Here is a 144,179-nt window from a genome sequence, read left to right on the forward strand (position 1 = left end):
TGGTGTACAGGCGAGTACTCTAGGTGAGGGAACTGCGCCGAGGAGCCGAGCAGAAGAGAAACCACGACAGAAGGCACGGGGTTCAGTTCGTCCGAGATTCAGAGCCAGGGGAAACGGTATGGGTAAGAAACCAAAACAAGACTGGAACGCTTTCATCGGCGGGTTCTCCGAGGTCTTATTTTGCGGAGACAGACACGGATCAACTTACAAGGGACAGAATGCACGTGGCCCCATTTCATTAAGTTAAATTTCAACACTCGTCGCATGAATCAATGCCTGGGAGAAGCCCGAGAGCCTCGCGAGACGAAAAGAGAGGTGAGGTGGGAGAAGGCCCAGGCCAAGACGACCAAGTGCCGCCAGAAAGACATAAACCCCAGAAAAACTCATCCACCATACAAGACTAGAAGTGACAGAGTTGACGCGTAGTAAACCTGCGCATGTTAAAGGGAATGCTGTGAGGGGGAGGTGTGCTGTGCGTTTACTAGAATGATCACGTGCCTAGGGAGTGCATAAATGCACAAGGGGGGAGGGGGTGAAAGAAAATTCAGATGGTAGTGTCAGCGTTGTTTATACTTATTCTTTTGTTTGTGTGTCATCATCATCATCTACGCCCACTGCAGGGCAAAGGTCTCTCCCATTATTCTCCAATTGTACCGGTCCTGTGCTAACTGCGACCAATTTATCACCGCAAACTTCTTGATCTCACCTGCCCATCTAACTTTGTGCCGCCTCCTGCCACGCTTGCTTTCTGTAGGGATCTACTCTGTTACCCTTAGTGACCAACGGTTATCTTGCCTTCGCATTACCTGCCCTGCCCATGCCCATTTCCTCTTCCTAGTCTCAGCTAACATGTCCACGCCGCTCTCATGTCCAACCCACTAACATGTCCAACCCACTCCGCTCTCTTCTTGTCCCTTAATGTTACACCCATCATCTTCCGTTCCATTGCTCGCTGAGTCGTTTTCGGTTTCAGTTGAACCCTCTTAGTGAGCCTCCAAGTTTCTGCCCCGTAGGTGAGTACCGGTAAGATGCAGCTGTCATACACTTTCTTCTTCAGGGACAATGGTAGGCTGCCATTCATTATCGAAAATGTCTGCCGTATGCACTGCACCCCATTCTTATCCTTCTGATTTTCTCTGCCTCATGATTGGGATCCGGGGTCACAACTTGGCCTAAGTACATATTCTCGCTTACAACTTACACTGCCTCGCCAACTGTCTGAAACCGCTGCGGTTTCCTCATGTTATTGATCGTGTGTGTGTATCCTGAGTGAAATTTAGGCTGACCAATATATAAGTCGTGATAAGTGTGGTTACTACTGAGACGCAAGGGAAACCTGGGCCGACGGCGGAGGAGCCGGCGAGATGTGGCACGGCCCGCCCGTTTAATGAATTACGAGGGCGCGAGCCCAGGGAGAGGAACTGAAGAATGAAGGCACCGTTAGACTGAACGCCAAATGTGTCCGGTTGTACGGCTCTCGCGCTCCGCGAGCACTGAACTCTCCTCCTCTCCTTGGCTCCACCCACCGGTGCTTGGCGCCCGCTCTCCCTGTCCCCCCACTATGGTGCACACTTGCTACCCTCCTCGCTAGGCTATATACTCTCCACATCAATGAGCCTGCATTACCACGCCTCGTACCATGAAATCGTTGACCGATAACAGCTTCGCCGTTAAAGAAATAAATTGGTGGAGTGATACATTTTTAATGTGGCGGACCACCAGCGCAGTTGGTGCGGTGTCTTCGGGTTGCACACGTTCACGAAACCAAAGACGCTTGAGGGGGGTGAAGTCAAAACGAGTGCCCGACACCGCTGCGTCTTGCCGGCCCACGGTGCTTCGTTATTGGCCGCAGCTGTGCTGCTGCTGATGATGATTAATAGTGGTATCGCCTTTGTAGCGGGGTGATGACGCGTCATCTTACCAAATAATACCAAAAAGAAACTAATATACCTATGTTTTACACTTTTCGTTTAATACTGGCGCTGCTCTTAGGGCAGGCACAAAAAACTTATTAGGAAGAAAATACTTTTTTTTCTGTTATAGGTGGTAGGTGTCCTAGGCAAAATTCTCTCTGCTTTTTGTCCACCAGCATTCTAATCTCCTTTTCGTCACCTCGGCAGCGTTGAAGTTATAACTGCCTCTGGGCTACCTTTATATCCAAGGACTTCTGGAAGCCGAATATTTCCCTCTATATTTGGATGGATACCCTCGCATTCTCACACTATGTGCCGCATAGTTTCTGCTTGTTTTCCGCAGACCACGCATACCCGTTGCGTTCGACGCAACGCTCTCTCCCTCCCTTTCTTCGTTTCACCCGCAACAAAAACGAAGAGACGGAGGGAGTGACTGAGTGGGCAGTCGAGCGCAAGGTGGCATCGAACGGAAGATGGCTCTCTGCGGTTGCGCCGATGCAACACTCTCTCCAAGTTCTTCCTCGCTAAGGCGAATGTGAGCCGGACTGAGCGTTCTTTTTGTAGCGTCAGCTATACTGGCCGAGGTTGAGGAGTTTCGCGTGGCTCCTGGAGAGCCGTGCTGCGCATGCGCGAGGAGCAGTGACGTCTCACGGCGCACAGCTGGCGCACCGGAGCCGCCGCCGCCGCGGCTGTATCGGTGTGGATTGGATTAAATTAGATTGGATTGGATTGGAAATCGTTTTAGCAGCAGTAAGCATGATAGCTTATCCTAGACAACAAGGAAACCTAAGAATAACAAGCTGAACCTTAGCTCACGCTAGGTAAATCCTGGCAAAGCCAAGCTAAGCCACTGCTAGTTTTTTTTTTCTGTTCGCGGACGCGTGCCGTTTGCTGACATTTCCCAACTCTAATTCCTGCCCTGGGAGCGCCTGCGGGTGAGGCATACAGGGCCAGAGTTAAACAGTTCCGCTCTGAAAAAAAAAGCGTTGGCACAGCTGTGCCGAATACGGCTTAATTCTTACACATAAAAAGCGCTCCATCATTGGTCCAGTTTGATTTAGTGATGTGATAAAGTATCAACAGATATAAATTAAAGAGTTGCGGGGCCGCTTCTACATCAGCCAGCGTAGAGCCGTTTTACGGAGTGAAGTGAACGTTTGGAGAGCAAGGGGGGCTCTCGCAATGAAATCAATAGAAATTCTGCATTTCTGCCTCGTTTACTCATTTGTTACGCCTGCAATATGTAGGGCAGTCTGCACCACTGATTTCTTTCTGGTTTGGTTTTTGTTGACGCCATTACTCTCACAGTTGTTATATGTTTTCAGAAGAGTTTGTTGTTGCAGCACATTTTCGCAAACAATTCTGCCCTCAATGAACGCTGTATAAAAAATAAGAAAGCTATTAGAAACTGCTCTCCAATTCACCATGAATGTAAATTAAGCGTGAAGTGCAGTGGGTCCCGTTACTCACAGTTAAATTTCAGCTTCAACGCGGCCCCAAAGCGACTGCTTAGATCCAGATCCCTTTAGTCTGCCTCCTGTTAAAAACTTTCTAACTTGAAGTGCACTACGGAGCCGAGTGTAGAGTGCGAGCGCCAGAACGTTGGAGAGAACGCACAAGCTGTAGCCTATCGGCCAGCTCCCAGACAGCGCTCCGTGTATAATAAGGCAGTGCCCTGATTGGAATGGTGTATATAAATTGCCACCACATCAAGCATTATGCCAAGTGCTCTAGCCCAAGCATTGTCCACGTGCGCAGCATGGCTTTGTTTTAATTTTATTATGCAGGCCACCTGCTACCATGAAGCGAGTGAGCGGCTGCGCTTTGACGAATGCGGTCGTTCTGCACTGTTTCCGTTACATGAACAGTCCTTTATAGGGAAGTTTGCAGAAATGGCTCGACAGCCTACGGGGGTGCAACCACGCAGCTGTTCCACGCTAGTCCCGCATGCAAGCTGCAGGTTTTTGCAGGAAACACGTTGTGGTGTTCGATGCTTCACGTAGAGCACAGCTAAAGAGCATCTGGAATACCCTTGCCAGACCGGCATGGTAGGAGCGCCAAATTTCGCGTTGGGTGTGCAGAGACAGAGTACTAACAGACTGGGACAAGCTTCGTGTGAATCGTGTACTACATTCTAAAATTTACGCTGCGCAGACAACGCGCGCTGCTATCAAGAAAAAAAAGAAGGAAGCTCCCACTCACGGTAAGACTTGAAGGTAGAGAAGCTCCACGGAACCTTCACAAACATCCCGAAGGTTTAAGCCCACGATTGCAGCCGATTTGTTTCTCCTTCGCTGCAGAAACGACCCTTAGTCCAACATTGTTTCTATAAGTGTGAGCTTCTTCCGTTTTTTTGAAGGGATAACCATTGGATGTCACCTTGGAGGGGCGTATACGCCATGACGTGTCTTTCTCGTTCCGAGCAAGTGTTGCCACGATTACGGCGAACGCTGGAGTCTTTCTCGTTCCGAGCAAGTCTTGCCACGATAGTACGGTGAACGCTAGAGTTTTTTTGGCCAATCTTGGCCAATCATCCTAAGTGGGTATGCTTGGCTTGACGAACGGAGGAGCCGGGCGCAGGGGACGCTGGGCGGTCGTCTCGAGTCACGCGCACACGAGCGCTAGGGATTTTCTTGGTTTTGTTAACTGCCGGGCGGTCGCCGCGAGGCCCTCGCTCACGTGCGCGCGCTCACGTGCACGCGCTCGGCAATTTCTTGGTATTTTTAACTGCGGACACGAGAAAGTATGATTTGCTAAACATCATCGCTGTTAAAAATGATCGCCAGTACGGAGGCCTCTAGGTTAATTGGCGCTACGGGGCTCACGTTTCGAACCATGGTGCAAAAGAGAACTAAATGTGATTGTGAAAACGTTAGTAATGCACATTGGTTGCTGAGTGGAAATAATGCACAAATGCGATCGATAAACATGTCCAGTTCGGCTACTGTAAGTGTTGAGTACAGTATAGATGCGCAGACAGACAAAGGACTTAAAAAGAAGCTAGACACGACAGCGCTGCGTGGTTTTCGTTTCTAATCCCTCTTTGTGCCCTCGGCCTTTCTACAGTTCTGTATTAGGATGATGAAAGGATGATGTAAGGATGATGTGAGGATAATGTAAGGATATTAGGACCATAAAATAAAGACGACACCGAAGCCCTACTGAGTATGCTGTGATTGCGAAAGAATTAGTGTGCAATTTGCAAGCGTGTACCCTCATTCTTATCATCACCGTTTCCTCTTGCGTGTGTTCTCCTTCTCGTGGTTACCATGACTCGGCACATACCTGTGTTAGCATCACCAGGAAGTGAGAATAGTCTTCAGGGACTTACGAATTGCTACTCCCTAATTGCTACTTTTGTAATCAGCATGGTCAAAGTATTCATGCGGGTCATGGTACATGTTTCTAACAAACGTTTTTAAGTTATATGTACAACAGATTCAGTAGATATACCTCAAGTAAACTAGATTTACCTAGGTGTAGTTTGTGTTGGGGATGGCTAGTGGTTAGCGTTTCGGAGGCCAATGGTTCGAACCACACCCGGATGTAAATTTACCACATTACGTTTTCAACTCAGTTGCTTAACTTTGTTTACAGGAGCGGCCTTAAGAAAATTTTGAGTCAATGGCTAAATTTTTTGACCCTCTTTTTATTCTTTGAGCTGTCGGCAATTTCGTGTGCCGTCTATGTACCAGGGATACCAAATTTGTAATAGATGGAGTTAGCTGATGCTTTTTCATAAACGCAGCGTCTAGAGTGCCGACCGACGACACTCCCGCTTAGCGCCGCAGCAATGGCACAGAGCCACCCGACGAAATTCGAATTTTCAAGACTGTGGAAGTTCCCCCTTAGCTTCCTGTTACCAAGGCCGGCGGTTTTAGTCCGGCTCGTTCCTCTTTTACTTTAACACGAAACTGTTTTATTCCTGGATACACGAAGATTTCACTGACGCCATATCCATCACAGAAATGACGCCAGTACAAAGAAGCAAGCGGCCTGTAAAGGGTGCACCCCTGCACACAGGGTTTTCTCGCGGGGAAAAGAAGGTCCCCTTCACCCCGAGTAGTCCGAGTGGCGCTGGCTACCACCCCCAAGTGCAGGAAACAAAAATACCTTAACATAAATACCCGAGAAAGTGCTGGGGAAACAGCTCCGCCGGTAGCGTAGTGGTTATCGCACCAGACCGGTATTCTGGAGGTCGTGGGTTCGGATCCCACCCGGCGGGCATTTTTTCACCACTTTCTTTTCGACTAAAAAAAAAAAATTCTTCATCTCTTTCTATGACCCACCATAACCTCCCCTTTGCTTTCCGAGGTTTTCTTGACTGCCAACCCTTATTTTCTATATATATATATATATATATATATATATATATATATATATATATATATATATATATATATATATATATATATAGTCGTGAAGTGGAGTCCTTAGTTGCTGTAGGAATACGCACAAAGTAGAAGTACGCTCTACGGAGACTTTATTTCCAACGTTTCGACCTAAGACAGGTCTTCCTCAGGAATGAAAGCTTTGGGTAAAATCGTACGGACTCAGAGTGGGGGCGGCGCCCCGAAACACAAGCCACATGAGAAACAAACACACAAACGACCAAACACAGCATACAGAGCTTATTCTGCCAAAGGCAGGCGAAAAAAAGCCTTAAAAAAAAGGCGAAAGGAAGAGGAAGGAACAAGGTGGCAAGGAGGAGGCAAGAAAGAGGCAAGGAGGAACACACTGCATGAACGCGGGTTGTGGGGATAACAGAAAATGCGACGAGTTCACGGGTGGCGAACTCGTTCCTAAAAAACCCCAGGGGGGTGCTACACGAGGGGTGGGCATTTTATACAGGATTTCGTCGATGTGCGTTTTATTTTATTATGTCGATGTGGGTTTTATTATTTCGTCGAAGTATAGGGCTGGAGTGTTGCACGACGTAGGGCGGAAGGTCATTCAATCCTTCGCTGTCTGAACAAAGAATGACCGAAGGTGAGCAGTTGTACGGGCATGCGCAGGGTAAACTGGGTTGTTGTGATTAGTGTGGGAAGATATGCGGTGCGCGGGCATGATAACAGATGCGTCAGACAGAGAGTGAAAAAAAAATTATGAAAAAGATATAATCTTGCGGCTTTGAGTCGCAGTTCAAGGTTGGGGAGATGGGCTTTGATCTTTACGTTAGTAACGTTTCAGTGACGCGAGTAATCTGAATATATAAACCTAGATGCTCTATTTTGGACAGATTCTAGTGTTTCGGATAGATTAGATTGGTGGGGATCCCAGACGGCGCAAGCATATTCATGGTTCGGACGGACTGGTCTTTGATATACTCAAAGTTTAACGGAAGGGGGAGCAAGTCATAGATTTCTTCTGATGTATCCAATGAGTTTGTTTGCTTCGTTAGAAATGTTTGTTATGTGGGAGGACCAAGTAAGTTCTGGCGTAATGTTTACACCTAAATATTTGTAGGAATTAACGGGGGATATTTCGGAACCAGAAAAAAAGTATGAAGGAGCCGGGTGGGATTTCCTGCGATGAAAAGAAACGACGGATGTTTTCCTAATGTTCAGAGTCATGAGCCAATTTTTACACCAGGACTCAATAGTTATTAGATCATTTTGAAGGACCTGGGAGTCATTAGGGTCGTTAATAGGGCGATAAATCACGCAAGCGTGCGCGAATAGACGGACTTGGGACGACATATTGGTAGGTAGGTCGTTAACATAAATTAAATATAGAAGGGGGCCCAGCACCATACCCTGAGGTACACCTGAAAGGACGGGACGCATGGTAGATGATATCTGGTTGGAGTAAACGAACTGTTCCCGGTTAGACAAAAAATTTTGTATCCGTTCCAGAACTGCTGGGTGAATGTTTAAGCGAGAAAGTTTTAAAAAAAAGGCGTTTATGGGGTACTTTATCGAAAGCTTTTTCGAAATCTAGGAAAAGGGCATCTACAGGAATATTTTGATCGATACTTGAGCTGATGTTGTTAATAAAGAGCGCTAGTTGTGTGTCACAGGAGAGGCCTTTCTGAAATCCGTGCTGACTGGGATGGAAAAAGTTTACAGAGATAAGAAATTTGACTGTTTGAGAATAAATTATATGTTCCATTATTTTACAGCACACGCATGTTAGTGATATTGGGCGGTAGTTTGAAGGTGAGGATGACGGACATTTCTTGGGTATCGGGATGACCTTGCCAACCTTCCAGTCCCGTGGCACCACTCCAAATGACAGTGACTGCTGGAAGATGTGCGACAATATGACAGCAGAGAGATGTTTGGTATTTTTTGAAACTTTCGAATTTATACAGTAAATACCAGCTGACGACGCCACTTTTAAGGAATCAATGACTTGGATGATGCCACTTGGTTCGAAAGTGACACTGGGCATAGCAGGGTAATCATGGGACGGCACACTTGGAAATACATCCTCAGGTTCATCGGTAAACACTGAGCAGAACGTAGAGTTTAGTGTTTCGGCGACCTTGAACTCCGGGATTGGAATGTTTTGTTGATGTAATAACGAAATGCGTTGAGCATGGGTTGGGTTTATGGTGTTCCAAAACTCTTTGGGGTTTGTGCGTAGCATGTCTGGTAGGGTGGACGAAAAGAACGTCCGCTTAGCGTCCGAGATCATGGAGGCGGGAAGTATTTCGGTCTCACGATATTTTTCCCTAAATATAATAAGCTTGATGAATCAAAGGTCGTTCGTGTAGGAAAGCTAATCATTTGAGATAAGTTGAAAGTAAGGCAAGTATCTATAAAGTCACTTTCAGTGTTCTGTTTCGACATCGCTAACGCTAGGTCAGACCAAGTTATCGCGGGAAAGTTAAAATCACACTAGGACGACGAGAGGGGCGTTATCCGAGGCTGACGTCAATAGTTGTAGAGCATCATGAAGCTCGCCAATGAAAGAAGGATCGGAATCAGGGGGGCGGTAGCAGACGCCAATGGTAACGGGTGGAACGGCAGCTTTGCAGTGATAAAGACCACTTCAAGACTCGAAGGAATGTTGACGGAGCAGCATTGTAAACTGTGGTGAGCGGCGATTAAGACTCCACCCCCGCTTGTTTTTGCGATCGCAACAGAAAATATCGAAGTCGTTGAACAGAGGAAGCAATCAGAGTCCAGGATAGATGCATTAAGCCACGTTTCGGTTAGCAGAACTAAGCTACAGTCGCTTGCTTGAATTAGGCTGTGCAAGGCATCGCGTTTGGGCAGTAGGCTCCTAATGTTGGTATAGATGAGCGAAATACAGTTTACATTATACTGAGAGCGGATTTTAGTAGATAGCTACTGGGAACATGGGACTACCGTTTGCGTTGTCGGATCAAAAATGTAAGTGACCTTATCAATGGTTAATTTTCGGTACGCAAGTTTTTAGGGTCGCGACTGGGCTTTGCCAAACGCAATCAGCTGCTTGTGTATCAAACGGGTGTTGGGAGAGTATTCCTTCGAAATGCTGTACGTTGTATTTTTCAGCTTATTTGCGTTGGAAAGAATCCGGTCTTTATCTTTGAAATGCGTGAACTTTACAATGATCGAGCCTATTTTTGCTAGGGTAAAAAGATCCTAGTCGATGTGCGCGGTCAATATCACGTGGGTTGAGCGTTACATTGAGCGTATCTTTGCAGTGATTTATGATTATTTCTTCGGACTGGGCCCAGTTTTCGCGTTCCGAATCAGTGTGTCCATAATATATAAGGTTGTTTCGCCGGGCGCGATCGTTTGAATCGTCAAGACTGCGGGTTAGTTCCAAAATTTCTTGAGAATTTTTAACAGCAACTGAACGAATGACCTCGATTTCTGCCTTAAGTGTGCCTACGGCGGCGCATTCTTTGTCTATTTTAGCAAGCGGTAGGTTAATATTGTCAAACGTTTTAACATTCTGGGACAGTGTAGTTTACATGGCTTTCATTTCTATCATAAGGGAGTCTTAATAAAATTTCATCCAGGGAAGCAAGATATCACCAGGAGTTTGGGTGGAAGCGGAACGTGTAGTGGTGTAGTGTATACATATATATATATATATATCTATATATAGGGAGCAGTTGAACTTTTGAAGATGGTAGAAGCACGATTTGTTGCCAACGTTTCAGCAAAGAGACTTGCTTTCATCAGGGCCCTGACGAAAGCAAGTCTCTTTGCTGAAACGTTGGCAACAATCGTGCTTTTACCTCGTTGAAAGTTTTCTTTTATATATATATATATATATATATATATATATATATATATATATATATATATATATATATATATATATATATATATATATATATATATATATATATATATATATATATATATATATATATATATATATATATTTATATATGTATATATAATGATATAAATAAATGGTAATATATTTATGATATAACAAAGTGGGAGGCGTATTGCCAGTGCGATTTCGATCATTGTTTTCTTCTGAACGCTTATGCACATTGAGGCATTTACACAGAACAAAAAGCAATGACTAATGCAAGTGTAGCCCACAAACCACAGAAATGATTTCCTATTGAGCTTACGGCAGGTTGTGTTGTTACCAGGGATGCAATAATGTTGACGGGTTTACTTTGATATTGCCGAGTGAAAAATCTACATCGATAAAGAGAAGTTCCCATCTGACTGACTAATTCACCCATGTTCTGTCGTACCTGCTGCACCTAAAGACACGAAATTTTGGGGGTACATTTTTATAATGTGGTGGGGTCTCCCTGAAGCTTGATCTTTGCAAATTACACCCCTGAGTGAGTACAACGGGGAAATTGCGTTATATCGCTCGTCCGCTGAGGTATCGAACTGGTTCCTGCTGACATATCCAACCTGTACAAATATCCCCAATTTAGTTTGCCACTTTAGCTCTCACCAATACCTATTGGGTGATTCTGGACGGGAGGGGGGCTCTTTTTATGCGGATTCCTCATTCTACGTTTGCCTCCTCAATATATCTAATTTTATCGGCTGAAATACGTTACCCTCAAATAAGCCCGAAAACTATTTTGAGGATTTCGCTCGTAGATGACCCTAAAAGGGTGAGAGCAATTTTTTAAATGTGTGCCCCTAACAGAGCTCGATAACCATTCCCAGCCAAAGTGCTCGCCCTACAGAACTTTATAGTTTTCGAGCATATTCCTATCATGCCATAGGAGCTAAATTTGGCTGGAGTTTTAAAAACTACTCCCCTAAGAGAATAAAAGGGGTCACGGATGTTTTCAGCAATTCATCGTTACATCATAGGCCCTTTCGGCCCTTTCGGATATCAGATTGATTTTTGCTGATCCAGGTGGCCTATATAAATGTCTAAATGCTATTACAGCGCTTCCCCTTAAGGAACATTTAATGGGGCGATTTCGGATTTCGGAAAAATTACGTGTTTTGACGGATGCATAAATATGTGTTCAGTGCGTGGATATATCCAATTGGTTTTCACGCATAAATGTTACCGATGCAAATGCTCAAAAATATAATTTCAGTATTTTGTCCTAACAAGCATGTAAAACAGCGAGCGGTATTTGAGAAAAAATACCCATAAAGAGGTCAACACGGTTATGATGGGACATCATAGACCTTGATCGCTTGAAGAATACCAAGACCGGGAAAAGGAGAAAATTCTGTTGAGCAAGTTTCTAGGTTATTTGATGGGCATAGAACAGTAATTTTTGGCTTAGGTACTTAGCGATTCCTTCGAAGTACTGAGTGTGTTTGTTGACTACGTTCTAAAAGCATGTAGGGTACAAATTAGGTCGAAAAAAATGTTGCAGGGTCCCTTTAAATGAAGGCGCGGCAACTTTAGTAGAAGTACTTTAGGTATATACAATCTAATGAACAGCATTCTGAAAATTTTTTCCATACATCGCAGGTGCCCATACGAGCAACGAGAACGTCCCATAAAGCAATGTCGTCAAGTGGTACTGAAGGACGCCCCTCTCCATCGCCCGCGAGCATCGAAGAGATTGAGCGACTGGCCATAGAAAACTCGGACCCTCAAGTCATGACCTACATCCAGATGGGGGCCGAACGCAGTGAAACTGTACGGGAAAACCGACGGGCCTTTGACAGGTAGGGAGAAGGAATCTCAGTTCATTAAATTCTGCTCTCACTCGCTTGACTGATTATGGAGTTTAACCGTTCCGACGCTACACAGGCGATGAGGCGCGCCGTAGTGGAGGGCTCCGGATTAATTTTGACCACCTGGGGATCTTTAACGCGCGCCGAACTCTCGTACACACGGGTGTTTTTGCTTTTCGCCTCCTTCAGAAAAGCGGCCGCCGCGGCCGCGAATCGAACCCGCGTCCTTGGGCTCAGCAGCGCAACCCCATAGGCATTAAGCCACAGCAGTGGGTTGCTCTTTCTAGCCCGAACCTCTCTAAGCAAAGACACAACATGAAATAATTAAAAAAAAATTTTGTAGTGAGTTGTGCGATAGATGCAGAAGAATAGCGAACGGACAATTCGGGAGGTTAACAAACTGTAGATCACGGTTTGCTTCACTGCACCGGTCGAATGGGGTTCAGGAGATATTTAAATAAGGGGGCATGACAAAAAAAAAAAAAACAGCGCACAGCAACGGAACGGAAGAAAAGGAAGAGACAAACACGGGCACTGACTAACAACTGAATATCAGAAAAGGCAGAAAGAACACAAAAAACTATAACCCTTCTACTCAATGTCAAAGCTGCCGGAAGTCCAGAGCAGTGATTCACCATAATGGGCTGTAGCGCCGTTATCCGTTCACTGCTACCACCCAATGTAATTCAAATTTCCCGCCTTTACAGTGATCGCATGCCCCCTGCCTGAAACTCGGCAAATAGTATCGACACGAATGAAGAAGCAGATATTTTTCAACAGAGCGCGAACAAGGGGACGATAGCCATGGTAAAAAGCATCAGGCGCTCAACAAAAAATAATCTTTTGGGAAATGAGGGGGATCGCCGCCAGGGGTCGACACAGGCCCTCGAGCCTTTCTTCGACTCCCGTTTCCAATACCCTGCCTGCGATCTATCGATGATCCCGATCCTCCACTGGTCGTCGGAAGTTTTCCGGACCCAATTTCCACCCTGTGTGCCCATCTCCAACCAACGGAAGCATCACCAAGCCACCCCTTTAGTTCCACCTCGCCGGTGTCGCAACTAGTCCTACTTTCCAGTCCAAGCGCGAGTGGCGGACTCCCAACCGCCCCGCCTCCGGCGAGCACTCTGCTTTGCCTGTCTGCAGCCACGTCTCCCCAACCGCCGACGGCTGTTTCTCCGAGGATGGTTGCAGTGCTCACTCCCGGGACAATCGAACTACTTGAACCAACCATCCAGAACCTTCCAACCCTGCGGACAAACCGGAGGCAGCAATGGATTTCGACCCCCTTGCTGTTCGTACCGTGCCACCCCGAAACTCGTGAATACAAGTCATCAAATCGCGGCGGCGACCATCCTTTCACTCACAACGAGGTACGCGCTTCTCCTGGTACCAAAAAGCGCCCCGCCCGATACTCCCTCGGCGGTTCCCCCAAACCTACCACGCTATGGTTTTCCGCCCCCAAGGCGATTTCCGAGTCAGTGATTGGCTGGCACCCTCGCAACCGCCAGCCAGATGTCAGACCTACCATTCCCCATGGAAATCACACTCTAAGCACATCCGGGGCCCAGCCTCATTCTCGCCGCCACTCCGGGTCCCTACCTAGCCGATTGCACATCTCAACTAACCACCATAACCCTTCGGGAAAGCAACTACGCTGTTTCGGCCTCCTACACGAAGCCACTACTTGCACCTTCAGGAGCGTTTATTCATGGCACCCCGGAAAACATCACGAATAAGCAACTGCTCGAACTCACGGCAACCAACCGCCCATATTTGATCCACGCCCGGGTTATGGGACGCACAAGATGTGCACTGCTCACCTTAAACGGGGGCAGGTACCCTGCTACGTGAAATGTGACTAAAACCTGGTGCGTTGCAGCCAATGTAGCCGTGCCATTCAAACTTTCAAGTGTTGTGGTCACGTCGGCCACCGTCGCAACATGTGCCCCCAACCCAACAAGCCACGCTGTCAGGCTTACGGCACCTCAAACCCCACCGTAACACCCCTGCGTTCCACTCTGCAAGCTCTGTAAGGGCTCTCACCTCACGGCCCACAAAGACTCTGAAGCGCCTGCTTCCCACCGCAGCTCCTCGCAAACCTCGCAGCCAGCCCAACCACCAACTCCTGCCGGCCTGCTGGGCTGAAGATTTCCCGGCGCTACCTACCCCACTGACGGACCCACGCGCCAGGCCCCAGCCTAATGTTCAATCACAGGTGAGCTGGTCAGCCGCCTTCGAAACTCTCTCGAGCTCGCAACCCACTCCCTTACCACTCCTCACAACATCTCCCCCAGTCCCCCCTGCCTAAAAATCCGCACTAGCAGACCACAAAGAACAAGGACGTTTTCAAAAACAACTGCGCACTCTCACAAAGAAGATTGAGGCCCTCTTTGCGTCCCCTCTCCCCACACCCATCGCACCACTAGTACCCACATCCGACCAAATAAACGCAACCATCGACCCCCAATAGGTAGATGTCTTAAAACAACCCATCGACGCCCAAGGAGAGAGTCTGCCCACGCCCCCCCCCCCTCTCCAGGTTCGAGAGTTCAGGCACTCACAGATTGACAGAGTAGGTTATAACAGGCTAACCAGGGCATACACGACATCCTAGAGTCCTCCCACCCTACCAAGAAGCTCAAGCATCACCCTTATCATGGGAGGTCCTTCTTTCCGTATACAAACGTAATTGCCAATCTACCAATATTAAGTGGCCCCAGCTAGCCTTCCTTACCCAAAAAAGATCCGCCAGATATCATCGCTCTCAAAGAAACAAATACTCCTACCCCTCGCTTGCCACAATACAGCTCCATCACCCAGGACCCGCAAAGCCGCACAGCCATCTTTGTACTGAATTCTTACCCGGCTCAACCACACCAGCTCAGCCGGACCATTCCTCCACCCGACCCTCGCAACCCAGCATGTATGTACTGAAGCTTACAGCCCTCCCACCAGTAGTCTTCACACAATCGATGCGCCCTTGCATGAAACTACGCTCAAAGCCAAAGAAAACCAGCTCCTTCTCCTGGGTAATTGAATGCGTTGCATATGGTTCCGGGATATACACGTGCCCCGAAGAGTGGTAGGGCCCTGTTACGCGCCACCGAAAATCATCAGTTAGTCCTACAAAATGACATTACAATCGACACTCGGACCTATGACAGTGTCACGCGTGACACCGCACCCGACTTACAATTCACAAAATAACATTCACGGCGTCAGATGGTCATCTTGGATGAAACTCTCGGCAGCGGCCGTCATATCATCTCTATCCGATTCCCGACCTCGAAGGAGACTACGCGGAAGGGCACCGCCCGCCTAACCAACTGGTCTGCGGTTCTAGATGACGCCACTCTTATCCCACCCATAGACGGAAATCGTGACGATTGGAAATTGGTGCTATAGCAGCGGGCCAAGAAGCACACTCAAGAAATTGTGCTCACTGGAAGTACACCAGCCGTTGACGCCCACATTATGGGCATGTCGGTAGCTCGTCGAAGCCTAACAAAACGTTGGAAACGCCAGAAACACAACCGTTCCTTGAAGGAACGCACAGCCCTTTTCACACATCAAGCACACAATTATGCCGCTGATCTTCAACGACAGAAATGGCACTCTTTTTGCAATGCCCTCCAAGGCACTCTGCAAACGGAGAAAATCCAGCATCTGCTCTGGTCCCTTCTCAACGACACCGCCACCCGGCGGAAAACAAGCCATAAAATACAACAATTGATCCGGAACAGCTCGCCCTCTTCTTGAGACTTCCTGAGGTCCATCCAACTACACCTTTTTGGAGATCCATCCTATTATCCGACTCCCCAGAAACACACTACACTGTCAAGGACAATGATGAGTTAGACACCCTCTCTATCCTAGACGAGCTCCACGCTGTACTGGCCCGCTTGAAACGCAATACAACGCCTGGAAGGATCAGATCACATATCGCATTATCCGAAACCTGGACGAAGACACCCTGCAGGCGCTCCTCGACCTGTGCAACGGCCACTGGGATGAAGGCACCTTACCTGAACAATGGAAATTTTTGGACATCACTCTAATCCCAAAGCCAAACAAGCCGCTCTCCCCCACGACCCTTCGGCCCATTTCCGTGATGTCCTGCCTCGGGAAACTTTTCGAACTCCTGGTCCATCAACGCTTATCTAGGCACTTGGAAGATCACAATCTGTATCCACTAACCATGTTCGGCTTTCGACAGCATCTCTCTACGCAATACGTACTAATAGAGCTCAAGGAACTGGTCCTTGATCATCTGAGCAGAGCCACTCCTAGGGCCATCTTAACACGTCACGTCAAGGAAGCGTTTGATAATGTCACGCATCAAGCAATTTTGGAAAACCTCAACACAACCAATTGTGCATCAAGGCTTTCCACTTCGTAAAAGCTTTTCTCCGAAACCGCACCGCAACACTGCGACTTGGGCCCCTTTGATCCCCCAACTTCCACACTCCGCCCAAGGGCACCCCCGAAGGCTCCGTTATTTCGCCATTGTTATTTAATATTGCCCTGCTTCACCTTCCGAGTCGCCTACAAGTTATCCCCGGCCTCCAGCACGCTCTTTAGGTGCACGATCTGACCATATGGATAACTGAGGGCTCCAGCGGAGCGCAACAAGCCGCTATCCAACAAGCGATCGACGCAACTGTTTTCTATCTTTGTCCAAGAGGTTTGACATCAGAACCTGTCAAATGGGCTCTCCTAGTCCTTCGCGCCCGCACACGATGTCGGCCTGCTGTGACTTATCCCTATCCGCAAGATACCATACACGGCTCTCCCGTTCACCAAGCTTTCACTCTCCGTATATCGGGTGTGCGTATCCACTACGACGGTTCGGGCGCCGTCCTCCTGCCTCAGCTACACAAAACGGTCACCCAGCTCACCCACCAAATAGGCGAATACGGGGATCCACTCACGGCGTCAAAGAACAAGACACCTTCCGCCTGGTCCAAGCACTGTTGGTCAGCCGCGTAACCTATAGAAATATTTTGTCAACCTAAAACCACAAGAAGCCAACAAGATTGGTGCTCTAATCCGGGAAACTTGCAAAGCTGTCCTTGGCTTCCCAACGTATACTTCCAATGAACGTCTGCTCCGCCTCGGCCTGCACAACAGGCTCAGTGAGCCACCAGAAGCCCAGCGCACATCCCACCTCCATCGCTTAGCTCTTACTCCCTGAGGCAGACGCGTTCGCCGAAACATTGACTGGCCCCCCCCCCCCCTCAACACAAACTCCAATGAATCCCCCTCTCCATTCGGCAATGCCTGAAGATTATCCCGGCACCTGAACACATGCACCCGTCCTTCAATATAAGATGTCGCGCAGCCGTGGTGAAGATGGTCGATAAACGCTACGGCGCCGGCTCCCAAAAACGATATACAGACATTGCTCAAACACCTGACCGTACCACCCTAATTAACGTGGACTCTAACGGACATCTTGCCACGGCCATTACCTATAGAAATCTGCCCGTCACCTCAGCCGAAGCGCTTGCCATCGCCCATGCCACTGGCACTCACCAGCATCCGCCGTAAGTAACCATCATTACGGACTCTCAAAAAGCCTGCCGTCTGTATCAAGCTGTTCTTGCACCACCACAGGCTCTCTCTGTGCTGCAACGTCTTCCTGGGGATATAGAAGTTTCGATCATCAGGACCCCAGGCCATGGTGGCCTTGCCTCATGCGCCGCTCGCGATCTCCTCACCCGGGCACTGCCATTCGCAAGGACCTACACCACCGGGCGCCTAATCTCTAACCGTCAAGTTCTAACTCCGCTGGGTTCTACCTAGCGCTATCTCATCGCGCACTACACACACACACACACACCAAAATAACATACTCTCCCCCACACAGCACTTTCCATAACCACGAAGCTCAAACATATAAGCGTCTGCAAACAGAAACCTTCTAGAACCACACTTTAATCTCCCACATATATCCTCCCCCTTTTCCCCCACACCAGCCCCCAATGTGACGCCCCTCTCACAACCTAAGACCTTGCGTATGCATGTCCCCACCACCTCCACCCCATTCATTCCCTTTCCCTTGAGAAATGGGAGTCTGCGCTGACCAACTCGACGCCGAAACATCAACTCGTTCTGGTACAACTCGCCCTGGATCCGGCCCAGGACCGCGGCTTCCTGGACACAGGAGGCTGACTACATCCCTTTTCCTCTTCATTGGTTGCTCAGTAAAAATGTTTTTTTATCACGACCGCCTGGAAAACAAGGTTGCTATTCATTCGTAAAACTGGCCACTGAGTACAAAGTGGTGCAGGGCGTCTAGAACAATCTCGTGAAAAAACTGCTTATTGCTTGGCAAACGTTACTAAGCTTACCACATTAACCCCTCAGAAGCCTCTGTCCTGTTGCAGGACAGAGGCTTCTGAAGGGCTCCTATATAGGACTCCTGTATACAGAGGCAGTACAATGTCTGCCGACACGCACCCAGCAGCGCTACTCATTTAAGACATTGGCACTTCATTAAAACCGTTCGTAGTTGGAAGTTGTGATGAATTTCTGTATGATGTTTGCTACTACAACTGAATGTGTTGGATCTGCATATCCCATGCATCCGTGTGCCCTTTCTTTCGCAATGAACGTATCTATGTTCTCTATTCCATGGAAGAGTTCCATGGAAGAACATGGAAGAACGTATCTATGTTCTCTAATCCATCCTGCAAAAGTAGCTCTTCCCCAGGTAACAAAAGTGTCACGTACTGTAGTCCATGCCACCTTTTCGCCTGGAGCTAGACAAGCGCTCTTGAATCTTTTAATGCACGTGTGGATGGATGGTCTCGTAGCTCCAGAATGGAAATATAGCCTTCTAGTTACCTTGCTAAAGCGCAGAAAATGTTCGCTTGAATTGGCATCGTGTCAACTGATTGCCCTGAAACGCTGCCTTGGCAAGGGCATGAAAAGTATTATCCTCACGTTGCTGCACTGATATATTGAATACCACAGTATATACCATGAGGCAAACCATATTTATCGCCTTCTGGTGGTATAAAACGCGGCATGCGGACCCGCATCGACGAAGGAAATTCTGAAAATTATGGCGGTGCATTTTTGCCCTTTTAAACATGACCCGCGACGACGGAGACAACGCTGAAGATGAAAATGACGACAATTTCATTAGCCAAGCAGTTTCTCTTATACTGAATAGCAAACTTCCTGAAACAAAGTCGCATGGCGGGTAGTCGTCTTCTTCTGACAGTAGCAGCTGTGGTAATGTAACAAGGCTAATCTGTAAATTCGCGATTCTCTTTTTTGAAATACGAAAAACATTTGCTTACGATTACAATTATTAAAGGCATTAATTTAATTATATAGTGCGAATGAACATTTAAAATGCTCACTGCCATGAGAGGCGGATTTTAAAGACGATAGTCTTTCTTGGGCTACTTAAATGCAGACATTTTGGTCTGTCTGTCTGTCTGTCTGTCTGTCTGTCTGTCTGTCTGTCTGTCTGTCTGTCTGTCTGTCTGTCTGTCTGTCTGTCCGTCCGTCTCTCTGTCCGTCCGTCTGCCTGTGACTTGATTCAGCCACCCGGCCAAAGAAAAAGAAAATATGCCGAATGGTCATATATACTCACAGCCAAATATAAACGTCTAAGTCCGGGGTCAGTATTCATACTTGTCAACATTGTTGAGCAAGAACAAGACATTACGCAAATATAAGGCAGAAATTTAAATCAATAAATAAGTGATATTTGCAGTGTTATTTATTAAAAAAATTCATGATGCTTGGTTTTTGCGATAGCAAATGAAATACTATATTAACGGCAGAAAACCGTGGCCTGTTGTTGCCAGCGATACCTCCTGGCGGCATTTACAAAATCAAACGGCAGTCGCAACGAAAGGTTCCAGTAGATGGGATCCACGTTTCGCTTGGGACGCTCGTGCAGTAGGACATCGCGGTTCTATAAATGCTGTAGTAGGGTGCCTCGATTCACGCGCGTCTCGGTCGTACGGCAGCGCTGGCATCGAGACACCCGACTTGGAGCAGTTGAACGAGATAAATTTAAATTAACTTGAGTGAACCTCTAGCGTGTTATCTTGGGAGGAACGAGTCGGGGAAAAAAAAAAAACAGCATGAGGTGAGCAGGAAAGAGAAGGGAGGCCTCGCCAGTCGACTATTGTCTTTCGGCGAGATTTTCAACGAAAGGAGCAGATACGCGACCATTTTTTTATTTAGCAATACTGCAAGCCCCAACGTAGGGCCATAGGAGAGTGGGTGTACATGATGCATCAACAAAAGCAACAGTACAATATTGGAGTCTTAGCACAGAAGAAATGCACTTAAAACAACATAGAAAAGGTTTCACACGCAAACAAAAGCAAAAATCGCTTGTCAGATATCAATTTTTCAAAATCCTCAATACTGGTTGTTTCAATAATTTTACTATCTTGTTCATTCCATTCTTTGGTAGTGCGCGGAAGAAAGGAATACTTGAAAACAATATTTTTACGCTGGAAAGGACAGCATGGTTTATAAAGGTTTATAAAGAACACGAAGGAATTCAGAAACACAAAAGGAACATTTAAAAAAGAAGAAACTAAAAGAAGACTTTATTGTTCAGAAGACGGGGTTATAAATAAATAGGATCTTTTTTCGTACCTCTGATGTCTGGCCGATCCCCTGTTTGGGTATGTGCCATTCACCAAGGGACATCATCATTGTCATCATCATCAATGCATGCTGAAGGGGCGGGAGCTGGAGGCATTGGTGCCTGACAACGGCCTCTGACCCTATGAATCACTTAAGGACTGCTATTCGTACAAAAAGGTCATAGTTTTTATATTTCCTTGTTTATTTTAAGAACGCCAGACGGCGGCAGCACAAAGCGAACTCGCGGAGCAAGTGTATATATTATACGAGTATCACAAAAAGTGCTCACTTTGCGTCACTTGTAAACGGTTTAGAAGGTGCACTGGGCATTACCTTATGTTTGCTAATTATCGAAAAATGTTTCGCGCGAAGGCCACTGCTAGACCATGACGGTAAAGCAACATAAACCAACATTGTAACTGCTCGGGTAGGTGCATGATGAAATAAATTGGCACCGAAACGCGACTGATGTAAAGAAGTTACGTATACAAGTACAGTCGGCAAAAGGCTTGTCTATAACGCTCGAACGGCGTGCTACGGACTGCACGGGAGACACCTAGTGATAACGCCTGGTTTGAGATAGGTAGATAGTGAGCGTGCGCGGCCCGTGTCAGCGCGACGGCTGTGTCCCTCCTCGCTGTGCCCGTCGCCTAGGCTTCCACACCTTCTTTAACCGTAATAAGCGCTGCATGCCTGCGCTGCCGGGCCGGGAAACAAGAGCGGAGATTACCCGCCTTAGCGCGCGCTGTGGGAGTTTTTCGTCTGCATTAACTTTGGCGCACAGATGTTCATTGCGTTGTCCTTCTGCCAGTAGCTGCATAAGTACCGCGTGCACCACTATCCGGTTTCTAGGCTCGGCTTTGCACGTCACTGCTGACGTGCTAACGCTGCAATACTAAATGCACTGTGCAATCACGGACCGATATTTAGTCACTCTAAAACACCGGCAGCGATGCGTTTTCGGTGATTGTTGTTCGGTGTCTTGCATACAGAAAAAAAAAAAAAACTCCTGTCTAAATTGCGTAGGGCGCCGCAAAAATTAAGCGTTGCAGGTAGTTAAACGCAGCCAACACTGTACTACTATTCGCTAATTCACTATTGTTTCCCGGCCCGGCAGTGCAGGCAGCGCTTCTCACGGCGAAAGAAGGTACGGAGTGCAAGGCGACGGGCACAGCGACAAGCAAAACAGCCATCGCGCTGATGCCGGTCGTGCATGCTCACATCCTTCCGGTCTCAAACCAGGCGTTATCACTAGATGTCTCCAGGGCAGTCCAGAGCACGCCGCTCGCGCGTTATAGACAAGCCTTTTGCCGACTGTACTGTGCATGCTATACGTACAGGGTGTTGCAACGATAACTGGAACACTTTAAAAATTTTTCCTGAGCGATCCGCCGCTCTGTTCGCGCTCAAACTTCACACAAAGGTCGCATTTTGTGGTCTATTTTGTTTGACACCGGGAACAACAAAGGTACTTACCTGTTTATTCTGAAAATAAATAAAAACGATTTTCGCCTATGGGAAAATGGCGGCGATTTGGACGTGCGAGCCCGAAAACCGGGTTTTCTGATCGTCTGTTAGCTCATTTCTAGGTGCATTTTCTGATCGTCTGCTGCACCATTTGGCTCCGTACGTGAATCCCAAACGTGCGTTTCACTCTGCAGGTGGTTCCGTCGTTCCAACATCAACTTGCGCTGGCTCGCACGTTCAAATCAGCGGCCATTTTCCCATAGGCGAAAATCGTTTTCATTTATTTTCAGAATAAACAGGTAAGTACCGTTGTGGTTCCCTGTGTCAAACAAAATAGACCACAAAATGCGACCTTTGTGTGAAGTTTGAGCGCGAACAGAGCGGCGGATCGCTCAGGAAAAATTTTTAAAGTGTTCCAGTTATCGTTGCAACACCCTGTATACTCTAAGCCTGTAACGGAGAATAATCGTTTTCTTAGGAACATTGTGAACGACAAATATCGAAAATGGTTGAACTGGAAAATTGTCGACAATTTCAATATGACAGTTGGTGCCACCAAAGTTTGGTTGTGGCTGAAACGCTTTATCCCATTTTTAATAGTGCACAGCCAACAGACATATGTCACATGTGCATTTATCACACAGCCCGGAATAAATATCTCGCTGATTTCACAAAGCAACGATGCTTTACATGGGCCCAACTCCACGCGGCACAGCAACAACACCGCAGCGCAAACTGAGGTGTCCTTATGACCTACCGGTGTGACAATTCGAGCAAAAATCGCATGAGCATAGTGTTGAACTCTTTGGCCAAGTAGTCGTTGTAGTATTAGTTATCCGGAATTTATAACATTGATTGTGAAATGATACGTAGAGATAATTTAAATTGTAATATGGCAGACTTTATCAATTAGAAATTGTGAGCCGGGTGCAGTCAGCTTGCTTTATATAGTCAATGTTGAAAGCCGAGGCACGCGCATACGAGACGATCACTGAATCAGTGTCATTGTGTATTGCTGATTCATAATTGAAGTCGCTTCAGTAGTTGCAGAATACTTATCTACTTTCGTTTTGAGCGTGACTGGTATCGCACTGAACATATAACAGTGGATTTGATTGATTCATTGTAGCGTTTAACACGCAGGCGATGAGGCGCGCGGTAGTGGAGGGCTCCGGATTAATTTTTACCACCTGGGGATCTTTTACGTGCGCCGAAATCTCGTACACACGGGCGCTTTTGTTTTTCGCCTCCATCAGAAAGGCGGCCGCCGCGGCCGGGAATCGAACCCGCGACCTCGATCGTTCTCAGCAGCGCAACGCCTTAGCCACTGAGCCACCGCGGCGGGTGTTTATAACAGTGGAGCTGTTGTTAATGGCCGTGATGTGCGGTGTGCAACGCGTTAAAAATACCTAGAAAATGCCGAGCACTTGAGAGCGCGTGCCTCACGGCGACCGCCCAGCGTTTCCGGCTCACAGAGTGGCTATAGAAAAAAAAAAGATACGGTGAAACCCGAAGGAGCCCCTCGCTTTGCCTAGCAACAAACAACGCCCCAGATGGCGCAACCCCTGCTCCAAAACAACAACAACAAACAAAAAACTGTCGAAATCCCTGAGGAACGCCTCGCGTTGCCTAGCAATTAACAACGCCACAGCTGGCGCAACGCCTGCTCCACGAAACATCGACTCGACTCGAAGAACACCGTATACGAACAACACCGTGTATACGTACGCGCCACCGCTGCGCCCCAGCTGTCATCAAGCGCTACGGCGCATGTAATGCTTGGAATGAAGAACACGGCGATATCGATGCATATGACGACGACCACTACTGCACAGTGCAAAGCGATGACGGAACATGTATATAAACTATTTCAAACTTGTACAAATGCGTGGGGATTTGTCATTCAGTGCTCATGTAGAAAGAAATACTGCAGCTTTGCTATGAATCCCGCCTTGCGCGACTTAGTGCAAGCTTTGCCAGTTGCTTTCTTACATATACCACGACGTAGTGTTGAGTATTTTAATATCGGGAAAGTAATCTTTTTGCAGCTTTACCTAAATTTCGGCGAACATTAAAGATCGCCGCTTGGTCAAAAATAATCCGGGGCCCACCACTAAGGCGCGCCTCATCGCCTGTGTAGCGTCGGCTCGCTAAATCTCTTAATCAATCGAGCCAGTTTTACCCAACAAATGTTGAGACAGTTAAAGGGAATGAAGTTGTAAACAGGCTGGTAGCCATTAAAAGTGACTGAAGAACGTGTTTTTTGCACGCATGCAGATGGAGATTCTTGCCAAAGGTGCTAGCAGGCGTCTCGAAGAGGACCACAGAAGTCACGCTGCTGGGCAGGGCAGTGTCGATGCCAGTTGGAATCTCGCCGTCAGCGGCTCATAAAATCGCCCACCCGGATGCTGAGCTTGGCGTTGCCAGAGGTACGCAGAGGTTATCGCGCCGACTTTACGGTATGGTGCAACGCATTTGCTCCTCATCATGATATAACTGAAGTCAAACATTTATTTGCAACATGGGATTTTTTGATTGCGTTATGACCATGCGGAATTTCTCTACTCTTAAAGTAACTGAGTAGGAACTTTATATAGTCCGAAAGGTAAGGGGCAGAGAGAAGAGGGAAGGAGGCCCACTGCGGGGTAAGCCTCCGCTGTCCTCTCGGCCCAGTCGAGGGTCTTGTCATCGAGGTCGGGCACTGGGTTCCTTCTGTTCCTCCTTAGAATGAATGTTGGGAGAACCTGCGTTGAAGTTCGCGTATCCTCGTTTAAAGGTTTTCGATTTGGCAACATAATACTTGCATCTTTTTGCCGCGTTTTCCGCTTCGGGACAGGCGACATCCTCTCTAACACGATCTTTAACATTGTTTTTCACCGCACGCCTACGCTTGGCGTAGGCGTGCGGTGCGGCGTGCGCCACTCTTGCCGCCGTTGCTCTTCGTCCGTAAGCTCACCCATCCGGCATCCCGTCACGTGCCGAACGGTGTCAGCTGCCAGAATCTGCTGATGAACGACACGCAACCAAGAACGATGGCCTGCTTTCACATGCGCATAGTAATGGGAGTTTTTGACCATAGGCAAGAACATTTAATGTCGTCTTAGCCACGTACCGCTTCGCTATAAAATGCAATGCGCGAAAATAAGATCAAAGACAGAAAAGATGCGCCCACCTCAAAGGAAAGTGCGCCATTTTCCATCTTGTGGATTTGCAGGGCGCATATTTTTTAACTTCTGTGTAAACCACAACCAGTAAAAGCAAACAACATGATAGTCACGGTTTCCCTGGGTGCCTCACATTCTTTTTTATTCGATACTTTGCTCTGAAGGGTGGTACAACGGTGGCGAGCAGAGTTGAATGTGCCGGAACAAACTGTTCACAACAGAGAAGTCTAAGAGGCTGTGGTTATAGAGGCTGTAGTAATAGTTATAGATCGGGTGGTCGGCCTGGATACACTCTCACATCGTTTAACACTGCCGATGTCGGGAGCGCTGCCGAATACGCCAAATCCGCAGAAGATGTCGGATATCCGGTCATGGTTGAAATAAAATGTTCGCAGGGAGAACACACGTACACGAGGGTATTTTAAACACAATCTTCGTTCAAGTTGCATTAGCGTCAGGGTAAACCCGAATGGATTAGGACTGTTTAAAGGGGCCATGCAGACAAAATGCAAGTTCGTTTTAGTCGAAAGATTTCGTGTTTTATAGTGCCCCAGCGCTTGTCCGGATGCAAATGATGCCGTCTTCACTGAAAAATTGATCAATTTAGGTTAAAAGTTTGATTCTCCCGCTAAATTGTGTGTCTCCGTGACGTCTGCCAGGAAGTCAGAAGTGCGCGCATTCAAACAAACTTACACTGCGCCATTCAGCTCGGCAGCCTTACTTGCCGTGAGTACTCCGGGCTGGCGCAACCATACTCATCCATGGGCTGTTGTCCGCGGTTGCTTTTGTTTTTGACCGTATTTGCACCTGGCTTGTTTTTGTTATTGCAGAAAGTAATAATTTCGTAAAAGATGGGGTCAACATGGGCTCGACAAACAGGGTCACGTGAGACAACATCGCTTACGCCAATCGGCTAGTGTCGTGTAAGACAACTCCAAAGCGGCGGACAGCTGTTCAGCTAAAACAAATATAGTGCGCCCGGTAGCAACAGCAGTGCGCATCGGTACTTCCATGCTTACGTGTGCTTTGCGCAACTTTTATTGTTTACCGCGACATTTTTACTGATGTAAAATGAATATGCATTACATTTAAGTGCAAACAGCTGGCTGGGCAATCTAATAAGCGCTGCCTAATTTGCGTTTGCTTTTGCCGGCCTCAGCCAATAGCACAGCTGGGGACATATGACATCATAGGTACTGCTGTGGGAAATGAGCTAGTGGGTCGCATGGCCATTCCCTTTCATCCTAATTAATAACCCGCCGCGGTGGCTCAGTGGCTAAGGCGTTGCGCTGCTGAGCACGAGGTCGCGGGTTCGATTCCCGGCCGCGGCGGCCGCTTTTCTGATGGAGGCGAAAAGCAAAAACGCCCGTGTGTACGAGATTTCGGCGCACGATAAAGATCCCCAGGTGGTCAAAATTAATCCGGAGCCCTCCACTACGGCGCGCCTCATCGCCTGCGTTGCGTCGGCGCGTTAAACCCCACAATCAATCAATCCTAATTAATATATAGCTTTTTGAGCGAAGTTTCCGTTAAAAGTGGTGTCCGTATGATTCTAACGAGGCAACCTTTCGAATGAACCAAACTTGTGTTTTGTCTGCAAGGCCCCTTTCAGTTACACAAAAAGAGCGATGATTTCGTAGGTTGATGGCAGTTTTTGTCAACCTCAATATTTTCCCGTGTGTTGTCCTCCTCCTCCGGCAGCGGCCAAACAAGCTGGTACGGTGATGGTGGTGAGCATGCCCAGTTCCACTCCCCTCGAAGAGGTGGTGGCTGCAGCTTCCCCCGATGCCGTGGTCTGGGCCCAGCTGTACATCCGAAAGGACCGTTCGCTGAGCGTGCAAGACGCGCTGCGTGCCAAGCGGTGTGGCAGCGCGGCAATCGTCTTCACTCTTGACTCCCCGGTCACTTCTCGTGACCCATCTTTGGGCGGGAGCAGCTTCACGCCGAATCCGTTCAGCAAAACGTGAGTGTCCGTAGGGACATCCTGTACGGAGTGACTGTAGGAAAAACTTCGTCACAGTTTTCGGCGCTGTTTTTTAGGCAATAATGTGTACCCAGTTAGGCCACCGTCGAAATTTATTTTTAGAGAAATCTAGCGTACCCCGGCGGATTTTATCCTTGACCTTTGCGACATTAAGGCCGTAGCCATGGAAGATGATTTTGTACTTGCTGAGCTTAGTGAGGCACTCGTCATAGTTATTTACACTCACAAATTCGTATAAAGAGATGGAAATATGGATGTCACGGTTTAAAGAGAATTAACAGTCAGCAGGGGGGAGAACGAGAGAGAGAGAGAGAATAAACTTTAATAATCCAGAAAATGCTTGAGAGAGGCGTCCTCATTCCAGGATGCCTTGAGCTCGGGCCGCGTCGACAGCCCTTTCGATCAGACGCAGCTGATCTTCGAGGCCGGAGTAGCCCAGATCAGTTGATGCGGTGGGTTGGTCTAAAATGGTGTGACGTTCCTACGCACACGCATGCATGCGAACACACACAAGAACACTAGAGCACAGACTGAGGGAGAATAAAAACCTCGGAACAAACTTTCGCCTGAGTATCTTGGTATCTGACGCAACATAGGGTCTATGATGCCACTGAAGAATGTTAGTTTCCATTATGGTAAAGCAGTGTATACATCACTGTCATACGACCTTTTTGAAAGAAATAAGCAATTAGTTTGTACGGAACCTCAAAATTATTAAAAATGCGGCGACTTCAACGGAGAGCAAGTTGTTTCTTTCTCGTAGCCAACTTACTGACTTAGTAAGTCGACGAGAAACGATGACCTGCACTTTGCTGAACATGAGTGTTAATAGGCAACTTCGCAAATTTTTAACTGTTCAATTTTTGCAATCTCCCTCGTTATTTCTCTCTTCAATCAACTTGAGTGTGGGTTTATGCAACTGTTTCTTACGTAACTGCAGTTCTGCATCATCGGCTGATTTATACGGGCAGCACTGAGTCCGTCTTCTTGCTACTTCATTGTCGAAGTTGTGACAAAGGGAACCTACATGTGCTTGCAGCCAGTGTAACCCTACTTTTGTTTGTACTGCGAGGTTTCTAAACTTAAATTTGTATCCAGAGTCTCAACGCCATTTTCCAGCTCTACCACATAAAAAGCCACGGCAACAGAATGGGAGTCGAACACAGCTCCGCTAGTTTTAAAAATCCAGATAAAGTCACGTTTGCTACACCCGCATTTTAAAATGACCCGTACCAGACCAAAACATTTCAGATGAATCTAAAAAAATTCTTGTGGCTGCGTGGTATTCGCACCCGCCCCGGGGAAACAGAACGTCCGAACTTTGCCATCGGCTATTGACCTACGATGCAGGTGTGTTTGAAGTTGCAATACCAACTACAATGCGAAGCGCCTTTTAACATTGTTAACCCTGTTAATTACCTCTTATTAACCCAGCTCACTCATTTTTGTAATACTGCTTGTCACTCCAAATTCGGTCTTTGGCAATTGAAACTTTAACGTTGATTTAAAATATTTCACCCATAATGACCGTTTGTGATAGTGCTCATCAGCCGAGCAGCGCATGTTTGTGCAACCGTGCGAGCTGCGCCAGAATTTTGTTCTCTCGCAGCTGATATTCTCCGTCATAGCAAGTTCGCAGAAGGGTCATGCATTGCGCGTGAGAGTCAGCATTTTTAGAGATGCTTAAAGACAAACGGTAAAAAAATTCTTGAACAAGGCGTTTATATAGGCAAAATATTGCCGAACTAAATCTGTGGCACACTTTATACTTGTCAACATTGTTTAGCAGGAAGAAGACATTCGGAACATTAGGGGCGAAACAAACTCATAACTGGTACTTACAGTGTTTTTATTTAAAAAAAGACGTTGCTGTAATTTTTGCTATAGCAAACGAACAAAAAAAAAGCGTTCGAAGAAATATTTTATTCGCAAAATAGAAAAAGAGCTCGTTTGGAGCATTAGGATCATGCCGGTGGTGGTGGCTCTTGTGCGAAGGGTACCAGTAAGAAAATATCGCAACATTTGTAGTCCCCAGCAGTACGGATTGGTTGTATAATGTTCCTTTTAGTGATAGCAGTACCTTACTTTTCACTCTTTGAGAGTGCTTGCCGAGTGCGCCCCAGCGCATGCCTACTCTGCGCCAGATTTATTTGTCGTTTTTTGGATCAGCACTGACGAGCACTCCGAGGCACTGATAGTCTTCAACTTGTTCTAACGTTGCGTTACCTAAGTGAAGAGGGTGCTTTCAGCATGCTTTTTTATCATTCATCATGATAATCATCGTCCGCCTATCTGCGCTCACTGCAGGGCAAAGGCCTCTCCCATGGATCTCCAATTATCCCGGTCCTAAGCTAACTGCGACCAATTTATCCCCGCAAACGTTTTGATCCCATCTGCCCATCTAACTTTCTGCCACCCCCTGCCACACTTGCCTTTTCTAGGGATTCACTGTGTTACCCTTAATGACCAACGGTTATCTTGCCTTCGCTTTACATGCCCTGCCCACGCCTGTTTCTTCTTCTTAATTTCTACTAATATGTCCATTTATCTTTCTCCATTTATCCATTTATAATATCTCCATTTATCATTTATAATATTTATCGTTACTTTATATCTCTTCACGTTTATTTAGTAACCCCACGGAGGAGCTGTCTGATTTTAGTTTTCCAAGCGTTTCTAGCAGGTGCGCTGTAGGCTCACTGAGCGAAGAGATGTACTATCCTAGCGGCTGCTAGGCCGTATTTAAATTATCGTGATACGGGGGAGTGACTGGTTCTTTTAGCTAACAGCCATTGAAGCAGAAGAAAGTATGGTAGGCTAAATCTTTGAAGATGGCGTCGAGCCGTCGGTGCCCCTCCAGGCGAAGCGTCATACTTTCCGCAGAAAGGTAGGGCATCTCAAAAGGTAGCGCGTAAATTTTTGCGGCCATCGACTGCACGTACGTAAAAATGTTGACCAAAGGACGCTGGGAGGATCCGCTGGCAAACTTGTCGGGATACGTTTAGTAGCGTTCTTACCGCAAGCAACCGGAATCGCCAAATTGTCCTGTACTTTCGCACACATGATGTGTTTCTAATGACTTCATAGATAGCCATCAGTAGGATGCTTACCTAGTTTACTCCTGCTCTTCAACGCATAAAGTTAGCATGTATACATGCTTACTGGGCCTTATGTGGAACGCCAAAAAAATTGTGACATCTTGCGCTGTGATGGAAAAGGCGCGGGAATGACGACGACAGAGAATAGAAGACACAGGAAGACGCCTGATTAGCAACTTAACCATCTTGCGTCTTGCTTTGTCAGTGGTCCTTAAAGGTAATACGGGGTTCCGCATTTTAAGGTACGTTATTGGAGACACGAGAATTATAATGCGTTGGGGATACGAGAATTATAATGCCAGTTGATAATAATAGTGTTCCGTGTACAAAGACGTCCCAGACAGCCGCTATCCATATTGGGTCACCATATTTCCCGTGACCTTCTTAACTCGCTCTAACCGTCGTCGCCAGCTGGGAACATCCCTAGTGCAGCGTCCATTCCTGTGTAAAGGCAACTTGTGTCTCCGTTGGGGAGGATGCAACAGGCGGGCAATATGGGCACCGAAGCACGGGCACACGAGGCGCTGACGAACGCGCTTTGTCGCCGTCACCCTCGGAGGCTTTTTCCAATAGCGTGTCACATTACAAGGCACGTAGCCCAACGGGGGTTCGTAGCTTTCTGAAACATAGATGCACACCTTACATAGTCAATGTGGCGAACCTGAGCAGATCCCAATAGCCGGTTTCAACTTACATGAACCAACATAGACACACGCAAATATGAGCGCAAACATTACAAGGATCATTTTTGCAAAATTCGAAACACTGCGTACCTACCCTGGAATGCAAATGCAAACATCACCCGACAAGACATCTTGTTTTCTTTTGTTAAACAAACTGCCTGAAATCAATCCTTAATTCATTGTATTAGGAAGGCATACAGGTTAACGCTGTGGGCGAAGAGTGTAGCTGCACATTTTGTGGCATGTGAAAGAGACATAAAACTTGAAACTGACTGCAGAATTGCGAGCCTGATGGGCTCAACACCAGACCACCTTTGGGACCTCACCATGAGCTGGGACGATGTGGACATGCTTCGCCTGGCCACCGACCTGCCCATCGTCCTCAAGGGAATCGTCAGAGGTATAGTGCTTCCCAATGAACATCTTGTTAGTGTACACAATGATGTGGGAACGCCTGACATCTACAAGAAAAAAACTGGTTTGGTTCCAATAAAATGAAAGCTGAAACTGAGCTTGATAAATTTTTTGCACAGCACGTAGGTAACCGCCAGTAGCCAACTGCCTAACGCCCTCTTACTTGTTAGGAACATTGCTTGTTATGTGAGCTTGTAGGTGCTATGACAATATTCATGATGGTGGATGAGGTGCAGGAACATACATATGGTGGATACTGAGTGCGCGCGTGTGCATGTTTCCAGGGCGGTAGTTTCACTGCCAGTGTTCTTGATTTCGCACGCGTTTTTGCATTCAAACATTATCTAGCCGAAAGCAACCGAAGCTTTGAACTCTTTCGCTTATTCTTGATGACGTAGAAAATTCAAGTGCGACAACATTTATCGATATGCGAAAGTCTTCTTACGTGCTTGGCAAGCGAAAGCCTGGCATACTACTGTGACGATACTATTTATGTACACATCTCACACGTCACATAGCAGCGACGCGTCTTTACGGTCCTGAATCCATCCTAATTCACTGCAATACATTCTAATCCACCTTAATTCATCCTAATGCCATGTATTATTTTTAATCCATCTTAATCCACCGTTATTCATCCCAATCTAGTTTAGTTCCATCGTAATCCCGCATTCATCTGACTTAATCATTCTTAATCCACCTTATACCCACCGTAATTCACCGTAATCACATTTTAATCTGACTTAATCGATATTAATAAACACTATTCCGTTCTAATTCATTTAAATGGACATTATTACATCTTAAGCCACCTTAATAACGCTTAATGCCTGTTAATTTACTGTAATACACATTATTTCATTTATTGCACCTTAATCTACCCTTACTTATCATTACTACCAATGACTAATGAACAATTATTCCACCGTAATTTATTTTATTTCAGGCCTATCCGGACTAATTATTTTAATCAATATTAATTCCACCACACCATCAGTCACTATCAGTCACTAATCTATCAATTACTCTTATAATCCATAATCATTTTTATACACGGCTGGCATGCTTTGATTCGCGGCTGGCCTTCCTCGGTTAGCTTCGGTTTTAGCATCATTCGCGTTTGACGCCAGGGTCATGCAAGGTCAACCTTCCAATGAGATATGTAAGGCTCTCGCATAAATAAGAATCTCAAAAGACGGGATTTGATCGACATTTGAAAAAGAAAATCAGGATAGAACTTGTTTGTTCCTCACCTGTTAATGTTTATGTCTGCCTGTCATGTCTTCATGTAATGTTTGATTTCGTCGTTTCTGTGAAGTGCAGATGTAACAATCGGAGGAGGAGGAAGAGCCGGGATACCTTTAATGATAAGGAGAAGTGAGCCTGGAAGCGAGATTGGCTTGCTACTCCATTTCAACATGAGAGGGGAGAAAATGAGCGAAGGGAACGAATACACAAAAACTCCTACAAACACTAACAAACGCAGGTAAGCCTAAAAAAACTGACAGACGCAGGAACGCGCGCCTAGAACACGCGCAGGGGTGAGGTTAAGGCAAACGGTCACCGAGTTTTGTTCAGGCGGGAGTGACGGAGAAATGACACCAAGGCCCTTGTAGTTCGTGTCACCATAGCAGTCGCGTGCCATAGATCGATGACTTCACAAAATTTCAGTGGTGCATCAGCACGCAGTGCCAAAGTGGTCTTTATGGTTAGCCGTGGGGCATTAAAACGAGGACACACACACAGTACGTGCTCAAGGTCCTCACGAATGTCCTCTCAGCCACGCTCTCTTTCTGCGCAGTCGCGGCGGCTTTCTCCGAAGGGTTCACCGGCTTCAGAGATTTCGCTCATGCCGAGAAACAGATCCGGTCTGATTTGATTGAGTGATTGTAGTGTTTAACGCGCCGTCGTAACGCAGGCGATGAGACGCGCCGTAGTGGAGGGCTTCGGATTAATTTTGACCACATGTAGATCTTTAACGTACGGCGAAATCTCGTACACAAGGGCGTTTTTGCTTTTCGCCTCCATCAAAAAAGCGGCCGCTGCGGCCGGGAATCGAACCCGCGACCTCATTCTCAGCAGCACAACGCCTTAGACACTGAGCCACCGCGGCGGGTAAACATATCCGGCCAGTCTGGAGAGGCCGACACATCCTGAAAAGAGATACGAGCAGTTTTAGCCTGTTATTCCAGCGCAGTTTTTTAAAAAGCCCGGGCGTCGCTTTTCCTTACGCTGCAAAAATCGGCGACCGTCACGAATATATCTCGATAGTATTAACACATGTTGTGGTCTTGGCAAATGTCTTGGATGTCTCATCAACGCCAAAAAGTGGCAGTAGTTGTCATTGTTGGCGTCAACACGAATGGTGCCAAAATGGTCACAGCTGTGAAGAGAAAATAAATACGTAAAAAAGTTAGCTCCAATCCCCGCTGTGAAGGTGGTTGGAAAGCAAAGCTTTCAAAGACACCCACAACAATTGCCCATCTGACGTCACTTGAATTCACACGCGTGGCTCTATAAAGAGTGAAACCAGAGATTCTGCCAGCCGTTACCTGGAATTCGCGGGGGCGGCGTCCCGAACGCAGCAGCAGCGTCGGCCACGGCTGGGCTAGAGCGGCGGACACCGCCGCTGTAGCCCGGCCGTGAGTCGGCAGAAAGAAATCGGAGAGGAGCGTCTTTCGAAGAGTGAGACAGCGGAACCTAGCGATCCTGATGTGCTAGCTTGGGGCTACACCACCGCGCGACACAAGCGTAGACTCCGAAACAATTCGGCATGTGAGCTTAGTGATTCCCATTTATACCGACTTAAACTAGTTAGTTTAGTAAGTTTTAGAATTGCGAAAAAGCTGAGGGAACTTTTATAGTGGCTATGTATCAGAACCAGTTGCTGCTTTAGCCTTTTGTAATACCTCTTAAAACAACAACCGAATCGGTAATCACAAATTGAGAAAACGCAGTCAGTCCCGTTCATGGCAAGCAGTGCGCTAAAGGTAGCGTTTCTCTAGCGGCCAGATGTCTGTATGTGGTCTCTACATTTTGTTTTCGCGTCCTGCACACCAATCCTTAACGTATGTTTGCCGTACGACCATTTAATTTCGTCTGGTCCGAGTTACCCAGGAGGTGCTGTCGAACAAGTTAATCAAGCCGTGCGAAGGCACCGCGAAATGGATTCGAAGCTGCACCAAAACAGGCCCAAAACAACCGTCGCTAAAGCAGACGACAAAGCCGTACCGCCGACGCGGCCGCCAGCGAGCAGGCACTTTCGCGCGGGGAACATTGGGTAAATTAGACCCACCATCTCTAGTGTGCTCCGTGCGTGAAACCCTCCGTATACCCCACCCCCTTTCCCCCGCCTCCGCCTAGTTGGGAGTTTCTTGTCCCGCACGCCACGAAAGAACCGTTGGCGGGTAGAGCTCGAAAGCTTTGCTTTTAAACACACCGGGGTTCATGTGGGATTTGAAGCCAGGTCACCGGTTCCAAGTGCGCTAACCATAGGTATAGCCCGGCATCGTGTCAGTTAAACGCGAGGGCTCGCGCGTAGAACCCCTGCACGCGTATTAGAACTCTAACTGTGGAGACGCAGTCGCTTGAATTGGTGTGTAACCCGTGCGTCTGGGTTATTCCCGTTAAAACACGAAGAAACGAAAGCGAAGAAAGGGAAGCAAGTGAGGTGGAGCAGTGGAGAAGCATAATAATCGCTGGCTTTAACTTTGAAATCCCGGAAGCAGACTTGAAAGGACCCTGAAGTGAACTTGTCAAACTTCTGTTTGTTGTTCCATTGCAGAGACGAGCTCAAATAAATATCCTTTTCGCCCCTTATCCGGTAAATAAATCAGTAGTTAACTTATAAAGACTATAGGAATAAAAACATACCATGCGACATCTCCGGCAGCCGCAACAGCTGCAGCAGTAACGCGAGATAACGCGAAGTAGCCTTTCCATAAGGTTGGACCACTTCCAAGATTTCAAGGTTCATGCATACGCACGTGCGTTTCTGTAAATGTTATTTATTTCTGAAAGAAGAATTGTAGCTTTATTAGCAACAAGCATAAGGGTCGAAATGTTTTTCGTGATGTTTATTTTACACGAAAGTGCTTTATGTCGGGGCCCACAAACCTAGCCGACGTCATATCCGTCACGGAAATGACACCACCAGAAAAGTTCCATTTGTGTGGTGGCGCTAGGTTTCGAGCCCACGATCAGTCTGGCCACAACGGCAGGTGTGAAACGCTGTACCGACTGAGCCATGAAGTCATGCCCGGGTAGCAGTGCGAACGCACCTTATGTCCGTCCCTCTAACTTCTCCATTCAGATGGTGCTGCCATCTAGGAGGGGTGAAGCGAAGTAGCCCGTCATGGCGCTAATGAGCGCCGATAGTTGGCGCCTTGTTTGGGCACCATGTACAGTTAAACCTGGATGTAACGAACCTATATGTAACGAAGTCCTGTATTTAACGAAGTTTTTCAATTCGCCATTGCCACCTCCATTGAAACCCATGTTTTTGCGACCTCTATGTAACGAAGGAGTTACCACGGTTAACCTTGATGTAACGAATAGTAAGATGAGCTATTGTTTCTGCCCTTTTTCTGCAAATTTGGCTGGAGAAGTGGACTAATTTAGCGAAGTTTGTTTGCGCCGCAAACCACCGCGCATTTCCACGAGTGAGCGCGGTGTCGGTTAGCTGCTATAGTTGGTGACAACTTAACTCTGCAGCGGCTTTTCAAGATCAAAGGGATTTTGTGTTCGTCCGCAACCAATGGCGTCTCGCCGTTTGTGTGACGCCTGCGACGTACGTTTGACAGGAGAACTACTTCCAATATGGCCGCGGTCTCCTGCCGGCCGCTGATGCGCCGTCGAGCGACAACGAGGTTGCTGAGAACCAAAAGCTCTATATGCGATTTGTGTTACGAATGTGCTGTAGTGCATCAAGAAGCCGCTTATCGTTATCTGTCCCGTGTGTGCCTTGCCGCGCCATGGTTTGTACGTACGTGAGGAAATCGTGGTAGCACTGGTGGGCTGTCTTCATGCGGAACGTCGTCGCCGAACTCGATCTGAAAACGGCGAAACGCCGAAGCTGCATCTGTTGCTGGTGTGATTGTGGAAATTGTGTCGGTGTAACGCAACCTCTGTGAAGAAATAATACGATTTGCTTTCGTCCACGGCAGTAGCGGTGACAAGTTGCAAGCGTTTTCGTTTGTTGCTGTGAGCGTAGGCTGCGCCCGATGTTGAGCGCAGGCCTACGTGGTGTCCGTCTGGCCCGACGCGGGTTGTGCAAACGTGTGTGGCGTGTTTTTTGACCGGATACGGCCGCTCGTACAGCCTTACACGTTATTAAGATGATTGCCAAATCTTACAGTCTAAGGTATCTTTCCTTACTGATTCGCGTATTGCTTTAGCTTGCCGGGGTACGAACGGAGCAGCGGTGTGGCGTTTTTTTTCCCTGGCGTAAACAAGGTATGATTAAAGCGTTATTGCAGAAACTCGCGAAGAATTAAACGTTCGTGCACAATTATCCGAGACTGGGTAGCTTGAAGAAAATCGGTATGAACCTGCCTTCCTGCGAGAAACGGGTGCTTATGGCGTTCTGCTTATGCCAATGGGCACATTATCGCACATAACAAAAGTATGAACGATTGCGAGTATTGTTGAGGTAATCAAATGTGGTGGCGTTTCGTTTCTTGACTTTCATGGGTTGGTCGTAATCACCAGTAGCATTTTTAAAACGTATAAGAGGGGTAAATAAACATTGAAACTGTATGATTGCTGGATTTTGAACCATGCCGTTGAAGAAAGCCGCAAGTGTATGGCCCCGCGACATGACCACGTATTTTTTTATGCGTTGCCAAAAATACACATGCGCGCAGCTTTTTATTATGCCTTCTAAGCTTATGGTGCGTGTGTTCCCACCGCTACACAAAGTGGCACCAGAGAAACTGGCTATGACTGGACTGAGGCTGGGTATTTTGTGTGCAGTGTGGAATTTCTCAGGAGTGTCGTGAGCTTGTTAAAGTTGTTTTGGAATAGCTGAATGCGTTTCGTAGGAATGAACCCATTACCAATTATCTTCATGCAAAGTTTGTGTGATGGGCTTTATGAGTTATAAAAATTTGTCTATTGCAGCTGTGTTTCATAGTGATGGCTGTACTTTAATGATTGCATTCTGGTGCTTGTGCAGTTTAAGTTTCAACAAAAGGGTTACATAGTGTATTGGTAGACATTCAGATTTCCAGTGTCTCTGTCATAATAGACTGTTGTTATTATACAGAGTGGAGGACATGTTTTAGTGTCTTCCCATGGAGCACACTTTAATTTAGATTCAACACCGCTTCCCACTTTTATATGTTTTTATTGTTCCAGAAACTGGGACAAGAGTTGGAGAGCCTTCAAAAAGTGACTGAAGGTGGTTCAGGTTGAAGAGCTGCAGTAATAATTGCTACCACTCTTGTATCAGGTAGAAATTGGGTATGGCACCCCTTCAGAATGCTATGTTCATACTTTTCAAGCATGCACTGTTGCTTCTGGTTATACAGCTGCAAGAATAATAGAAAAAAGCGATGCGGCATATCAAAATGGTTTAACTTCAGGCCTCCAGAGTGTCATATCGCTGCTTTTTGAGCACACTGTTGCTTCCGGCTGGTTCAGACGCAGTAAAAATTGGGAAAACGTACTCAGCAGGTCGCAATGGTTTTACGTCACTTCTTCAAGGTGATATGTAACTCCTTTGCAAGCTTAAACTGTTGCTTCTGACTAGAAAGCTATGGTAAGAAGTGAAAGCTCTAATAAATACGATGGAATGTGTTTGTGCCAGGCCTTCAAGCAGTGATGTCGCTGCTTTTTATGCACACATTGTAGCTTCTAGCCATGAAGTTGCGGTGAGAGTTGGACACATATTACGTTAGAATAAATTCATGCCATACTTTCAGGCTATGAAGTCGTTGCTTCTCTCATGCACACATTGTAGTTTCTGGCCATCAAGTTGTGGTAAGAGTTGAAGATGCTTATGTAGTACATTAGAATGAATTCATGCCATACCTTCACGCTGTGAAGTCACTGCTTTTCACGTACACACTGTTGCCTTTGGCTTTAAAGCTGCATTATGCATTGAAAACACTGGTGCAGAAAATCAAAACGGATTCAACATCAGGCTTTGAGGGTGCCACTTTGCTGCTGCTGGCTGGAAAGTGCGGTAAGAATAGAAAATGCTTGTGCAGCAGCCTATGACACCTTGACAAGAGGCAGTATGAAATAAATATTTCTTCTCCCTGTTCCAGTTCGGTGTTCTGATTGGTTGCAGAAGTGGACAAAATGGAACTGCTTGCATGGAGATGTCGGCACATTTTTAAATAAGTCACTTAGATCTCGTGTTCATACTCATAATATTGGGCCTGTTGAGTGTAGTTGTCTAAATAGGTGCAGTAAGAATTGAATGCACTTGTATAGCCGTTCGTTCTAGTTTCCTATGGGGCAGTCAGTGTTCGACGTCACTGTTTGGTGTACATAGGGGAAGATTATTGGCTTTGGGAAGATGATCAGAAATGAAAATGCTTCCACAAAAGCCTGTCATGGCTGCAAAAGAACTACATGTTAAACCGAATATTATGTATGCTATTTCAAAAGCCTCATCAGCAATACAAATATCTTCACGGTAGGCTGCTGCATATCAGTGTAAAGCCAATGAAAGTTTAAAGTAGCCCAACCTGGAAAGTAGAACTTCGGAAGGATGCATTTGTAGCTCACTATTCATTTTTTTTTGTAAAAGCTCGCAACAGTAATTTTAGCCGGCTGCTAGTGCTTAAGGGTGTTTTTCTATCAATTTTTCACCACCAGTAAGGGTTCTCTGCCTTACCATTCCACTGTAAACTGCGGGGTGGTGATATGACACTAAAGAAACGGCGGCAGCTGTATTATTACATCGCCGCGGGAAACACCTCGGAAATCGTCGCCTGGTTTGAAAGCATGACACCGTATACTGCCAATCTAACCAAGTGACGTAGAGTGTCTTGCCACTAGCGTGTCTCGTGAAGTAGAAATGATTAGACTTGTAACGTTCCACATCCCGCAGTTCTCTGCTCGCGCCATACGGTGTTGTCGTCTCGTTTAAGCGGAATAAAATAACGCTTGTTTCTTCGCACCTACAGGTGATTTCGCAAGGCAGGACACTTTATGCGGCATCGCGACCTCCACCGTTAGCGTGCGTCGCCGCGATAGGTGTTTGCAGGGCGTCACTACGTTCGAAACGGTCGCATAGAACAATACGTGGCCCGTTGATATCGCGGCCGATTACTGAAAGACACCGATGAATTTTCGCCGCTGGTTTCCTTTTCACCCTGGGCCTACACAGTCCGTGCACTGCATCCAGCCATTGCAGCGACGAACCGCCTCTTTCTTCCACCCTGCGTTTACGACGCTTGATTTAACGGTGATGATGGCTGTGGAATATATTGTACCGTCTACATTTCTTGACAATGAGTGCGCACTCAAAGTGAAGAAATAGTCGCACTGCGACGAGCCCGACCAAATATAACAACGACCATTATGTTATGTTTCTCCAAGCAGACGACGGCTTAGCGACGTGCAGCGGTCAAAATTCGAACTATTCAGACCCAAAAATCGTGTGCGCGTTGTGTATATGTTTATTTCTGTTGTCTAACAGTAAAGCAATCCCAGATAGCCTTGATTTAAGTATAAAATACACCAGGAATAGTTTCTACCAGGAATAACCTTTGTTTCAGTGAGTAATTTTTTTCTCCGGAGCCAGTTTTTAATGAGGACGACTTTTTCTTTTTTCTGTGAAAATCATTCATTATGCGGAATGAAGCATATATAAACGACTTCATAATCAGATGGTTAATCAGATGGTTATACTGTCAGCCGGTCATACTAGTAATAATGGGTATAAACAGCTGCGATATAACGAACTATTTTTTCTAACCGCGGAGAGTCAGGCAGCGGCCACACAACGCTTGTGGGCGGAGCTCCTCCTGCATTCTTACCCTGTCACCAACTATAGGCGTGCCTGTCGGCGTGTAGTCGCGCGTCTCCTCTGCTATCTGTGGCGTCGGTTCGTCGGTGATGATTTATGCTGCCAGAAACCGAAAAGTTTTGTCGTTCCAAGACAAGCTTGCATTTTAGATGCAGAGCATCTGATTCACTCGCCTTGTCCCTCCGGCGTCGTCGTCATTGTCGTCGTCGGCGTTGTCCACCCTTCCCCATTCTCCTCGCCGCGCCAACTGCGCTCTCCGCCGCTCACCCCCTCTCCTCTCCGATAGCGAACACTCTCTCGCGAGGGGAATTGGATTGGATTCGATTGGATTGGCTTGGATTGAATTAATTTGGCTTGGCTTTGATTGGATTGGATTGGATTTGGATTGGATTGGATTGGATTGTGTTGGATTGTGTTTCGTCATAGCCGCGGCACGTTGCGTCATAGCCGCGGCAGACGCACTGGGGCCGGCGCATGTGCAGTACTCTCTCTTCCGCGGTTTCCTCTCCTTCGGGCGCGCTGCGCATATAACCGGTGTGCCGTTCTCCGGCGAAGCAACATCCACGCTTGGCTCAAACACATAGAGTCCACGCCGCTTTACAAGTACGCCAACGTCGTCATCGACTGGGACCGGCTTACGCAGTCCCCTCAACGTTATGCGCGCTATAAAACGCGGTCCATTCGCCGCTCCGCCTATGCGTCGCATCTACACAGGGGTTCCCGCGAGGGGAGGTGGGAGTTTTTTTAAAGGCCGTCTTTGCCGCGAGAAAGAGAATCGTTGCCGCCCGGTACAGTATCCAAGCTAGCGCCCTCTCGTGAATTTTGAGTGCGGAAAAGAGCATCAATTTCAGGAAAACCGTCTTTTAAGCACAAGTTTGGTCCTTGAAATGCGTTAAGGCACCTAAAAGTGTCAAAAGCAAAAGTCGTGCTTAAGTTACGTTTTAAGTGACCTTGATTTTTTGGAGTGCTGGGTAGTGACTAAGCTCGCGAGAAAGCAGTACGCGGGAATCACAGTTTTTCACAGTGAAATAAATTCTTGAAAGGAAAGTTCACAGGCACTGATGTCTAGCAGCTTGGTTTCGTTTCTACTTCAGTCACGTGAGCCTTAACTCGTACTCTGCATGTAACGAAAACCTGGGTGTAACGAAAAATTGCAAATTTTTATAAACCTCATTATATCCAAGTTTTACTGTAGCAGCGGAAGCTGCTGTGTTTATTCGTCCGTCGCCTATGTGGAACGCTGCTCAGCTTGTGGAACGCCGCCGTCGGGTTAGACAAGCTGAGTTCGTCGCAACGCAAGCGTCTGGCGTACACGCCACGGAGCAGGACCAATGTGGTCGCACCTTTGCCTGAGCGACCCGCCAGCAGAACGTCGACCGCCAAGCACACCCACAGGACTGCAGCCGACCCGCAAATCATGCTCCTTTCATTGTAGCGTACTGTGACTTCACCAAACGATTCGCTGACAACCCGTTCGGTTTTGTTCACATGGTTTGCGAGCGCATGGAATTTCAATCAAGTTTACGCAATGCTGCGGCGCGTGTAATAAATATAAATGTAAATATGATGTGAAAGTTCATATCGATGCACAATAAACATTCAACTGCTCCGGTGAAGGCACATTTCACTTTCGTGTTTTACCGATTCCTATGAAAGAAGGGTCAACCACAGTTCTTGGAGAGATGTTATCACCAGTTTCGGTTTTCTTTCTGTGCAAGAGCGTCTTTGGCCTCTGACGTTATCGTTGGTCGCACATTGTCGATAACTCAGGAACCGGCATACTGCGCTTCTGCCACGTTTTCGGCCGCAGAATGGGCCAGACAAGCCTGCCAGCACCGCTTAAAATCGTAACGTTCACTAACAAAGGCGAAAACTGAGGCTGAGCGCCCTCCGCGTCATTGGAGACTCTAAACTGCGAGGGGCTTCGGCCCCGCCTTCATAACTTGCCTGGCTGGCCTCTGTGTTGTAAGAGGCATGTTCGCACCATGCCGACAGTCGGGCGATTCGGCATCTTGTCTGCGAGCTGTCGGTGCTTTTGTGAACACCACCGCCAGGGGAATTCTCCACCGTGTCATCTCTGTCCGCACGCAACTTGCTCTGGGAGCAATGAAGGTGGCAGTGTAGGGTGTCGCTCATAAACGGAACGCATAGTGGCCAAACAGGATTGGTTGCCACGACTGACTGGAAAAGAGCGCGAAAAAAGAAAAACATAAGAAAAAGGACGCAACCACGGCACTGAGGAGTCCGTTGTTTCACGCGCAGCATAAATACCCACGTTATCACAACTAAGCGAAGGTCAAAGCTACAATAACAATCTTAAGAAAACACGAGCATAACCACGTGGCAGCAACAACTGCCGAGACACGCCACTTCAAAACACAGCACGTGCGGTTCCGGTGGCATGTTTCCGATTGTGCAGAAAAGAAATGAAGTTTCCTTGCGGGCAGTGTACAAGACGCCATGCTTGCGCATATTTTACATAACCGCGCAATGACTGACGCCTCAACAATTTTAAGGGCGATTTGGTTGCCATGTTTGAAGATAATAAGCTCTGGTTGCTACGGGTGCTTTGATCTGCTAGCTGGCTGGGGCTTTGATTTCGTAGGAGCCAAATTACCCTGTGCACTCAAGCACCCTTCTTAGGGCTGCGCATGAAAGTCCGTTTTTAACACGAAAGTGTTTTGCTCCCGGGTGCACCAAGATTTCACTCACATCATATCCGTCACGGAAGTGACGTCGTCAGAAAAACTGCCATTGACGCTGCGGCACCCGTATTTGAATCCATGCTCTCTCGCCGCGACGGGAGGTACGTGGCGCTCTACCGACTGCGCTATGAGCAGAGATGTGGACAGCTCTACGAACGCGGCTTATCTCCTTCCCAATGACTCATTTAGATGGTGCTGCCATCTAGGAGAGGCGAAGCGAAGTAACGCATCACGACGCTAATGAGCGCAGACAGTTGGCGCCTCGATGCCCGCGCCTTCGTGTGCGGGGGACGCGCGCGAATTGAGGCACCCTCCTCTGTGGTGTTATTCCCAAGGTCGTTGTGTTTCAAGCTGCTGTTCCTGAACATGTCATTTTTGGTTTTGTTGTCCCGGTATAAACCCGTTATTTTTTTTGTTTCTTGCGTGTCGGCGTCACTTCATCTGGCAGGGTCAGGCTCGCGAACCTTTCGCACATGAAGGAGGTTCCTTTAGCATTCAACTGCTCCTGTGAAGGCACCTTTCACTTTCGTGTTTTACCGATTCCTATGAAAGAGGGATCAACCACAATTTTTTAAGGTAAACAGCACACCGGAAAATGGAATGCTTTTCAACTTCACTGCTTATATATAATAGCCCTGAATTAACGCAAGCTTATAGAGCCTTCTAACTAGCAAATGCGCATCGTGTTTTTAGTAATTACGTCATAACGCGAGACGCAGCTATTTTCCGGGAGCATGATCCTCCTACAAAGCCCTTGTGCGAGCGCAAGACACCTTCGTAATTCGCATGTAATAAACCCGAAATCCAGGAAAGTGCATTCTGTTTTTCTATAGTTATAAAATGTGTGGTACTGACTACCCTTATCTTATAGCTCTTGCCTGGCACTAAATTTCGCATCTGATTTAAATATACGAGCTTGAAAATGGTGTCTTATCTCGTTGTGTTGTTTGCAGGTGATGACGCCGTCGAGGCATTGAAACACGGTGTGTCTGCCATCATCGTCTCTAACCACGGCGGTCGCTACATGGATGATGCCTATGCAACGGTATGCAATCTTGAACGAGACACTTTGACGCTGTCACTGAGGCAAGCAATGATATATTCGTATATGAAAACCTTCCTTTACGCCTGCATGTACACGTGCCGTAATTGCCGGACTTCGCATAATACGTAATTTTTATGACTAAAGTTATAAATTGTCCTGCAAAGTCTTCGCCCACAGTTCACACTGAAGGTAAACCACTTGTCCTGTTGATAGTGTTTCTGAAATGGTTCCGCATATAACATAGGTGGCAGCCGTGGAAATTGGCTCCTGGGCACCCACCTGTGGCTATTTACTCGGGGCCCTTGATACATCTATTAATTTATTTTTGACAGATAACGTTTAAAGTGAAAGCTTCCTGCATGCAAAATATGTATATTTTCGAATAGTTCGGCTAATCGGCTGCAAGTATAAACTCAGCTCCGAAATTTGAGCACGCCCTACGAGAAGCGAAAGTCCCCCCACACACACGTACTAAAAGTGCATTTAGAATTTCGGAACCCACTCGACAGATACGTACAATAGTGCATCGCTGTGGGCTAATACATACGCGTGTACTAGACCCACTGCGCATTGAACACTGCTAAGTGGTTTCTGACTAACTCTACATTCGAGCTTCTACACCGGAATATCATCTAGCTTTTTGGTGTTTGTGGAAGGTACGTCTGCGATCCCGGCTATAGATGCACATTATTAGCTATGCGGAACTACAAGTTTTACACCAACTGCACGCTGCTCAGCAGGAAGTATTGTAAGCCAAAATGGGCCTTGCCCCATTACCAGGGTTGCTCCATCCTCAGAAGGAAAAGTCGCCAGGAAATTGCCGAAAGTCGCAAAAAAAGTCGCCACATTAACGCGAATGTTTGAGAAGGAGCCAGGAAAGTCGCAATTTTCAGCAAGGCGATCCTAGTAAGTAGGGTTTGATTACCTTCGCGGAAAAAAATGCCGTACAGTACAGTCGAACCTCGTTATAACAAAGTAGTATCGGGACAGCAAATTAGTTCGCTATAACCGATATTCGTTATAACAGTAGGGGTAAGAACCGGCTATAACAAATCGACAATACTTGATGCAAAATACGACAATACTTGACACAAAAATACTTGATACAAAAATGCATTTTTTGAGGCTTCAAATTCACCGTAAACAAGGTAACCCTCAACTTTCTCCTTGTTGCATTTCGAGCTCAATGAACCGGAACATGAGTACATGAAATTACAACTGAACAGAGTTCACTTGACAAAACACGACTGCATCCTTATTTATTTGATGAGGGATGTGATCTTCGTCTGGTGTATACTCACAGAACCGAGCAGGACCGAGTTTTCCACAGTGTCCACGAACAAAAGGGCCTTTATACTTGCGCAGTTTAGGACAACGGGGGTTTTTCCCATTAGCTTTTTAACCTCCTGGTAAAATATTTCTTCGTTATATCCGACATCGCGCGGCTTTCACGGTTTCAGTTTTGTTATAAAAGAATAAGTGTCATTAAAATAAAGCGTGACCAACCAAAGCCTGTATTTAGTTCGTTATAGCCGATAATTCGCTATACCAGTGTGCGTTATAATGAGGTTCCACTGTAATTCCGACAAGTAGAATACCGTATTGCAAATTGTATTCGTTTGCTGTGGTGCGGCAAGGCGACAGCGGTTGACTGCTGTCTACAAAAAAGCTAAGATACGTAGGTTTGGGTAAAGCATTCAAATAATATTAATAACTTAGAACGTGCCGGTGTTGCACGACATGTTTTACACTTTCGTTGACTCTTTACATTCCCGTGCCATATTACACATTGTCGTACACACTTCCCACCGCTCTGCATGAAATCTCAAGCTCCCGTAAACTACTGAAGTGTCACACTATAAACCGACGGCGTTGGGTGACGGCTTCGACGCCAGGTAGTACAAAGACCAAGGCCGATTTGGTCTTGTGCCGGTAAGTAGCGCTGTACGGAGGGGTGTTTGAGAGACTGATCCTTTGGGACCTAGTTTAGACTTTGCTAGGTCACCGTCGTCTGCCCAAAAGTTTGGTGTTTTGTTTGTTCAGTTTGTCTCGGCGGCTGTAATGCACTGAAATGTCGTATAAGACACTTTTTTGAATAGTGGGGCGTCGGAAGTGCCCGGTAATATATTAAATCACCAATGCTCAAAGGAGCCAGAAAGTAGCCAGGTCGCCACACTGAAATTTCCGTCCCCAAGAGTATCGAAAAGTCGCCAGCTTGGTATCAAATCGCGAGACCTGGGAACCCTGCTCGTGACAGACTCCCCCGAAATATAAAAAAATATGAAACAGCGAAAGGGAGGCAGCATGTTACCACCAGAGTGACGGCCATATGTTGAAGAATGGGACGAAATCGCTAGTAATTTGCATGGCGGTGCCGACAATGGCCTTCATAACGTTGTATTTAAGCTACGTAGCTGTTTTTAGCAATACAAATATGCTATGTTACTAACAACGAACTTGCTCGTTTTCTTGTTATGAATGAACATGCAATGCAAATGGGAATCAGTTACTACTTGCTCTTCAAACTTTCCATTTGGGATTGGTTTTTATGTAAAATAAGATTGCTTTACCGACAGAATATACTCCTTCAGTGGAGCAGCCTGTATCATTCATGTTTCTGTAGTGCCTGTGCCGCGTCTCAGTAACTAACGTATCGTGGTAATTTTATTGGTTTGCTCTCGTGTGCCTTCTGTCTGGTTTTCTGCTGCGAGTATTGTTGTTGAAACATTCGAGCCCAACTAAAAACCCTGTGGCAGTTCATGCAATTGAGTGGCAACAAACCAACTGACCTTCGTTGTCCAGATTCCAACATTTGGCGTCTGCCCTCAAACAACGCATCGCCTACACGGATAGCCACCTCCCACCAGGTTACACCATATTATATACCGACGCCAGTATACAAGATACTATGATTTCCCCCGCCATTCATTGCACTAGCCATCCAGCCTACAGCAAGACCTCCAGAATTAAGGTCCTGGAACCTCCATCATCGTTGTGTGCGCAACTTGTAGCCATTAGAGATGCTCTGATTGCTGTAACCGGAATCACTTTGCAGCCCGGGGCGCGATCGTTGTTGGCCCCGATGCTCTACAAGCAGTGCGCCTACTACGGTTAGTCATAGCCCTGTGCTGGCTCAGAGTATTCACCAAATTGCGGCAGGAATCGCTCGCAAGATTCTGATTGAATGGGTTCCACGTGACCTACACACAGACCACGTGACCTACACACAGACCACTGCAAGGCAGACGTAGCAGCCCGACTGGCAGCATCCGTTCCATCTCCGACTTCCCCGTTAGAGCTGGATGATGCCACTCTCCTGGTGACGAGAAAAGAACACGTCCGGCGCAGCACACGTGCTCTCATTTCACCGTGGGCTGCCCCCCTCCCCCGGGTGTTACCCGTGCCGAGGAGGTTGCGCTCAGGAGGATTCGGGTGGTGGTGGCCTTAACTCCCACCGTGACCCGCCAATGGCCTCAATACCGAGGTTCCTTTACAAACCCTGGTTGCCCACTTTGCCACCGCAGCGACGCGATCGCCGACCTCCACCACTTGCCGTGGTCCTGCCTCGCCTTGAGGCCGACGAGACTGCGGCACCTTTCTAACTTTCTTTACCTTTTCTAAATGGGGCAGGCTTAAAGGATCTCTTGAGTTCACCGCTTTGTCGGCTTGTCAACAACCGTGTCACCAAGTTTAGGTCGGAACGTGGGAATCCTAAAGTGCATTGCGAAATACTACGACGACTACGATCCCCCGTTCGACGAACTTTGATGCTCGCGAAGGCCAACGTTCAGCCGTTGGCGTATCCTTCTTGCACATTTCTTTCCACACGTGAATTAAACCGTTTATATAACATTTTTTCGGCATTCCACGATCTTCGTGTCATAATTCATTTCACAGCCTTAATTTCTTGCGCTTTTATCTTCTACCACCCTTCCCACTCCTGGAAACCGTTTTCCCAACATTGGAGGGATAAACACACTGCGCTTGCGCAACTCATCAATACAATCCTATTCTTGCCGAATTGTCGATTCCTGCCATTAAAACCGGGAAAAAGACTCCCGGTTCCTTATTCTGCACGAGGAACTGCTGGCGAGGAGCTCTGGGTCAACCGAGAATGTTTTATTCCGGGCGCAGCTGGACGCACTTCCCGAAGTCGTGAAGGCCGTGGGCGGCCGTTGCGAGGTGTACATGGATGGCGGCATCAGGTCCGGTCCCGACGTCGTCAAGGCGCTGTCCCTGGGTGCCAAAGCAGTCTTCATAGGCCGAACCATCCTATACGGCCTCGCCTATAACGTGAGCGCATTTACTGCAGGGGTGCTGTGCCAGTGCTGAAAAAGGAAAGGACCTCAGAAGTTCTCAGCTTCAGCACTTTACTGAGACCTAGTGTATGAATAGCGGGCATGCTGGCTGTTGGGTCACGAAGGGTCCTGCGGTTGTTGCTGCTGGTAGTGGGTCGGTCAACCGCAGCTAGTTACGCCGAGTGAAAGCATTCACTGCAGTTTCGCTCAATATTAACATAACCAGTCCAGACTGCTTGTTGCCGGAAACTGCAGATGCAATACACGCTTCGACACAGCCTCATCTGTAGATTGAACAATACGCTTCATTGAAACAACTTATTCTCCTTCGTCGGTAATCACAGGTAGTTTGCCATCTTTCATGGGCGATTCATTCCCGCGTGGGCATTGGATCCAATCCAAAGCGGCTGCGATAATTATGAACTGACGAAATGTTTGCACGGCTGTCTCATGGACTTCTCACATTTTCTCAGTATAGTCAGGAATGTTGGAATTGAATTGAATTGAATTGAATAACATTTCTCAAGATGGGTAAGGCCACATGGCCGTAGTTGGGAAACGGGAAGAAGGGAAAAAGAGGGGGAGGTGATGATCACTCAATCGTTAGAGATGACTTGTTGGAGATGATCAGGGATTTGCTTGGGAGGGTTAGTGCAGACCACATCTCACAGTACCCTTTCCAGGCGACTCTTAACTGAAAAAAAAAACACACTTAGAGCATGCAGAAAACTTGGGTCTTCGTACGGGGGGTCATCAGGAGACGAGGGGCAGAGCACGGAGCAAAGAATCACGAGAAGACGCGAAAGCTGCATTGTGCCAAGTGAGGTGTTCGGGGTCTGAAAAAATATTTTGCTGGCAATGGGGACTCTACGGAGAGGCTGAAAAGTCCAAGTGCAACCATTTCTGCAGTGAGGAGGGTGTAAGGGCAGCATTAGCGATTGTTGTGTTAACAAAAACTTCTGCGGAGCGGGGTAGGGTGGGGGCACCATGCAAGTAGACCGCTGGAGTCTTTTCAGCGTGCCGCTTTCAGCAAGAATGTCTAGTACGATCCAGTTGGGGGCGCGGATCTAGACCTGCACCAGGGGCGAAATCGGGAGCAAGGGAGCAATCAAGGGAGGCGTAGACTGAATTCTCTCCCGCACTGCATTATGAGCAGCGTGATTGCCGACCCCCTGGGTCACATGCCCCGGAATCCAGGAGACGCGGACCTGCGTTCCGTTTTGGGCCAGTCGGTTTACCATGGCCTGGATGTGATGAATGGTAGGGTGATCATAGTAAGCCCCATTAAATCTCTGATGGCGGCGTGAGATTTAGTGAGGAGGTGAACTCTGGGGGGTGGTGGTGCACGAGCCATGTAGGTCATGTGATCCAGGGCTCCTAGTAGACGATGGAGTTCAGCTTGGAGAGGCGACGGGGCGATGGTAGCCATAGTAGTGGTGCCGCTAAGATCAAGGAGTTCTTCAGAGTGCCACGCCAAACCGATAGAGTTGTCTTGTGAGCTGGCCTATTGAAAAGCACGGGCTCAAGAATGAATCCCTGGGGCATCCCCCTAGCCAAGAAATTGGTTCCGGGACGCCATCCCGCGTGCTCGCCACTAAGCGGAAAAGGCCGGTTTTACAGAAAGATCTTTGTGCCTTTTTATATTTTTGAGGTACCGAGTACTGAGGGTATGGGCACCCTTCTACAAGTTAAGAATGTGTGCGTCAAGAGAGGCCGTTGTCGCGTCACATTCTATAAATTCACCAGACAGGGCTTTGGCGTCTTGCAAGGTGGCAATGAACTCTTCCAGTGTCGTTGGGGCGGATAGGGAGCTTATGCTCGGAAGGGTAAGTGGTCGCTTCCCCATGTAGTGTTATATGGGTTCCAGTCGCGGGAAATTCCTGGGGTCGCGTTGGAAAATTAGCCACAGCTCATTTTTTATTTTGGCGATAGCATGGGCCCCACTGCAAGAATGTAAGTGATCGTGCGGCCGTTCTCTACAAAAGCATAGAATAAAATTTGTCCTGCGCCTATACGGTGCTGCTGCTGGATTACTTTTTTGAAGTTACTTGTTGCAGCAAAATAGCTCGCTTCTCATTTGTATTACAAAATGTCGGGAGCCACCGGGGATAGATTACATTTTTAATAAAGTCTCTGATTTAGAAAAGAATATTTGAGGTTTCTTGAAAGGGCGTGACGTACGTCAGCTCTGTACTCTTAAGGGCCCGGAACTGCCCTTCAAGCCCTTGCGGATTTGGCCGGCCCGTTAATGTATTCTGCTTATGAAACCAATAAACACTAATTATATTATTATTATTAGTATTACTAAGTAAACGATCATGTAGGTCCTGCCATCAACAAGGCTAAAGCATCAATGGTACCGACAAAGAAGCATGGTGCAGATATAATATATCACTACGCGGTGCCGAGAAGGTGGTCCATGAACGTGAAAATGTGTGCAGAAACGCACGAACCAAGTTGACTCCTTGGTATCGTAACAACATACGGCGCCAGCACATCCTTCCTTGTCGTATTTCACGAAGTAGCCGATAAAGGCTGCAATCACAGCATATTAGTCTTAGTCGCCTTACAGAGTAACTCCAAATGTGTCCTTGCATAACCTCTTTCGGTTGTGCTTAAAGTCTCGGTGTGGATTACAGTGTATACATGTGAGGTTTGTAACGGTGTCCAAAGCGTAGTTTAATTTAATATAGGCAGCGAAGACAATGAAAGGCGTCAGGTGTTCATGTGTCGACGATGTGGGAAGGGGTAGAACTAAAGATGAGACATCCGCAACCTCATGAACGGCCCGTGTGAGCCAGTTAGGGCTGGACACGAGCTCCTCATCATAAACTGCATGCAATAGAGAGTTTCGCGAACCGTCGTCTGTAAAGCAAAGATGGCGCTTTTTCGACAAACGCCTAGAGAGATTTCACGAGCATACAAAGACGACTGCCTGCAAATAGCCGCGTCAGGCACGCTCTCGACAGCTCTACATGAACTGTTTGGCTAAATGATACCGTTGGTTAGTCATGTTGTTGTTTTTGATAAACTTCACTGACACACAAAAACAAAGAAAAAGACCCCGAAAGTCCGCGGTAGTCATGTTGATGGTACGGCAAGTGACAGTGTAGCGGTTTCAGTGAGAGCGTAATTGACAGTGATACATATCCGGGTATAAGATGTGTGTTCTTCGAGAATAAACAGTTTTGAGGGCAGCGCTGTGTCGTCTTTTGCACGCTCACCATGAGCTTTGAAATTTACTTGGTTTTTACAACTGACCCACAGTCCTCTTCATCTATATTTCTGTCAGAGGCCTACATGGCATGAAGAGTGCACCACCAGGACAAGGGAATCTGTTAGGATGTGCGGCGGATGGTATAGGGGATCGATCCAAGGCTTTGTACCAAGGCTTTGGACTGCCTGTTTTCAGGAAACCCTTGGACCCGAAACACGGCGGGCCAAATCAGCATGAACAGCGGCATTTCGCGCATACTCGGCGGACACAGAAACTGATTTAGAAAACAGTATATCTATAGGCGCACAGGGCTCCCGGCTGTGTATAGAAGGCCTAAAGGGGAGTAATCAACATTATATTGTCACAAATGATATTCAAAGGCTACATAAGACCAATGGGCGGCTAACGCACAAAGGAATAATTAGTACGTTGGGCGATTGCCTAGCCGTGTTGTAAATGCGGTGATTTGGGCGATGTCATTTTGTGTTGGAGAGAACAGCGCCCGAGAAGAAATGGCCAAGTAAGCAACTGTCTCATGGGGTCCTTGCATGATTACGAATCCTAGACAAAATTCAGCCACTTCTATTACGCAGCTGGTCACAGCGTACGCGTAATAGCAGGGCGCGTCGCGTACTCAGTGATTGCTGCAGTCCAGCGATTTCCAGGTATTGTCGACAGATGCGTGGAGCCCGGGCGGAAAGAAGCGTCCGAAAGTGCCAAGACTATAACGAGGCTCACGCTCGCCGAGGATATGGTGGGGGCATTCTTTCACAAGGGCTCATTGGGACGAGGAGCAAAACTGAGCTATCAGGTCGCAAGTTAAGATGATTTAACCCACCATGTCTTGATCCGCAGTTACAAGGTGCTGCGGCGTTGTTGTTTTTAAGATGCCGTAAGGACAGAACAATTGTGAGAAAGTAGGCGTTGTAGTCCTGACCTGCGTTTGTAGGTGAGTCAACGGGGGCCGGGTTGAGCAGTCAGTGTCATTATGAAGCGAACTACCCATCAACAACCAAGTAATCTGGCTCTACATTGGTAAAACAGAACATAGAACATGGTGGTCGACCATAAGGGGGAATGGCCTACCAATGCAAGTAAACGCAGTGTACACGTGACTACGATAGACTCATTTGCGCCCTCTTTTTACTTATCTACTGGCAATCTACCAGCGACAGGGGTCACTGGGGAAAATAACTATAGGCTCATGGCTGGCTTGTGATTAGGACAAAGGGGCGCCTTTGTTATAGCCTCTTTGCCTAAGCGAGGACATGTTGGAGCGGGCCGTTAAAAGTCAGCAACAATTGTTGAACTAGTGGGCGGAGGAGAGCCATAAAGAATGCGGCTGTTTTCCCGGGCGGCACGTAAGGCTATTGCTGCGAAATTCATAATGAGCTAGCGAAGGTAAAAGAATTGCCCAACGAGAACATATAAGTTGTTTGACCACGGTGACAGAGCGACGGTTTTCACCGCGCTATCTCGGCAGAAAAAGGCTGGATGCGACAAAGCCGCCAACGATCATTAATTGCGAGTGGCTGAAATGACGTTTCTGTGGTTAGCTGTAGCCCAGCAATATGGAAAACGATGAGGATGTCTGGAATGCTTTGGAGATGACTTAAATTGGATTAAGGGATGACTACATCATACGGGTTGCGTAGGCGCGTCAACCACTATTGCAAAATGTCCAAAGGTAGCACGACCCGAAAGGCGTAGCAGAAGGCATGATGTTTATTGTGGAAAGGAGTTCGGGTGTGATGAAAGAAGCTGTTTTGCAGCCCATCTAACACGCCGACACGTTTCATGGGGACCCTTTCGCATGCCTGACAGTACAAGTGATGCCCATTAAGTGAAGAAAGCTTTGAAAATGACCATGTTAAGCAACTTGTTCCTCCCTTGGTGAATGCGCAGCACTCAACGTGAGAAAAGTGTTATGGGTGCTTGTGAACAGGGCTGGCCTGACTGGCCGAATGTTGGACACCAAAATGACCTCGATGTAGGATGCCAGCAGGGGGCAGAGGTGGATGCGGAGGTCTGAAACAGGTCTTAAGTCGCCTGGACGTGGGGACGCACTCCAGCAGACCAAGGAACTTGTCCCAAGTCTCCGGCTCCGGAGATTGAAGCTGGTGCCAAGTACCGTCTGTGGATGTGCACGGGAACAAACACAGCTCGGGATGGCGCGTTCAGAGGGACTGGTCTCCGGTAGGATAAAGCAGAAGAAAACCACTGGGTGCAAGGGGACCGCAGTTAAACCTGGATGTAACGAACCTCTATATAACGAATTCCTGGATTTAACGAAGTTTTTTAATTCTTCATTGCCAGCCCCTTTGAAACCCATGTGTTTGCGACCTCTATGTAACGAAGGAGATGCCACGGTTAACCTTGATGTAAAGAGTTCGATGGCGATCATACATTGTTTTTTTTTTTTACTTTTTCGGGAAAATCAGGTGGTGAAACCGCCTAATTTAGCGAACATCGCCCGCACCACAAACTACAGTGCGTTTCGTGTCAGTGCGGTGCAGGTTAGGTGCTGGGCCTGCCTGTCGGCGTGTTGTGCTGTCAGAAAACAAAATGTTTTATGTTTTCAAGACACGATCGCAATTTTAAATGCCGTCTCCGCCGGCGAGAAAAGAGAACCTCGCCGCCCTGGTACAGTAACCTAGCTAGCAGCTTCTCAACAATTTTCAGTGCCGCAAAAAGCGTAAAGTTTGCGAAAAGGCGCCATTTCAGCATAAGTTTAGTTTTTAAAAGGGGTTAAGACACCGAATTGGGTCAGAAGGAAAAAGTGATACCTAAATTACGTTTGTGGGAAAGCAGCAGGAGCAAATCACGCAGTTTTTCACTGTGAAATAAATCCTTTAAGGCTGAGTTTACGATCAGTGACATCTAGCTCTTTGATTTAGTTTCTGCTTCATTCGCGTGAGCATGAACTCGAAACCTGTACGTAAGGAAAATACGCATGTAACAAAAAAGTTGCGAATTTTTGTCAACTTCGTTATATCCAGGTTTAACTGTACTGGAGGTCGCTACCGAACTGTCTGCGCGAAACTGGACTGCGCGCCTGCCTAGAGACTCGACCAATCTTATCGCTTTCCTAGGAATCTATGATTTGTATGCCTCCTTCTTCTCTTACTTTTCTGTTTTAGTCCCTCTTCCATTCATTAAATCTCCTTTCCAATGCTGCGTGGCAAAAATACGGAGCGAAAAGAAAATACCTGGAAACTCGCCAAAGGCTTGCGAGGCTATCGAAGGGTCAGCCACCAGGCGCGTCCAATTTTCTATCAGAAACTTGTAAGACGGAGAATGAGAACAGAGCCACTATGCTACACCTTGAGGAAGCGCTCCCGCAGAGAAGTCGAAGTTTAGGAACGGGATCGGCCAAGGCGTAGGGGTTAGTCGCTCAGACAACTGTGCGAGAATAAATGACACAAGGCATGAGACGCTCATCGATGTAACGCAGTCGCAGTCCGGAATTGTCGGACATTTGCCAGTGAAAACGAGAACAATGGTAGATGACCACCAGACAAATCTAATTGGGTCGGCAGCATTTGTGCGAGCCCGCACGTGTCAGCTTCACCCTACGGAGTGATGTGGTTGAGCACGTGAACCTGCAGGATTGTGGCTTTATGGAGGGCGTGTGAAGCTGAGCGAATTTTAGAGTGCACTGCATGCCGCACGCCAAAAAGTTATAGAGAATGAATGTAACTTTCATGGCTTTACTATGCTGAAGAAAATGCTCGTTATTAAATATTGCACATAATTCATCCAATCTTTAATTTAATATTTCATCCAGACAGAAGATATGATCTCTCTTTGTTTTAAAGACCGATTAAGGCAAGGACGTGAAATTCACGCAATATTCGTAAGAACAGCTCTTGTCTGGTTTTGTGCCATAATTTTCCATTTCATGTCCACTGCAGGACGAAGGCCTCTTCTACCGTCTCCACTCGATCCCATTCTGGGCCATCGGAATCTGATTTTTTGGCTCCGAATCTACTTTTTTGTGTTCGCGAAGTATCTCTTTTTCGTAACTTCTCACACCATTCATCCGTGCAACCAGTAGCTTACAGGCCGGGCCAACCTCACCTTCACGTCCTTAATTTGAACGAGTGCGTCTCCGACAAGAGATTGTTCATTTATCTATGGTATGTGATTCCTACCCAAAAGATTATTTGTGTTGATATCTCGGCGTTTGACTTGAGATAAACGGCATCTGTAGAAGATCAGGCGGTTGTCGTCGATCATCCACCTTAACAAAGCCCGTTTAACATTTATGGATGGTGTTGGCGTCGTATTATTTAAAAAAAGAGGACAAAGTCAATTTATGTTGCCGCCCACCACGTATTTCACGTCACATGCATCCGCATAAATATGTCCGAGGTGTGCACTCGATCGCAGTGGTGCCAAATACTTCTCGGCGCAGTGCAGGCATTCGCCTTTAGGTTCGCTGCAATGACTTTTTGAAGTACGGTGAAACGACTGGCAGGTAAATCAGCTGTGCGAAAGTGGGTATATACGTACTTAATATCGGCAGTTACGTTTTTTTATGCTAGCATGCTTCAGAGTAGTACCTCAAAAGTAGGAGAACAAAGCGAAAGCAGCACAGCGAGCATGAAGAGTGTACCAAGAACCTCGACGCCTGTCTCTAGGTTAAGCCATTATTGTTATTGCAGGGCGAACAAGGGGTCTCTGAAGTGCTCGGGTGCATCAGACGTGACCTGGACAAGTGTCTCGCCCTTCTAGGTAAGTAGTTCACATTTGCGGTCGCTTGTGAGGATATAAAGGCTCCATTTTCCGGATAACAAAGGTTGAGTCAGCAGAAATAGGAAGCCCCAATATAGAGCCTATGTTTCGGCTAACTGGCGGGTACACCCAAATGGGAAACGCTTTGATTAAGCTGTTATATTTACACAAAAATTTGCTTTCTATGTATTTAACGCAAGATGTTGTCGCAGAAATAGACAGAGACACCATCTTTATGACGACGTAAGCAAGAGCTGCTAAAAATCGCCACAGAAGCAGTAAGGTACAATTGGCGGAGGACTAAGGAACCCTGCCGAGCTCTATCATCACTTAGCTTTCATTTATAGTCCAGTCCCTGGTCCCTAAAACACCCCTCCAGCCTCCCGCGACCACGATTACACGGTAATTTGAGAGTGGAAATTTCCTGAAAATGTTAGCGAGAATTACTTCGGACTAGTCCTTTATTTTCTTCCACTCGTGCTCTACGGCTACACTTTTCATAATTGTGAAATGGGAAAAGCGGCGACACCTCAGCATTAGCAGAGTCCTTCAATGCTTTGAAGGACTCTGGCATTAGTTAGTTATTTTTGGGTGTGGTCACCACCAAAGCTCAACTGAAAAAATTAAAATTTGACACTGCGATATGTCAAACGAACGCCGAAAATTACTATCGCGACGAAAAAAGAAATCTTAGCCCAGATAGCGAACAGCAGCAGCATGGGCAAAATACGTTCCTAGGCTAGGTAACAAACTCGTCTTTAACCTTCATGTTAGAACTTTGTCGTTATAAGAATGTAGAGACATTAAAGGGGTACTGAATGAAAATTTTGAAGGCGAGATAACTTCGGATATAGATTGGCGTGAACGCACATGCATAATATGCAAAATATAGGGCTCCAAATACAGCCTATACAACATATTTAAAATCAATTGTAAAGAGTGCGAAATGCAACCGAGTAGCCAGCGGAGGACCTTGCGCAATTGACATTCCCTGGATGTGGAGTACATAAACAACCTCGAAACACGTCACAAGTTTGTGTTGGCCGCTTCCGCACTGCCGGCGTTTCTCGCCGGCTCGCCACTTTGATCGCAGGTCGGAAATTCTGCTCTCGAGCAACTAACGATCCGATCGTTGGCTCATCGGGCAGCTGGCCGCTACCTAAGTTTTACAGCTGTTCCAGGCGCTCTATTTTTGTTGCTTTTTATTACACTAGACGCAAAAACGTGCCGAATACACGAAAAGCGCATTAAGCGAGCCGCACGGTCACTGCGCAGGCGGTGGCCACGGTCGTGAAGTGGTGAAGGCCGGCGCAGGTAGATCGAGTGACAGCTGCACGAAATGAGACTCAAGTTCCAAACAACGAAGCACATACGAGAAAGGAGTTAATGATGCGATGGCGAATTGCATTAAAAATCGTCACCTGCACCGCTTACAAGAGCAGCAGCCGAATATCCGCCACAGTGTCAAGCCCAACACATCTGTAGGCATACCTGTAGGCAAACCGTCCGGCTGCTCCCAGCGCGCGTCTCCCCACGCACTGTCTCGAGCGTCACGCGTCATTCTGTAGCCGCGGCAGCAATTTGCAGTCGCAACGCTTGCATCACGTCCACGGTTGCTTTTCAATTAAGTGGCTGACGGGATCAGTACGTAGGGGTATTAGCCGAAACTGCCGCCGAAGCGGAATCGACAGTGCTACTGCAGCTCTGCTCTGGGATAACCGTCCGACAGTCACGTGGCAGCTTTGTTTATACCAAATCCAGCCTTTCGGGGTACCCGCTGAAACCGAAACTGCGACTGGCCGCATTAAAAACGTCTTTAATAAAACAACCGCCACGCAATAGTGTAAATGAGGTTTCTAAACTACTTATAACTACTTTCTAAGCTACTTATCGCAACAACAAAAAAGACAAGATGCAAACTTTTTGAGTGTGTGCACCTTTCAGATACGCAAAAGTTTGGCATAACAAAGTAAACATCTAAAAAGCGATATTTAGGCAAAATTACATCAGTTATTTTGTGAAGTGAAGTAACATCCTCAGGCTCTAACACGACCCAAGAAATAGTTTATCAGTAAAACTTTGCAAGGCTATTTACTACTACTATTCACAAACCAATCCGACGAATACCGGGAGAACCACAGGATGCTGGCTTTCCAGTAACTATTTGTCCGAGTGTCAGACTCCATCTCCCTTAATGGCTCCTTAGTACCTCGCGGAAAAGTTTTAACACGCTTTCCAGGCATCTCGTGGAGACAGGTTTAGGGTATTTGTAGTTTCAGTTCATTGAAATGCACAAGGCAAGGGATGCATAACGTTATTAGCAATTTACTCTTCCGAAATACCTTCCTTTAATTGAATTCCTAGAGTGCGCTTCCCTTTCTTAGCTAATGGTGCCAAAGTGCCAATGGGGGAAGACTAGAGCACCACACATGCTGTTTTCTCGACAAAGGTGCGCCTAAGCTTCAATGCATAAAATTCAATGCATACGCAAAGTGTAGAGAAAACATTCAATGCTCTTCCACTCCGTGAAGATGGACGACTAGCGAAGCTGGGCGCAGTCCAAGGAGTGCACGATACAAAACACGTTTATTTGTAATTTTCGATTGCCATTATTCCTAACCAGGTATCTTAATTAAACTTGCGCGGACTCGAATCTACCCATATCCCGTCTGCGTGGTAGCCATCTTGCTGTCCGTGTAACACACCAACCTCTGAGACCACTTGACACTGAGGACAGAACTCAGTTCGCTTTGGACAGTGAGACGTCCACGATGAAATCCGCCACCAGCACAACGGGCACGTCATCTGTGGGGACATGAGGCCTAGCGGCGGTTGCACGTCCTCTCCCGCTCACCCTCCGCACAATCCCCGTGCACGCACAACAAACAACGCGTAACTAATGATGTACGCGTGCTTATACTTACAGACGCTGGCTCAAATGTCGCCCGACAGCATTTCAGGCACAACGAGAGTTATAGGATTAAATCGACGATCCAAGCGGTCGAGTTGCTTTTCACTCGGGAGGGATTCTGAGCTAAGCGATGAGATATAACTTGAGGCGGCAACGGCGGTGGCAGCAGGTTCTGCGGCAGCGGCTTTCCGTTGCTTTCGCGGCCATTCACGCTTCTGCGGGCGCCGTTCCTCCAAGCGACCGACACGCGTCTCTCCCATGGCGGATTAAAAGTGCAACTGCTGTTAGCGCCATTATCATCCGATTTTGCAACTTCTGAAGGAGGCATCGGTAGTCGTGAGGGGTATGAAACTTGAGAAAGGGGAGTCGGCGGTGGCAAGGAGGAGCAGAGGAGCGGTGCCGAGTAAAGCGGCTTCACCAGAATGGAAAATCATGGAAGGGGGTTTTAGCCATTTACAGCTTAACTGTAAAAACTCTTGGTTTCGAGGACACAATACATTCACCGGTCGCTATGGAGGACACGGAGGTGTTCCTCGGCGTAAAAGTCTTTTCATGAAGAAACGAGGCGCCAGAAGAATGTCTATCCCTCGAATACACGTCCCTGGGCATTACAGTACTGCCGAATAGCTGAAGCATCATTACCATTTTAGCGAAACATTTATAATTTTATTATGTGGCCAGGTATAAGGGCTGCGATGCCACAGCCGAGCTATCATGAATCGATAAACCAGTTATGGTGGCATCCCAGGCATATGCGGACTATCTTGCTTCTTATTGTCTATGGTCCAAGCCAAGAATCTTGAAACATTAAACCGAAGCAATAGGTAAATACCCGATTACCTAGGCGCTCTCGTGTGAAGTAACTCAGGCATTAAGCAACACTATCTGCTACTTTCGCGATGCACTACCACTGAAAGGAGCTCAAAGCCAGTGCTAGCCTAACATTCTGGGACAGCACCGTCCCTCTTAGGAGGCCCTGCTATTCCTGCATTTCGTAGCACATGTCCCTATGGCATCTTTTCGCCGTCACGGATGGCAAGGCACTTAGTCGCTGAAGTGCTCCACCGCGTCAATGGTGAGCAGTGTACGTGTCTAGAACGAGGGCGTGCTTAAGATCCCACAACCAGTGGAACACCGGGAGGTTGTTTACAGGGGTGTCCTAGAATCCGTATACACGCATTGCCACAATTATGCTCAGAACCGGAGAGATACGCCAACTAGGATCCGCAGCTCTGAGTCATTTCCATTAAAATCTGCTGAATCCTTTCGGATTCGCTATACGAAAGAAAGTGCAAAGGCATGAGTACGCTATTCACCTAGGTGTTACTACAGTCCAGTCACCTAATGACCCACGCAGCGATGCAACCAGACAGAATAGCTTAAAAGCAGGGTGTCAAACTTGAAACCTGTTATTTGATGGCAACGTGCGCATTTAATTGAGGGTGGGTCACAGTGGTAAGGTGAACAAAGATGATGCGCACGACCTGGTGAGTGACACTCGGAGTTCGCAACTCTCTCTCTGCGTATAAATGGCTCTCGCACGATCGTCTAACATGGCCTCGACGAGGAAAGAACACGCGAGAACGTCAGAGTACGACGTTCAAATTAAAGTTATCTGCGTCTTAAAAACCAAAGGACAGGGGCTTTCCTCAGCGTACTCATGTTGCTTTTGTTTGGAAGCAGGTGCGGCAAAACGAGAAATACAATCAACTGCACGACCAGTACGCAGATCTACCACCATCACCGATCGCCCTGTAATAAATATTCAGCCGCCCAGGCAACTACTCTGTTATTTATTGTGGGCTTATTTTGTACTTATAAATCCATGGTTGTAGCCAACGTACAGGTAGTTTCTCGTTTTAAGGAATGCAATACGTCAATACGTGGCAACAAGAGGATCCCGCTTGCATTTTCCCGGATCGCCTGCGAGCATTATCTTTCCCCCTTGACGTATTTTTACAGAGAGCTCAATAAACGTGTTTCCTCCCTCTGTTCGCGTTTGCTGATTTAATGAAATTGCGAAATTCATAAATAAGGATGTAGAAAAGTAGCGAATGGAGTATTACTCTTCAAACGATAATTGCTGGCATAAATTGCAACTTGAGGCCGAGTTCACAAAGGCTGAGTGAAGTCTTGCGTCTGCAATATATATTACTTCTGCAATACAAACCTGACAAATATCTTATGCCGCACTGAGAAAGTAACTCTGCGGAAGCACGTTTTGCACGCTAAATTATTATGATACTGCGTGCGACACTATGAAAGACGGCAAATGTTCTTGCTTTTTTCTATATATCTTTTGTAGATTTGAAATATTACGTATCACCGGTAACATTAGAAATTAGCCTGAAGCACGAGAGCTTGATACAAATTTATCATACGCTGTCAACCGCATAAATACTTGGTGGAGAAAAACATTACACCAAATTTTCACTAAACACTTTCTTACCCCAAAATACTTCATGTGTTTATTACATTTTACTCCAACACATTTACAAGGGTTTCAATTGAAACAAACCACCTGAAATATAATCGATACAGGTTATGTAATAGAGTAAAAGTGAGTAATACGTGACGATTAATTTAGTACACTAACCTAATTTATTGTAATAACTCCTTATTTTGGTCTTCACTGCAGGTTGCCCGGACGTGAAGAACCTTAATCAGGACTTCTTGATGCGGAGTGGCACTGGATGCTGCGACACTTGTCTTCAGCTATCCGGCTGAAATAGCTCATTGTAAACCTTGCCCGCTGTGTACCAAATGTCAGCTCAACTCAGAGCATGCAAGGTGCTTACCATTTCTGAGCTTTGTGGGGGCTTTTGCAAGCAAACGTGTCCTTGTGTAACCGAAGCGTTTTTTTCTGACAGCCCAGTTCGGCTTGGTCGATTTGTACACTGATTGGATGAATAAACTTTAAATTACAATCATGAGGTGCAGATGTTAAAGAGCGGGCCATAGGCATTGCATCTAATTAGTACTGTTTTGTCCAATGCCAAAGAAATCATATTGTTCCATGCCAATTTTAAACGTGACACCCGGTGCACTGGGTGAATGGGTGAATGAGTTGGTACCTTTTTCATTCGGGATGTGTGACGTTGTAGAATGAGCACTACTTTTATGGAATCATACGGCCGGGATGCGGGTGGGGGAACGTTTCGCAATGAACTTCCGGGTATTTGGAGCGCCAGATGCGGGGTGATTTGTTTGCGTTGTGCTGTCTTCATGCCGAGGGCAAGAAGGGTGGACTTTTCCAGAGCACCGTCCATAGCAAGGCTCACGACATTGAGGAAACCATGTTCGTCTCCAATGGCGCTTTTATAGGTATTATGTTGCTCGCTAATGGAGCCCGTATGAGCTTGTAGCGGCCATTTCCTCATCAACAGCCAGCGCCTACCATCATCATACGATGAATTTATCAGCGTAGAGTGCGTGCCTTAGAAGCGGGATATATTTACAGAAGGGGGAACATTGTTCTATCGATGATGAACAGAAGCAGTAATGTCACGGAGGCTTTAGAGGTGTCTCTGAATGATCCTGAATGTCTGGGAGCCGAGATACCCGATATCGATGGTTGCCGTATAATAGGTATGGAAATGACTACTATCGACCATAACAAGAACTAGCCAGGTGCAAATATTGTAAATAACAAAGCGAGTGCTGACAGGAGTCCTGACAAGCATCGTGGCGTGATCTGCGTGGACGAACAGTAAAAAAGGCAACAAAACACGTTTGGCCGTGTGCTGAAGCCATAATCACTGTACTAAATATTGTTTAAAGTACCTCTCCTAGATACGTCATCTCTTACATCACGAAACACGATTTACCGGGAAAACTGAAGTTTTGGTGTAAAGGGTCTAATTTCTCAGTGAATGAACCATCGGTTGCTGCTAGACGACTACTGTGAGCTCTATAAAACACTAAATCTTTGGAGGAAAATAAACTCGTAATTTCTATTCATAGTCCCTTTAACATGGCTCCTTTAACATTCGTAGATTCATTGTACGGAATAGTTAGAAGCCAGTCACTGAAGAATCGCCTGGTAGGAGATGTCGGAGGCACAACTTATGCCCAGAGATGCACCTAATGAGTCAGTAAAAAAATTTGTGAATGCACTGACTCTTTGATGTCTTGGCGCATCGTATCTAACGACACGGATTGAAGGGTTGACTCCGGTTGTGCTACCAGAAGTAACCACTGCTCACCACCCTAAACTTTTTTTGTATCAACCAACGGTGTATTTTCTTTGTTTCAGTTTAAATAAAAGTGTGTTGAAGGATGATAAGTTATTTTCGCTATCAGCTTGTCAGGTTTGAGACAATAATGAATACAAAAAGAAAGTCTAGAAGCGAGACTAATTTATAATCACCAAAACCCCACATAAATACACAACCGACACAGGTAAACGATAGCAGAGTTAGTGGGGCTAAGCCTCAGCAAAATCGAAGTGTTCAAACACTTGGACGAGTCTCAGTACATTGTAGTTACTGGCACGGGTCGTAGCACCTCATGTTCCTTGGAACAATTGTGTAGTGTCGACGTCGCTAGACGGGGTCACAAGTCGGGGTTCATGCTTCCACGGCGCGTTGCGAGCCCCCGTTGTCTCTCGAACGCAGCTCCCTTGGACGCGCCAGTTGTCTCATCGTAGGCCGCCCGGCAACATTCCGGACGCTTTTCTACGTCGGTACGCCGAGTCCCTCGCATGTTTTCTAGTTGTAATTTTCGTTTATCCCTTTCCCAAGTTATTGTCCAGACTGAATGACGCATCGCGCGAGTGATATCAATGTTTAAAAAAAGATTATGCCATTACAACAAATTATAGGCCCATATCACTAATATCAGGTTCTAAACTCATGGAACACGTCATATCTAACTACACACAAACTTTTTAGCAGTCGGAAACATTTTGTCGCCATTCGAGGACGGGTTCTGTAAGAGATTTTCTACCGCTAGGTAGCCTTACGGGCAGCTCCCGTGACACGAATTTATTTTTCCGGCATCTAGCTGAATGGCACGCATAGTCTTCTGCGTTCGACGTACCTATTGACTGGGCCCCAATCTTCACTGGTGAGTTTGCTTGTCTAAGTTGCGTCTTTTGCATAATTGTGTTTTTACAGCACCTTTTCAGTGGACAGAGTGGTCGCAATGTGTGTTCGATTCAGTGTAGGGAAGAAAAAATATTCACTGCCAAATGGGTAAGCCTGATGTTGTGGAAGTGGTGCGGAATGGATTTCATTGAAGATATACATAACTGTGCCCTTTTATGTAACGAATGGGCGATGCCGGTATTGTGGAAAAGTGCTTCTCGCTCATCAGATGAGTTCTCTGTACAGATACGGAGGCAGTTTAAACAAGGCGCTATGGCACGCAAACAGACACCTGTGTGTTCTTCTGGAGCACCTGAGCCCGTTGTATTCCTGTATGCAAGTTATAAAACAGAACAGAAATAGCTCCCTTGCACCGGACCACCTTACACAAAAACGCAAACTGAATTAGGTTTTATTCCTTTTTGCAAGCGTTTCACTTTTTCGAAAATAACATGTTTCCTAAAAAGCTTTCGCGAAGCGGTAGGCGCGGTAAATTACTGTTCGAATTTTATCACTTTGATAACACTGGAGGGAATTGTTGCTCATCAGTCCATACACAATCATGCTTTCCATCAAAATAAATGGGGTACCTCAAAACGCTACGCTCGGTTCCTTGCTCCAGCAGATGAGTATATAAAAATTGAGAAGTCTTATTTTGGGATCGTACGTACGCCTGCATATAGTTAGATTTAGACTTTCGAGATCCCCTGTAAACAAGGCAAAGAATTTATTAACAAGTGTAAAATGTTTCCCTCGAAAACCAGTGGCACGAGAAGCGTAAAGTGTCGCAATTCCCATTTTTCTGCGCTTTTGAATGCACGTGGACATCTACTCGTTGTCCGATGGGCCGCTTTTGCGGGCAACTTGATACCGCCCAGATCTGTGCCACAGTGGATGAAAAAAGAAACAAAGTTTTTTGCTGAGTGGTAGGCAAATAGATGGAATTGCAGCATTTATGCGATGACAACAACGCTGGTATTGAAAAACAATAGTGTTCTAAAAAATCATGGGGTTCATAACCTTCGGGCAGTTACTGGAGCTCTTTTTTGTACTCGACAGCAGATGTGGTAGAGCCGTAAAAATGCGCCCATATTGATAAAAATGCGCACATATTTTCGTGGGTGACTACTCAAGCAATATTTGTGGCTGCATGGCCCTTCTACCTACAGGTACAAGCACACTTAAATTGGAGACACACTTGCCAACCCGACCATCGGAAGTATCGAATAGAAGCGTAAAGATCACTACAGCCTCTCGAACGGCACGAGACTGTGCTCTGCAAGCAGAATACCTACCGCTTCAGTAAAATACTCTCTTCCAAAATTCAGAAAGTTTATAAAGTCACCTGGAGATCCAAGCACAACGTTCAGGGAGAGAACAAGGCGCCAATCAAAGAGGCTCATGAACTCGCATACCGCGCGCCTTGCGACCACGACTACCGCACTTTCAACCATGAAAAACGCTAAGGAGGTCTCCTAATCCTAAGCCTAGGACAACAATTTTTTCTGTTGCGACAAGGGGGTCTCAAGCCGAAGAATCGTAAACTCCATGGAGGTTGAAACAACACAAGTACAATAATCCCTCGTTACAGCGCAGTCAGCAGGATTTGTTATAAAATTTTGTTATAAGCGGTATTTTGATATAAGCGACAACTCGAGAGAAGCTAAAGTAGTTAAACTTTCCTTGCGCCACAACCTCGAAGAATCATAGCACAATGTATTAAGTGGAGAAGAACTTTTTTCAGGCACGAAAAAGTTAGTGAGTTTTGGCTGGTTCATGTTCTTGCAGGGCGCTAGCAACGCCTTCTCCAATTTGACCAAACAGTGACTGGCGTTCGAACGCCTCTCAGACGGTAGAGCGAATGAGGAGGAGAAGGCAGTGGCCACTTTTATGGAATGGGGGGGGGAGAGGAGGGGTTTGGTGCGGTCATCACGGAATGCTAGGAGAGTTTCGCGTTGGAAAGCGTCGCAAATTCCGTGGCTGGGGTCCGAGGTTGTTCTTGTTGAGCTCAAAAAACAATGATTAACCGCTCAGTGTGGGCACATAGCGCAATCATGAAAACTGTCCGGTTTCGCACTGGGGTTTTCCATTATCACTCGGCAATTTTTTTCGCGATGTTCAGCCATGAAGTTTGCAAAACAAGAGTTTTTCGGCAGCCCACTGACGACGACACTGCTTATTCTAGGCTTCGAGTGTCAGTGTTCGCGCACCGTCGCGTCCACGCTTTTGGCCAATGCCTAGGAACAAAATTCAATCACCCTACCACGTATTTGGACCGTTTGTGTGCAGTAGGATGGCGCAAATCAAGCATGACCGGCTCGAGAAAATCACAGGGGAAACACTAGCTTGTTAACCCGCCATGTTGATCGCCTGACTCGCCGCTGTATCTCCGCCGCTCGGCGATGCTCCCGCTCGCCACTTCGCTCTAAGCGGGTCCAGCTCTTCGTGCCCTTCGAGTAATGCGGCCTAAAATGCATCCGTGTGGGTTGGGACCAGAAGAAATTTCGAATACAGCGATATTTCGAGTAAAGCGATTTTGTTATAAGGAGGGATTACTTATCTACAAACTTATGTTGGCGATGTTTGGTGGTAACATCATACATTAACTTAAGAGCGTGCGAAAATCGGGGAAACATTCACCCTCTTCTACTCAACATAGCCATGCCCAAGGATACGCTCATGGGAGAGCAGATAAAACATTGTATATTGTCACGAAGCCAGGGACGATGCAGTTGTTTTGGAAAAGAAACAAGTTTATTGGAGCGAACTTGTGCTCCCCTAACAACTCAAAAGAACACAGAGGCGGCGAAACAGCGCTCGACAAAGTGACGTGCGTCGGCGAACGTCGCAGAATCGAATACCCCGGCGTCTGCTCTGCCGGCTTTTTATCTTTCGGCGCGCGTTGTTCTGGAACCGTCGATTCGCATCGAGAACATTGTAGATCCAAGAAGATTATTCCGAGCTGTTCACGTTAGATCGGAATGCTCTCCCTATCAGAACAGATAACACATGCGGCACAGAAAGAAAGAATGGAACACGCGCCTCTCTTGGCACAGAGATAACACAGACCGGCGCAGCCGGGCGGTAAAAGCAAAACACAAACAAACCCAATGCAAGGTTCGCGGCATTACCCCCCCTCTAAGAGTGCATCGACCCGATGCTAACATAAGCGACAGTCCAAACAAATAAAAAAAGTTCGTCACCGTCTGTAGAAAGGTTTTAAGCGAACCACGTGGACGACTTCGGGCCGCGTGTGTCGTCGTGATGTGCCGGAGTCACCATCGGGGATCACTTCGTAGGTAAGTTGGCCAACACGTCGTAGAATCTTGTAGGGTCCGAAATATCGTCGCACAAGTTTCTCACTCAGTCCGCGTCGTCGGATGGGAGACCAAACCCACACATGATCGCCTAAAGCCCGTACTACATGGAGCGATTTCGCCTGCGAATTCGCTGATGCGGCGCCGCTCGTGCGGCAAAACCACCTTTTTTCGTTGCTGCGGCAAAGTGCCAAACATTTGAAGCGATCGAGCAAACGCCGCTCGTGCGGCGTGTGCGGCGAACAGGAGCCGGACCTGCGGCCAATAGGAGCACAGCTCGGCACCACTTGCACGCTTGGAAACCAGATGGCGTTGCTTGTCTGAGCGCGACAAAAGCGCGAGCACACCAAAACGTTTGTCTTCTCTGCTGTGTGTGCGTATATTGATAAAGAATAGGCGATTCTTATATAAAACCGCAAATAAACTTATATTTACCGCAAGCCAGGCAGAAACAACTTGCCAAGAAAGTAAAATAAAACCACCCTTATTAAAATCACAACAACCTTTGCTGGTGGCAAACTTGATTCAGTCTGCAAACAAGGCGCGTCTCAAATGCGAAAATCGCGGCGTTCGCAGGCCCCATGTAGACGACAATTCCAGGCACTGCGAACTTCGCAAGTGCGAATGTTCGTTCCAGCGAATTCGCAGGCGAAATTCGCTCCATGTAGAACGGGCTTGAGTGGTACTCGGCGGCGCGGCGTCGGAGGTTGTAGCGGCCGGCATCCACTAGCTGCTGGTCCGTCATACGAACTCGAGCGAGCTGGCGGGCCTCCTCCGCACGCTGAAGGCATCCATGGACGTCGGCGTTCAGGTCGTCGTCTTCTACGTGAGGCAGCATGGCGTCAAGCATTGTAGTCGGCAGTCTTCCGTAGACGAGCTCGAACGCTGTCATCTGCGTGGTTTCTTGGATAGCCGTGTTGAACGCAAACGTGACATACGGGAGCACTTCGTCCCAAGTCTTATGTTCAACGTCGACGTACATGGACAGCATATCCGCAATCGTCTTGTTCAAACGTTCCGTTAGTCCGTTCGTTTGGGGGTGGTACGCCGTCGTTCTTCGGTGATCCGTGTTGCTGTAGCGTAAGATTCCTTGCATGAGCTCCGCAGTAAAGGCCGTACCGCGGTCCGTGATGAGGACTTCAGGGGCTCCATGTCGCAGCACAACTTGTCTAATGAAAAACTTGGCTACTTCTTGTGCAGTCCCCCTCGGAAGAGCGGCGGTCTCAGCGTAGCGCGTCATGTAGTCTATTGCTACGACAATCCACTTGTTCTAGGATTGTGACGTAGGGAACGGGCCCAGAAGGTCCATTCCAATCTGTTGGAAGGGCCTTGATGGGACGGCGATCGGCTGCAGAAGTCCGGCGGGTCTCGTCGGTGGCGTTTTTCGTCGCTGACAGTCACGGCAGCTCCGGACGTAGTGGGTGACGTCGCATGTAAGGCGGGGCCAGTAGTACTTCGCCTTGATCTTTCCAATTGTGTGGGCTGTGCCGAGATGTCCGGAAGACGGGTCGTCATGGCACGCTTCCAAAATGTCGTCACGAAGGTCTGCGGGGATGACAAGAAGGTAATTAGTTCGCGTTCCGGGGCTGAAATTCTTCTTCACGAGGATGGAATTTCTCAGGCTGAATGCTGGTAAGCTGCGTTTGAATGTTCTAGGTACGGTGACGTTGCATCCCTCGAGGTAGTCGATTATAACGCGTAAGTCAGGGTCGGCACGCTGCTGAGCGGCTAGGTCGCTCTCCGTCACGATTCCGAAGAACGCGCTGTCTTCATCAGAGTCTTGTGCTGGTGGGTCTACGGGGGCGCGGGACAGGCAGTCGGCGTCGGAGTGTTTTCTGCCGGATTTATAAACGACTGTAACGTCGAACTCCTGCAGGCGCAAGCTCCACCGGCCAAGACGGCCAGAGGGGTCCTTCAAATTGGTGAGCCAACACAGCGCGTGGTGGTCTGTCACAACCTTGAATGGTCTTCCATACACGTATGGGCGAAATTTTGAAATCGCCCATATAATTGCCAGGCTCTCTTTCTCAGAGGCAGTGTAGTTTTTCTCCTCCTTCGACAGACCACGGCTGGCATAGGCGATTACCTTTTCGCACCCGCTTTGTTTTTGGACGAGGACGGCGCCCAAGCCTATATCACTGGCGTCCGTGTGTATTTCTGTTTCGGCGTTTTCGTCGAAATGAGCGAGCACGGGCGGTCTTTGCAGGCGTTTTTTCAGCTCGCCGAATGCTTTTTCTTCGTCCTTGTCCCAGCTGAAAGGGGTGCTGTCTTTCGTCAAGCGCGTGAGCGGCTCTGCAATGCGTGCGAAGTTTGCGACGAAGCGCCGGTAGTATGCGCACAGTCCGAGAAATCTTCGCACGCCCTTCTTGTCTTTCGGCCTTGGGAAGTTCGCAACGGCTGAAGTTTTTGCTGGGTCAGGTAGGACTCCCGCGGCGTTGACGACGTGGCCCAAAAACTTGAGTTCCTCGTACGCGAAACGGCACTTTTCAGGCTTCAGCGTTAGCCCCGACGTACGAATGGCCTCGAGTACAGACTCCAACCTTGCGAGGTGTTCGTCGAAAGTCCGGGCGAATACGACAACGTCGTCGAGGTATACGAGGCAGGTGTGCCACTTCAGGCCAGCTAGCACCGTGTCCATGACTCGATGAAACGTTGCTGGCGCCGTGCACAGCCCGAAAGGCATCACCTTGAACTCGTATAGGCCATCCGGGGTTATAAATGCAGTATTTTCTCGGTCTCTCTCGTCCACTTCAATTTGCCAGTAGCCGGTCTTCTGATCCATCGATGAGAAGTACTTCGCATGGCAGAGGTGGTCGAGGGCGTCGTCGATTCGTGGCAGGGGGTACACGTCCTTTTTGGTGATTTTGTTCAGTCACCGGTAGTCAACGCAGAACCTTAATGTGCCGTCTTTTTTCTTCACGAGTACGACCGGCGCAGCACACGGACTTTTCGATGGCTGTATTATGTCGTCGCTGAGCATGTCATCGACATGAGTCCGGATGGCTTCCCGCTCGTGTGAAGAGACGCGGTACGGTGACTGTCGGGTAGGTGGGGCTCCATCTGCAGTTATAATTCGGTGCTTCGCTAGGGGTGTCTGACGTAATTTTTAGTTTGCCGAAAAACACTCGCTGTAGCGGCGGGGCAAATCCAGTTATCTGTCCCGATTTTCTTGCGGCAGCGCCGGGTTCACGTCGAAATGTTGCGGCGGCTTGGAAGCATCTGCACGTGCGCATTCAAAGTTAGCGACCGCGATCACTTCACTTGCTTCTTGCGTTTCTTCGAGAAACGCAATTGCAGCGCCCTTGTTTAGATGCTTGTTCTCCTCGGTGAAATTGGTGACCAAAACATGGGATTTTCATTGCTTAAAGCGCGCAATGCCTCTTGCGACGGAGACACCGCGGTTGAGAAGCAACCTTTGGTCACCCTCTACGATAGCGTCGATGTGAGGAGCAGCATCCTCACAGTAGACGGCGATCATCAAGCTTGCGCGGGGTGGCAGGGTGACCTGATCGTCGGCGATGCTTACAGCAGCACGGTGATCGGGGTTCAGTGGCGGCGTCATGGAGTGATCAGAGGAAAAAGTTATCGACTTGGTCTGGAGGTCAATTATTGTACCGTTGTCCATCCAAAAGTCCATTCCAAGAATTACGTCGCGGGAGCAGTTAGGCAGAATGACGAACGCCGCAGGGTACGTCGTGCCGTCTATGGTGACGCGGGATGTGCACGTTCCACTTGGCGTTACGAGATGGCCTCCTGCTGTGCGTATATGCGGACCGTCCCATCTTGTTGTAACTTTCTTCAGCTTAGACGCGAATGACCCGCTCATCACCGAGTAGTCGGATCCCCTGTCGATAAGGGCGACTACGTCAAAGCCGTCGATGGACAAGTGGACGTCGGACGCTGCCTTCCTCGAGTTCCGGGTGCGTCGGGGCGTCGCATCTCGGCTTGTGCGTGTTGACGGTCGGGTACTGTGCGTCGTCGTTGTCGTCGTCTCAGCAGCAGGTTTGGTCATGTCAAGTACGCGTCGTGCCGTGTGGTTGTCGTCGTGTTCAGGAGTCACGTCAGGGTTAGGTCGGGTCGTCGGGAAGAGGGCATGTCGTAAGTCACAGTCTTCGGCAAATCGTTGCGTTGTTGGAGGGTTTTCGGTTTTCCGCCGTTGTGCAACTTCACCTCCAGAAGTTGCCGCCTTTAGTTTCCCCCGCGTGGGCGGGGGGACCTTCCACGTGCGAAGTCAGCACTGCTACGGCGGTCCGGCGACTGGTACGGGTAGGGCGACGGCGAACGGTTGAAACGGGCTGTTCCACGGCTGGTGTTGGACAGGTATTCATCAATGTCAGATGGGCGCTGGCCGGATTGGGGGGCGTGGTGCGTTGACGGAGAAACCTCGAAGTCCGAGTCTCTTGTATGGGCAGCGACGGTAGACGTGGTCGGCCTCTCCGAAGTGGTAGCACAGAGGACGATTATCCGGTGTTCGCCATACGTCAGTCTTCCTCGGCGTCTGGTTTCGTACTACAGGGGTTTGGGCGGGCGACAGTGGGCAGCGGTAGGGCGGGGCCTCTTGACGACGTGTTGGAACAGGGCGGTGTCGACGAACAGCCGCGGAGTAGGTCATAGCCTCTGGCTCGCGGGGTGCTTCAGACGGCATAGAAGTTCCCAAAGCCTGCTGTACTTCTTCCCGGATCACGTCAGTCAGGGAAGCGACTTGAGGGTGTGGCGTCGTCGTCGGGAAAAGTTTCCGCAGCTCCTCCCTCACCACTGCACGGATGGTGTCGCGTAGTGAGTTGGAGTTAATAGCGCCGGCACCAATTGTCTCCGAAACCAGCGCATTGATTGGGCGGTCGTACTGCGTTGTTCGGATTTCGAGCGTCTTCTCCATCGCGGCGGCCACAGACGCGAATTCGGACACGGTCTTGGGGGGGTTGCGAACAAGGCACGCGAAGAGCTCTTGCTTCACACCTCGCATCAGAAACCGTAGTTTCTTTTCTTCCGTCATTTCTGGGTCCGCACGGCGAAACATTCGCTTCATCTCCTCGACGAAGATCATGACCCCTTCGTTGGGGTGCTGCGTTCGAGTTTCCAGCAAAAGCGCTGGGCGGTCTTTTCTGACCACGGTAGTAAAGGTCTTCAGGAACTCGCTTTTGAACTGAGCCCAGTTTGTCAAGGAGCTCTCGTGGTTCTCGAACCAAGTGCGAGCCGAATTTTCCAAGTAAAAGAAAACATGCCGGAACGTTTCTGCGTCGTCCCACCTGTTGAATTTCCAGACGCGCTCCAGTTTCTCCAACCATTCTTCTGGGTCTTCTGCGGGGGCTCCTCGGAATGATGGCGGATCCTGTGGCTGTTGCAGAACGACGGGACGATCGGCTTGGTTGACCATGGTGCTGGTTGCGACGTCTTTCTTCTTCGCTTTCTCCGGTAGCAGACCGAACTCGGATGGTAAATCTTGCCGGCGGAGGCTGGCTCTTGTTGGACTGGCTTGGCGGCTTTCAGAGGTTGTAGTGGGCATGAAGGGTGCTACTCCTCACCTTACCAGATGTCACTAAGCCAGGGACGATGCAGTTGTTTTGGGAAAGAAACAAGTTTATTGGAGCGAACTTGTGCTCCCCTAACAACTCAAAAGAATACAGAGGCGGCGAAACAGTGGTCAACAAAGTGACGTGCGTCAGCGAACGTCGCAGAATCGAATACCCCGGTGTCTGCTCTGCGGGCTTTTTATCTTTCGGCGCGCGTGGTTCTGGAACCGCCGATTCGCATCGAGAACATTGTAGATCCAAGAAGATTATTCCGGGCTGTTCACGTTAGATCGGAATGCTCTCCCTATCAGAACAGATAACACATGCGGCACAGAAAGAAAGAATGGAACATGCGCCTCCCTTGGCACAGAGATAACACAGACCGGCGCTGCCGGGCGGTAAAAGCAAAACACAAATAAACAAACCCAATGCAAGGTTCGCGGCAATATTTCACTTCTCTCAAAACATGGTACGCAGCTATCACCGGCTCGTTACGGCAATATGAGCGTGAGCTGATGAGAGGGCAATGGAAGGATCAGCTGCATGCGGCACCCTATACTTCAGGTTCCGTCCTTGAGCTCCTTACCGTGACTTTGCTCCCTTTTCCTGAACGCCAACTATTTCTTCCGTAACAATGATTTTCCCTTTCTATCTGTCTCTTCGCAAAAAGCAGAAATGTTCCATCTGGCTAAGACGGAGAATAAAATCTTTGAAACGCTGACACTGACGCCGAACCGAAACTGACAAGCACCCCGCATACGCAACCTTTCACGCTCCCATCTTAAGTGCAAAGGTCCTTTGTCTCTTCTGCGCCATGGCGGTTAAAAACCCTCGCTGCTAGTTTCTCCCTCTTCGCTGACTTTCAGTTCTCGTGAAGCATATATCGTAAATACAGCAGCTGCATTCGAAAAACGCTACCTGGGAGTCGATGATACGCTATCAGGTCTTACATCTTGACAATCAGGAAACCTAGGAATAACCAGCTGTACACGTTACGTATATCCCAGCATAGCCGAGCTAAGCTACTGCTAATTTTTTGGCAGAATGTAATCTGTGCTAATGAAAAGGCAACGGAGTGTGTTCGAGGTATGGGAAGATCATCCTACACAAACTTTTATACACTTCTAGTTTGGTTACCGCTTTCATGGTCACTAGAAACTACGCGGCACGTCCGGGCTGCACGTGCAACAATATACGCAGCATCTTCCTCATAGATCATGTTGATATCGCTTTCGCAGTTTGTCTCAACTATTGGCGACTTCTCGGCTTGACGGGCAAAAATACAGCCGTGTTTCACCCACACAAATTTCCATCCGTGTTCGCGGTTGTGCATGTGCCATTCAAATTGACCGTTTCATTCCAAGGAATAAGTTTTCAGTTATGTAGATATACTCCTCTTATTCTAATTTAACGGCGTCATCTGTTACGGGCTTCTTAGGCGCTTTTTTGAGAAACTTGTCGCTCTTTTTACGGTGTTGTTAGAAAACGTTGATTCAGAAAAAGGGAGAGGGGAGGGGGAGAGAAAGAGTTAGGAGCGGTGGGTGGCCATCCCATTCCGGCAGGCCGCGGAGGGTCGCCGCCGCCTTCGCCCGAGAGATCAGGTCTTCCTAGTCCTCGAGCTGGCAACTGCGCAACGCGCTCTCCCATCGCTCTACAGAAGGGGGATCGGGTGGTTGGGGGTTCAGTCGGCACATCCAGACAAGGTGCACGGTCATGTTGGGAGTGTCGCCGCGTGAGCAGTTGGGCGCATAGCAGGTGGGGGAGATGCGGTGGAGGGCGACATGGTTGTGGTATGTGTTATTTTGAAGTCTTCGCCAGATGCGGGCGTCGGGAACGGAGAGCGAAGGGTGAGGAGGTGCGTCGGGAGGCTCTGTAGTGGTACAGGATGTCGGTGTAGGTTTGTTGGAGAGGGGTCAGAGCAGGGGGACCATGGTCTAGGTTGGGGCGGCAGGTCTCGTCTGGGAGGACCCGGGTGAGAAGATCGCGGGCCGTGGCGTGAGCCGCTTCGTTCCCGGGGAGGGATGTGTGGCTTGGTGGGTGTCCACACGATGCGGGGTAACGGTAGAGTGCGGCGTTGGGACAGGATGTGGAGAGCCAGGGTGGAAACTCTGCTTTGAACGTAGCGGCGGCAGGCGGCTTGAGGGTCCGTGAGCACCGTGACAGTTGGAGTCGTAGCGTGAGCGATGGCGACGGCTGTAGCGGCTTCTTCTGCCGTGCTCGTTGATGCTGTCTGCAGGCTGGAAGCAACGAGGGTGGTGGCGTCAGAGCGCACTACGGCAGCTACGTGTGCTCGTTGTCGGGGGTAGGGAGTGGCGTCGGTGTAAAGGGCAGCTGAATCACTGCCGTACTTTCGAAGAAGAAGGCGGGTCCGATACTGTCGTCGTCCAATGTTGTACGTGGGGTGCATATGGCGTGGGATGGGAAGCACCCGTGTGTTCGCGCGTTGACCAGTGGGTATTCGCGTTCCTCGGGCGGGGATGTGGAATTTCTCTGTCTTGTACGGTCCGAGATGTAAGGTAGCCGTCCGGTTTGTGAGGAAGGGGCGAACAAAGTTGTAAGTTGCCTTTCCACTACCAGTGGTTTGGAATTGTAGGATGGCGGTGTGGGTTACGTTGACAAAAGCCCCTTGTATGTCCAGGGCTACGATGCAGCTTGGGTTCGTTTTGCTGAGGTGGTCAATGATTCTTTCTTTCAATTGTAGGTCTTGAGCAGAGAGATGTGCCCGGAAGCCGAACATGGTGTGGGGAAAGCGGCCATTATCTTCTAGGAGTTCTGTAAGGTGTCGAGCGACCATATGTTCGTATAGTTTACCCACACATAAGGTTAAGGAAATGGGTCGTAGGTTGTCGAACCCCAAGGACTTGTTTGGTTTTGGCAGTAAGGTAATATCAGCGTGTCGCTACTTCGAGAGTAGTGTTCCTTCTTTTCAGTGCCGGTTGTAGCAGTCAAGGAGGGAATCCAAGTGCTCGTCGTTCAGGTTCCGAAGCAGCTTGAATGTAATTTGGTCCTGCCCCGGCGCCGAATTGCGTGTTAACCTTGCGAGTGCTTGTAAGAGTTCCTCGCGTGTGTATGGCTCGTCAAGTTTGGGGTTTAGAGCCCCTTGGTAATTAGGATGGAAGCAGACGACGGAGTTAGCACGAAGCCAAAAAGCTTCTTTTGAAGAGAGGAAAGCAGCTGGTCCGGCGGTTAAGAGTGATTGTGAATGAGGCGGGTGATGTGTTGAGTAATGGCGGTTTTGGATGGCGTATTGCCCAACAGGTGCCGAAATATATTCCATGCTTTCTTCGTTATGAGGGATCCGTTCAGTTGGTTGCAAAACGTGCGGCAGTTTTGGTTTTGGAGATGTTCGGCGTACGTGAACGCCTCTTGTGTAAGTTCTGCGATGCGCCGTTTGAGTAAGCGGTTGTGCTTGTTGCGACGCCATCGATTCACTAAGCCACGGCGAGCTTCCCACAGGTGGTCAAGGTGGGTATCGGTTGCTGGTAGATCCTGTGTGAGTATGATGTTCTTCGTGTAAGTCGGTTGTAAGTCGGCCAGCTGTTGAGTCCATTCTTCAATGTCTTCCGTAGGTTGTATGGAGGGAAGGGGAGCTTTCCGAAGGGCCTCCCAATCGGTTAGTCGTGCCACTCAGGTGCGGTGGCGGGGCGCATGATTGGAGACACATAGGGCAATTAGGAAGTGGTCGCTTCCTAAGGTGTCCGGCTTCCGTTCCCAGTCTATTTGTGGGACATGTCGTGTAAACGTGAGATCGGGGATGAAGTCTCGCGTTACGCTGTTTCCGAGCCGGGTAGCCTCGGTGAGGTCATTTTGCATGATGAAATGGTCATTTTGCGTAGCGTGAAGGAGGGCCGTTCCTTTCTTGGATGCGGGAGCATATCCCCACGTAACATGCGGCGTATTAAGTCCCCGAGGAGTATGCACTGATTGTTTCCGGTGAGTCGGGCCACTGTATGAAGTAGCTGTTCTATGGCCGTGAGAGGCTGGGTGGGGGTGGGGGAGGGGCTGTACAGCTTCAGGATAAAGAGACTTTTTTCCCGCTTGTCGCGAGGGATGAGCTTTACCAAAACGTGATCGATAGGGGATGCCGTGGGTACCACTTGGGCCGGCAGGGTACGCTTGACAAATATTGCCGTGCGTTGGTGCGGTGGGTTGGTATAGGTGTTGTAGTCGCGCAGCGTGGGTGATGGGGTGTCCGTTTCTTGAAGTGCCAGTACGTCCGCGGGGCTGGTGGCTGTGTAGAGTTCAAGGGAGGCTTTCTTGTTTTTAAATGATCGACAGTTCCACTGGTATATGGTTACAGGGGGTTGCACTGTGTTCTTACGGGTCATTTTGTCCTTTTTGTATTTTGGTTTGGGGTGGGTGTTCGAGGAGGAGAGTTTGCTCCAGGGCGGAGAATCGCTCGGAGAATTTTAGTGAGGGATGCCGTGGATTTTTCTATATATTGCTCGACATATGGAACGATGTGGGCTGTTATTTGCGTCTTCACAATTTCTTCTACTTGGGCTCTCGTGAAGGGAGTGGGAGCCTCGGTAGCCGGCGGGGGTGGATGAGGTAGTGCTGCGCGTTCTGCTTCCAGTGCTTCCACTCGGCTGAGAAGCTTAGCGTTTTGTTCTTGCAGTTGTTTGATGAGATCGCGGAGTGGTTGTGGGACGGGGATTGAGAGTGGAAGTGGGGGAGACGAGGTAGGGAGTGGGGGGAAATTGGGCGTGTCGCATTGGAGGGAGGAATGAGTGGTGGGAGAGCGCGCAGCTACAGCTGACCAGCTTACCTGGTTGTCGGCGACAGGACGTGTCTTGTTGGCCGGCACGGCTGGCAGGAATCGGCGCGGGTAGTCCTTGCCCGCTGTGGTGTGCGGTTGTGAGCAGATCTAGTTTGCACGTTGGTTGGTACGCATGGTCCTTGGCTGGCGAGGGTTGGCCACAGTCTGAACACTTGGAGTCCTCAGGTTGGGGATACACGTCCATGCGATGCCCAAGTTCACCACCCACGCGGCAAACTTACACACACCGGCGAAATGGTCGGCAACGGAGGAGGACGCTGCGCACCTTTACGTAGAAGGGCACGTGGTTACCTTGGAAAGTCAGAAGGACTGATCGGGTGTGACCCATGAATCGTGCGTGGATGAGGGCCGGCTCGTTACCTAGAAGATAGTCGTGGAGTTTTGAATCGGTAATGGTGGCTTCCAGACCGTGGATGACACCAGGGCAGGTGCCGGGTGGAGGCTTCATATAGGTGGCAAATTCGCAAAGTCCTGTTGAGATCTGAAGCGTTTGTATGTTGCTGAGTGTGATGGCAAGGTCAGGGTCGGGCGTACTTGCGACGATCACATTCTGAGTAGGTTGCACAAGGAGGGTAACTTTCTTATAGAAGGATGGCAGGTCGAGCTCACATTTGGCTGCAAAAGCTTCGGTGAGTGGTGTGGTGGTCTGCCTAGCGAGGTTGAGTCCCGCGCGCGGTCCGTAGATGATCGTGTAGTTGCTTTTTGGGAGTCTTGTTTGCGGATCATGGGCCGCCGTCTTTGAGGGCGGCGTGGCAGGTGGTCGGCGCACATGGGCGATCGGGCTTGTTTGCGCGGCCGGGACGTTGGTTGGCTTGCGTTTTTTGATGTGCTCGATCCAAGGGTTGTCAGGGAGAATGGTGCGTCCACTGAGCTGATCGAATTCCATGTCGGCAATCTGGGGTGCGGGCTGTGATAGCGCGTCGCACATGGTTACCTGGAGGCGGCTCAGTTGTTCTAAACAGCTAGGCCTACAAAGTAGGCCTAGCGGGCACTCTGCGCTGGCTGTTTCCCGTGGCCGACAATCTGGGCTTTCGAAATCCGATTTGTCTCACCCGGGTATCGGATGAGGCGTCTCAAAGTCCGGCGCTCGATGTTAGTGGTCGTTTAGTGCAGCGCTAATGCAGATTCGCTGTTTGGGAGACATAAAGCGGGAGCCGAAGCGAAGCTCGTCCGGCTGCGTCAGCCACCTGGTGGCGGGTCCCTTACGGTGTCGGAATACAAATAAAATGTCAGTAATGGCGGGGTTCTTAGTTGAAACTCTGTGGCGGACGTCTATGTCATCTGGCGACGAGGTTTCACCGACAGTGTCACCACTCTTTTGTACAAAGGTAAAAAGGGGTGTGCTCGATTTCTGTCGAACACCTTTTTTTCTACATTATTTTGTGGGAATATTGTTCAGCTTTGAAAAAAAGTTGTGCTTACGTGTGCTGAACTCATTCTGTAGGGTTTAAATGTCGTGCCGAAGTGCTTGATTTTATTTTTTTAAACATTGTTTTCTTCCTGCATCTCTGACAAACGTCGGGTTGCCTCATCAAAGCCTTTACTAATGAAATCAAGTTGTTTCTTAATTTCTTCTAACTCTATGCAGATGTTTTGTTCGTCACATCGAATGCTACGTTCCAGCACGTCTTTGAAAAGCCTTCCATCATTCCTCATCGCTACCTGAAGTTCTTAAAACGCATTTACCACATCCTTTGTCAGGTTGACCAGCTGTAAACCGCATCCAAGAACAGCAAGTGAACACTGGGCAGCAGCGACAAAAAAAGTGGATATCTAAACTATCCTTCCTACCTAAGGAAACCGAACGGAAAGGTATACAGGAGACGCTTAGGGGTGTTTGCAGCGCCATCACTGCTAGCGAATGTGGGGCACCGGCAGCTTGCAGGCTTTTATCGGCGTCAAAACTGGTCACGTGACCGGCTGGTCAAAGCATGTTGCCGCTGGGTAAGAGGGAGCGATGCTACGTGTGCCGTATTTGGTTGTGCGCCGTCGCCAGAATTGCGCGTTCAGGCACACATCTGTGTCTTCTTTGATCTTGATCCTGTGAGGTACACAGGGGAGCAGCGTTGTCACAGCTGCCGAATGCCACCGCCTTGCAAATTAAAATTTTTGCGATAGACACTGTATTTGGGGGGAGGATAGTCACTATCGCTTATGGTGCTAGCTAACTACAACCCAGTTCGCATGGCTACATTTGGCCTAATCATAGCTAACAGATTTAAAATCGTTTAGTTTATTTTTTAGGCTAAGGCAATTACGGTTATATATATGAGCTCGCTTACACTCTTTGGGATTTTCCTGGGTGGTTTACGCCTCGTCGGTAGCTATTTGGTTAGGGCAGTCACTGCAGTAGTTGCATAATCAAAGATAAATGTTTGGTTGCTCAGCGAAGGCTTGTTGAAACGTAGTTTAAAACCCCCTCGTGTTTCGGGGCGAAGCCATACAATTGGATTCTTTCAAACCGGATTTTGTGGGAATGGTGTTCCGTGATGCTAGAATCAGTTTCTTTCAGCTTTGCACCAGCAGCAAAGATGCGTATATTTTTGAACGAGAGTAGCTTAATCATAATTGGCCGTTGTTTTGTTGGATTGTACATTCCGAGGCGGTAAGCCCTGCTCTGAGTAGGACTACATCTCTTTGTGATCGTCCGGAATACCGCAAGAAATTACATTGTTTCTTCGTGCCCTATTATCAAGGTCGTCTAGGAATGTCTGGAAGATCGTACATGCAGGCGGAAGTTTTTTTGTCGTCGGCAACAATTAAGGCTGTTCGCATTAAAACTGAGCGGGCGTAGACATCACGTTATCTTCTACAAGCTTGATGCTGCCAGTTAGCTCTAGTATTTTCTGTAAAACGTATGACGACTGGAATGAATTCCACCAAGAAGTTCTGATTGTTTGTGCTGAACGGCCGGAATACGCATTATCACGTAAAACATTTGCTTTTCATTCTCAGGGGTAGAGGGCCGGGTTTAGCTTAACGTCTCCGGCGAGCAGCAACAGTGCACGAGAAAGGCATCCATATTCAAAACACACTGCACCCATGCGTGATGCACAACAAAGTAGTGCGTAAAAAGGCGAACTGGGATCTGGCGCCAGCCTTTCGAAGGCTTTGCGGTAAAAACAGCGATATGAACGACCAACCTGTGGAATAAGGTGGCGTATGTTTCTAGCGACCATGTAAGCGCTAAATCCCTCTTCAGGTAACATCGGTACCAAAGAGATACAGAGCGATTGCCTAATTTCACCCTTCTTTTATGTTTTTTGTAGAGGGCAGAGGTACCAGGACCAAAGTTGTACTTCAGCCAGATGAAGAATCAAGACAACATTACCTGTCTATACTTCCTTATCAACGTACTTGTAGCGATTCTGAGTGGAGCTCAGCCACCAAAGGAGTCAAACTTTTCAGACATATTAGAAAACGTTATATCTCGAACGGTTTCAGAAGATTGGAGACCAGTTACCGCGGTGGTTTTTAGCAATCGAGGAAGTATGCAGCATTGGGTTGCCGGTATAAGGTGCGCGGTAGTACGGTCGGTATACATGCAGAAGAATCGTTTGCAGGTGCTTAACTTTTTGTTCCATCAAAGCAAGCGATGAGAGCACCCAGCAGTGTTCTACGCGAAAAACCTACAGAAAGGGGTTTCTCAAAAAATATAGCAGGTCAGCAATTCTTAACCTAACATTACAGTCGTGTAAATTGAGCCGAACAAGAATGCTGATGTTACCTGCAATTTTTTGCACCGCTTTCAAATTCCTTCTTTGATGTTAAAGGGAGAAAGATACATTACGTGCCACTGCCAAGAAATGCGACCGGTGAAAAAATGGTGGTCTGGACTAAGAGATCAGACATTCGTTATTGCGTGTGGATCATTGCTGAAAACACACTGCAAGAGCAGATTCACCGAGGTGATAATAGAAGCGCTGAACATATATACTTAACTCCACGGTGACCCTAAATTTCGTTGACCTAGCGGAAGGCATTTTGTCGGGGAGTATTTTCGAACATGACAGGCTTTCCAATACAGGTTCTTACATGTATCGCATATCACCTGATTGAATCCGAGACGACGTCGTATTTTATGGCCGCCAAAGCGTAGCCGACGTACTGTAGCCGTCGCGCAGCATGTTTTCTTCTCAGATTTATTCCTTTGTTATTTATGTCTCGGTAGCCGTTGCGTTATGGACTATTGTAGCTACTGCCATTGCTACATTGATGACGTTGTTTCTCCCGGAACCCACTTAAAGCCCCTTTGAGATTTTCCTGAGCCTAGTAGTGGGAAAGAGCTACGAAGTGAAGAAAGACAAACTCTCATCTTGCGCACGAAGGGTGCTCTTTTCTTTCTTGTCCTTGTCTTGCGTATATATTGTAATGTATGTGCAATCTGCTTTGACTTCATCGATCATCGTTCCAGCTGAAATTAGGCTGCACTTCCTGTTTGACGCCTTCTGTAAAGCCATACAAGAAAAGGGAATGGGCCTTTGTGGAGACCATATTGGACTCACAAAACTATCGACGGAACCTTTAGGACAAATGGGACAGAAAATGCTCGAGCATTTGGAGGACCCGGGGAATAGGTGCTGCATTGAAATTTCAATGCAAGAATGTGAGGATAAAGCTGCAAACGCTACTCACGTTGCTGTAATAGGGATCAGAACTCGTGAACATCTCTGTTCTAAAGGCCGAAATAAAAAGTTGCTGTCGGGAAGACTATGCAAGGCACAGTTTTAAGTTCCACCTGCATAAGAAAATGATTTTTTTCTCGCGCCCTCTGCACAGTTCTGCCCAACGGTTGACTGTAACAAGAATACTGTACAGACAGTTATCGGTGGATTGGAAGTCGTGCAATCATCATCATCATCATCACCAGGCTATCTACGCCCACTGCAGGACAAAGGCCTCTCCCATTATTCTCCCCTTACCCCGGTCTTATGCCCACTGTGACCAATTTATCCCTGCAAACTTCTTGATCTCGTCTGCCCATCTAAGTTTCGGCCATCCCCTGCAACGCTTGCCTTCTCTAGGGATCCACTCTGTTACCTTTAATGACTAACGGTTATCTTCCCTTCGCATTACATGCCCTGCCCACGTCCACTTCTTCTTCCTAATTTCTACTAATATGTCCTTAACACGAGTTTGCTCCCTGATCCACTCCGCCCTCTTCTTGTCCCTTAATATTACACCTATCATTTTCCGCTCCATTGCCTGCTGAGTCGTTCGAAATTTAAGTTGAACCCTCTTAGTGAGCCTGCAAGTTTCTGCCCGAAAGGTGAGTACCGGTAAGATGCAGCTGCCATACACTTTCTTCTTCAGGGACATTGGTAGGCTGCTATTCATTATCTGAGAATGTCTGCCGTATGCACTCCACCCCATTCTGATCCTTCTAATTGTCTCTGCCTCATGGTTGGGATTCGGGTTCACAATTTGGCCTAAGTAGATATATCCGCTTACCACTTCCACTACCTCGCCCCTATCCCAAACTGCTGTGCTGTCCCGCGGTTATGGATCATTACTTTAGTTTTCTGCATATTAATTTTCAGGCCACGGTTCTACTCTGTTCGTCCAGTGCGGACAGCATGCTTTGCAATTCGTCTTCCGAATTACTTAGCAAGGCAACGTCGGCGGCAAATCTGAGGTTACTGAGGTATTCTCCATTAACCCTTACTCCCACCTGTTCCCAATCCAACGTTCTGAATACCTTTTGTAAACATGCTGTGACTAACATTGGAGAGATTGTGTCTCCTTGTCTGACGCCCTTCTTTATAGGTATTTTACTGCTCTCCTTAAGGAGGATGATGGTAGCTGTGGACACATTGTAGATATCCTATAGTATTCTTACATAATTCTCATCTACCCCCTAGTTTCGTAATGCCTGAATGACTGCTAGGGTTTCGACCGAGTCAAATGCTTGCTCATAATCTATGAAGGCTATATAAAGGGGTTCTGTGTACTCCGCGCACTTCTCTATCACCTGATTGATCGTGTGAATGTGGTCCATTGTTGAATAACCTTTACGGAACCCTGCTTGTTCTTTAGGTTGATTGAAATCTAAGGTTGTAGAAATGCTGTTAGCGATTACCTTGGTATGTACCTTGTAGACGACTGACAGTAAGATGATCGGCATGTAATGTTTCTAGTCCTTCATGCCACCTTTCTTATGGATTAGGATGATGTTCGCGTTCTTCCAAGATTCCGGTACACTTGCGGTCATTAGGCATTGCGTATACGGGTTTGCCAGCTTTTCAAGTACAAATTCTCCGCCATCCTTCAAGAGGTCTGCTGTTATCTGATCCTCACCAGGTGCTTTGCCCCCTTTCATTTCTTTCAAAGCCTTCCTTACTTCTTCGGTCGTTACTGGTGGGATGTCTATCTCCTCTGAACTACTGTCTCGTTCGGCATTATCCTGGATGTCCCGGCTACTGTACAGATCCCTGTAGAACTCCTCGGCCACTGTGACTATTTTATCCCTATTTGTGATGACATTGCCTTGCTTATCTTTAAGTGCCTACATCTGATTTTTCCCCACGCCAAGACGTCTCTTCACTGCTTTCAGGCTACCTCCGTTTTTTACAGCGTATTCGATCGTCTCCATGTTATAGTTCCGTATGTCAGCTGTCTTACGCTGATTGAATAACTTCGAAAGCTCCGCTAGTTGTATTCTGTCAGCTGGGGTGGAGATTTTCATGGTTTGCTCTTTCCTAATTAGATCCTTCGTCCCCTGGGAAAGTTTACCAATATCCTGTCTAGCCATCGTGCCCCGGAACTTCTACTGCACACTCCGTGATAATGCGTGTAAAGTTGTCGCATGCTTCTTGTGTCGTAAGATTCTATTCCTCGGTAAGAGCTGAATATCGGTTCTGCAGCGCGATCCTGAATTATTATACTTTACGCCTTACTGTTAGCTCATTAATCGGCTTCTTTCGTACTAGCTTGTTACGTTCCCTCCTCAAATCTAGCCTAATTCGAGATCTTACTATGCGGGGGTCACTACACCTTATTCTTCTGAGCACTTCCACATCCTTCACGACACCAGGGTTATCGTATAATATGAAGTCTATTTCATTTTTATGGTCCCCATTCGGGCTCCTCCACGTCCACTTCCAGCTCTCGCGTTTACAGAAGAAGGTATTCATTATGCGTAGGTTATTCCGTTCAGCAAACTGAACTAGTAGGTCCCCCCTGCTATTTCTACAGCCCAGACCATAGTTCCCAACTGCCTTATCTCCAGCCTGATTCTTGCCTACTTTAGCATTGAAGCCCCTCATATCTACGGTATACTGTGTTTTTACTTTAGCCATTGCCGATTCCACAGGAGCATTCCACTACCTGGTCGTCATGGCTGGATGTGGGCGCATAGCCCTGTACCACCTTGAGCTTGTACCTCTTATTGAGCCTAATACAAGGCCTGCTGCCCTTTCAATAATGTATAGTGTTCTTTTATGTCGCCAGCTATGCTTTTATTGACTAGAAATCCCACTCCCAGTTCCCTTCTGTCCACTAGACGACGGTAACATAGGACGTGTCAAGTTTTCAGCACCGTAAAGGCTTCACCTGTCCTCCTAACCTCACTAATTCCTGTGACACCAGATTTAATGCCCTTTTATTCCTCGAACAACACGTATAGACTCGCTTCACTAGATAAGGTTCTCGTGTTAAATGTTGCCAGGCTCAGATTCCAATGGCGGCCTGTCCAGGTCCATGGATTTTTAGCACCCTCGGCTGCGTCACAGGTCTGACTACCACCGTGGTTAGTTGCTCCGCAGCCACTGTAGACTGAGGGCTGTGGGTTAATTGGCGTATTCATGGGAGTAGTGAAATGCATTGCGCCGACCGGAAGAATCGTTACCTTCGAATGCTCCCTTATTACTTGTTTTGTTGGGTGCTGCTTATCAGCCCTTGTCTTATTCTGCGAGCTTGCGGTACGCGCATTTAAACTTGTCTAATACGGCCTAGATATGCTGGTGTGTCTAAATGTGTCGTTTGCTGTGTTGTTCACACAGCAAACTTTACTCTGGACAAATTAACTCAATGGGCTTTAAAAAATTGTTTAAAAATAAACACCGGCAAAACAAAAGCAAAGTTATTCCGAACGAAGAATAAAACAATTATAGTTTATCAACCCACCCTGTTAAACTCAACGGCAATTGAACTGGTACCTACGTTTAAGTCGCTATCTTTCCTGGGACGTGCACTTCGACACGGTTGCCGGTAAGTAATCCCAGATAATAGGACTCGTTTATCGTCACCGATAAAAACTGCCTCAAAAGATCATGATGGTGATTTAGAATACTATATTCTCCACTATAATTCAATTTTTTCATTTAGTTTGGGGGTCCACAACTCAAGCAAACCTTCAGATAATTTTGCTGCTAAAAAATATTTTTAAGAATTGTAGAAAACGAGCCAGCCACTTTTCACACAACAACTGTTTATTAAATATCATGTTATACCAGTGGGAAAGCTATATAAATACCGGATTTGTAGAACACTCACACAGAATTTTAATATTGAGTAGGTTTTTTTGGCAACCTTCGTCAACTTCAATTAACTGCCCTTATTTACAGAACTCGACATAACGAACCGTGGCGAGTTAGAACATATAATACTACATGTGGACTAGAAATGATCGAAAATAGTCTGCCAAGGTTACTCAATAGGCTTTTTCCCAGAAAATTCACCTTAACACGGTTAGCTTCAAAAAAATACCTGCCATTATAAACAACTTTTGTGACCATGAAATTTAAGACCATATACTGTATTATTCTTTTTTAACCGTTTTATGTGGATTTTCTCTAAATTGATTGGTGTATTTCCAGTTATTAGAGTTGGTTTGTCTCATTTTTATGTTTGACTGTGTTACGCCATTAGCCGACCTGTACTTTTGTGAATGCATTACTGCTGTATTGATAATTTTTAGCCCCACTGCATTGTTTGCTGTATTTATTGTATTGACTGTCTTTTTTTTTGCTGAGCTATTCTGACGCTGCTGCGCGATGCCACCTGTGGGAGCATGGGGCTTTGTCAAGTTGTCCTGGAGACAACTTTTAGATGCAAAGCATCTCTTGCTCGGGGCTATGTCAGTTGTCCTTCCGGCGTCCGTTCGCACCTCTCCTCCTCTCCACGCCAGCTGTGATAACGCCACTCTCTCCCCTCCCCCTCTCCACACCACCTGCGTGTGCTGCTCCTCCTCTCCCCTCTCCACGCCCGCTGTGATAACGTCACTCTCTCCCCAACAGCTGTGCGCGCTGCTCCTTCTCTCCCCTCCTCCTCGCCACTTCAGATAAACCCGGTCCGCGCCGCTGTTCCCTTAAGTTGCTGCTTCGGTCTGCGCCGTCCGATGAGCTGACAATGGACGCCAGCGATTCTGGCAGTGACCCGCCACGGTGGCTCGGTGGCTAAGGCGTTGCGTTGCTTACCACGAGGTCTCGGGTTCGATTCCTGGCCGCGCGGCCGCTTTTCTGATGGAGGCGAAAAGCAAAAAAATTACACCATCTTCCCACGTGGGAACCCTGGGGAGATGCAAAGCATCTCGAGTTCGCACGGCTTTGCATCTTCTCAATGTTCCCACTTGGGAAGACGGTGTAATTTTTTTCCTCGCCCTTCCGGTGTCATATGAACTCTGTATGTAATATGACGCAAATAAACTAACTTTATATTTCAAACTTAAATATGAAAATATGGCCTGTACAGTTTGCCATAAACTGGACCTTAAAGATTACTTATGTGTTTGCAGAAGGTATTCACAAAGACCTCAGTTGACATAAAAAGCGGGCAGTGTCTTTTCGCAGAATTAGGTAGCTTGTTTTATAAAAGGATGATTTCAAAGGCATTTTCACAAAATATGAAAAGGTTTTGCTTCTCCGCAATAAAGTTTACAACGTTGTGTTACGGCAGAAAACGCACTGCAACAGTTCACTGTATCGAATGCAGCGGCACTGAGTTTAAGCTTGAGTTAGCATGACCACTGCGAATGCAGCAAAAAATTTTACTGGGGATTTTTGAGGAAACATTTCGATTGTTACAGTAATCTACACACGCAGCCGTCGGTGGCGTAACTTGCATTTTAAGTGCTGATAATGTCGTGCGGACAACAGAAAGCGGGTTTAGTGAAACGTGGTGACGCCCGGTGGCTACGAACAGCAGATGTGGTACAAATATTATCTGCAGAAATTTTAGTAGAGGCAATTTTATCACACAACTGGGTGAGTACTAATACAAATAGGCGTTAATCGGCGGTGGCTTCTTACTGAATTTTTTGGCGCCGGCGGTGAGACCGAGGGCGCGGTGTTGATAATTTCGCGCGAGCGTTTACCCATCCCTCAACGCAGCGTTGAATGATGAATGTCTTTTTTTTTAATAGAGACCGCTCGGTGGGGCAGTTCAGGTTTCTTGGCCGCATATCGCGCTCTGCTTTTCTTTGCCCCTGCTTTTGCTGAGGGCCTTGCCCGCCCGAGCAGTTATTATCCATCGTCTGACGAAGCCTTCGATATCATCTAGCCACCATCGGGGTCCCGGTCCGACGAAGTGGTGGCCCCCCAGGTTAATTCCAAAGTTCGAAGCCGCGCATTGCCTCGCTAAGACTACAGCGTCGCCCTGGCACTCCGGGAATGCAAGACAGCACCAGGCCCCTAAAGCCGATCACCACCGACGTTTAGCCGTTCTTCCACCCGCCTGCCTTCGATGCTGCTGAACCTTCTGCCATCCCACTCAGTGCTATGGCCGACCCCGCAAACCCAAATGCTGAACTCGCCTCGGCAAACACCGCGATGCCTGATCCGACAGCACTCCACTCTGTGAGTGGCGCCGACAGCGCACAGCCCGCGGCCCTTTTGCGGGCGTCTGCGTTCGTCACCGACCACGACCTTTGTCGTCTACGACCACGACGTCTACGACCACGTCTACGACCACGTCTACGACCACGACCTTGGCCGCGAAACATGCCAGGAGCCCGGACGTGTCACCGCGTCGCCGCTGGACACTGCTGCCGGTACTGGCCCTTTTATAGCTACACCGTCTACCGTGTGTTCCGTTACCCAGGCGTTCCCCAGTGCTGCCGCCTCGTATGGTAGACAAGACCATCCCATTAAGCCCACCGTGCGTCCGACTGGAGACTCGCCGGCCGAAATGGATCTCACTTAGCCGCCAGGAGATGACGCTACCACGCCATCTACGGAAAATGCCTGGACCACTGTTGGTGCCGCCCGTAAACCCGCCTCCACCGGCCGATCTCGCACCGAACTGATCAGTGATCCCTGTCGGCATCCAACTTCTTTCAGGCACCTTTACTCCCAAGCTACCTCTTTAGGACTTGCTCACCGCTATTGCCTCCGCTGTACACCCTTCCTCCAAGACAAATTAAGAAATCACCTTCCAGGCGGAGCCTACTCAGAACCTTGTGTTTCTGAGAACTCACTCCCCCCTTACCGCTCACCTCCTTCTCTCTCTCTCTATCTCCCTCTCTCTCTCTCTCTCTCTCTCTCTCTCTCTCACGTCCGGCTTCATGGTAAGAGCAGCAGCATGAAACCTTATGCTCGAAGCCCTCCCATCTCCTGCTTTGGTGTCATCCATAACGTCGTATACCACTGATATACTTGCTGCGCGCATGATGGGTAGAACAGAATCAGTTCTAATTACGTTTTCTAGCACCGTAATCCCCCGATTCGTATATTTCAAACGTGTTGCTTTTCGGTGTCGCCCCCAGAAGCCTAAACCTCCCACAGGCACTTGCTATCTCGCTTTGGGACACCGGGATCAGCAGTGCCCGCACCATAGTTCTCCGGCCAAGTACCGCCGTTGTGCTGCCCCTATACCACCTGACCCCAGCACCCACGTATCTTCTCAGCCCTGGTGCATTCTTTGCAACGTGAACACTCACCCCTCTGTTGACCCTAACTGCCCCTTCCTCCTCGAAAAGCAACGCGCATGTGCTAAAGCTGCGTTTGAACGCCGCATAGCTTTGCGCCGGGTCACGCAGGACACCCCTTCCAATCCGTCCTCAAAACCTGCATCTGACTCACCGGTCACATCCCCACCGGGCTCGTACGCTGCTAAACTGAAAGGACCGTCGGTTCCACTGTCCGCTTCCTCCAATGCTACACCCTCACCGCCCTTGATTGAGGAGAGCTGTCACTCTTTCGACCTCCGACTCGCGATGCTGGAACGTCAGCTGCGTGAGCAACAGCGCATTTACCAGGAATTGCAACAGCAGATTCAGTCTTTCGCCGAAACATTCCAAACAACCACCACCTATCTTACCTCCAAACTTGCGCAGCTCAATCAGCGCCTTGCCGTGTTCACCACAACTCCCGGGCCCCTACAACACAACTCCTGCCTTTGGCAGACTTAGTCGAAAGCCCGTCCATCACCCAGCACACTCGATTGGTTCAGCTCGAAACCTACACCCTCAAAGTTACTACGGCGCTGAATGTCCAATCCGAGCAATTCAAGTCCTTTGGTTCCATTGCTATTTCTTTACAAGAATCACTCCCCCGGCTAAGAAAAAGAAAAAAATTACGCCCACCTCCCCTCGCGGGAACCCTGGTGTGATGCGACGCTGAGGGGGGTTGAAGATAGCAGGTGGAGTCTCGCATCCGGCCGGGGCGAAACCAAAACAATTACAAGGGCGCGCGAACGTCATTTTTGATGTAGAGAACGCGATAGCTTAAGTGTAAATTAGCCGCGCTTGTGCTATATTATTGACATCATTCTTTTGCGTTCAAGAATAGTATTTTCTCTTTATTGCAATATGAAAGGGTACATACCTGTATTTGCATCAACCTGTAAAGAGGCCATCTCGTGTCATTTAATTTGCAACAAGCGTAATTCGTAATTCGTTTAAGCTTTCGGGTATCATCGAGCTGCGATGAGATTGAACTGCGAGCTTTCCAGCACTCGAGAGATACTGGGTTCGATTCTTTTCCAGGCCCTGAGATTCACAACATTGAATTCAATCCAATTACTTATTATTTAGTCTATTCTTGCAATTGGACAATCTATCCCGATATCTTGCTATCTGACATGTGGGCATATGTAGCTCGCTGAAATTTCAATTACGTCAGGAAACTGAATTCTTCACAATATAAGAAAACTTAATTCATGAGTACGAATGGGTGATCAGTAAATGCGGTGACATGTGGGTCCGCTATGCAACAGTTTACTGCATGAATACGGTATACACACGAACATATTCCGCACCCAAGGCCAAGCACCAAAAGTAAAATAACAGAGCACTCTTCCGTATGAAGACAAGGAAGTCTTAATAGATAGTATTTTTCTCGCAAAACAAAAAAAAAAAAAGCCAACTTTTCTGGGCTCACGGCACCGAAGGGACACCATGGCTACGAAGCGCGCTGTAGTGGAGGGCTCCAGAATAATTAGGACCACATGAAGATCTTTAATGTGCACTGAAATCTCGATACAATGGCGTCTTCGCTTTTCGCCTCCATATCAAAAATAGCCAAAACGGCCTGTTTTCTTCAAAAGGTAAGAATTCTCTTTCCTGGGCCCGTTGTTTTTTTTTAAATTTTTAGTCGTACAAAACCATCTGATGTTACAGAAAAGAGAACGTGTTCATACCATCTAGAGCCAATTTATGTAAAGCAACGCGCAGAAACTTAAGGAGGGTAACGTATGCGCACAGTGTCTAGGAGGCAATACTTCGTGTTGTCTTTTATTCTGCAGGACGGCGCGTTGCTTTGCCTGATATGTGACGAATGTCGTAGGCGTACCAATGATTGTAACATGCTTGACTTGGGGAGGCATGGCACCAGGGCGAATGCAATTAACAAGAAAAAAAAGAAGTGCTGGGTGTTGCTGGTAGTCACGTGTCGCAGCTTTGGATGAATGATTTCCCATAAGAGGCCCAAGGCTGATACTCTTTTGAAACAGCGCTAAGCACAGTGAGCACCTCAAGCCGTGTTATCAGGAATCATACAGGGAAGATCCCCCGGGGACCCTATTTGGAGAATAAAATTTTGTCTGCGTTAACAGCATGATGCCACATGAGGCAAGTCAGAGATGCAGGTTACTGCACAGTTTCAGTATGTGGAACCACTTCGCCCTGTCAACGATGTCATATGTTTGGGTTCAGTCACATTTTGGTAAGCTGTAATTGAGAGAGAACCACCAGCAAAAAGGCAAGCAGAGTGCTTGAAGCGAAGGGGCAATGGTTTACCCGCAGTACAGATAAGCGTTGTTGGACAAGCTTGGGTAGGAAAACCGGAGCAGTATTTACGATGAGGCTATCCTTAGTAGTGGTGTGCGCAATCTCCATGGAAAACTACTTGGCCATGTTAAGATTCAGGGTGAAAAACAGCGCAAGGAACACAGGGACAAAAAGGAAGAGTGGACGACGCACAGCGCTGAACTCGCAATTTAAAGTTTATTAGAAAGAAAGCACATATTTATACACAATAACCATACTATCGCGTGAACAGACAACTCTGACAAAGCGTGTGAGCGACAACAGAGTAACAGCTTTTAAAACACTGTGGCACGCGACAAAATTCAGCATCCAAGAAGTTACACAATCTTCTAGCGGATAAGAAACTGAAATTCCTTGTCAAGTAATGACAGAGAAGGAACACTAACGCACTTGCCCTCGTTCCTTCTTATATGGAAGGCCTCTGTTATCTCTCGGACCTGCTGGTTTTAATGTTTGGCTAATACTTTTGTTTCCGTAAAAACAGGGTAGCATTCTTTACATTTTTTACCTTTTCTGCAGTGTTGTGCGACGTGGGAATAGTCATCGCCCTTCAAAGAACGTCTATGCTTCATTAGTCGCACAACACTGTGAACGATTTTTGTGAAGGATGTCCGGGTGGATGTGCGTTCGGTACACGCCAGTCGGGTGCGTGCTTTGACCAACCTAGCCAAGTAACAATTACTAATTAAAGCGCCCAGTTATGCACTCCGTCGAACCGGCACAAGGTGCGTACTTTTCCCTGGGTGAAACGGGCAAAACTGAGCGCAAAGAAGTGAGAGAAAATCACGCAACCCACCGTCTAACGATGACGATGGTTGAACGCGAAGCTGTCTCGTGATAAATTCTTTGGTTAGCCAATCCCATATTGCGAGTACGGGCTACTCTGGAGGTACACACCACTTCTCTATAATACCCACAGAAACTCTCGGGTGTGCGTTCCGTAAGCCTAACGTGTGCGTTTGGGGTGTACGGCCCGATTTGGCACATGATGCTTGGCGTTGGCTTCCGCCATGTCCAAGTGGAGCAATCGGATATACTCCGGATTCATAACGCAAGGGACCCAGGTTCAATTCTGTCAGAGGGAAGCGCTTTTTCTTTCACTTCACACACGACCATTTATCATCATCATCAAAGAAAGCTGGCGTTGCAGCAGGGCATACAGGCGTACAACGGCATCAAAGAGGACTTTAAAGTTTCACTTTAAAAAGATGACATAAAAACGTCGTCAGGCCGAGAACACACGTATAACGCAAAGAAATGGGGATGAAATGCAGCGCAAGCTTGTGCAGTGGTGTCTGAAAAAACTAAAAACCAAACGAGTAGTAAAGAATGAGGTACGCGTAATAGCCGAGCATGGGCAGGTTACTATCTAATTGATTTAGTGATTACGAGGGGTAACGCGCCGGCTCTACATAGGCAATGAGGCGCGCTGTAGGAGGGCTCCGGACTACTCGTGACTACCAGGGGATCTTTGACGTGCGCGGAAATCTCGAACACACGGGCGTTTCGCTTTTCGCCTCCATCAGAAAAGTGGTCTCCGCGGCCGGTAATCGAACCAGCGTCATTGGTCGGTATCTATACACCCGGTCGTGAGCAGGACCATTCTAAACTACAAAACTCGTGCCGTAACTTGTACGTGGTTGGTTGGTGAAAACGTTATTGGACGAAAACTATATTGAACTTATGTATTTGTATTTTCGCTATTATTTAGCGCACGGTAATCCTAGGGCATATTAGAGGCAAAATGTAAATACTTAACCTGTAGCCACCGCGTTCGTTCAGCGAAAAATGCACATTGGGTTGATTTTTACCGGAGAAAGTAAAGAAAATGCATTAAATGTGAATATGACGCAAAAAGGAGAGGCGGAAGTGCTTGATCAAAGCAAGCACGAAAAAATTAGGAGAACTTTCGCAAGAGAGACGCAAAAATTGAGAAAACAGCTAGCTTTTACTTTGCTTCTTTCAGGTTTGCCCTTTTTTCAACAGAAAGATGATTAACATGCGGAGCTTTCTTTATGCAGACTGACTTGAATCAAGGTCCACAATCCCCCTCAAAATCAAGGCTGCGAAAGCCCGACGCCAAACTCAAGTTCAACTCAAAGTCCACAGCCAAGGCCCGCGCAATAAACCCAAAGAAACTACTGCATGCCCCTAGTGTGATAATAGCACATTCGGATAGACACGGCTATTGTGACGCGAGGGACCCAGGCTCTATTGCGACCAGTAGAAGCGTTTTTTAGAGGCGAAGCACCTTATGGGCTCGGGCTGTCGGCGTCTCATCCAGCCACGGTACTAAAACACCAGGACACTCGTTTTGCAGCGGCTTGCGCTAGAAAGTAAAGTTTGCCTAAAGAACACACCGCTATAATCGTTTTCCATCGTTCGCGCTAGGACGTTTCAGCTTCATAAGCAAAAACGCGTACTAAGAGAACACACTGGGACACTTGTTTTCAAACGCCCCGCGCTAGAGCGTTTCTTCTTCCATGGGCAAAAACGCATACTAAACGAACACTCCGAGACGCTAACTTTCAACGCCTCGCGCTAGACCGCTTCGTGCTTCCAAGACAGGAGAATTTTAGAGCAAAGCTGCATACCTGCACCACTCAACGGTTTCATTTCAGTGGGCAAACACGGAAATGATGCCGAGCGCTCAACATTGAAACGGCATTATACAATTCATCCCAACTTCGAAAGCGCATCATACATCGAAACCGCATCATCAAAATCGCTTCATACACTTATGCACTGCATGCTTCGCCCATCACCAGGTTTCACGTTAGTGAAGATTGGCTGTAAATGTTATTTATTTATTTACAGGCACCCTCAGGGTCGAATCATTATAGAGGGGAGTGGGTATTAAGATTTGCGAGCAAGTACAGCTTCGAGTGCAAGTCAAGCAAACATACAAAAAGGAGGAATTGCGCATGAACAAATCAAAAAAAGTTCACAAGTTCTGTGCACAAAGGGTCAAAGGGTCAATATCTACAAGGAGAAGCCAACAATGCTGTTGCGCGAAAGATCAAGCGAACATAAGAGGAAATTAGTAATCATTCATGGTTATTGGAGTGGTTTTGTTTACTAATAACTGATCGGAAAACATTCTTTACGCTACATGTAAGAATGAAAACGTACTGCATTACGCTACTTTGCTGCGTTATCCTGTCGGACGGACACGCCATAACATACCAGGCTATGCAGGCGAGTCGTTTTGTTTCGGGTGAGGCGAACATAGAAACATGCATAAATGACTAAAGCGAGAACGCTTGTTGGAGATCTATACCAATATAATGTTATCAAAATTTTTATTGTGAAGGATGAGAGGTAGGTATTGGCTTTCTTTTCGTCTGTTTAGACAGGTATTGGTTGAATAGGGTAAAGTTCTCGCGCATTTACTTAACATAAATGCGTGCGCATAGACAGGAAGAACCCAATTTAATTTCTGGTGCAAAGTGTTGTAGCCGCAATTGATGCAAAGTAAACATGAAAGTTTATTCTACTTCAACAGAGGCAAAAATTAGATTTATGATCGTCATTTTTTTCAGCCGCAGAGTTGGACATGCCTAGCTGCAGTGATTGCAACTCCCTATAAGGAAGTCGGGTGTAAGGTGCTTCACGTCCGAGCAACCTGCGGAAGAGAGAACATGCTGTAGTACTGCAACACTTTCAAAGTATTTAAGTGCTGTAATATCATTAGAGGTCATTGCATTATTGCAGCTCGTTGTTGTATGTCACCCATTCTGACTTGAGGTCCACATGCTTCATCGGTATCACGTCAGACTTTGTATGCACCCTACACCGCCATACTGCATTGCAATATGTCCGTCCACTAAATCATGTTCTGATACAGAAAACGCAGCTTCGGCCGTGCCATGAAAGACTCAATCAGGGCGTCTTAACAAAACACTCAAGCGAGAGACTTACCTTAACACGTGTATGTCTGCAAAGCGTAAGCTATGTGTAGCGTTTGTTGGGACGAAATAAAGGCATTCCAAATGAAAAAAAATTGCCGCAGCTTGCACCAGTGTTGCGAGACTGGAGAAACCGCAGAGCTGGTGGCCCCTCTCCCTTCATCGGGAACCCGGCTGTTGCACCTCACAGTTACTTCCGAACTTGCCGCTGGAAGCTCTCCATGACTGGCAGGGCGGATCGTTTCGACCGCAGGCTTTCACATCTCTCCCAAAGTGGACTGCGTTAGTACGGGCAAGAACCCACGCAAAGTCCGAAGCCAACGGCCGCGCCATGAACCCAATAGAAATGGTGTGCGCCCGGAGAGCGATAATAGTGAAGGTAGCTGAATCAGATGGACGCCGGTGTCTTACCGCGAAGAACCCAGGCTTGATTCCGGCAATGGCAAGCGCTTTTTGTTCAGTTAGCTGCACGTGTTATTGTTCCCGGCCGCTGCTAACCCCGCTCGGGCCTTCGGGGTGGCTCAGTGGTTAGGTTGCCGGTTTCATGGCGTAACGGTGTAGGGTTCGATTCGACCCCGGATATCCCTGAATACATTCCAATGCGTAGCATCCTTCGCCGGGTACCCCCGATGTCAGCACCGTGTAACGCCCGTCATTTCCGCAAAATGCAGCCTTGGCAGAAGTAACACCTGTAATCATTATGATTGCCCTATGAAGATAACCGGTAGAAGAGAATTCCGAAAAACCAAAGAATAAGAAAAATCGAAAAAATAGCCACTGTGGCGAACCGCGTAACGGCCCAAATTTCCACAAAAATGCAGATCTGGCGAAGGAACACCTGTATACGTCATAGAAACATATTTAGAGGTAATTGGTGTGACACAATTTTGAAGAACCATTTTAAATAAAAGAAATAGAAATCAAATAGTGACAAAAAATTCGTAACTGTGTAACGTCCCCACAAAAATGCAGATTTGCGAAGGTAACGCCTTCAATTGTTATGATAGCATAAATGAAGAAAACTTGTAGGACAGAATTCGGATAAACCAAAAAAAGAAAATGTAAAAAATACTGCGAAAAGACCAACCCTTGTAACGCCCTGCATTTCCACAAAAATACAAATTTGGTCGAAGCAACACCTTCAATCCTCGTAATGCCGTAAATTGCGATAATTGGTCGGATTCTGAAAAACCGTAAAATAAGAAAACTATAAAAAATAGCGAACATGGCGCAGCGTGTAACACTGCATTTGCACAAAAATGAAGATTTGACGCCGTTAACCCCTGTTACCTTATACCAGCGTAGATGAGATCACTTGTCGGACTTGATTCTCAAAAACGAAAACATGGCTGTGAAGTACTGATACTCTAGACAAGCGGCATAAAAATGCTACGCATTAGGACAGAATTATGTGAATTCCTGCACATGTGTTTTCTTGGGGCTTCAAGGTTCCTTGGTGCGATGGACGGATTTGTGTTGGCTAAAACAGCTCTGCTATTAGGAGGGCCGGTTTCCGCACAAACTTCTTCCTACAGAATTGTTGACATCGTCTACGATGACCCACCCGTAAGTCTGCAAGGGGAATTTTCGCTGACTGATAGCATGTATAACACTGTACAACTTGAGTGAATAAAATGCTATTTTGGCTGTAACATTGGTGAAAACCATTATTTCTGAAGGTAGGGGTAGCACGGAAATACATTGAAAACAAGACGTAACCCTGGTAGTTGCTGCGGTGGCTGCTAAAGGCGGTTGCTCCTTCTTCTTCGTCCACCTATTGCAGGTGAACTAGGTCTTAAGTCTAATTCGAAACAGTCGTAATATGAATAATATCAGCTAAAATACACAATGCAGTCGCAAAAAGGATTTTTTTAGTGATAAATACTTCAGTGTGCAGTTAACTGTGAAGTGCAGGGGGCTGTTCTTGCTGCAATAACTACAGTAAGCTGTTTACGAACCCACTATGTAATACGGATGTCAGTGTGAAGTTCTGCCGTTGCTATAGTTCCTTAGAATAATCTGTGCTTGGTTACTTATTTCTCCTATGATGCTGTTTTTTGAATTGGGTTGACCTATTTCCTAATTTTTAACACTGATTTTTCAACCTTCTGTGGGTCTATGTGGGACGATAAAGACAGCAATTATAAGCTTAAGAAGCTTCGAATACTTTCTGCAGAAATGATTGATGTCTGATCTTTGGATAAAATTACAGCGTAGAAACTTCTTTGCACGGGAGGTGGAGTGAACATATAGCAGGGCTGTATTAGCGGTGGTTTCTTTATTTTTTCCACCCTGCCTCCACAAATCTTTGTGTCATCATCCAGCCTTCTTTAAAAGAATTTGTTTTTAGTCGTGATTTTGTAATCATGCTTTCAGCTAACCTGCTCCGAGGATATTGTGTTAAATATATTGATCTCAATTACCACCTTCTCTCTATTAGCTGACTCACGAGCAGGCTTATGTAATATGAAGCGTTGTTATGGCATGTATATTCAATGCCCAGCCGGCGGAAACCACAGGCATGCTTCTTACCTAGGAGGGCAAGACACTTGTCCATTTCACGTCTGATGCACCTGAGCACTTGGGATACTCCGTCTTGACCCTGCAAGAGCATCCCTGATATTCTAAAGAAACTGACATTTGGCCTCTTGGTAAGCTTCAGTGCCGTACTTTTTCAGTATTATTCAGGCTCATGCCAAAGTAAAGAACGTCGTACTCACCGTCACGTACAAAGGCAATGTTCTTTTAGTAATCAAACGTGCTTTTTATTCGGTGTCTGGCATTTAGAAGCTATATTGTCAACCTGACAAAGAGATCCTTGTACACCGGCAAGGAGTCCTTTTGTAGTACTGAGTATGAGCGAAAACGTCGGAAGTTATTAGGCGGATGCTTATGGCCCGCAGCGATGTTGTTCCATGCTGCTGAGAACATTTCTAGGTTCAGAAATTCCCTATTTTAAGATAGCAGGAAGGAATTATATTTTCAAGCACAAAAGTTCGCAAACAGCACAAGCAACGGTATTTCCATCATGCCATATTAAGGAGTCGGCAATTCAATCACGAAAAAAATTTTTGAAATAAGCGTGATGGCATCCCCTTGGGATTTCGTTTACACGTGGTTCTATTTTTTTGTTACAAATCACCTTTATTATCATGCATATTAGCCTAGTTCAGTCCACTCCAGGACGAACGCCAATACGACTGACGTCCAACCACTTCCACCCTGAGCTCCACGAGTCCAATGTTTGCCTCCGAATTTTCCTAGTAGTCCCTTCATCGTCTTATTGACCTTCCTGTTATTCCAGACCTGTCTGTCAGTGTTCACTCTTTTACCATGGTTGCTCACCGGTTGTAATTTGTATATCTACATGGCCAGCACAAGCCCATTTGCTCTGTTTATTTGGACTATGATATCTCCTTTCAGAGTTTGTTCAGTAAAGTAATGGAGAGGCTTCATAGAGTTGCGTAGCAGCATATTCTGTTCTGTTGAGGACCCAAAGAAAACAAGGAGCACAGAGTGGTATACTTGTTCCACAAAAAATAACAGGAAACGTGGAACAATGTTTCAGCATCAACGAAAGATGCGCAGTCATTGTGATGAGGTTAACTGAGAGAAACAGGTTAACATAGTAGAAGCCTATGCACCAACAACTAGCTACAATGATAAGGCCGTTGAGAGTTTCCACGAAGATATCGAATCAGCAGTAAGCAAGGAAACAACAGATGTTACGATCGGTACGAATAAATCTAACCAACGCTCTTGTCGAACAAAAAAGAGCTGACGCATGCAACTCAGGCATGAAACAATTATCTGCCATTATCAGGAATACGCTTTATGATAATAAAGGGGTGTTGTGTATAAGGAAGGACAGGTTTTTTCGAAATATTTCAGTTCCAAATGGGACGGGGTGGTTGAGTTGGTCAGCCCTGCACGGTGATTGACGGTCAGCTGATTGACTACGTGTGTAACCCATTTGCTACGCAAGAAGGACTTGAGAAGGACCCCAACCTCTAAAAGCTCTCCAACGACGTTTTAAAAGTTAACCTGAAATGATGTTTAAGTTTACTTGGGTGACCTTCAATAATTGAAGAAGGCTGTGTAATATTTGGCATTTGAAAGCCTTCGTAAAAAATTTACAGCATCTAAACTACTGAGCAGATGGAAGACCAGCGAAGTTGTATTGGCGGTAGCTATATTCGCCGAATGAAGGCACATAAAAGTAATTTTCTTACACATATCTCAAACTAATTCTTTTATAATTTTTTCCTGGATAGCTTTTATAAAACAAGGGACACAGCTATTTCCGTAACCACGCTTCCCCGGCAAACGGTAGCATATATTGACTGCAGAAGGACATTATTGAACGCTTGCTCGCTCTCTCTGAAATAACTGCGGCACAAAATTGGCTCCAATCCACGCTGTGAAGCTGGTTGCAGAGCAAAGCTGTAAACGACACCAACAACAATTGCCCACCCGACGTCCCTTGAATTCAAACACGTACAATGAGTTAAACCATAGATTCTGCCAGCCGTTACCCAAAATTCGCGGGGGTGGCGTCTCGAACGCACAAGCGTCGGCCACAGTCGGCCACGGCCGCGTCGGCCACGGAGCGGCGTGCCCCGCCGCTGTAGCCCGGAAGTGCGTCGGCAGAAAGAAAACGGTGCGGGGCATCATTCAAAGGGTGAGAGAGCGGAACCTAGAAATCCAGATGTGCTAACTGAAGGCTACATTACCGGGCGGTACAAGAGCGGACACCGAAACAATTCGGCATGTGAGCTTATTGAGTCCCATTTATACCGATTTGAACTAGCTCGTTTATAAGATTGAGAATTGCGAAAAAGTTGAGTAAACTGTTATAATCGCTATTTATCAGAGGCAGTTGCTCCTTCTACCTTTTGTATTACCTCAACACAACCGAATTAGTATTCCCCAATGTAGAAAACGCGGTCTCATTCGTGGCAAGCAGTGCGCAAAATGTAGGTTTTTTAGCGGCCAGATGTCTGTATGTGGTATGTACATTTTGTTTTCGTGCCTTGCAACTCAATCTTTAACGTGTCTTCACCGTACGACAACTTAACTCCGTCTTGCCCGGGTTACCCAGAAGGTGCTGTCAAACATTTTATTGAAGCCGTGCGTAGGAAGCACGCAATTGACGCTAAGATGCGACTAAACCTGCCCAAAACAACAGTCGCTAAAGTAGACGACAAAGCCGGATCGCGCTGGTGCGTCGGCCGGCGTTAGCGCGCTCGGAACGCTGGGTAAACTCGCCGCGCCATCTACACTGTGCTCCGTGAGTGAAAACCGCCCTTGCCTCCGCAGCCATGTTAGGAGTTTCTAGTCTCGCACTCCACGAAAAAAACCGTTGGGTGGTAGAGGTAGCAAGCTTTGCTTTAAAACGAAACACTTGGCAATGCTAGAGTACTGGTAGCGGCCAAGTGTCGTTGAAATTGTTCTGGCACAGTTTTGATAAAAATAAAGTTGTAGCTCTTTTCTGTAACCATACTCCCATGATTGACAGCCATATATTGACACCAGACGGTAAATGTTTAGCGTTTAGAACCTTATAACCCATTGTGAAAAGTACCTTAGCTCGGCTTAGCGATAACAAATCTGACATTGTAACTCCGGCAGCCTTGTTTGCGGCCAAGTTCAGTGTAATGTTTTCTGAGATGCATACTTTAGATTGCGAACTACACAGCATTATCTCTGTCCGGAGCGTGCGTGTGCGATTGTTTGTGGACGCGACCCGATATACGGGCGCAATATTTCTTCAGAACCTAGTGCAAGACAGATTCGCTGTAGCATGGTTGCGATTGAGGTTCCTAATCCTTTGCTTGAGAATTCGCATATCTCGCCGGCATTTTTCAGTAACATAAAATGTTTTCTTGAGTGCGAGGTCTCACTTCATGGATTCTGTCTGCTTTATCCTGCAAACTAGCTCACCGGTCACATTGAGAGTAACCGGCAGAGTTGCAAATTTCTGCAAACTCGCAAACTAGCAATCTCGCAAGGCTCGCAAACTCCGCTGCAGAACCGCCCATTGTAATATGGGCAGCGGCAAGCACGGGACCTTTGGATGTCATGAAGTACACATTACAACTAGGGCGTTCAAATCGCCTGAGACACCTTGTGGTTCTTTATTTTGCACCACTCGCGCAGAACCTCTGCGGTATGCGCACTCACGTTATAGCCGAGGCCATACAGGATTGGTCGCCCCAAGAAGACTGCTTTGGCGCCCAAGCACAGTGCCTTGATGGCGTCCGGGCCGCTCCTGATTCCACCGTCCATGTAAATATCGCAATGACCTCCTACTGCCTTCACAACTTCTGGCAGAACATCCAGCTGCATCCAGATGAAAACATGCGAGTAGGTAGGTGCTCAACTAGAGAAGAACGCAGTGCGTCACGTGGAATGTGGGGTCTGTACAATAAAGGCAGCAAATATAATTCTATTCCATAAGATAAAGCTAGCATCATTGTTCAAAAACCACATAATGAGAGCATAAAGCATAGCCTTTTAGCCTAGTTTCAGGAAAATGAAACTGCTATAACTTGCACAAAATTTTATCCCTCGCATTACCATGTCATTTACAGAATCGGCGTCTTCGTGGTAAAGTAACAAATATCCCAGAATCCTCTTTCACAAAAAGCGTCGCTTGATACCGTGAAAACTCTCCACAATAAACGTTATTTCAAAAAATTTGTAGAAATGCTAATTGTGATGTCAAACAAAGGTGTGTGCCATGTTCTTCAAGACCACAAGCCACGTGTCCAATCCAATGTTTCTGCTTTGTTTAACTGCAATCTGATAAATACGGACACCAATATTTGCGTGTCGTATAAATAACAGGTGCAGCACGAACTGAAGGGTGGAATATTAGTTGATCAATGCGTAAAAACAAAAGTGCCCACTTATTCCACAACAGAAGATATGTTTCAACTCACCAATACTTTTTCCGCAATCCAGCAGTTTTCATACATTGCACCTCAACAAATTCCAGTCTGCACGCTGATGGGCAGCAAGGCTACGCGCCACCCAAAGTGTCACGCTCGGTCATAGCCTAACAATTTGAAAATTTTAATGTTATACCCACAGGACATCACCGCCTCCTCTATTAGGTATGGAAGCGCCACCGCGAGTGACGTGCGCAACAAACACATAAAAATAACAGTGACGTTCTGCTCACAATCGATGGGCGTCGCATATACGCTAGAAAACCGACAAAAAGTATACAAGAGTAGTTATTAATAATATTTAAAAGAATAACTGAGGCAGTGAAACCTCGGATTTCTGCTGTAAATTTTTTAAAAACATATGCGGCTGCTCTGAAGAAAATGTTCTCGCTTCATAAAGCAAACTAAATTTGCGACTAATCAACCTGGACGAAGGACTGTGCAAGAATACGTGATGATTCATTACTGAACCTGATTACTCTCCCAAAACTCCTACACGCAAGGGACTCGCCGGGATAGATTTCTGTAGACGTCTGTACAAGTAACGTAAACGTGAATTGGCAGTAAATTTTACGAATACCTTACTCAAACAGATTTCGACGCCACTATGCAATGAATAAGCAATTATGTCATACTCAGAACCATAGCAGAAATCAGTCAAGAATTACCGGATCTCTTGCTGTGCACACTTTCATATTTCAACTCTGCTGACTCTTAGGAACCCTGTGTATATGACAGTTGCTTTAGTGTACGTGGCTGAAAAGGCTGCGAATTTTTTTACATTCTGCGGAGAGCTTAATACGCCCTTCAAGGGACACGGAATGTACAAATTAAACGGACACTGAAGTGAATTTGTCAAGCTCCCGTTTTTGCTTGCACTGCGTAGACTGGCTCAAATTAGCACACTTTTCATCGTTTATCCGGTTGACAAATCGGTAATTATTTTACAAAGCGCGAAAGAAGAAAAACTACCATGCGCGGTTTGCGGCGGCCGCACCAACTAAGGCTGTGACGTTGGGAGGAGGGGCGCCGTGATTGGACGATGCCCAAGGTTAGCAATCACACAAGTTTCGGATTCGGTTTCGGTTCTGTAAAACATAACCAATGGCGTTGTTGGATGGGCATTCTCAATATCTCAGTAATCATCGTACCGCGCTTCTGCCATGTTGTCGGCTGTAAAATGCACAAGATAAGCCTCCCAGGACGGCTGGTAGTCGTAGCATTCACTAGCCGAGACCTACGCAGTGAATGAACGCCCTCCGCGTACCCGCAGACGCCCAAATGTCATGCGCTTTTCCCCCATATTTGGAGCTTGCCTCCCTCATGCCTGTATCGTAAAAAGCGTGTTCGCACCAGGCCAAGGGTCTGTTCATTCTGGCCTGAGCCCACTGCCTGCAAGCAGTCGGTGCTTATGGCAACAGCACGCCAACGAGAACTCGCTAGCGCGCCAGTGCCAGCCTGCGCGCGTTTTGTGAACTAGTTCGTGTAGCCATGAACGTTGCGGCCCAAAAAAAGGTGAACTCAATATAGAAATCATCGGCGGAAAACAAAAAAGTTAACTTACAAAAAAAAAAAAGCACGTACCCACGGGGATTCGAACTCGTGACTTGCAAAACATTAGTGGTGACACACCTAGCGCCCCAGACAACTAAGCCACGGAGCGGGACGTGGAGCAGTGATTAATATAGGGTATATATTGTACAACCGGTTTACACTTTTATTTAGTTTTGGCATTTCAAGCAGCTTAGGTGACTTTTTGTTGTACTGCGATCGTGCAGTAAGCGTCGCCCGAGTTTCTACAGTAGCTCACGTCTAGCAATTGCATTTCGTAGACGGAAAAGCGTTCGCAGATGCATGCTGCTGACCGCTGTGCTTGTTCGCCCAGCGCAAAAAAGTGCTTCCCGCGCCCTAGTTTTACGCTGTACGGTAAAAATATCAGTTGATTTTATTTCCTTAGTACCTATATTGACTTCGCTGACTCTTCTCCCGTCTTCAAGAGGCCTTATATTTTCCTACTGGCGTACCAGTCAGCGAAGCGTCGCATGTGCGCTTGTGCAGCGCTTGTGTGAAGCGACCTTGACTTGGAGCTAGATACAGTGTACAAACAAACCAAGTAAAGAAAGGCACATTCTTCCATTCACAAACGTGTCCTAGCTTCGTTTCAACTAAGCGAACGAATTGCGACCAAGCAATTTTTTTTAACCTCCTTGATTGCGACGACCCGCCGGCGGCCGGCGGACGAAACGCTGGGCCGACTGACTCTGTCGGCCGGGGAGCCGTGCAGTAGCGCAGCCGTGGCGCAGCCAATTGCCAGCTCATCCCCTCCTGACGTCACACGAAAACGCCACAGAAAATGGGCGAGCGTAAAGACAGGAGGACAGCATTTTCGAATTAGTTTTTCTACTAAATAAAATCGCGTAAACGCGCCTAGAGTGGTCGAAACATGGCCTGGGGACTCCGGACTACAATTTGCGCTAGTAATCCCGCAATGTTTACATATCACTTCAGTGTCCCTTTAAAATGCAGTGAACAGGTTCACAGATAGTAACAGCGTTAGTTGGTGGATATTTCATACCGTTGCGGCAACTTCATCCATGTAGCGACCACCGTGGTTAGAGACAATGATGCCAGAAACACCATGCTTCAAGGCTTCAATGGCGTCGTCAGCTGGAAAATAACGAACAGAGAATAGTGCGATTGCTTCGTTCAATCTGACAGAGTTTAACCGGAGGCCAACCGGCCCATAAGGTAACTGGTGCGACATTATCGTAGTCTTTTCCACAGAACATTCGGCTGTGTCTCGTACAGCCGCTTTATTCTTTAACTAACATGCTCTAGCGGCGACTTTTCTGCGCGTCAGTTCTATATGATTATGAAAAAGGCAAATAGCAACTGGGTTGAGCCAAACCGCACAATAAAAAACCACGCGCGCAGTAGGGCTTATCGTATGCTAGGCTGCTCCTCCCAAAGAAGGTCACACAAATGAGCGCAGTGCTAACTAACACGCAGCGTGAGTGAGCGAATGGTTCAAAATTTTATTGCGTACACACACTGTGAACCTGCCACTGTTCGATTCCGTATTCTGCTGGCCAAATACTGTTCCGCCATCTCCAAACGCACATAAATAGCCATTTTCGCAATATCTATGAGGGAATCGGACTTGAGGGAATCAGCTCATGTCTATGAGGGAATCAGCTCATGAACTTAAAGAGCGCGCACGGTTTACTTGTATTCTACACAGAAAATAGTTCATGTCGAGCTGGAGGGATTTTGAAGAGGAAGACAACCAGTTTTAAAGACGAAAGTCTTTTTGGGCTGCTGAAAACGGCCATAAAGACAAAATGCAAGTTGGGTTGATTAAAAATAAAAAAAGCATCGTTTGAATAACACTTTAATTTTACGCTAACTGGATGAAATAAGCTGTATTATGAGGAAAACTGAATGGGCATGCTACACGACAGTAACGTTCCGGCACTAAACTTCTGACGGATTATGAGCAGCTCGAGTCGACTGGCTCAGGCCGGCAAAGAACAACGAAAATTAAACAGAAAATATAAGCCCGCAGAACGATCTGTTTGAATAAAATTAAGTGTAAATTTTTTTCGTGGCAGTAGGAATGGTGGAGCAAACAATGGAAGTTACGAATGAACACCTAAGCATAGAAGCACCAGTGCGTACTCCGTGCAATATGCCGGCCATAGCTGCGCAGCCACCGGGCACGTTGGGCTTTTGGGATACGACACTCGCCAAGTGGCATATGCGACATTGTCTTACGTGACCATGTTTTCAGAGAATACCCCAGGTTTCACCAAGCGAGTATTTAACAAAAAAGAGCCAGGTACATTCCCGGTCAAAAACAAAGCGTTGTGCGTACAGCAGTCTTTCAGCGGTATCGCCGTGATGTCTAGGAGGGCAGACGATAAACAACGCGAGAAACACTCTTCGCGGTTCCTTGCAGCTTAAGTCAACATACTAACATTCACACAAACTGAGATTAACCTAAAGAGTCGCAATTCTTTTGAACTCCGCTGCAGAATTCTTGGGAAGCTGCTGAAACATCCGTTTAAGTACCTACACAACAAGCACACTTGCCGAAGTGTCGAAACACACGAAATAATTGGAGAATAAAAATTTCTCCCTAAACCCTGGAATTTCTCTGTGAATAAAGCATAGTTTGCAATCGAGGAAGCCCTGGGAGAACCATAAAAAATGAAATCATCCGAGTATAACCAACATGTATGTTGCCTTTATGGCCCCTACAAACGCGAACAGTTTGGTCTGTCTGTCTGTCTGTCTGTCTGTCTGTCTGTCTGTCTTCATCCAGCCGTTCGAGAATTAAAACAATTCTTGAGCGGCAGTCCTACAGGCAAGACATTTCTAAAGTAGCAAATCTGGTAGTTTTCAGCTAAAAGAAAACTTTAGGCACATTTGAAACAACACAAAAGTACCTAAGTGATACTGGCATTTTCTGTAAAAAATAGGCGTGGGTGCAGTTTTATAAAAAAAACTGACCAGAACGATAAATAACCCCGTATTAGTGAAATATAATTGAACCTATTTAATATAACATTTACTTCATTTTAATAAATTGTAATATAAATTCGAAATTTCATTTACCTCCAAAATACGCGCTCAACCTGGAGCTCGAGCGCCAAGCCAAACGGCATACAAGGTCCCAACATAATTCGCAACTACGGTGCGAACACGAGAAAATGGAGTTTAATTTAAGAACACTCAATTCTGTTCATCATAACAGGTCCCAGACAGAAGCGGAGCATCGTGAGAAGTGTATGTGGAGAAAGAGGAGAGGCAGTTACATGGCAGGGTTTGCAGGGGATGTCGTCTTTCGATGACCTTTGACGAGAAGCCAGCAAATACGGGGCAATATTTTTTGCCGACGTCAGGCGGCTCACTCCATGCTGTGAGTGACCCGGAGGTCTATTGGCAACTGTACCTCTGAGAATTCCCTTGAGTATGACAGGGAGGTCGGTTGCACGGCGCAGGAGGTCCACGTCGTCCCAGCTCCGGTGGAAGTCCCACCGGTGCCCTGGTGTTGGTCCACGCAGGCTTCCATAACTGCAGTGGGTGTTGATGTATGACTAACACGCGCGAAATTCCTTGTCGCTACCTTCTCTTTGCGGAATAAGAAACGTAGTGGCGTCCAATTATAGGCAATTTTTGAATATTTCGAGACATATTACGTAAACGAACAAAGTTTTATTCTATGGCTGACAGCCCAAGAATTAAAACGGACAAAAAAAACGTTGCTTTTTTTTTATTCCTGGTCTGCAAGTACTAACTAAACTGAATGAAATGAACGATCCAGCTGATTCTTGTGCTATCTTTTTTCTTTTTTCTGGCGTGTACATTAGCTACGCTTAGGGATTCTAATGTTCTTTCTAGTATTACTAATCGCTCTTTACGGAACGTCTAGAATTCTTTCTGGCATTCTTTGACAGCTTGCGAAGCAGGGTACTATCTTCTATTTTTTTCGTAATGATGCAGTGCTTGTGCATATGTTTCGAAGCCACTTCTGTGTTCTAAATACTTTAAGATAGGAATAGTTTTGCATACGAAATAGAGCCAGCGAGCGAGCCCGTGAGAGACAGAGAACGAGAGAGAGTGACAGACCGAAATCGTTTTCTTGAAGAGAAAGCCGGGATATTTGCCGCAATCTGAACCGCAACATTCTAAATGGCGGGCGAAGGGAGGACCCAAAACGGCGCTATACATATTAGGGCCGAAGAAACAAAACCGAGATGATTATTAAAACAAGAAAATTTCATGTTCAGTTTGCTTCCGCTTCAGTAAAGCTTTCTGAAGATGTCAGTAACATTTTGAATCATTTCCCCTAGGCAACCAAACAATACCGCGACGGCTCTACGTTGAGCTGATGGGGACGGCAAAGAAGCAGAAAAGTACTTTTAAGTTCATTGGTACCGCAATTAGGTGCTCTAATTTCTGCACTCCAGGGCACCTTGTTTGCCTACAGACGGGGAACTGTAACAACAGGTGTCTCACCAGCTGTTAGGTTCTCCGTTTATATGCGATTACCAGCGATCCGCAGTTATCGCGGTAAGAGTTCGTTGCCACCCCAAGTCGCTGATATAACCCCTCTAGTTTGCTCGAAAGTGTCTCTGCCCTATTCATTTTGAGGTAAGGGACTGTGCTTTGCGTGAAGGCACTATGGTTCTCGCTAAGGAACTAGAGACGGCTTCGTTCCACGAAAACAAGTTATCATGCTATGCGAAGCAAATTGTAACAACATGTATTCGTGGCCCCAGGAAAGGCCTCGGCCTAATAAGATTCAGAGCAATGTTTCGGTTCGTGGTACATACTGTAGGGTGTGACCTTGGCGGCCAATTGATCTACAAAGCTTCAACTGTTTGGGGCTAAAAGCCATGCAAAAGTTTTCTCGGAGCATCGCCGCGTTCATCTGGGTGAAGGGTATATTTTCAGAGTTTTCTGTAGTATTTTCTACGTGGTATTTGCTGCTGCAATTGAAATGCAGAGGTCACCCGTATGTAGGGTGGCGTGAAAGCCAGACGCGGGAAGTCCCCTTAGGTGGGTGAAGGTCACGTTGATTAGGAGACGGCTTCGTACGACTCATTTTACAGCAGTATCCAGTTGGACCTCTCGGGAGTGCACATCAAACGTCCCCGCCTATACAGTTATCTTGCTATCTACGCATAAAAGTTTCCCCAAGAGCAGCAAGAAATGCGAGAATTGAGTCGTGAAAAACAGAATAAAATGCTTGTTTAAGGTCCACAATTCCGCAGGGGGAACAGATCCGTTGATAGAATTCCGCTTCCAGAGACAAAACTAATGGTATCACGTTGTCGATGGCTGCTCAATTCTCGTGAATGGCGTTTATCTCAGGTGGATAAATGTTTGCTCTCAAGGTACCAGGTCATTCTCTTGAATATCGTTCTTTCATAATTTTATCGACTCGGCTTAGATAAGCTTTCTGGCGGAAAGAATGATACCTCCTCGGTTATTCTCCTGGCCTCAGAACGGCCACTAGCCTGGCTATTTTCTGCTGGGAAGGTACGGTGCCCCATAGACAAAGTGAACTCTAGTGTCCTAGAATACGCAGCCAAGAGTTGCCGCAGAAGTGCGAAGAAGCCCCATTGCTTATTTTGTCTTAACATGGCGAAGAATCTTTCCTGGTGCCAGAAATGGCTGCGTTGAAGGCACTTATAAAAAAGGAAGGCCTTGGGGGAAGGAGGCTCCTCGCGGTGTCTCGGAGGGACCCTTTTGTGGCCATGTATTGGGTCGCAAATAGCAAAGTAACGGTGATAGAAAAAAGGACGTGATTCGGGGAGGCTACGGAGGAAAGAAGAGAAGGAAAAAGGAAGGAACATCGGACGCCATGTGCTTGCTATGTTTTCATTGAGTTTAACGTAAAATACAGTTAGTCATTCCGTCTCGTGGTGTTGGACTCATTTCTCCATCATCTTATGATGCTGAGATTCGGGAAAGCAGAAGTCCGGTTTAGCAAGCCAATAGATGAGGGACCAAGCGAAGTAAAACCTGAGGCGGGTCGCACAATGCTAGCAAAAGAGAACAGCCCGTCGCCGCAGAGCGCACGGCTCTTCAACGAAGCCAAGGCTGTTATGGATACGGTCGGCTGTGGGCACGCTCATAGATCGGCTACATTTCAACAATGAAGAGCTGAGCATGCTGAACGCAGAGCTTGAGGGATCAATACAAGATGAAGAGATCGCTGCACACAGTTTATCCCGGTGAAGAAATACGAGGACGCCGCTAAAGGCATGCTGGGAAAGCTAAAGGCTAAGGAGGCCACACCACGGAGTGGACAACGCCTGAAGATGTCGACAGCCCAACCGCCTTCTTCGGTGGATCATCACTGTAATGGGGGACATCGCCTTAGAAACTAGGCGAAGCGTCCCACGGTGCAGCTGTAAACGTTCAGCGGCGAGTTTTGCCAGTTGCTCAGCTTTTGGACGCAGTTTAAAACATCCTTGCATGACAACCATTGCCTAACCAGAGGAGAGAAGTTTCAAACCATAGGTCTCTTCTGGGTGGCTGAGCGGCTGATTTTATCCCCGGACTGCAAGCGACCGACTGCTGCAAAGACGCCGTCCAAAATTATTCTCGACACATCGGGGACACATGCTGAATCGTGCAGCATCATCTGCACTGCTTTTATCGCTTCCTCCCTAGTGTCCTCTAACAAAGTCGGCGGACTATGCGAACTCCTGGACCACGTGCAATGTCATGCGCGGGGACTGGCTGCGTTGAAGATATGTTCAGCTACGTATCCTGCTATGATGACGGACGTGCTTCCGAGAGCTTTGCCATCAGACATCGTAGCAGCATATCACCCACGAATAGCCAGTACCGCGCAGAGGTCACAGCAAGCAAGTGGATAGTCCCCCATCAACGGAGTTACTGCGCCTCCTACTCTTACGATGATGAGCTTGAAGCACTTTTCATGCACCTTCTTATTGAAGTGAGAAAGAAGTATGATCGGCATTAGAGGACACCGAGCTCCCACCAGGTCAGAATATGGAACGGCAAATGTGCTCATGCCTCCGCCTTCAGCGGTGCTAAGCTTTAGCTCCTCATATTAGTTCAGTTGTCAGTTGTGTCATTCCGATAAGCACTCTACAGACGAGTCCTTGAAAGCACCGGCCACACGGATAGAATAAAGTTGGCGAATGACAAATGACTCTTTCCATGTACCACGAGTGGGATTTTTAAGGGAATATCGGCGTAATGCAAAGTGTTTCGGCCATCATGCCTCATCGGTGTGCAATTTCCGCTGGCAGCGCAGTGGAGCAGGTAGATTACGGAAGCTGGACGCCAGTAAACTGCACATCTGCGCTCGGCCTAGTCTTGACATAAAAGTGCTGGTGCAGACGGGCAGGTTGCGATTTCAACGGAATGAGGAACGCACCTACGTCCGCGGCCTAGTAGACGGAGAGAGCCAGCGCTCACTCATACCCGAAGATGTCGCCCGTACTCTTTGTATGCAAGAGCTTGAAAAAACAAGCTTTCAGCTTCTTGCGTTTGGGCACGATGATACATCAAAACGAAAATGCCGTCTAGTGCAAATGTTCATGTGGAGTCAATACAGCGACGTTATGTTCCCTATAAAAGCAAATAAAGTTCCCATCATTTGGAAGGATAACGTGCGAGTACCCACTGCGAGTGACTTGGTTGCTTCTTTGTAAACCCGTGGCGAACGCGTTGCGGGAAATCTTCTTCTGACAGGTACAGCCGCTATACCTGTGATCAGCCTTCTACCCAAAGACGACCACCTGTGGAAGGTTACAACAGTAGACGTGAGTCGTCTTCCATGAAACAACGGTTTCGTCGCATTGAAGCCGATCTTTTGTTGGATGATTCAGGGGCCTTGTCTGTAGCCAGTTCATGAAATGTCGTATATAAACTCGCCGTTTTGTGAGTGAGCCCCAAATACTACACGATGGGCGGAGTTTTTATGCCTATTGGGGCTTTTTGAAGGATAGGAGCTTGTGAGACAAAGGCAACATCTGACCAGAATAAAACGAGCTTATCTTGCGAACACTACAAACGTGACGACAATGGCGAACGAACCTTTGGAGAATGCCGTCAGGCTTGTCACACATGCCCGAAAAATCCTCTTAGAGAGCAGCAGTACGCGGATTTGACGAGCCACGATTCCGGAGCCCCATACAGGGCATGTCGAACTTGTGAGAAATTACGAGAGCCAAGATACACCTTCTTCTAAAGTTCAGTCCACGAGCTACCGCAATAAACACTCACTACAAAACGCGAGTAATAATTCTAGCAGTGCAGTTTCCCCATGGAAACATTTACCGTCCATGGAGCAAAGCGAAACGGAATGAGCTACAAAGAAGTGACATTAGCACACATCACGTCACAAGTTCTATTGGGTTCACCGCCTCAAAGAATTTATTCTCAAGCTGCTTATCTCAAAGTGGAACTAAATTGGGCACGTTTCCGGAAGAGGAGGCAGAAGAAACGCAGTGAGAAGAACAGGAGAGGGTGTACATCGGAAAGTGAGACGGAAGGCCTATTTCAGACAGTAAGAAGTGGTCACCGTAAGACTGATCCTGGTTGGAGCCAGCACAAGCCGTGGAAGCAAGTTCAAGAACGGTGTGATTCTCTAATAAAGATGTTGGTCTGACGCTGAACCAGTCTCTACACTACACGACCTATAAAGTGCAGAGTGTTGTAGGTGTACCGTGACGGTGGCAATTTGGTCAAAGGCTGTACGGGAAATGCTCGGACGCTGCAAGGCGCCGCTAGCGCGAATGCACAGCGAACTGCCCAGTGAACTGCGCAGTGAACGCCGAGAGTGCGAATAAAGCCCAAGTTTGTCGGAGGTAGGTTGGCTTTGCGCCAATAGTGCGCATATTTTAAAGAGAAGATTTGTGTGCCCCACTGATGGAGGTCGGCGCGCGGGAATACGCACTACAGGAAAACCAACTTGCCACACTCGCCTCAAGAAAACAAAAACGGTTCCGGAAGTCGGAATCGAACATCTGTTCCTCGATTTATGAAGCCATCGTCTATCCGATTGCGGCATTCTGACACGGTAAAAACGCAGCTTCATTTTAAAGCAAATCTTCGTTGGGCTCACAGTGTAAGTGTAAAGTCGTCGATGCAAGTGGGAATGTGGGAAAACCGTTCCATTTCATAAAGGCAATACCTTTTTTACACGTCTTCATTCTACTTAACTTTCATCCCCGCTTAAAACTGTTCCGGGAAAGCCTTCCATAAGCCTTTGGCCAAATTTGCTTAATGCTACTGACTATGCCACATTTCTCGGCGTTGACCTCGACAGGCATTTGAAATTCACCAGTCACATATCTTTATTAACCCGTAAAATGGTCTATGGCCTGTGAATACTAATTAGAGTCCGTCCCTATTTAATGAATGCATATTAGTCCCCCTTTATTATGCATTCCTTCACAGCCATATCTCCTATTGCATTTCTGCTTGGGGCAACACATATCAAACTCACTTGGCACGTTTACAGGACACACAAAACCAAGCTTTAAAAATAATCACTTACAGCCATTTTTCATGTAATGCGTTAACATTACTCCGCAGATTTAATAGTTTGTCAATTGGTAATTTAAACAAATATTCTCTTTGCGCCGAAACATTTATATTTTGCCCAGAAAACTTACCCATTTCGTTAATATCTAACCACGAAGACCCGGATTTTTATGGCACCCGATTCTCACACTACAACAATTATCATTTACCAAAATAAAGGACTAACTACGGCAAAGTAACTGCAAACTTTTTGGCGAATTCATCTGGAATTCAATACCCCCAACCAATAAATCATCTCCTTCAATTCATTCTTTTAGGATTCAGCTTCGCCGGATAAGTTTGGCATAGCGATTGTTATTATCTACTTGTAATGTGGTATGTAGATGAATATCCCCATTTAGTTACCCTTTTCTATAATAATTTTGATTTTTAGGAACAATATTTGGCTTGATTGTGTAATCATGTTCTTTGTGTTTTTTAGGATTGTTAGTGCTGTTAACCTCGTTAGGTGTACTTTTCGTTTGTACTTGTTGGTAGAAGGTCCCTCCCCAGTTTATGACTATTGGGTCTGTTAGAGTTATTTATGCACTGTAGAATTTCAACTGAAACAATAAACTGAAACTGAAACTGAAACTACAACGGGCGCCAATCAGACCACAAGTACTCGTCCACAGTTTGGTGTCGTTACCGTCCAAACTTTAGTACCGGACAAGGGGGAAATTTTTTGACGCTAAGGTATCTTTTAGTAATAACACTTACTGTTTTCCGATCTGCTCCGATGAACCGCCGATCGCGCTGAAAAAAGGGCTCGATGGCATGGGCGCGAGGTCAACGGTGAAGACGATCGCCGCACAACCACAGCGCTTTGCGTGGAGGGCGTCTTGAACGCTCAGGGAACGGTCCTCGCGGATGCCCATCTGTGCCCACACCACGGCACCGGGCGAAGCCGCTGCCACGACCTCTTCAAGCGGAGTCGAGCTGAACATGCTTACCATCATGACCGCTCCCGCTTCTTTGGCGGCTGCCGGTGGAAGAGAACAGTACACTTGAACGTCTGTAGTATGTGCAAGGCATATTCCCCGAATAGAATACGCCTGTGCAGAAAGCGCTGCTCTCTCTTGTCTTCAGTAGGCTTAATCCATTGTGGTTCACTTCGCTCGCAAGCTAGGACAATCTAAAACAAAGTGCTTTGAAAACAACTGATATTGCTTCCTTTTGCGCTCGAGTGTTGCCAGTGTGACCTCTTCAACTGCGACAGGCAATGCCATCTGCTTGAAAAAGCTCCAACAATTTTGTTGTTTTGCTTCACTATTCCCGCCATTTTAACAAAGTTGGAGTTTTTAACTCTTGTATAGAAACACAGTGCAATATTGGACGCGGTTGCGCCTTTACTTCTATAAACGTATCGCATCAATTTCGCTTTTTATTATATATTGGTTTTTACGATATGTTCCGTGGGCTCGTCTATCTTTTTTCACTAGACACGGTCATAAAAACCTGTTTACTCCTGTCTTTTTCTGCTTCACTATTCGATGTCCCTAAAGCCTTCAAGGTCTAACCGACATCGAGGATGGTTCAAAGGCGAGGGTGTAGGTCCCTATCAAGTGTGTGAGCACGTCACAAGCAAAAAAAAAAAAAGGCCGTTTATGTGCTCACTTCGCGGAGAAATATTTCCGACGGAATAATATAGCGCTTCTTATGGGGCAGGCGGCAACCTTGTTTCTTAAAGTGGTAGCGAATTTGGTATTTGTTTTTATATTTAAGTAGCCAGATGTCAACATGCCAACTTGTCCTTGTATACAAAAGCGCGACACCACCTAGACGCAGGCTTTGCTGGGTGGCGTGACTAGCTTGTTAACGTGCTTGAAAAAAAACAAACGAAAATGGATGTCACGCGTGCATGTTTTTTGCAAATATCCAGGCACCACTGCGTCCGCGAATTTCATTCTGGCATTACATTACCCCCGCCGGCTCGGCAGGCACCACCGGCTACGGCCCTTTTATAATCAATACAAGCGACTTGTATTCTTCTAAACGCGTCACAATTTTCTGCAGTACGTGGTTCAATCAGTGGCTTAAAAATTAAAACTGAGATGTTTAACGCACCCGCGCTACACATGAGGCTATGAGGCGGACCATAGTGGAGTACCCCATAATAATTTTGACCACCTGGAAATTTTTATGGGCGCCAAACCCGAAAACGGGCGTTTTCGCTTTTCTCCTACATCTGAAAACCAGCCACAGCGGCCGGGATCAAATGCGTGACCTTGGGCACATCGCGTTAGCTCCAGTGCTGTCCGGCGGGCTGGTGTTGTACGTTCATCCGACGTTGATTTATTTCCTGCTGGAGAGTGTGCCCCTAAAAACTATTGTGTCGCTGCAAATTTGTTTCAATGCATAGCATCCTTTGCGGAGTACCCCCTCCGAGCCAGGACCGTTTAACGACAAGCATATCCAATAAAATGCAGTTTTTGCGGAAGTTCCACCTGTTATAGTTAAAATAGCATGAATGGAGATAATTGGTGGAGCAGAATTTTGAAAAGCCAGAAAATAAGAAAAATAGCAAAAAAAAAAGAAACGGTACGAACCGTGTAACACCCTGCATTTGCACATAAATGAACATTATGCGGAGGTTCCACTGTAGACATTATAATAGCGTAAATGTAAATAACTGGTCGAATACAAGTTTTGAAAAACCCAAAATAGGAAAAATACAAAAAACGAAAGGAAGCGGTGAACAGTGTAACGCCCTGCATTTCGACCAAAATGCAGATTAAGCTGACGTTGCACCTGTGACCTTTATAACTGCTTTTTGAAATACCAAAAAATGAGAGAAATAGCAAAACATGGCAAAAAGTGGCGAACAATCCACCACCCTGTATTTCCACATAAAAAAGCAGATTTGTCGGAAGTTCCACCTGTAATCGTTAGAGTAGCGTTGGAGACAATTGATCGATGACAATTTTCAAAAAACCAAACAATGAAAACATAGAAAAAGTAGCATACAGTTGTGAGCCGTGTAACGCCCTGCATTTTGTCACAAACGCAGATTTGGCCGAAGTTTCACGTATAATGGTTCGGATAACGTAAGTGAAGATAATTGGTCGACCAGTATCTTGAAATACCAATAAAAAGCGAAATAGCAAATTTAGCTAAAAGTGGCGAACCTTGTAAATCCAAGCATTTCTACAAAAACGCAGATATGGTGCAGGTTCCACTTCTAATCGCTATAATAGCTTAGATGGAGACAAATGCTAGAAAATAATTTTGAAAAACCAAAAAACAGTGATAAATGGCGATCTGTCTAATGCCCTGTACTTCCACAAAGATGCAGATTGGGCTGAAGTTCCACCAGCACGTTTTAATAGCGCTGCTACGCTATTTTATATTGGCTATATGGCTATTCGGCTGATGCCGAGCTGGCCGTCGCCAGAATAGCGTTGCTAAATGGCAACGGCCAGCTCGGCATCAGGGTGCACCAGTTTCCTTTTGGCATGGATAGTCTTCAGCCGGGCAGTGTAAGGCCAGGCTCAGACTGGTGTCGCAACTGTCGTAGAATCTTTAAATAATGACGTCACTTAACGTCCCAGCCAACCGAACTGCGTCAAACGCCATTTTCTTACACCAATAGCTCACGATATGACTATTCGTAGTATTCTGAAACTAGCTCAACTTTCGTCGAACAGAACTTTGAAAAACCAAAAAAATATTGGTGGAAAGAACTCACACTCCAGACAAGGGGCAAAAGAATGTTACGCATTAGTCATTACTGTGAATTTCCACAGATTTTTTAGGTAATTGCGCAGAGAGACAAACCCTCCGAAGTTTTCACTTTTACGTATTGCAAGTGACGCTATTGTCTTTAAAAACCTAACGTCAGAATAAATTTAGGACAAGGCCACATCACGACGAACGCAGTTGTGCCGCAACGCGTGGCTTCTGTTTCTGAGGAGCATTTTCAAGAACATCCTTTCCACTCAGTCTGCTGCATCAGCGATAAATATGGAGGAAGCATAGCAAAGAAGAAGCATTGCAGTTTTCCATCTCTCGGACAGGCCACCGTCAGAAACTGCAGGGGACCTGCCACCAGCTCCTTTCGCTAATTACAGCGTTAATATAGAACAAAAATTAGTCACTCTTCCTAAAATCTTACAGCAATGTGTGTTGCACCATCTGTTATGAACCTCTTTTTAGCGGCGCAAGTATTTCCCAGAAAAAAAAAACATTTACGAGCGAGTCCAAGGCTATTTGTTTGCCAGCATGGCTTCCTAGATTGCCATGTATTAAAGGAGCCATGAAGACAAAAATACAAGTTGAGTTTATTAGAAAGACTGCTTAGTCCCGATAAGAATGATAAGAATATCATCGCAATCTTCGAACAAATAACGGAGATATTAAAGAACACGCGTGAAGCAGTGGCGAACCCTAGCCAATTTCTCGCAACTTTTCTATGACCCCACGGAACCTTGTTTGGGCGATTGGCGGACGCCTAACTGACCTGTCGCGACGGCACATGACTGGACGGGCCTCTAGTTCCATTTGCCCGCATCACTTGAATTCTAACGTGCAGTTAACGCACTGAAAATTATGTTTTATTGTTGACCTGTATGACGTCATTCTTGCTCATAACACGTCACTGTGGCGCAAAATTTGAAAGTTTTTAAATAATTCTTGCTTTTTTTTCGCTAAAAAACATCTTTTGGGGCTGTAACAGAGCTGAGTGAGATACTGAATCCTAGTTCCTTCAAATTGAACGAAGTTGTATTTTCTCTTCATGGTTCCTTTAAAGAAGTCCCTTCCTGGAACTGTACGTCAAGGCTTCGTTTCCGCCACGATAAGAGGAAATGAGTTGCAACACGCAAATCGCTCAGTTAGACTGCTCCACGCACCTCTGGCAACGGCCAGCTCGGCATCAGGGTGGACCAGTTTTTGACCGCCAGTAGCTGAGATTGCTATTGGCATGGATACTCTTCGGCCTAGCAGTGTAACTTCCATGTTCCTCTCCGAGACACCCGCCAGCACCCTTGGCAAGAACCGCCATCTGCGTGCGTGGAAAAAACGCTTCCATCATCTGTCAACCGAAGAATAAGTCTGTTCACAAATGAACTAGTTTTAATTGCATCCCGATTCAATACACGTAAAAGCGAAAATGAATGTTTCTAAATAGAGTCACGCTTCAATGAAAGCTCTGATCATTTAAAAGAGAAAATTCCAACACATCTTCGGCGCCGAACCCCATAGCCAGAAAACAGTTAAAGAACTTTTTTAATTGCGGCATATATAAAAGTCGTTTTTAAACGATCAATTTAATTGCTAGAGTGGTCGTAACTAGCGTCATGATGCCAGGAAAATCTTATAAATAAAGCGGTCAAAAATGAGTGATGCCTAGTGATTTAACAAAGTATCTCAAAATTGTGAGCTTTTAAAATAAAAAAAGTTTAAACGGCCATTTCTACGAAGTATCACGGCTAGGTACCTTACATAAAAATTCTTCGATTTGGGCTTTTACCTCGGTCTTGATTATCTCCTGAGATCTTGGTAAGACCTAAGTCTTGATAAACTCCTCAGCCGGCATCGAGGTCACCGAGGTCAGGTTGCTACTGATATATCCGAGATATAAATTTCATTTTATGTCCTGATCAACACACATATGACGTTCCAAGGATAGGCTTTTCAACAGGGTGGATAATTTACCACTCGTAAGAGTATAATCTTTAGCATTAGGAAAAATAGTGTACCACTATGCTATAGCAAACTTCCGTAATACGGCAAGGTTCATTTAAACCTGGGCTGTGTTTCTGCAGAAATTTTGCGCTGCAGTGTCCTTCTTGAGTTACACAATAGCACTAGAGACCAAGCTTATTTTTGTGTTATATCTAGCCATATAATTTAGGCGATTATCTGAACGTGGTTTAAAATAATTATTTAACACTCCACCGCGGGGTGCACCATCAAAAGGTAGAAATATAGCAATATACTTTAAAGCAAGCCTTTCGCCATTGCAGAAACTCAATATAAATATTTTAATTCCTATGGTGTTCGCACTTAAGGTTTAAAAATACCAGTGACGAAGATGAATGTTTTCTTTTCATTTTCCAAAACTCCCCAATAGTCACGACACTAGAAATGGTGCAACCGTCTAGTGAGCTGGTAAAACATTTCACCTAACAGGGCTTGTTCAGTTTTGGCAATGGGTTATAGCTATGCAAACTAGATGCACTAGTTGTGTAAAAGATGTGTTGAATAGAACGAGCTCCGTGCAACGAAATAGCACTGAGTCTAAGTAAGGTAACTTATGTTCCAAAGTTGATACATTCTTGCCCGTCTATATCGGCAGCTTTTAAGGACTGATTGCGCGCAACTCCAGTTCTCATCAGCAGAAGTTCCTTAGTCCCCATCACTGAAATTCTATTTACAGCTCAGGCTGGAACTACGAGCTCCCATTAGTGGGGAATGACATTTCCCATTGATATTTCGGTAAGGAAATATCAATGAGAGTGAACATGAGCTTACAACTGAAGGCGGCGTTCGTCTTACATCCAGAAGCTTGCGCTTCAATAACTGCTCTCCATTTATTGGCAACAGTTTTTCTTGCTATCTTTTTCCCCAACCTTTCGCCTTTAGGACGTTCGCCAGCAGGTATCTTTACCACGGGTTACCCGTTTTGGGAACCTCCACTTCTTGCCACATTCGTCTCTTCTTATCCTGCTGCACAGGTCGCGTAATGGGGCGTCGTTATAGATTTCGGTGGTGTGTGGTGACGCAAGTAACAAGCGGTACAGTGGTTATTTTTAAAGCAAGTCTCCACGCAAAGGCATGTAAGTATGTGGACACTTTTACGACCGTGCAATCTGCTCACATACCGTATTATCCCGTCCTGTATTATGATTGATTGATATTTGTGGGGTTTAACGCGCCGACGCAACGCAGGCGATGAGGCGCGCCGTAGTGGAGGGCTCCGGATTAATTTTGACCACCTGGGGATCTTTATCGTGCGCCGAAATCTCGTACACACGGGCGTTTTTGCTTTTCGCCTCCATCTGAAAAGCGGCCGCCGCGGCCGGGAATCGAACCCGCGACCTCGTGCTCAGCAGCGCAACGCCTTAGCCACTGAGCCACCGCGGCGGGTATCCTGTATTATGAAGACACGATGGCGTTTGTGGTGTCTGGGCAGCAAAAGCGCCTTGTTTTTTTGCATGAGTTTTATGAAATACATGAAATGTTTTATTTACAGGGTTGATTGTTGCGCCACCATTGAATGGCCTGCGTGTGCAATAAATGTTCCTACTTCGCCCTCAGCAATACTAAGTGTAACTGTATTTTTTTTCAAAGGCGTTACGACTTTTGGTTGTCAGGTTGAGACAGTTTACCAGTGTTCCCGTATACCCAATATCCAAAAATGCGTACATGCTGCTGTCATATCCTCCCATTTACACTTCGCAAAAATACAACGTCGCTCTGCATTTATAAGGAACACTGGCCCTGTATTTATAAGGAACACAGGATGTATTGTGTGTGTACAGCCAGCTACCCTCGAGCAATGAGCTAAATCTGCAGAGTGTAGTATTGGGCGAGGTGGTGATTCATCTCAACAATACAGCGCAACAGAAACAGACTGCTGAGGCACACAGGACGAGCGCTGACTTCCAACTTAACTTTTATTACAGAAACAAGCTATATTTATACAGACGCATGCACACACCTACGATGAAACAATAGACCCGATAAGTAATCGATATCAACTGTGCCGGAAACATGACATTCAAAACAGACCCCAAAATGATTATCAGCCCCCTCGCGCTCAGCACACGTTGCATCGTTTTGCTCGTGTAGATACTCAAGGTACTTTATGGACAGGGCTATGGCAAGGGAAATGGTGGAGGCTGCGGAAATCAGTAGGCTAGGCGAAGATTGTGTCAGTGTTCCGTCCATAGCCCTGTCCACAAAAGAACTTGAGTATCTACACGTGCGAAACGAAGCAACCTAGCTTGCCATCTCAATGTACACACGTGTGCTGAGTGCGAGGGGGCTGATAATCATTTTGGGGTCTATTTTGAATGTCATGTTTCCGCACAGTTGATATAGATTACTTATCGGGTCCATTGTTCTATCGTATGTGTGTGAATGCGTGTGTATAAATACAGCTTCTTTCTCCAAGAGGCCATGGACATCAAAGGGCCCATAGAAGCCACTGTAACCACGTCTTAGGCCCACGACAACCTCCTATGCCTAAAACCCCCAAGTTCCTCATTGTCAGCGCATATGGCACCGCAGGCACTGTCAATATTTTGGGCGCCACTTGAACGTTAGTTGCCGCTTTGATTGATTCTGTCCATTTTAATTTATGAGACACCGCATTCTTTAGAAGATATAGAGCTCTATTCACCAAATGCGTTACCGATGATAAGTTGAAATCTCCAACTGACTTACGCTTGTTGTATTGATGCGAAAATAATGCAATAAGTATATATCACTCAAACATTCAACTAGAACGCTGTGACTTACCCTGTTATTTTTAACCGTGGGCAGATATGGGAGAATCCTAGTGAGAGCCGAAGTTTATGAATGAAAAGCACTCTTGCTCAGGGCATCGGCTACTGCCTCCGCAAACAACACATTTAGAGCCACCCTGTTTGGAGGCCAAGCAGCCTTATGCTCTGCAAACTGTTTTTTACTTAATTTTACTGAATATTCATTCACATTATGCACCAATTTTAAATATTTTAAGAAAAACATGGCATCCGACTCCACAAGACACAAGATAGTTTATTTGGCGTTCTTTGCATTGATCGCCCTTGCGCTACTAAACACCACCACCATCACCAGCACCACCACCATCATCATTACCATCATCATTATCATTTTTTACCTGTCCTATGCTCTCCGGTTTTCCCGCACACACACACTCCCTCCGGCCCCCTTTTGGATATAGGACGTAATGTCAGGCTCCAACTTCTCCGTAGCCAGTCGCTCAATCTCTTCAATGCACGCCGGCGATGGCCCACCTGTGTCACCTGACGACATTGCCTTGTCAAGCGTTCTCTTTAGCCTGCAAAGATATTAAAGCGCAGTTTTAAGCCTCTTTTGATGTCGTCTGTAGCCCACCCCAAAACGCACTGAAGGAAAACCAACTTTTTTGGTCGATGGTGATGGGTGACGTCATCAAAAGTTAAAACGCTTCCCGTGGCGGAAACCGAACATAGGTCCTTCGCGCGGTGAAGCCGACGACTATCCAACTGCGCCATTCCGTCGGGGTTGAAGCAATTTAGATTTCTAAAGGAGTGGATGGTCCTGCCATGAAACGGCAGCATAGGTATCGCACTTGAGAGCACATTCACTTCTAGGTTGGTTCGTTTTGTGTTGGACTTGATTTTGGAACGCTTCGCATTTACCCATCCTTGTCGTTTCGACAGACGGGTATATTATTTATAGTAACTGTGATGATGCTATTCTGTAAGTGGTGCATAAATATTGTCGCTCAAATAATGCTCTCTATTCTTCTTTAAAAACACAAAGCTAGGAACGTGCAGAGATTAAACCTGTCCCGTGGTCCAACAAGAAAACTCAAAGGCCGAGGACGGAAGTTGTGGGGATTTTATTGGAGGAAGGCATAATAATGTTGAGTTTTTAACAAATGCATCAAACTTAAGGTGGTCGCTTCAGGAATGCGCACGGGTATGGAGGAGCCTCAATTTGAGCTGTCCAGTGCTATCGCAAAGATAACACCTTTTGGCGTGCTCGTATTAGTTGTGTTAGGTTTGCATGTTCTTGGTTTTATTTTTTCAGCGTCTGTATGACACGGGCGCTAAAAATCGAGCACCTTACAATTCGTATTCGCCAGAACGTTGCTGGGAAGAGGTTAAAATCGCTTTTTGTGGTCTCCCCAACGTCTGTGCCCCCGCTTCAAGAAAGCTGTCAGCTCCAGCTTTCCCACAACAAAAAAGAAACGAGGAAGCTCATGCAAGGCGCAACTCTGGTTGGCATCTTGGCTTCTCTCAAGATCTTCCCGCGTCCGGAGGAAGTAGAGGCCAATGCTGTGTACGCGAATACAGCCTAGACCACCCACGTAATGCATAAATGCACGTTTCCAGCAAGTTCCGCATTGTGCATATGCCCCCACTGTAGTAGTGTTGGCATACTAAATATGTTACATGTACTTCGGCTACGTCCTGTATTCACCCGTAATCGCCAGACGCTTTTTGCATTTTTGTGCCGCACCTTTAACTCAACTGGAGCGACGCATACACTACTCTAGAAATAAAACCCCGTGTTCTCTCGAAGGCGGTCTTTAGAAATTGGGGTGGCAGCATGGCCTACTTTCCAGCACTGACCATATCTGTCCACACTCAACTATAGTAGGAACTGTGAATTTTTGTGAGAGTTACTGGTAAAATTATGCGCCTTTAGGGAATAGGACCCCAAAATAAGAACTGTGCCCATTGTGTAAATTGTAACCATCCCTTTCCCCAATCCTTACTTTCCCCAGGGCCTTATGGGCTTTCGTTTTAAGAAAATGTTTCGCTCACTCCATACGTATGACGTGCCAACGTTGAGCCTTCCAGCAAGAGCCCATTCTACTTCACCAGCTCCATCTGACCTCTCCCGTGATGAACATGGTAAACTGTAGCTCGGCCACAACTCCTCTACTAGCCGATTCGAGAGGCCGTGTTACTTATGACACAAACTGCAAGTAGGCGACGGTACGGAAATGAAATATCGAATGTAATATCGGGAAGCTTGAACTTCAGAGCGTATGTTGAGGGCAGTCTGCTGACTTTACTTTTAAACGAAACTTTCCTAGCCTCGCCTATGGCGATCATACGCTAATACGCACTGCAGAAATGCCAACTTTACGTAATAGGAGGGCAAAGAATGATGATGGGTTTGCACAAAGGCACATCAAGCGCCTCAAAAGAAAGAAAACGCTTCCCGTGGTGGGAACGGAACCTGCGTTAGAATGTAGCTTCTTTTAATACTTTTCAATTTCAGGTTTTTGCAAAGAAAACACATTTGTTTCAACTCAGAATAATGTTCCTAACGGCATGTAGTCCCGGCTTCTTCAAATCTGAAACTAGAGTATGTTAAAACGGTTTGTGGGGCACAAGTTGGAGGAAGCAAATAGGAGATGCATAATTAACAAAACCATTAACATAAAGCACGCCATCCCAGAACATTTTAAAGACCAGATACAAGAACAAACGAAACGTCCATGAAAAAAATTCATGTGCGTGAAAAAACTTGTTTCGCACAACATACACAGGCAATCGCGTGGTCCAGCTTCAACTCAATGCACCCAATGTATGAATCCATCCAACCAACAATACAATTTCGTCCAGTGGCAGTGGCAGCCATACAAGTGGAAAAAATTCCTTCAACGCTGTAGTAACACCCAATGTAGAAATGACTTTCCAACTTCCATCCTGCCACATCACAGATCACATTTTTATAACATGGAGTTGTGCACGTTGCTGTCATTCGTCTACATTGCTCTATTGTAGGCATGAAATCATAACAGTATTGAATTGTGGCGAAGCTGAACCTCAGAACTGCTTTAGAATGTCGCAGCCAGTCATAGAATGGTTCGTACTACAATGACACTACAGCTCATTGTTTGGGTAGGTGTCAGAGGGAAAACAGAGCCTTTCGCATGCTCTACACATTATTACAAAGAGGTAGTTAGCTGCTTTTCAAAATGGCTGACCGCCCCCCGCAGAGTTACGGCGTTGCTCAGGACGCCAGTGTTCCGCCTGTTAGTTCTTATTTGCACACTCCTCCTCACTGTTCCACAACTGCGTTCCGTCCCGGCAGAGTTTGGGTGGATCCTTCTTTGCGTTCGAACGAACGGTATTTTGCATGTGTTCTTTTATGACAACGCTGGTGATACCCGTCTGGCAGCCCAACGAAGTCGGACAACCTCGGCGCGGTATTTTTAGCGCTTCTAGAAATCGGCTTGGGACAGCAGCTTTTGCGGACGGGAAACATTTGTGGGAATTAGGCTCTTATAGACCGGTGTGTGAAAAACTTTCGTTGGCCATATCATCCACTTTACCCATCTTTCCCTTGCCGCTCTGAATGACAGAGCTTAACACAAACAATTGTTATCGAAAATATAGATGTCATTTTATTAGGTTAATTTGAAACCATTGAAAATAAACAAGATTTTAAGTGTGGCGCATTTATAGTCACGAGCTGTGCTTTTGTTGTGACAGTGGCTGGTGTGCGTGCTGCATCTTTATCCCGTGGAGAGGGAAAGTGTTTGAGCAGAACTGTAGATGTGGGAGAGAATCCTCCTAAAAATTCCGGAATATCCTTGGTGTTTTGGTGAAATCTTCAATTGTAATTGCCCGAGACGCTGCTGTAGGGGAAGTTGAGTACGCTCGGCTTTTATAACCCGTGATCAGCGAAGTGATTACGAGAAAAAACAGTCATTGCAAAGCAAAGAGTTTTACGTCCCACTACAATATTGTTACGAGGATAAAAGGAGAAAACACGATGTAGTTTCGGTATTTACACAAGAGAGCAAGAAAGGCCGGAATCAGATACCATCCTCTTCTTCCTCCAAGAGCTCAAAAATGTCTTTCGTCTTTGTGGTCGTCGCTGACCAATACCAACGGGTAACAAAATCTTACACGTTGTAGCGAAATTTACGTAATTGTTTGATAAAGCATGCTGCAAGAACAAAGGGAAACGTATTTACTTTGCTTGTCGGTAGGCGATTCATAAAAGCCACAATTGACTATTTTGTGTTCAGTTTCCATGTGTGCGCACCTAGTAATTAAAAGCACACAAAAGATCGGCGGCGATTCATAAAAGCCACAATTGATTATTTTGTGTTCCGTTTCCGTGTGTGCGCACCTAGTAATTAAAAGCACACAAACGATCGGCGGAAAAAAACAGCGCATTCAAACACGTGAGATATGCTTGTCGGTATGTAGCCCCTTTAAAATGATATCGTGCATGTTGTTCTTCATACACAACTGCAGACAGATCACTGAAGAAAGACAAGGCTGGCATGCTGTCCTGTCTTAGTTTGTCTTATGGCCTTTGACGGTCTTCGCCTCCTTCTTCATCATCCTCGTCATCATCATCATCTTCATAATCATCATCACCAGCCTATCTACACCCACTGCAGTGCAAAGGCCTCTCCCATTATTCTCCAATTACCCCGGTCCTGCGCTAACTGCGACCAATTTATACCCGCAAACTTCTTGGTCTCATCTGCGCATCTAAGTCTCTGCCGCCCATGTTACGCTCGCCTTCTCTCGGGATCTACTGTGTTACCCTTAATGTCCAGCGGTTATCTTGACTTCGCTTTACATGCCCGGCCCACGTCCATTTCTTCTTCTTAATTTCTACTAATATGTCCTTAACAGGCGTTTGTTCCCTGACCAACTCCGCTCTCTTCTTGTCCCTTAATGTTACACCTATCATTTTACGCTCCATTGTGCGCTGAGTCGTCCTCAATTTAAGTTGAGCCCTCTTAGTAAGCCTCCAAGATTCTGCCCCGTAAGTGAGTACCGGTAAGATGTAGCTGTCATACACTTTCTTCTTCAGGGACAATGGTAGCATGCCATTCATTATCTGAGAATGCCTGCCGAATGCACTCCACCCAATTCTTATCCTTCGAATTATCTCTGCCTCATGGTTGGGATCCGGGGTTACAACTTTGCCCAAGTAGATATATTCACTTACCACTTCCACGGACTCGCCACCTGTCTAAAACCGCTGTGCTGTCCCGAGGTGGTTGATCATTACTTTAGATTTCTGCATATTAATTTTCAGGCCCACGTTTCTACGCTGTTTGTCCAGTGCGGTAAGCATGCTTTGCAATTCCTCTCCCGAGTTACTTAACGAGGCAATGTCATCAGCAAATCTGAGGTAACTGAGGCATTCTCCATTACCCTTACTCCCACCTGTTCCCATTTCAGTGTTCTGAGTATTTCTTGTAAACATTCTGTGAATAACATCGGAGAGATTGTGTCTCCTTGTCTGACGCCCTTCCTTCGCTTCCTTACTTTCCAAAAACTAGCACAAACAAGAAACATAGCCTATACTGGGATGTTTTTGTTCTGGCAATTTTAGATCGGTTTCTGTCGGTGAGTATAGGAGAACGTTCGCTTATTCAGCATTTTTGCATTCAGATAAAGCGTTGAGTCCCTTAGTGCTCATTAACCTACATTGTATAATACTGATGGCAGTGTTTTGAGAACAAAACACACTGAGAACAAAATACACTGGCTACTCACAGGGAGTTTCGAAGTAGAGAAGGCGGCTCAACGTGGATGTAATTGAAGGACTGCTGCAAGCTCCCGGTGTACAATGCGGCGCCCGTTGACGCCTGCTGTGCAGATATGAATTACAGTAGACAAGGCTAGTACGGGTGCCTCCCAGAAATCCGGTGAATAGCGTAACGCAGCTGGTCTGTTTATAAACTCGGTGCGCCAGCCCATTTCCGCCACATCCCCTAGCAACGGCCCACTGTAAATATACAGAAATACACACCGAGCGCGTTCTCCGCAGTTAGTCATTCGCTTGATGGTACATCGTTGTATCTTTCCACGTGGTGGGTATAGAAAAAAACGTCGAACGAGGATGGCGCTTCTGCCACTGCGCATATAACTGTTCTTTCTTAGTTCATTAATCAGGGTCGTATTTCGCTGTGTCACTAACAATTGAGATTTACTTTCAACTGGTGATATTCCTCAGGAGTGGAATAGCGGAAAAGTCGTTGTCACTTAACAACTATGTAACAGAAACACACCACTAGAATTTCATTCCATCTACCTTGCGAGCCTCGCCTGCAAATTCGGGTGATGCAAAATTTATCCTAAATAAAGAAATCTTCACGTTTTTCCCTCTTTTTAACGTTCCCAGCACGCTTTCAGCAGGAGCTTTTCTTTTGATCCGCAACATGCCATCTTCAGTAAACACTTCCATGCCTGCCTCCAGCTGACTTGCAGACAGCTACCCTTCTCGTAGATGAAGCCGAGGCATTCCACAAGCCTCCTAAACAATGTTTGTTACTGCAACTTTCGCAGCCTAATTTACACTCTAACATCTTTAACTGAATTATACGATCAAGAGTTGTGAAATGTTAGTTCACAAGCAGCACTTGTAACATCAGGTAGCCCTCAAGAGCGTGTCCTCGTCGCCTCTTTGACATTATACACACTACTATATTTGAAGGCATGACTAAAGCCATATTCACTTACAAAGCCATATTAAGCTTATCCTGCAGCACACCCTCCATGGCAGTACAAAATTTTCCGATCTGATATTGAGTTGCACTTGGCTCTAGCGAATTTAGTTACATTGATTATTTATTGAATGCAGATTGAATGCAGATTGATTTAGTACTTATTGAACGCGGATTGAATTGCGTTATTGAATGCAATTACACAATGAATGCAGTTACATATATCCCCCTCACCTATTCTTATTAGGTTACTAAGGTTCTCGTTCCCTTAATATAATGACCTCAGGTCACCACGTTTATAGATTTTTTCCTCTGAAGCCGCATGTAACTAGCAACACACCACGAACAAAGGTGAGAAACGACTGAGGTATTAGGAAAAAGGCGTGAATGGTAATCAGGCTATAGCCTAGTTTTGTATGGTGCAATGGCGAAAAGAGCAAATCGGGGAGTAGAGGCAAAGCAGGAAGAGGTAAGTAGAATGTTAGAAAAGGGTGGAATGGTATACGCACTGTTGGGCCACAAGATGTTCAATGTCAATGAGCGAGTGTCACCAAAGTTTCTTGTGCTAGTGTAGTGCTCGCAGTTATCGTATGAGCGACTACATCGATATTTGCCCTAGTGACAGCCGACCGTGAACCAGGATTTTTGCTCAGATGGCAGCCGCTGAGAGCCCCGGTCCCAAGGAGTTTACCAGAGTTGTGTTTTTTCCCGAAGAAAACAACAAACAGGCATGAAAGGTGGCGCATGGTGTCAGGAATGCAGCAGACTTTGCACACCACCTCACGTTCTGCAACTGCATGAAAAGAGGAATAAGCCATCGTGAGTTGTATCACCATAGGACCGAAAAGAGGCTTGCGTCCGGTTGTGACATACGAACGACAGGAAACACTGATGTGTAGGTAATTGACATGAACACGTGCGGTTGTTAACATGTGTCTATTTTATTCCGTAAGGTTTGTCCTCGAGACATGCATGCGAAGCACCGTAGCAGACTCAGTTCTGAACGCCAGGCTGTGTTATTTCGCATAGCTTCAATTCGCATATTGAGTGTAGCGCCTATACCTTTATTGTAGGCAATGTCGCACAAGTGCAATAACCACGCCAACAAAACGTTTAATGTCGTCAAATTTCATCTAATGAACGCTAAACAACCTAAAAGAACTCGCTTGTACCTTCTTTGATCTTTTTCAAATTGGATACACATCCGTCGTATCGAAGTGGGGAAACCTGTCTCAACAACGCTCTGGAAGCAATACATAGCCGCGTCCTCATCGACGGCTTCCCGTGGAAATGCTTAAGACAGAGCTTCAGACTGTCTTCAGTACGAAGACGAAGTCAGCGGCGCGTTGTCATGTTTAAGGGCCGTAAAAGAGTCTCTCAAGAATCAGCGTCCCACCTCAGATTCAGCTTGTATAGATGACCCTCAGGCTGCCGTACGCTCAGGTGTTGACAACAATTACCAAAGCTTGAAATAACTCCCTTCCAAGACGAAATACGCGAATGTAAACCGGTAATGTTGACACGGTCAATGCGACCCGGGTGAGGTTGACACGGTTAATAACTTTGGGCAATTTATTGGAAGCAGAGACCACGTTAACTTTTGCATGCACGTTGTCCTATTTTCTGGAGGTTGTAAGAAATTCCGTGAAGATAGGGCACGATGGCGCACGTGAGCTTTTGTCTTTCTTTATTGCTGTGTTCCACGTCTGCCTTTTTCCAGAGCTTCATCATCAATTTATCAGCCACAGACTCCAGAAGAAATCCAAGGTATCCAACACACGTCTGTCCGGAGGTCTCTTTTTTGAAATTGCCGTCCACGGCGTAGAAACATGATTTCGCCTGAACATTCGTAGTCTTCTCTTCTCCTAATAAATTGTCCAAACAGATCAACCATGTCAACAGGCCCAAAAAAGAACAAAAATGTGAAAAGCAGCACCCCACCAGGTTTGTGACTTGTTCCGTACGTGTATTCTATTCCAGTAATGTCGCAGGCACTATATCGGTAAATCCGGGTGGTTGCTTAATGGTAGGCCAAGATAACACATACATAACCTGCCAAACACAGGTAACGGCATTTGGCCATCCACTGCGGAGATTGCGTGTGTCCGCCAAAATGAACGTCCCAATTTGATAAGACCACCGCGTGTCCGCCAGAACGAACGTCCCAATTTGATAAGACCACCATGATAGCCCGACATACGGCGCCGGTAAATATAGAAATCATCGAGGCCCAAAAGGTTCGTTTAATGAAAAGCAAGTGCGTTCTAACTGCTTCCATATCATTGACAAAAAAAGAACTCCAATTTTTTTATAACGGCAGTACGTTTTACCACGCATGTGCGTCCCTGTACAATGACCTTCCCACATGTCATCCTTCTGCACGCATTGCTTTTGTATGTTTTATGTTGGTTTTCCCCTTCCGCCCTCCCTCATCCGTTTGCGTCGTTGCCGTATAAAATCGGGCATCGCAGTTAAAATAAAACAGCTGCGAGTACGAAAGTGTCCGCCCTTCTTCCGGTGCACGTTCCCCCTCGCCCCTCCCCAGTGCTTTCTTTGTTATGGAGAAGCAACTAGCCGAATAAACCACACTCCTGAATCGTTGGCCGTGCACAGACAAAAGGAACAAGGAAACACTAATTACAATAACAACCCGTCCACGCAGCTGTGGAAGAGGAAAATTTGTGGCATAAACTGAACGTTCATTTGTTCATATTGTGAGCCCGTCATTTGGTCCTACAGGAGGCTGTGTACTGTGCCCGGCTTTGAACAAATGCCATTCGGGGTTTGTTTGGCGTAAATTGTACTTCTCTCTGCACTGCAAAACCCGGATCTCAAAACGTTAACTGGCAGGTACAGCTCATGCTTGTCCTCGGCCTTACATTGCACTGATCTTGGGCGGACCTCTTTGCAAAAACCCTTGGGCATCTGCCACAAATGCGCCCTGTATTTGTCTCATTACCTCAGGCATGCGCCAGTATTTTGGATATTTGGTTGGCGCAAGCTTGATGGCTAAATATTTATCGTGATCTTGGCTGCAGATAAGGTTACGACATCAAAATAAGGTGCTTCACCGAATCCGGAAGACAAGGAGGCCAATTTTTCGCTCAGCGTGGGGAAGGAGGAGAAAAGTGATGCAATCATGCCTCGTGGGCGTCTGTCAACCATTATTTCGTTAGAGCGACAGACAGATAACTTTCATGATGCACAGAAGTCAGTTTATCAGCGAGTTTGGCTTGCTAGTCATCTTTGGAAAGATGAAGGATAAGGATGAGTAAAAACGCGTATCTCTTTAGAGCCACCCCTGGACATGACGTAGACAAAAAGGAAATATGATTATGTAAAAAACCGCCAACTCAACATAGTTCGATGTATAATAAAACGGATGCTATATTTTGAAAACTGAAAATTTTTGAAATGTGCAGAGAGAAAAAATACATTGATGTGTATAACTTCACAGTTCAAGCCAAACAAGTACTGAACTGAGTTGTTAGAGGTCTTTCAAATCCTCCTTCACGGCTTGGCTGCACTGTTCTAACACGAATTCTTATTTCGAACTCTTTCTCCAATTTGACCCAATCACTAAGGGAAATACCTCCAAGTGGAAATCGCGGGTTTAAAATAACTCGAAATTACGTAGTTATTTTGACAAAATTTTATACTACAATGTAAACACCCTGCACCCGAAAAACCTCTCACTCCGTAACTGTACTCTTGTTCAAGAGTGAATATTGGCGGCAATTTTCGCGTGCCTGGCGGGCCATCAACCAGTAACCGCTGTTTCCCTCTTTGGTGGCCTAGCGACGCCCTTCGTAGCCGACGCCGGAACTGCCCACCAGGAAGTCAGGTCGTAGTTGCTGGACATCGGGGCAACCTGCAGAACAAAATGCCTGACTCAAAATACCACAGCTAGACACCACCATTAAAAGAAACACTGACTCGTTTGTACGGCTACCAGTTCACACAACACCCGCAGAGTCCCGAATCATCGAATATTGTGATGTCTCCACAGAAAAATACACCAGGGACCGACGAGCAGAGTTGACGTGGCACAGGCACTGCGCTTGCCGTCCCCCCTCAACTTTTATTTATTGATTCCCAATACCTTACAGGGTCCTAGGAGCATTGAGTTAGGGGGAGGGGTAAATACAAGACTACAAGAGCATTAGAGTAAAATCAAAAGTTGAAGACGATTTTGTAACAAAAAGCAAGAGGACATAAGTCGCTATGCGCATTATTACGGAGGATGCAAGCATATCCACACGCAGTAAGACACACGAAAAGAAAACAAATATTTTTACAATTAAAAAAATGGAACTCCAACAGAGAAAAATGAAAAGCCTTTTGCGCAAGTAAAACGCAAAAAGAATCATAAGCAAAGAAGCCACAAAATTTGACAGGCTTGGAAATGTTTTTCCGCGTCATTAACATGTAAAATGTCGACACACATGTTCCCAAAATATTTTACTTTCAGCGATGGGCAATGGTGTCTGCGAGATCATTCCACATGAAAATGGCCAGAGGCAGTGCTGATGAGTTAAATGCGCGTGTGTTGCCATAAATGCGGGAAAAACTAAACTGATTGTTTTTACTCTTACTACCGGCTTAAGGGCTCACTGTTTGGGAAGAGCGTTATGGCGTTCCCACAGTAACCGGACACCTGCGTGTCCGTTCGACTTTGGCAGTTCCATGTGGCGGAAGGCCTGAAGAATCACATTCATAATCCGTAATGCAATTCAAAATAAATGGCGTGGTTGCAATACTGCGAATAAGAATTCCAAACACTTACAATAAAAACGTCGCGAAATCAGTTCACGATACAATATCACCAATCAGTTTTCAGTTGGGGAGAGTTCACGCTGGGTTTCTGCATGACTGGTGCGAGTAATTCTGAATAAAGAATCCCGGCTCGTAGAAGCACGGGGCGCTTTAGCTCTATGTGCGATCTCGAGCATTTCTTCGTTGGCTCACCGTAAGAATAGGGTGACTGGGTCTCTCTGTCTTTGTTGCTTCAGCATCACGAGCCTGCCAAAACCCGGGTGAATAAAGCTACCAGCTGACCTGCATTTGACGACGCAGATGTGAAGTGTCGGGAGGCATAAAACCTTTTTTGAGACCGATTCCGCGGGCCTTGACATCGAACGATTATCGCCTCCATGGCTGGAGCCGTAGCCTTTCGGTCACATGTTTCGCCCCACTTTGGACATGGAACAACTTGACCACCTCCATGATTGCGCAAACCAAACCCACCACTCCCAGACCCGATATCACGTCAACCTAAAAAATAATTCCCTGGTACGAGGTAACTCGTACAGGGCTAAGACGAACTAGCCAAAGTACGAAGCACACTAGACAAGCCAAGCCGACACATTCTATGCCCTCACTAAGGTACACCGGATACTTGGAGATCCCACACACTAATCCTACATGTACAACTGGTAGCGTCAAACAAACTTGCGGGACCCTACCCAACGCCACAAACACACCACACAAAATATGGCTGACCGCAGCAAGAACCCGCGAAGAGCAAGACCTAGTGGCGGCGTACATCACGCAAGGGCTTGAACACGCCTGAAAGATTTCCTCTGGAATCTGAACACTGAGCAAGTCTACGTGCATCATAAATTTATTGTATTCTCCTATTGTGAAGATATGTACGCTGTGCATGCGTGCCCTGTGTTAGTGGCTACTGCAAACTTCGAAAAAGAAAAGCGCTTCTTCTTTATGTTGTGTGCAACGGGTTAGACGTGAAGAAATTGGCTGCTATCCAGGTTAAACAAAACAAATTTTAGCCATTCCACTTTGTTACGTAATTACACAGAGGGGGCTTTGGATATGAACTACAAAACGTCTACGTTGCAGTGCACCATATGCACGGCCCGGTCGCCATAAAAAAATCTGGCAGTTCATCACGTTAAAATCCTCTCATGCAAACGCGCCTGGTGCAATCAAATACCGATGTCACGCGTATAGAAAGTGCTGTATTGTTCGCGCAGCGCCCTCCACTCTCGAGCATAAAGGGGTCAGCACACACCATACAGTTTCTCCCTGCTCTAGAATAGGCGCTGGGAGTTTTGATCTGCGGACATAAAGAACATTACCATCCCTACGTAAAGAAACTTTACAGAAGCGCGAAAGTTTAAACTGCGTTCAATCTCCGCTGAAAGTGCGCGCAGTAGATTGTCAAACTTCAAAGCCCCAGTCGCAAACGAAGCGTGAACCCATGCGACCTTTTTTTCCGAACTAAGTAAACGCGTCTACGAATGATCTAAATGCATGCCGATAGGTGGTTGATTAGATAAAGGCATATTAAAGACGATAGTGTTTTTTGGGCTACTCATTCGCAGACATTTTGGTCTGTCTGTCTGCCTGTCTGTCTGTCTGTCTGTCTGTCTGTCTGTCTGTCTGTCTGTCTGTCTGTCTGTCTGTCTGTCTGTCTGTCTGTCTGTCTGTCTGTCTGTCTGTGACTCGATTCAGCCACCCAAACACCGAAGACTAAAGCGAAACAGAAGCTGCACAATAGGTTTAAATACCCACAGCCAAATGTTCAGCAACAGCCAATGTTCACCATTGTGAACAATATTGAACAAGAACAAGACATTGTGCAAATATAAGGGAGAAAAGCAATAAAAAAGTGAAATTTGCAGTGTTCCTTTATTGAAAAAAATCACGGATGATTGGTTTTTGCGATAAACTACATCCACTGCAGAAAAAAGATTCACTCCAATGCCTACTGTCGCCCAACCACTGTAGCTCCTGACGGCATTTTAAGAAATCAAACGGCAACAGTAACAAAAGGTTCCACTAGATGGGTTGCACGTTCTGCTTGGAACGCACGGGGTGTAGGGCAACGATGTACTATGAACGGGTTAGTAGGATGCCTCGATTCACGCGCGTCTCCCCGGTATGGCAGCGCTAGCATCAATGCACTCGACCTGTAGCAGTAGAACGCGGAAAATTTAAATTGATTTGAGCAAACCTCTAGTCTAATATCTTGGGAGGACTGGGACGGAAGAGGAAAATTATGAGAGGGGAGCAGGAAAGAGAGGGGGGGCATTTACTTGGCAGGGGCACCAGTCGACTATCGTCTTTCGTCAGCATTTGCAACCAAAAGAGCAGGTACGCGGCCATTTTAATTGTACTCCTTCTTCATGATCGAGCGTTTATTGACTGATCTAGAATAGTTTTTTTACGCGATTTGCACATAAAGTAACCGTTTTGACACAATGAAATCACAGTTTCACGCACGCGCCGTGTTCCAGGGGTCTGATCAGAGCTTTTACGTCGACCAATCACTGCATGGGGGAAATTGATGCGTTTAACAGAACGCCATCGGTGCCACTAAGAAAGCTTGCGCTTTCAAATGTCCCGGGCCGCAACCACGCGTTTCTTCTCTTGATTGCTTGTGGTATATCATATTCGGGTGTCTTGAACATGCAGTGTAACCCAAAATCATTCACACGCCCTGATCGCGGGCAGCGGTTTCCTGTGTGTCGACATTACACCGTCGTCAAACCAAAACCATTGCTGGGTTTCTCGTTCTGACCTTCCAGGCATCCGCTGAACCACGGGCGGGAGACGTGCGGCCCACCGGGCAGTATGATGCGGCCCACAGCACCACATCAGTACTGCCCCCTCCCCTCTCGTCACTTACGTTCTGAAGGCTGACATGGCAGTTTCGATTTCACATGGAGTTAGACAGCAACAAGAATTATCGCTTCCAGTTAGCATTGTCACCCACATTAACTTTTACCCTGATAGCCTTCCCCCCTTTAATTTGCCTACCGGCCCCCGCTGTGTCGGCTCATGCAACTCAGCCCTCCTGCTCAAGCCGTTGCTCATCCCTCCCCTATACAATCCTTTCCCTCCACCCCCATGGCATAAAATGAGATGAGATATCGGCATTTCTGCGAAGGCCGAGTGTCCGTGCAATACCAAATATCACCCTATCCCAAAAGTGCGTTTCACCTCTCAACTACGGCTGGGTACCTGACTTTACTTGTCCTTATTAGAGACGATAGGCTTCTTGGGCTACGTGAACACGGAAATTTTGGTCTGTCCGCGTGCATCTCTATCCCTCAAGCCACAGACATTTCTAAACGCCCAAGTCCGGTGGCACGTTCATACTTGTCACCATTGTTGAGCCATATAACAAAACATTCCGCATATCTGAGGCACAACATCTATGCATAAGTAATATCGCAGTGCTGCTGTATGAAAAATTACTGGATGCTGCATTTAATGAGATATACCACTAGAAAAATAGAAAAGGGGCCACACGCGGCCCTCTCTAAGTCAAACGGCAACAGTACCTTGGTGACGCGTGGAACCCGCGCGGAGTAAGACCCAAGGAGGCCAGGTTCTTGCAGACCAACCTACCAAATGTTTGAGCCACATAGCCTAAAAGTAGCCTTATTTAGACACACCGAAATAGCACAAATAGCCAAACTAAAAACAGAGAGATAGATAGATAGAGAGAGAGAGAGAGAGAGGGGGGGGGGGAGAGAGAGAGAGAGAGTGCCTTGTTTGGAAAAGGATGACCAGTGGTCGATGGACGAAAGGAATTGGCACAGAGGGTAAGAGAAAATAAACAAGTGCTTGCCGTTTTCAGTATAGCCCATAACTGGGCCAGTTCTTTGAATCTGCAGTATATACTGCAGGGACATGGCTTCTACGTATGATGTGCCCCCGTGGGGCGACGAAAGTGCCAAAGCACGCGAGGAGCACAGATAGGGAAGTAAGCCCCCTACGTGTCATGTGCCGCGTGCGTGCTTTTGTACTCCACATGAGCCCGCAATGCCCACGTGTGTAGTACGCATCAAGCACGGGACATGCGCACTACTACGTACTAAGTCTGGCATAAAAGCTTCTCTCACGAGTGCAGCGTGGGGAGTCATACGGAACAGCTCGGCAGCCACGGAGGTCCAGGATTGGCACACCAAGAAGCAAACAGCAGCCACGACCGTCGCCCATCCTGGACTAACCAGCACATGTGGTGGGCGCGTATGGTGGGGCGTGGTTCAAGGACGCGGATATCATCGTTAGTGCCGAGGGAAGCGCCATGTTATTGTCTGCATGATCAGTGCAGAGCGTTATGCATGGTCGCGATTATTATATGACTGTTTTGGGCGTCAAGCTGTCCCTTTTGCAAATGACATTTTTTTTGCGTTCCTGGAATAAACCGGTGATTTATGTTTCTTGCGTGTCGGTGTGACTTCGTCGGATAGGTTTAGGATCGCAAACGTTTCGCGCATGAAGGGGGTTCCTTCAATACATATATGGCGAATCAGCGCAAAGATTGGAGGTGACACAAATACCTACTAGCAGAAATTATTTGAAAACTAATCTCGGCGAGCAGTTTCACGCAGGATTCTGTTTGGCAGAACGAAGAGAGGATTCTGTACCGTAGTAATCATTGTTAGTGCGTCCGACTCTGATCACTGCATTTATTTGCGCCTAAGAACTTGTTAAAGGTTGCAATATTTTTTTCTATTCCTGTATGCGGACACGTGGTTTGTAGCGTATTCATATGTGAGTTTATGTTCTTTTAATTAAGCCTGCAGGCAATTGTAGTGCTTGTCTTGTAAGTAGTCCGTCGTAGTACGTACAATTTTTTGGTCTCCTTCACAAAGGCTTATTTGAAAACGAACTGTTCAAGTATGTTAACCATGCATTTGCTTGAATATGCCACTTGCCGATCTCTAACTAAGGCGTTGTATGACCCTCAATTGATGCACCTTTTTAAACCAGTCTTATCGACATTTCCGGACATCGTGCTTTTGCGCCCACAGTAGGCTTTGAGTCGTTATAGGAGACTTAAGTTATTATTCCTGCAAATGTTCGGTCACAAGCTTATTTGAGGAAGGAGAAGCAATAATTTTATCGGAATAAAAATTAAGCTTTTGTCCAAAGGCACCTGCTTGCGGTGGTGAATTCGGGGTGTTTTACTTTGATTAGGGGTGTAATATAACGTCCTGCATGTTGGCTTTAAGTATCATGCTAACCGGTCCCATCACCGCTGCTTTTTGGCATTCGAGTGGTGCAATTGGTCGTGTGAATTCCAATTAGTGGGAAAGTTTTTCAAGCGAACTATTCGGCTCGTTTGACATACGGATCATTTGGAGATGCCGCTTAGGAAGAGCGTCGCGGGCATGGCAATCTAAATTAAACTGCTGTAGTGTTACCTCCGAAGCGTAGCAAGGAAGAAAAGCGAACAATGCAATTTGCTCTTCCTGCATATCTGTATCTGCCTGATGTACAGTTGTACGCATATTTGAGTCTTAGAGGGCGGGTGAGTCTTCTAGTAGTTTGCCTAATCGGGAGTTTAGGGTCTTTGGAAGAGGTTCGAAAGCTCTTAGTGGCGTTTACCAGACGCGAGAGCTAATGCCACATTGCCGGACATGTGACAAGTGGAGAACGGACAGCTCCCCTGCTATCCTTGTAAGTCTTCCGAAAACGGGGAGGCGATTGTCGTAATCCTTCGAAATAAATATCTACAACCATGGAGTTTGTACGAAGACTACTTTTTTGTACAGGCCGCAGCCCTGGTTTGCAAATTTTCCGTCTATGTAATCTTAACCATGCGAAAGAAAGAAAAGTGGCTTATTCAAAAGACTCCCACTTCGAAATGGCAGTAAAGCATTAAACGTGCAACTACTCTTTTTGTTTTTAGATGCGGCGCGTCTTTTGCTCTCGGGTATGTCCCTCCGTTGTAGTCGTCATCGTCGTCGCGGCGTTGTCCACACGCTCACTGCACATGTGCAACTCTCCTCCTTTCTTCTCTCCGACAGTTGTGCGCAACACTCTCACTACGTTTCATTATCATAAGAACAGTTGCGCGTGTGCGCTTCGCTGCTCTGGGTGCGCGCATGTGTGCGCACTCTCACTCCGTCTCATTATCATAACAACAGCTGCGCGTGTGCACTTCGCTGCTCTGGGTGGGCGCATGTGTGCGCATGCGCGCCACTCTCACCCCCGGCTCCTCTCCTTTCAAAAGCGGGAATTTAGGCGGGGGAGCGCACGGCGCCGGATCAGTCCAGCGCTCGCTCTCGCACTTGACTTGACTTTGCTTGACGATACCTCCGTGCAAGTTCTTCCGATTGGATTGGATTGGAAAAACGTTTATTTGACCTGCAGTACAGCGCGCGCGCTTTAGACGCGGCCTACGTCGTCTTTTTGGCGCGCTTGCAAGTGTCTTGACTCGCCTTTTCAGGCTCGCCGAGTCCCTGCCTGGCTAACGCCTCGATGACCCGCTGGATGGCCTTGAGTTGAAGACGTCATGGAAGCAACAGTATCTTCAGCGAGTGGACTGACGCAATCCAATACCAGCGTCAGTCCAAACGCTCTCCCCTGATGCGTCGCATCACATCTGGTTTCCCTCGCGAGAAGATGGGCGTAATTTTTCTTGATATCGTGGTGATTTTTAACTAGAGAATAGTGGTTTTGTAAAGGTCGAATGATGCATCGCCTTGTCCTCCTGAAGAGAGGATTTAGCTACCTGATAAAAGTGTGCAATTTAAGTTTGAAGGAAAGCGCAAGAGATTTTTTGACGTGGGGAATTATATCTACGCTACTACTTTCTGTTTAAGCTACAACTAGTCTCGACTCATTGCCCTGTCCCCATTCCTTCCTTGGTGGCCCCATGACGTTTTGCTCGTCTTTTTTTCCAGGTTTTGAAAGTTCAATTTTCAGGCGTCAGTTTAGTGAAACTGATTTGCGCTACGCCAGCTTAGAGTATATTTACTGTAACAAGGAATTCAGCTAAGTAACTACCTCTCTACTTTGGATGACTCTGGGCAATCATCGGCATTTTTTTGCTTTATGATACCGCCAATAAGCTTTATGATACCGCCAATAAACCTGGATAAAAAAAAGAAGATTTCTCACAAAGAAGGGCAAGGCACTTCTCCAGTTCACGCCTTATGCATTTGATGACGTGGGAGACTCCTTCCTCCCCCTGCAAACATGTTAAGAATAGGTGTGGTCCAAAAACGCCTGCAAAGGTGGTCTCTGTTGGGATACTATTTAACTTTAAGCATTCCTTGGGAGCCGGCCATCTCCGCCTATGCGGCTGTCTTCGTGACATATGAAGACAATGCATTATTCAGGCTTAATCTACCCAGTGATCACGTCACTCACATAAAATATGGCACTACCGCCAAGCTAAGAGGCATGTACAAGTATGGCGTTAAAAAGCGCTGACGATTACTATAGTCTCTTATAAAAAATTTCCGCACAGCGCGATCTGGAACCTTCTGAGTCACGGCGCATATCTGTTGCGTATCAGAAGGTGATCGTGTGATGAGGGAACGCACGGCTGCGCGCGCAACTCGGCTGTTACATCGCAGTGTGTCGCCGCCGCTGAGCATGTTGTTGAAAATTGTGTTTGAACCTCCCGCGCAAATGTCACATGGTTGGGATGAACCACAAACGGAGAAGGGCCGGAGCTCTACGAAACCGATGTGTGTGCGGTGTGCGGGGCCGCGAGGGCCACCCTAGCCCACATGATGTGGAACTGCGACGTGAACCCTGACTCATCCGAGGCGCTCCCGCCTCACCTCGCCCGTGCGGTGGGCGAAAGAGATCTGGACTCACAACGGGCCGCCGCGCAGTTTGCGCTGAGGGCGGTCCAACGCCAGCAAGCGCGGGTAGTTGCCCCCTCCTAAGAGGGGGATAGCTCCTGCAGCCGAAAAGCAGGCAAATAAAGATGTTACACCCCCCCCTCTCCCTCTGTCTTCTTTATGCCTTCCGTGTATCTCTTCCACTCGCTCGGTTACGCGGACATCGCTGCCGTCACCACCGCCGCCGCCAAACCACGGTACAGGGCGCGAAAGTGCTGTGCACTAACTCATTTTGCAACATATATAGAACGCCACTAGAAACCTGGGCACTCGCTTTGCGAATGTGTGTAACCGTCACGTCGTAGCTGGCAGTAAACGTGGAGGCGGTTTCACGTCTATAATAAATAATACCGTGCAAACAGCAAACCTCATGTTGCATTCGACACGTTTTTAAACATCAGAATGAGTCATCAAAAATAATTGAAATTACAATGGACGCTCGTTAGGAGCCACTTTTCATTCATACGCGCACGGTTAAATCGGCTGTTGCAGGTATTACGAACCATTTTACCTCTGGAATATCGCTGACACGGTATAAGCTAGACAAAGATAGATAGATAGATACAACTTTATTTGAGCCATTGAAGTCACCGTAGAGGCGGCCTCCGACGGGTGGTCCCTTATTCACGGGGCCCATAAGCGGCCAGCACCTCCAGGCCCCGGGCCACTAGGGCCGCGTGGGTCGTTGCGGCGGGGCTGGACCGTAGAATCTTCCATCACTCTTTGGGGGAAGGAGGTAGGAAGGTGTTGGTTGGGGATGGGATTTGTGGGATGGGGGCTTTGAGTGACGTACACTCTGCAATCGCGTGTCGCAAGATGCCTTTTTCTTGGCGACAGAAGGGGCACGTGTCTTCATATTGTTGTGGGAACATGGTGTGTAGCAATGTTGTGTGGGACAGCGACCCCGCTTGAATTCTTCTTAATACTGTCTGCTCTTTCCGTGTTAGTGTACGATGGGGTGTCGGCAGTGCGCGCCTGTCCTCCCTGTACATTTCTGTTATCTCTTTGAAGCTAGTGACGGGAGTCGGGTCGTCTTCTCCTCCACTTGCCTCCTCTTGTGCCCGGCGTGCCATTTCTCGGGCGTAGTAGTCGGCAATTCTGTTGCCGATCAATGAGGAGTGAGCGGGTGTCCATACGACCTCGACTACCCTTTCTGGTGGCTCTATCTTGTTCATAATGTTTGCTGCCAAGGAGGAGATCGTGCCCTTCCGGTAGCTGCTGTAGGCCTTCTTGCTGTCAGTGACCACGACCTCGACGGCGGGTTGAAACAGCGCTAGTGCCATGGCCACTTCTTCCGCTGTGGTTGGGTCTCGTGTCCTCGTGGATGCCGTGGTAATTAGCCTGTTTCGAGACGTTACGGCCACTGCTGCTCGGTCGCTTCCCTGTACTAGGGATGCGTCCGTGTACAAAACGTGAGTGTTGTCGCCGAATCTCCTCTCCAGAGCTGCTGTTCGCGCCTTTCTTCTTCCATCGTCCTCTCCCGGCGTCATATTACGTGGAAGGGGCTTCGACGTGATTTTTGCTCGCCAGTGTTCTGGTATGAGGCCCGGTGTTGGCATCAACTCGATCTTCCATCCTATCTTCTGGAGGACCCTTCTGCCGTGTTCGGTGCAGCTGAGTCGCATCCTCTGGTTGGACAGTTGGGCTTCCACAAGCTCGTCCACGGTGTTGTGGACTCCCATTTCATGCATCCGTTTGGTGGAAGTGTAGATGGGGAGTCCCAAGGCTTGCTTCGTTGCCTTTTTTATAAGTATGTTTAGTCCTTCCCTCTGTATCTTCGTTAGTTGCAGGTACGGTGCTGCAAAGGTGATTCGGGAGATGACAAAAGCCTGGACAAGGCGGATTGCGTCGTCTTCTTTTAAATGCAGAGCATTTCAGTAACTCACGATGTCACCCGCGTTGTCCCGTCGTCGTCCGCACCGTCGTTGTCCGCACCCCTCCCCCTACACTATATAAAAGAAAATACTATCCGGCGCCAGGTTTCGATCCCTCGACCCTGCGGGCGGAACGCAATGTACATGGTGCTCTACCCACTGCGCCACAAAGCCGACACAGAATGGGACGCTACGAACGCGCCTTATATCGTTGACTCATTCAAATTACTGCTGACGAGCGCTCTCTCGTCAGCAGTCGCCACAAGTGCAACAACATTAACGTTACGCAAACTACTTAACGTCGTGCGCCCCCGGAAATGCTCTGCATTTGATCGTGCCCCTCGCGAGGGGGATGTTTCACTGCGTCGCCATGCGAA

At 47.0% G+C, this 144,179-nt stretch overlaps 2 protein-coding genes across 2 annotated transcripts; one reads left to right on the top strand and one right to left on the bottom strand.

Moving 5' to 3' along the window:
* Positions 1–3,967: 3,967 nt before the first annotated feature.
* LOC144175545 (2-Hydroxyacid oxidase 1-like) lies at positions 3,968–89,153 on the top strand. Its single transcript, XM_077704616.1, has 9 exons — positions 3,968–4,116; positions 11,778–11,977; positions 24,359–24,510; positions 26,947–27,208; positions 31,289–31,410; positions 44,066–44,157; positions 48,292–48,450; positions 56,340–56,409; positions 88,825–89,153. The coding sequence occupies exons 2-9, from the start codon at positions 11,814–11,816 to the stop codon at positions 89,151–89,153; spliced, it is 1,350 nt and encodes a 449-aa protein (XP_077560742.1). The 5' UTR covers positions 3,968–4,116; positions 11,778–11,813.
* Positions 89,154–105,647: 16,494 nt separating this feature from the next.
* LOC144175546 (2-Hydroxyacid oxidase 1-like) lies at positions 105,648–115,272 on the bottom strand. The gene is made up of 3 exons (XM_077704617.1): positions 114,875–115,272; positions 108,033–108,154; positions 105,648–105,745 (listed from the first exon to the last, which is right to left on the bottom strand). Exons 1-3 carry the CDS (start codon positions 115,111–115,113, stop codon positions 105,648–105,650), a joined length of 459 nt encoding a protein of 152 aa, XP_077560743.1. The 5' UTR covers positions 115,114–115,272.
* Positions 115,273–144,179: the final 28,907 nt, after the last annotated feature.

This window comes from Haemaphysalis longicornis, unplaced genomic scaffold (genome assembly GCF_048455015.1).
Source record: "Haemaphysalis longicornis isolate Haplotype H1 unplaced genomic scaffold, Haemaphysalis longicornis Haplotype H1 scaffold_3, whole genome shotgun sequence".
In the NCBI taxonomy this organism is placed as follows: Eukaryota; Metazoa; Arthropoda; class Arachnida; order Ixodida; family Ixodidae; genus Haemaphysalis; species Haemaphysalis longicornis.

Excerpts from the sequence above, each read along its gene's own strand:
- LOC144175545 (XM_077704616.1), top strand. The coding sequence starts at position 11,814 with ATGTCGTCAAGTGGTACTGAAGGACGCCCCTCTCCATCGCCCGCGAGC. Across the intron at positions 27,209-31,288 it reads CCGAATCCGTTCAGCAAAAC|AATTGCGAGCCTGATGGGCT; the intron begins GTGAGTGTCCGT and ends AACTGACTGCAG. Across the intron at positions 48,451-56,339 it reads TATACGGCCTCGCCTATAAC|GGCGAACAAGGGGTCTCTGA; the intron begins GTGAGCGCATTT and ends TTGTTATTGCAG.
- LOC144175546 (XM_077704617.1), bottom strand. The coding sequence starts at position 115,113 with ATGATGGTAAGCATGTTCAGCTCGACTCCGCTTGAAGAGGTCGTGGCA. Across the intron at positions 108,155-114,874 it reads TCGGAGCAGATCGGAAAACA|TTATGGAAGCCTGCGTGGAC; the intron begins GTAAGTGTTATT and ends CACCCACTGCAG. Across the intron at positions 105,746-108,032 it reads ACTCAAGGGAATTCTCAGAG|CTGACGACGCCATTGAAGCC; the intron begins GTACAGTTGCCA and ends GTTATTTTCCAG.